We start from the raw sequence: 144,179 nt of genomic DNA, 5'->3' as shown, positions 1-144,179 counted from the left end.
ATGTCAGAATTGCAGTAGAAAAGAAAACACAAAGACTTTGTAAATGAGTTATGTCCAGGTTAGCAATGATTGGCTTGAGCAGTGGAAGCGACAGCCCATCAATAACCTGAGCTATGGCAGCTGGGGCGCTATTATCTGTGCGAGCTCAATACGTCAGTGAGACTGAGCAGGTGTTTGAGCTTATTCCTCTTTAGAAAATAGCTGCAATAAAATAATAAACGGGAGCTACACCTGTGTGGTCTCTGTTCGGGCTGCAAACATCAATAAACGTACAACAAATGCAGATGCCTCAGTCAGAGAGATATACTTGAAAGTAGTAGTAGTGAAGTTTAAAAAAAAAAAAATGGATATAGACATCATAAAGAAAATTGTACATGGCATCTACTGTGCTGCGCTGTTCAAATAATAAGTGCAAGAACCACAGCAGTCGCATTATACATCGCAGTACAGAAACAATATGGCAAATAGTATGTGAGAAGTTCCTAATAAGCAGGTAAAATTATGGGAACACAATCACACTAATGTGTATTACAGTAATACCATGCTATTTCCAAAGTAATATCCAGGTAATGCTTGGCAACAAGAATTGCACTGGGTTACCATCTGTGGAATAACTTTTTTTTTGTAAATCAAAATTGATGAAGTTGAAATTCACACCACCTAACAAGGTATTACCATAATATTACTTTTCTATTGCAAATTATAACCATACATTTGTCATATTATTACCATAGTGTTTACTGTAATCTAAACTGTGACCATCCTCTTTCCTTTCTTTTTTTTTTTTTTACACAGTCATTAAAACATTAGGGACATTTAGTGAGAATATTCCAATGCACTGTGTGTAATAACTGTTGTGCTGTGGAAAAGTTATGAACAGTTACAGAACAAGATTTTGTTTTTAACAGCAGCTCATTAGTAATTATCAAACACCTTCATTTCGGTGTGACTGATCAAAACAGCCTCTCAGTTTGCCTGGGGTGAAGTGCTGAAGTGCTATAAGACACACCAGCTCACAGAGAATGTCAGAGGTTGTCAGAAAGCCCAAAAATCACAGTGGCTTTTCTGCACACAGAGCTGCCTGGCAGTGCAGAAAGGACATCACATATACTGCAAGTCCCTTACCATGTTTTAATGGCCTACACCTTAATGAAACTAAGTACTTTTTGTATTTTACATGACGTGACAAGTCATTTACAAGGCGGTCAAGTCAATTCTAATTACTTAAGTTAATCTGTAACCACCTCAAAATCAGTGCAACATAAAAGAGTGGGTTTGAGATCATGAAGATAGATAGAAATTCAAATTAAATTAGCCACTGCTGGTTTTACTTCATACTTTACACAGTTTGGAAGGACAGAAAGAAATTACATTTTTCTACATTTCTCAAATGGGAAATATCTTGCAATTGCTAAGCTACGGTTGCTATGGTACAGAATAATTAGAGAGTTTGCACATGAGGGTGTGACTCAGCACTATCTGTGTACGAATGGGAGCCAGTGAATAAACATTAAGAGGATGTGAAATAAAGCATTGTTTATGCAGCTGCTGCCTCCGTCAAGTAAGTAGCCAACGCCAGCATCTCAATTCTATTCCTGTTCTTCAAGACTGTCCAAGAAAAGGGAAGCAAGAAGAGCAGAAACCAGCTTTTACGGCCGCTTCTATAAATGCAGATGAGTCCACGGTTCTTAAATCTGTGAAAAAGTGAACACACCCTCCAGATAAGACGCAGCGGTTTTGTGCCTTGAGCTGTGGAAATGCAGTGATCTGTTCACAATGTTGGTATATTTGGCAGAGATTAAAGAGCCATGTGATGAAACAGCTACACGAATAAGTGAAAGATGCACTTTCTGTTTTGTGTGCAATTCTTCTACAAGGAGACAAGTCAATTATACAGAGTGGCAGGTAACATTAAAGGATAACTCATTCTGCACTTCCCTATGAAAAGCTTCTTCTCTCTTTTTTGCCCATTTCCTCTCCCTTTCTACTCTATGCATTAGCACCACAGACTCATAATACATGTCATTTGGATGAAGCCAGACCTTCATTTTCCTAAGCTACATCCTCTGTAGTTTTCCCCCCTTTTCATTTTAGGATGAATGCCCTCTAACATTAGGCTACTTTTCACTTAATAGTATGTGAGAATTTATGTGCCTAAGGATTTTCCACACTAGAGCTGTGTAATAACCACATAGTGGGAAAGCAACTCTAAACATCCATCATTCCCTTCTCTGCTATGAACTAGTTTTAACACTACAGGGTCTTGGCAGCAAACTGCAATAAAAGTAACTTGACATTGTACAGTGTCACATGAGTCCTGCAGTAGTCTCTCTGTAGTAGTCCGACAACCCGGCACAAGAGCCATAAATATGAACTTGCATGGGAAAATACAGGAAAGACTGCAAGAATCTGGACAGTTATAAATTTTCTTGTTCTTTTGCCTCCGAGCTTCAGCAAGTTCACATGAATCTAAGGTGTCGCTGAAGTGCCAAATATTAGATTTCATTTAAGTCAATTTGCAGAGGTTTCTTCAATGATAAAGAGAAAAGTCCATGGGCATAATCTCAGAGGATTTAACACAAGGTGCAAAACTTAAAACACAACAAAGGATAAAGGCTGGGCTTTGGTTCACACAAAGAAACCAGTAGAGTCACGGAACAAAGTCTTCTGGATTGATGCAACAAAACTCAACCTCTGACAAAAGAAAATGTTCATGACTTCATCTGTCAAGCATGGTGTCGTTTCTGTAATGGCTCATGTCTGTACTGGACTATAGCTCCAAATTTAACCAGCGCACTGGCATGCATTGGTTTCACAGATTTGAACAAACACATTACAACAGACTAGAAGAGATCTCATTATTCGGCAGTACAGTGACACGCTGTACCGTTGGATTTGTGACCTTTTGATCTGAAACTTTTTTGAACCTAAAATTTGGATACGGTGTTAAAAGGGCCATCTGATGCAACCCAAACAAGGCAATCAGCGATGGCAGACTTCACCCCATTCATGCAACAAGCCTCTGGCGGCCTCCGCTGGTCATATTGGCAAGTAAAAGTGCAGAAACACAAACAAACAGACAGACACACAGAGCCACTAAAAACAATACTTCACTCTCACTCCATGGGGTGAAGTAATGAAATGAAGGCTGAGATGTGGCACTTTAATGCCGTTTCCTTCATTTGATTCCAAACATGCTAAAACTCACTCGCTGCAACCGTATGAAAACATCCAGCAGCGCCGCCACAGAAGTGATTTCATCTGTGGCAGTATCCCAGGTGCATGTGCACACAATTCACTCTAATGTGCAACAGAGCCTAAGTGACAGGTACACAAACTACGGAGAGAAGGAGAAGTGGAATGAAGTGAGAGTCTGGTTGTCTGTGTGGAGGGCAAAAGCCACAGCATGATCACAAACAAGCATGATGCAAGACAAATGTTTAAGTTACGGTGAGAAGTGTAAAGAAAAGTGTGAATTGTAAAACCATGGCAGGAGAGATGAGACTATGGCAGGCTGCCACTCGTCTGATAAAGAACACTTCCAGTTCCAACTGTACAGAAACACATTTCTGGCTGTCAAATATAAATGACATCATCTTTGATGATTGAGATAGTTTCCCCCCCCCCGCACCATTTCTGTAAATACTCAGGAAAGGTATCATGTACTTTAGAGGAGGTAAATGGATATCCATCAGAGCATGACCCAATCAATAAGAGACACACACTAAGGTTTGACGAGTTACCAATTTCTTTGCATTTATCCATTTAATTCTGCAAAAAATAATAACTGTGTAAGTCAAAAAGAAGCACAGCCAGGTACTGGTCACATGTGGTGATGGACTGGACTTCATAAACACTGAGCAGGACGAGTGAGAACTGCCAGAGGCAGTGTGCCGCAAAGCCTGGGATTACAACCTAAAAAATGTTTCCTTGATTCTTTTTCTAAACTCTGCTGGAGAGAGAAGTGTGAAATATTAAAAAAAATAAAGGGGGTCTCAAAATGTGATTTAATTAAATGCCAACAGTCAGTGATAAGTAATAAAAATATGTTTATGTAACATTTTAATCATGTGCTTTAAGTCTGAAATGCAAAACTTTATTTTTGTGCTTTTAAGCATATTATGGTGTTCAGCAACACAATGTACTGGGAGTTTGTTGCAGGTTACTCACATTCTGGCTGCTCCATTACACTTAGTGGTCCCATGTGCACAACAAATGCAAAATGTTCCGACCTCTCAGTCAAATCACGGCAAATTCCGCAAGATCCCACGTTTAACAGTATCTTCTTATCTTATTCCTTAATTCCCTGATTCCCTTAGTGTTTTCTGCATCATGGAATTAATCTTACAACCTGCTATAAAAGATAGTGTAGTCTGTTTAAGATTTAGCTCCCTAAACAATTTGTGTTGTTTTCATATGCAGATGCAACTGTCAAAAATGTGTCTGAGAACTGAGACACTTGTCCACGATGAACATTATCTATGGATACCAGGAGAGGAAGTGTAATGTTTTCCTATACTGCAGGACACAAACTTAATCTGGTGCCATGAGAGCAAACAGTTCAGGTTTGTGCTCCAAAAATAACAAATTACATTTGGAGTGACCGGTCCAAAAATTTGAATCAGTCAATTCCTCGGATGCCCAGGTTTGGTTTCAGAGATAAAGCAACCAAACAAGCCCAACGAGACATTTTTAACCAGAAGACCTGGTCCAATTGTACAGAGGTGTCATTGTTTCAGGCCATGGTTGTCATGTCAACCAACAGAATTCAAAGAAACTGATCTATTTCACTGGTACATTAATGTTATTCTGCCTGAAACATGACCAAAAAGAAAAACAAAATCATCCCAATGTCTTTATATAAATGTCTACAATGGCAGCCTCGTGGATCAAATTTGGATTTGTCTAACCAAGCAGGGAGGCAAAGATGGGCCACTGACCGCAGTTACTGCAGGTCAATTAACCAGTGATTTTTGCAGTCATGGCCACTGAGTTCAGCACAACATCCGTTAGGATGCAGTGGCTGCTGCCCGTGCCGCTGTCGCACTAAACACCAGTACAGTACGGGTGGCCACAGGCTCGCTATGCCTGACTGCTACAAAACATTACATTTTACCAACAGCACAATCACACCTCACTAAAAGGTCATTTAAAATAGATAAAAACCAGATGGCATAGGAGCGAATGCCTTCAAGGATAAAGCCGACCATTTGCGGTTATTCACATTCTGACATAAAGGCGTAACTCTGTGTCTATAAAGTACACATTTATGCAAATGAATTGTGTAATGTTTAATTTGAATTGGTGACTGTGCCGTTATTCATAGGGCCACTCAGCACGCTATGAAGTATTTACATACAGGTTTCTGTCAAACAGTCTACATACTGGAGCACTTAAACTTAGTTGCACTGCCTGAGGCGAGAGCCGAAGCAGGAGGCCTCTGCAGATGCCACCGACTCGCTGATTATCAAGGTCCAAAAATCACTGTTGCCACTTGAAAGAGTGCACACTTTTCATTTTGCTGCACACCTATTACTTTACTCTCTGTCCGTCTGGGTAGAATCTATAGAGCAACAAAAATTACCCACACGCAGATGTTTGAGTGTTTCTGCGAAGCATTTAGGGCTTGATGTATGCCATTATAAAAGCAGTGTGACGGCGGCTGCATTGTCAGCACTTTGCTCTACTGCTAGCTGATGGGGGCTGGGGTCTCTTTGAGAACGGGCTGACTGGGGATATGACAAGATAAAGAATATTAAATTACACACTTCCCACAATAATTACATTTTAAATCAAGCAAGTGCTTATTAAGGGTTACTTGTTAAATTTTAATGATTCTCCCGAGACAACTTATAGCTCAATACTTTATTTTTTTTTAATTTGACATGGTAATTAAATAAATCATCTGATTTTAAAATGTTTTCTATTCAGTTGATGAAAAAAAAAAGGCACAGGACTAAACTGCTGCTACTTAGGAGGCTCTGCATTTATTTATCGATTCTCTTGCATGACAGTCAGACATTGTGACGTCTGTCCTATTATGCTTTCAGAAATCCTATTGGCTGTTTTTTTTTGAAAAAAAAGGGAAGATTGCAGCAGCATCCTACAGTGAAGTAGTTCTAATGACACTGAATCACATTGAAACAGTAAAGGACTACAACCTAAGCCTATTTCGGTGTGTCAAAATCACTCTCCAGGAAAAACAGGATAGAACCTTTGGTGTGTGTGTGTGTGTGTGTGTGTGTGAGGGACGCCATGACAAGTTCACTCAACCCAAAGAGAAATTGAATAGTCTCCCTCCACTTTCATATTTAACGTGTCGTCCATATTACAAAGCCTTCAAGGAACAGACACTCCCAAGGCACTGTTCCAAAGCAGCGTCAGCCCGTTTAATCAGACTCACAATCACTGATTCACCATTCACTCACCCTGCAAAGGGTTACGGGTGAGGAGGTGGGGTATCCAAATTGAATGGTAGGGGTGGTTTTGTAATGAGAGATAAACTCACTGATAAATAGAGCTCCTCAAGTGTGCATGATGACTGAAATCAGGCGTGGAAAAGAGTACCAGGTCGCACTGCAAGGCTGAGCCGAGTACACGGCACCATCGACACAGAGAAATGACTGTATAGAACATCACTTTACACTAGAGAAGGCAGTTTCGGAGGAAATTGCGGTGGGTTGCTGCTTTCTGCCCGAGCTGAAGCCAATCTGGCATGCTGCATTGAATTGGTATAATGAGAAGTAGAAATGATTAGTTCAAGTTTCTAAACGAATGTCTGAATGTTTAGAAAGAAGTGGAAAATTGGCACAAAATGAGAGATTGAAAGTAGGAAATATATCTAATTTATCTGAATACATCCATTAGGGGTGTCACGGTAATATTGAAAATGAAATACCACTGTATGAACAAGACTATTGAAGAGTTACACAAGATACAGCACAACCACATATGACTGGTTCTGTAAGAAACAATGACCACTGCACGGTGCTGTGTCCCTAAAATGGCGTATTTCCAGCGGCTCTACTCGCCTCGCCACGGCACAGTTTGAGTAGCGTTTCCACTAGCATAGTACCTGGTACCAGGTACTATTTTGGTCAGACTGCCGGCCACTGACTGCTGGCCAGAGTGTGTGTGTGTGGCGTATAAAACAAAGTCACCGCAGTTTCACTCAGCCGTGCAGTGATGACTCCGCCCACATCAAGTAGGTACTTTTTTGTAGTGGAGATGCAATCTAATCGTGCCGTGTCGTGCTGAGGCGAGGCGGTGGAAATACGCCAAGAGTACCTAGTACATCAATGTTAGTGTTCCTGAAGTTCTTTCAATGCATATGAATGAGAAATTGTCTTCAAAAAACATTACAGAAAGTATGAAACATTCCAAAATTTGAAATGTACTGAACAACAAAACTATTTGAGCTGCACATTGTAAAGTTTCCAAATTAAATATGTGGAACTAGTACAAGGCAGAACATGTGTGCTTTTGAGGTTCTTTTAATATTGAAAATATTTGCAAAAAATGTACCAATATTAATAAAGAGAATAATTGCCTTTCAAATGTCAATGTTGAAGTATGTGGAAATAGTTATAGAAAAAAACCCGCTGATTGTTTGCAACAATCCTACTAATTAGATCAGTCTAAACAGCAGTGCATGACACATGATTAACTCATGTGTATTTCAAACTCAGTTCAGTGGCATTTACACAAGTGTCCACTGAAGTTCAACCGGTTTACTGAAGTGCACATCGTTACTGAATATAGTCGCTGGTAGCAGAATAAGGAAAACATTGGTATTTGTGACACATTAGTCTAAAGTAAATGACCTTAAAAGAGATACAGAGTAATGGCAGCTTAGGCCTCTTGATGCATACATTGGGGTTGTTCTTTTGTTTTTTTCCTGAAGGTCAGACATCCCCGTCATCATGCACAACATGCTGCACAACACACGAGAAACCTTTCAATGCATTAAAATGAAGAGCGGAGTTTGACACTGGAAGAGAAGTTTTATACAAGATTGGTTTGGTTAGAGATATAAATCAGTGAAGAACTTCCTCCTCAGCTTCACAACCTCAGTTCAAATCCCAGTCAACTAAAATAATAAATAGAACCTTATTCAAACCCTCACATTTATGGGTCTAACAAAACCAAAACCAGTGCAAATCAATAAAAGTAATTTATTGACAAGAATTCCCTATGAACCGACAAAAGTCTCATCTATTAACATTATGAATCGGTTTGATGAAGCTGCTGTTACTTCCTCGCTGTGTCTTCAAACGAGTTTATAGCAACAACCACAGGTTTCCAGACTGTGGTCTGGAAGCACAAGGGAGGGAGATTTCTCCAGAGCCAAAGTTCTAGCTTCTTTGGGCTAACACCCATACCTTTTAGTGGCAGTAAGGGTGTTAGTCCAAAGTTAGCCCAAGAACTCCAAAAGGGACATCACCCCCAGTTCTGACTTCTGAGTAAATGGAAACACGCCATTTCTGTGCCGGTTGACAGCTTCTCGTGCTTCACAAATACTCAACTGCACCACTCGCTCTTTCTTAAGGAGCTGCAGCACTCTCGCAACACGGGAGTTGCAATGGCAGACTGTGTCGCTCAGGTGACCCTCACTCACACCTCAACTGAAACTAAGAACCTCAAAGTGGGTCAGGGGGTTGACGACCTGGATTGTTTAACTTTTAGCAACCCGCATTATTTAGCATAATAAGGCTCAAGACACATAGCCAGCCTACAGAGGGTAAATCCCTATAGGCTGTTCTTTCCTCTAGTTAGTTTCCTCTAGTTAGAAGCCTCTTCAGTTCGAGATGTCTTCAACTTAACTAAAGCAAGTCCAGTTGCCTACAGCTAACTCCTGTCATTGACCTGGATGACTGAGAACCTTCACAGACATAACACAAAACACATTCAAATTGTATATTTAGTATTATTTTCATCTTTCATTTTTTGCTTTGGCTCATTTCTGACAGTGTATTTGTAATAAATTCATGTTGTTCTCAGTGTTACAGATGATTACCAAGTTAATGCATTGCAATATGGGGATAAGAAGAGCTAAGAGTTTTGTTTTTTTGTATATTTCCCTCAACTGCCAAAAAGTAGAGAGAAAGTATACTTTTTTTTTGACTATATTAAAAAGGTTTTGGTTGGAGTACCAACAACAAACATGTTTGCCTTTGCAGCAAGAGGAGAAGACCCAGGTTTGTGATCAGATCGGAACAAGGGCATGGAGTTCTTCCTGTGTCAGTGGGTTTTAATCCAGGTTCTCCACTTTCCTCGCACAGTCCAGTAATTTGGACATTCTAAATTAACCATAAGTGTGAGAGTGGATGATTGTTTGTCTCTTTGTGGCCCTGTGATGGACTGTGAAGTTGTCTGTGTGTGTTTTGGTAATAAATACACTGAAATCATTGTCTCCCTTCTTTTTATACATCATAAAATGAGGAAGAAAAAAAAAAAGGTATGCAGTGATACTATGAGTTTTGACTGATTCTATTTTGCAATGATGAACGTGAGTGCCCACACAAAGAATTATATAGCATCAAATTTAATCACATCAAATTGAATTTAATCCCCCAGTAGAATCGGAACCAAGCACAGAATAGTCTGAGAGAAAATGCACACTTTACAAAACCATTAAAATACTCATTCTGAATATTGTTAACCAATAGCTGTTTAGCCAATACGTTTAATGTACTCCTGCATAGTGATATTGTATATTTTACTTAATATTTGATAAAGGCCAACAACAGTTAGTTGATACTATAAAAAAGATTTGCCCATGTAGTTAAAACCTAATAAACCGGTTCTCTCTGTAGCACAGAGCTCTGGCTCGATCACTGTAATAAGCTGCGCTGTTGCCCTGAAGTGACATGTTGCTTCATGTTGATGAACATGAGTGCCGTTTTCTGAGTCAATTCCACATTCACGATCCTGCTGTCATAAATGTTCACCAGTGCACCAAAACAAATGCAGTACATACTTCTGTACATAATTTTTTTTTTTGCTTCTTTGCTTGAACACACAGCATCTAGTGGTTTGAAATGATTTAACAAAAAGCTTGGACCACAGGTCAGGCAAGTGAAAAAGTACAGAGTCCAGGGATGGCTTGAAACCACAATTTCTTTTCTGACACAGATGGTGATATCACAACCTTGAGTCATCTACCAGTACACTCTTATTTTACATCCTTCAAGCTACTGTCTGTTTCTTCTTCTTCTTCTACCACTGATCCTTAACCAACCATTTCAAAGAGGTAATGCTTCAACTGTGTGACAAATCATCCCACTCAGCTAAAATAAACAGACTAATCAGACTTTGATATTATTTACTGATGTCTGATCCACTGATTTATACCAGCATTGGACCAATAACAATAGAGTATCTAAGATGACATTATCGGGATTTGATTACAATGGGATTTATTGACAACTCCACTACCATATGAGATACACTGGTTCATGACACCAATAATATCATGATATGTGATTCTGTGATAATCAATATATTGCAAGACAATGATATAGCGATACATCATGGTATCTATAAACAAAACATTAATGTGAAAAGTTAAAAGTGCAGGATTTATTCACAACATAGAGACTAAAGTGCATAAAGTCTATGTATTGAACATGGATGGGGCAACTCTTAACGTAGCTTTCGCCACCATTATCCCACTGTAAACTCCCTCTTCTTTGGCCAGCTAACTTCCACCCAAGTTTGCCTCATTCATTTATGCAGCACCACCATGAGGAGACAAAGTAGCGAAACTGTCAGAATATATCGATATTTGCCCTGGCATATTGATTATTACGTGAGGAAGGATGGCGATATATCAGCAAATTGATATTTTTGACCCACCCCTATAAAACGGGACAGTACTGTTAGTGTTATTCTCTAATGAAACAATCAAAAAAAAAAAGTTTGAAGGCACAAATCAAACCGTCTCATCAGCAGTGACCACTAGGTTACACTTGGAAATGTCTACAGTAGCTTTTCTACTTTATGTTGCTGCCCAAATCCAGTTAGTGATGTTGAAACATTATCTTCATATTTCCACAGGAACTCATTCGCATCACAGTTTGTGCACATTTCACAGAATTTTACGAGACTCTTTAGGAAGTACCTGCATTAAGCTCATTAAATACTGAAATAGATATAAAGTGTTAACTTCCCACCCGAGGGCTGTATTAGCCACTTGCATTTGAATGCACATCTTTCAGGCCAACACAGCAAAATAGCTGTTAATATGGCTGGCAGAGAAAGCACTGTTGGAGGAGAAAATACGGAATAAACAATTCCAATGGAGTAGAGGGACAGGTTTCACAGCAGATAAATCTGAGCAGAGTGGGAGGATTAATAATTATAAAATAAGCTGACTGCTTTGCTGCTGTTGCCGGTCTGACTTATGATAATTATCAACACCAGCAGCTTCACAGGCAGAGAAACAGACCAATTAGTGAATTATATCTTCACCGTGCCATTACCATCAGTTCTAATTCAGGCCCTATCAAGAATAAGTCCAGACTAATAAATTGATTATGCATGTTCCTTGCTGAATGTCGCAACTTTTTCAGGTAACCATGGCGACAGAGGCAACTGCCCAATCAGTAAACCATCTCTTTCTGAGAGATGTCCAACGCTTCAGGTTTAGTAATAACTACATGACATGCTGGGTTCTTTTCATCTGCACTCTGTATCACATGAGATAGCCTTCGCTCCTGGCCTTCTACAGAAACATATTCAGCCCCTCTGCTTTGCTACGTGGCCTTTGTTTCACGACTTACTGCCCCCAAGCAGACAAAATTTTTTTGTGGTCAAACCAACTCTCGCCCTAATTAGCCACAAATCACTGAGTGCATTAGAAAATCATCACTAACCTTACCTATAAAGAACACCAATAAAAATGAGCAGGTCTTCGATTAAAGCATTTACAGCCCATAGGTAGAGTGGGGCAGCAGGAGTACATTAAGTGATTGTAGTGGTTTTCTATTGACATCACAATATGAAGAGAAGGGAATGCACACTCACCCACAAACACACACACACACACACACACACACACACACACTATTGCAACCTTGACATGTGGAAGGCTATGGTTTCTCATAGTGCTGCGTAGTATGAACAAAAATGTATATCACATTATTCTTCAACGGTATTATTTTATGCATGACCAAAATGTTGGCATCGGTATCGGCGAGTACTGGAGTCCATGCACCGATCCGATACCACGCAATCCCTTTAGCTCCGACACGGTTCTTCTTCGCCGCTCTTGAAACAGTTGCGCTGTGCTGTTTTAGAGGTGTGAAGAAGAACTGATCACCCAACACCTGTAGACAAGGAGCTAACGTTAGCTCATCATGTCGGCGGTTCGGCAGTATTTACCAGTTAGCTCCGTTAGCATTATTAGCTGCGCTATCTCCGTTAGCGCGCTTACAGTCAAACTGGAGAGGCCCGTTTATTAAACGAAAAGAGCAGCGCTACAACTACCCAGCGTACCTGTGTCCTGCGTATTTATGCCTCTGTTTTTAAAGTTTAGCGTTACTTCAGAGATTCATTTTAACAATCTGGAGTCATGTAAAAATGATGTCACACGTGTCCTTTCGCAGTCAGTCGTCATGGAAACATGAAGCTCTGCCAGTGCTGCAGTGTTTGGACCAGAGCCAAAACAAAAGTACAAACTGAAAAACAAAATAACATATCACTGGTAAAAATAAATGGTGTCCATTTGCTGTATTCGTTCATGTTTTACAGAGGGTTTAACCTGAGCCAAACATTACCACCAATAATAATCATATCACAGTCATGCAGGCGTAGTATGATTTTTTTTTATAACACAGGTATCGGTACTCTGCATCGGCCGATACCCACACCACAGGTATCGCAATCGGTATCAGGAGGGAAAAAATGGTATCAGAACATCTCTAATTTCATTCCATTGTTTAATTGTATCTTTGCTTTTAAACACAGAACAAGGCAATCAGAGATAGCAGGCCCAATTCATGCATAAGTTGCTCATATTGCAAGCAACTGCACACAGACAATAAAGTCGTCTGTCTGCACCAAGAGCAATACTTGGTGCAGACTTCTCCGTGGGGCAAAGTAACTATGTGATAATAAAGGCTTACATACATGGATGACTGCCATCCTGTATGCAACCAGAACATGTGTTAATACCACAGGAAAAAAAATCCACCTCAGAATGTCCTTAGAAACTCAGACATTCACATTTGTCATCAAAATTGAGGAGAACAGTCAGGCGCACAGGGTAAGTGTTTAAATAGGCAGCTGCCAGCATATTACGGGCACTATCGGTGCCTAGAGTGGTTAGTTTGCCACTTACTTTCCACTCGTTGGCGATGTGGAGATATTCCTCCGCGCAGGTCTCAGCAATTAGCCGCTGATCGAGGCAAGGCTATGGATCGCAACTTCCAGTCACTGTCGATAAAATGTGCCACGACACCCGGGTAACTTGTTTTATTGTCGCTCAGCTTCTTAAAATGAAACCTTCGGCCCAACAATCCCTGCTATCATTGACTGCAGGCAAGTGACTGTTTTGTGCGGATAATTCCCGGCTTTCATGTCAGAGGTCAGCGCACACCAGAAGTAAACAAACCAGCGTTAAATTATTTTATTGCGTTAATCTCGGTTGTATTAATCGCAACAATTAAGGTTAACTTTGACAGCCCTAGTGCTTTTCATATACTGGTCTTAAACAATAAAGTCATAAAAAGAAGAAATACTAGTTTTGGGTATGAACGGTTATACTGCCCAGCACTAGTTTCTCAGCAAAATGATTCCATTATGTAGTGCTGAGCTCTTTGCTTCAAAAAAACAATTGAGAATCAAGGTATTATTTGCACCCCATTTTTTTCCTTTCTTTTCAAAGCACAAAAATATATTACTACTCTAAAGGGCAACATAATAAATATAAAATTATTAATACTTTTATAATGTGTACAATTGCTATAATTTACCATTACATACCTTAATAAAATCAGTAGGTCACAACCATGTATCAGTCTACCATAGATCTACATAATCCTCCTGCCACGTCGGATGTGTGTAAAGTATGAGTGAGACACTAACACACTAAACAAATAAACACTGCTTCACAGCCCGTTACCACAGACACAAACACGTAGGACACATTGGCTCCATCTCCAAACGCAGAGAATATGCCTGACCATTTGATGAATGCTGCAGCTGGGAGCGAGATCTAATTGTAAAAGCAGGATAAACTCGTACTCGTGGAAGGAAATGGTGCAAATCAGACCACTCCCCAGAGTATTGAGGAAGGAAATTGGTTTAAGGAGACACATGCTTGCGTACAAATGTAGAGCCCTGTGTGACCCCTCTCTTGCTCCCTCCATCAACAGCTCTCCACCCTTACTGCAGTGCCTCGGATTCAAATTCTCACCAAAAATTGAGAATGTGACACGGTTCCTTTTTTCTTTTTTTACTACCCCGTCTTTTAGCAGTGCTTGTCCAGTAAGCGCAGAGTCAGATCCTTGGATCCGATTGTAACTGATGACTTGAGAAGATATAAATCACACTTGAATTGTAGCCCTGGGATGTCAGCCATTAAAATACAGTGCTGGCTAAAGTGGGTACCTGGAATACATATGAGATGATTGGTAGTCAGCAATGCCGTATGACACTGGTGGATTACCTTATGCAAAGGTGTTCAGCTGAATGTTTAATATTTAGGTCTGTTTAAACAGCTGTCAGAATGTGTTTCGAGTAAAGAGCCTGAGACAATCACTGGGGGAATCTTAACACCTAGACTGGAGGAACATATTCAAAGCAATTCTTCCTTGGGGTTAAAGAAATCATTGCACACAAGAGAGCACTGAAGAACTGATCGAACAAGTCCGGCTCAACAAACTGGATTTAGGTGTTTGCAAATAATCCACCAGCCTTGACTGAAGACAACACCGTGCCATGAGGGAAAACCTGATAGCCACAAATCACTCTCGCCAAAAGTCAATTAAAGAGCCAGCTAAAAAGCATTTTACATCTAATTACATCACACAAATCGTTCCAGACAGCATGCACAAACACTCACACACATACTCTCCACAGCCATTTATTTGCAATACAGTGACAGCAGCCCTCACTGCAGGGTTTACAGTATTAGGACGTTTCTTCCAAGCTTGTACCGTGAAAGGAGTTTTTAACATAATTACCTATTGTACGTCTATGCCACCACTGATTGTATTACATTTTACTGCATTTTTTGTGATTCCTCTGGAGCTGATTATAAAAAGTGTCTATAAAATGAAAAAAAAAAAACTGTTCTGGCAGCATTTCACTGGGTTACACAGTATTCAGCTCTGCTGTAGTCTGTTTTCAGACTCTCAACCCCAGGGATAAGCACTCGGGATCTGCACTCACATTAGAGAGAGGCAGTTTTAGGATATAGATTTTAGGAAACTGCTCTCAGAAGCCATGCCATGAAAAGGTGAAGGTAGGAAACTGTTTAGTGAGGCAACTTCATATGTGGGTGGGTTGTGATTTTTTATAGGGGGAAAAATAATGGACCTTCCAGCAAGATGAGGTATTACCACCTGTATTCACTACCTGCAATACTCAACCTGCATCAACACCTTCAACCACAGCAATATTTAAAAGGAAAATCACCACAAATATCAAAACCCTCTCATTTTAATTACACATTGCAGTGGTCAGTCACAGGTTTGCCACTATAACTAGTCCTGACAGCATGATGCTGTGAACTCAACTGTGGCGAACCCGACTCAGCGTTGGCAGATCTGTGCCTATAAAAAGAGCGGCCATACGACTCAGCAGTCACAATAAAAATCACTGATTGGCCAACAGGGGAGGAATTTCACACTTTATGGGATGAACTCTACGCAGATTGAAAACCCCATACCACATCACTAATTACACTTCTACCAAGAAAAGCAAAATTAAATCCCCAAAAGGACAATACTTCCATTAAACATGATAAGTGGGCTACTACGCTACTATAAACCTGACCCGTGCAGGGCAATATACAATTTATTACCTAACAATAGTCACCATTTCTTTTGCTGGCCCTCAGGTAATTAATGTTCTCCCAAATTCCCAGCCCTCTGCCTGGAGCTGTGGCTTTAGGGGATTTCTAGATCCCTTTTTTTTTCTCCAGACAGCTCCTGGCAGAAAATTACTATTAATGTGAAAATCTCATTATTTATGAGGGTTCTGTCATGGGAACTGATGGAAGACCTAAAAAGGGGAAAAAATACATCACAGTTGCTTCTAGGACGTTTTACTTGTCTGTGCTGTGACTGGTGAGTAACTCGTGTGAATAAACAGTCAATGAGCCAATATCCTGTTTGGTTTGTGTATTCAAAACGTTTCCTGTCAAACGATGGACAGAACAAAGAGCGAGTATTAAAAAAAAAAATAAAAAAAATGACAGTCTGAGTGTCCTACAGGACTCGCCGGACTCTTGGACCCCGTGTAAAGCTATTGACATTTTAGTAAAGACTGTTTTATTTGGCATGATTGCACTCTGGCATCTGTACGGCGTGATTCACTGGTCCTTTCATGCAGCCATATTTAACATTTACACTCCAACAGCGCCAAGTCTACATATCTGAGTCGTCCACCTCAGCACTGACAGTCTGTCAGTCGAGCAGCCCGTGTTTATTGCCAATTCTCAGGGCTAATACTTCAAAAGCTCCTCTATTCCTGTGCTTATGTACAGGCTGGTTTGACAGCTATGAGCACACCCCCTCCCTAACAACCCTGAACCCCCTCCACCCACTGCCTCTCCCCATCTCTGCCTCCCACAGCTCAGGTCCTTTAAATTTTAAAATAATGGAAATCTAGAGGGAAACTTACTATATTGATTAAACTGTCACACTTTGCCACTGTGATTGATAAAACTTTATTCAAACATGTCATGTGACGACATCAGTTTGAGTGACATAGCAGAACACAAATGGGAGGAAACTTGCAGTTGGGGTGGGTTTAACATAAGGGGCTGTTCTGTGCCATCACCCTAGCATCAGATCCGCATCGAAATGCCTTACACAACCACACTAACCGTTTACTCTTCAAAGTCCTGGTAGATTTAGGCTTCCTGTTCCACAGCTTAGTGGGAAACTGTCCTCCTCTTATCTGTCGAGTCTCAAATATGGTGTACACGTCTGAGGACAAATGTGGGTGTAGGAAGTTCCATTTTTAAACACGATGTGGGGTGACAGCAACGTGGTATAAACGTACCCACATCATGAATATATATATATATATATATATATATATATATATGCTTTGACAGGTTTAACACTAATTGCGCTTTGTATAAGCAGAGCAGTGATTAGAGCCCCAAGGACTTAAATATTTTGAGAAACAACATGAAAGGTTATCTTTTTCAGCACCGTATAGATTTCAAGTCCCATGGGATGCGCACTGTGATATGGTTTAGCGATTGTTCAGTGGCATCAGTAATGTTGCAGTGTGTTTGTTTGTAAACACTCCACTTTATATGCAAACATCTGCTGGCTACAGCTGTATTCAGGATTACTCCACTGATGCCCAACAGTATGTTTATCGCGTCCGTCTTGTAGTCGATTTTATGGAAAATCCTGCGAGGAACTGATCAGACGAGCAAGTCTCGCAGTCCTCTCACCCAAAACACCTAAGAGGTACATCATTTTACGGTAGTAATTGATAAATTTATAAAAAAATTTTAGAAGAAGTGGTGATGACAAAACTGTTGATCATAAATAGTGCCCGGGACGTGTTCCCCGCGTAGCTGACGCCTATGCTTATCTGGAAGCTTGTTTTTGTGTCATATGGTGGCTTGTGAAATTGCGGTTGCTGAGTGACATAACGGAAGATGTGGTGGTAATGATGCAGTAGCCTATAGATGCGCAGTGGTGTGTGCTATGGTTGTTGCAGATCAACTGTCTCGTGAATAAAGTGCATAATAGTGTGTTTTGTATGTGTTTTTTAACTGAAGGCCCTGACAGAAACCCCACGGTACGCTACTGATTATATCACAGCATATATTGTTGTATTCCCAGACCGCAAATCTGGATTTTCTACTGCACAAATTCTACCACCCACCCACCCCCCCACGGGCATCTTACAACTGGAAGGTCAAGGCTTGATCCCCAGCAAGACTCAAATTGCTCCTGATGGCCGTACCAGCTGTGAGTGAATGGGTATAATCACTGAGTGACAGAAAAACTGTGTCATATAGATGCACTGTGCGTATGTGAATGGCTTATACAGTAATATACAGCCTTTGAGTGGTCATCCACACTATGAAAGCACAATATAAATACAGACCATTTACTAAAACAACAAACTGGCCATCATCCATTGCAATAAAAACGGCAAATGTAATGCAGAGTTACATTAACATGGGACGGAACGCAGCACGTTTATGTCTGAAAATATCTACAGAGCTTGATCCAATATTCGGCTATACTACAAATATGAGGGTAGCGATTGGACCATGGGGATTTAGGCTGGTACTGATGAAGGAAGTTGGCAGCATCAGACAGCTCTGGAGAAAATATCTTTGCATAAGAATACAGTGCTTTTTGCAGAGAGAGCAAAAAAAAATAATATAACAAAAAGGAAAAAGTTATTTTTACAATCTCCTACTATGGCCCTTGAGGGACTCCATAAAACATGGACAGTGGTGCCGAGTGTTGTGGGTGAGTGCAAACGGTAACAGAAGCAAAGTAAATACATTCATTCCACTGTGGCACTGTCTGAACTCTGAGCTGAAAACTAAACTTTATGGAGAGATGTGCTGTGGGTAACGACAGGCAATGATGGAGCAGTGTTTTCAAGAGTGACAGAAACTGATTACATTTTTCGGTTTGTTTATTTTAGTCTGCAGTGTTATGAGCACACTCCGCAGTTTGTCACCGCAACCGTTAATTGTTCTATGGAGATTTGTTGTCGGTGCATAGTTGTGTAATTTAAGCATTTTCAGCTTCTGACAGACCAGGGTAGTCACTGATTTATTCCCCTCTTTCAATGTAGTCTGTCATCTATAAACATGTCACATGAAACACATGGATTAATACACTTCACCTGCAGGTTAGTGCCAATATCTAATCAGCCAATCAGACGGCAGCAAGTCAATGCATTTAGGCACATAGACATGGTCAAGACGACCAGCTGATGTTCAAAATGATATGGTGGTATAGTTATATATACTGTAATGGATCTATGGTTCTCAAACTGTGGTACATGAGCTTCCTCTGGTGATACATAAATACTGTTCTACTGTATATGCCAGGGTATATGATCAGAGTAGAGCTGAGGAATTCTGTGTAGAAAATGAAACCAATAACCAAAAAATATACAATACATTTATTATTATTATTATTATTATTATTATTATTATTAATAATAATAATAATAATAATAATAATAATAACAACAATAATAATAACAATAATAATAGAGTCACCTTATCTCTTGCTCTATTCTAATCTTATTTCACCATATACCAGTGTGTGAAGTATATGTGAGGAAGAGGAGGATGACAAAAAAATGATCTTATTGGGAATAAATTTGCCTCCTGTGAAACATATATAACTTTGCTCGGCCCATTCACACCACCATAAATGTTGGTGATCTTGGGAGCCAACAGCTATGCTTTAGTGTCATGATTCTCCACTAAACATATTTAAACTTGTTTGATTTCGAACTGTTCCACTCAAGTTTGAAGGGATATCCAAATTTCAGATGAAGAGTGACAACCCTAGTCTGAGTATCGCATATTATTAACGAACATAAACACACACACACATTTTACAGAGAATGGTCCAAAAAAAAAAAAAAAAAAAAGAGGAAACTGCGAGAGTTCATAAATAATTGTCACATAGTGCACATCTTAATCGAATTGTAATGCCCTACTGTTGTTATGTATGAAGCTGTAGAAAATGTAAAAAGGAAAAGGAATGGAATGTTCCAGCGGCTACTCATGTAAAAGTCATAATCAGAATCTTATTGAGAATAAGGTAGATAGTCAGAATTATAGGTAGCCAGTAACAGGGACCCTCGTCTCATAAAAACACAATAGAGGATCCACATTTTTAAAAATGTGTTAAAGCTAAAACACCACTGAGAAATGGGCAGCTCATGTGGACTTTTTTTAAACCTGTACTTTTTAAAGTACACAGTCCTTGAAGATGTCACGGCCTCATGTCAGTGACATTTTCTTGAGTGAGTTCAAACTTAGTGTGGTTGTCCTATTACAGCAGTTTTCAATTCCTTAAAATGATCAGTAAGAACAACAATAATCTCGAGGGATTTGTGGATTTTGTCTTGCCTTCAGAGCAGATGAAAACAGACGTCATTCAGATACCAGATGTGCACCATCGGGGAGGCATCTGTCTGGTCAGAAATGCATTCTGCAGCAGGACAGTGAGCCTAAACATACGGCCATGAATGTAAAGATCCATCTCCAGAGACCAGATGACATGGTCGAACCATCACAAAATCATTCCGCAATTACGTTAAATGACTAAAGAACTGTGCCAACTCATACTCTAAACAACCTACCTTCCATCTATCTTAAAAACAACAACAACAACAACAACAACAACAACAACAACTGACTGCTCTTTGCCAGTTCTGTCAAGTATTACAGACCTCCCTATTCTCTATACTTCTTTCATCTCACATGTGCACCTGTGTTCCCCCTCCTCTGCTCTGCTGTGTGGTGTTGTGCCATCACATGACACAGCAGACCGACTCAACGGTCCTGGCTTCTTTGGATACCTGCTCTGGTGAGGTTCCAAGTGCGCTGAGCCGATACCAACAGGGGACATTAACAGACTAATTGGCAGAGAGTGTCGTCACTGGAAGAGACACGAGTGCGACGTCCGACACAAGAATCAAACCGAACAATGCAGAACTGTAGATCAGTTAAAGACTTAAAGGGGACATATTATGCAAAATCAACTTTAACCATTTCAATACTTATATTTGGGACTCTGGGGGCCCTACCGGTCGCCAAAGTGTGGAAAAAGAATACTCAGTCATGTTTTCGTGGTCCCACTTAGTGTAAGTATAGGCAATAAAACACTCGATGTTGAATTCCCTGCGCTTATGACGGCAGCATGCGCATTTCCCCCGCGAATGTTACCGCCCCACCAGTAAGTTTACTTGGAGAGCTCCACCTTAGTTCCACCTTGTCCCTGCGAGAGTGCAGGTGAGGGAGGAAGAGCGGTATTATGTCAACGTGGAGGGACAAGTGTGCTGTTGGTGGCTGCTCAGTGGAGCACAGCGTTTTACAGAGGATTTTATATATGAAGCTAATGTGCCGGATAAAGTCAGCAAAAGTGTGTTCGTGTGTTCGCACCACTTCACATCAGACTGCGGACAGCGGTCGCCGTATTTAGTCAGCGAATGTATTTCACCGATGTACAAACACACACATTGTTAAGAAAAGGTCACATAGAGCTCATAACTGACCATTCTGACACGTCCTAATTAAAAATATTTGCTGCAAAATCAGTTAAGAAGACATAGGGATCAGTGGCGCTGTCCCCATGTCCTTTTAACTGATTTGTGCGCAGCACCGCTGGGGTGTGTGTTTGCCTATGTCTCATTTGCATGTAAAGGGAGCACGCACAAAACAGAGCGTTCTGAAAGGGGCGGGTTTAGCAGGGTTATTGAACTGCTATGATGCTTCATCCTTATGGTATTTTGACCAAAGGATGTCACAGACATGTTCATTAGGACACCAGGGAACTATTTTAATGGGGGAAATAGGGTATAATATGTCCCTTTTAAAAATCATGAAAATACGCGTAAATCTCCAACATTTAGCAAGGAAATGTCTAAAATCTCAATATTTAACAGAGGAGTCTGGTGTATTTGGCTGAAAACTGCGACCGTGAGCCGAATCACAACCTCATGCAGGGCGTACTGTAACGAGTTGGTGAACAAATCTTGTTAATTAACTGATTCTAATGATTCAGTACACCAAAGAACTGCTTGACTCGTCACTACTTTGTGTCGCGTAGAAAACGTCACAGCAGTTACACCCCGCCGTGACGTCGTGCCTGATACCAACCCGCGTAGAGCCGAGTAGTGCTAGAACTGCATGATGGAAAAGTGCCATAACAGACATATGTTGACTGCAATGAGTGAGAGAAAGGGGAGCCTCACATTATCTATTGATCAGATCTAATCTGTGCAAGTCCATATTGACATGGTCTCTAGTCCAGGGTTTCTCAGTCGTGGTCCTGCATGTTTTACAAGTGCCCTTGCTGATGAGCCGACTTGAATCAGGTGTGAGCAGGAAAACATCCAGAAACATACAGGCCAGTGGGTCCCCAAAAACAAGTAGTCTAAACAAAATGGACAGAAATACGCACGCCCCATATGGTCATGTGGTGCCACGGTGCAAACTTTCTTCTGATTTTTAAACTATTGTCTTCCACTGTGTCCCTCATTTAACGCGCCTCCAATTAACTTCCATCTCTCCAGATCCATGTCATTGTTGTCATTCGAGTCCCGCTGCGAGTGACACAGCAGACACTTTGAAATCTTATCTGTGCGACCGAGATGTTCACAATGAAACAGATCTGTAAAAATCCGATCAGAATCACCTCCGTATGTGGTTTGAATCAGCCCTGGGAAAATTGGATCTCGTGTTTTATTTAGGATTCCACACAGAAATCAAGATGGATACAATCTGGACATGCGTCACAATCAGATGTGGGCTGCAGTCAAAACAAGACCTAAATGGTATAATTGTAAACCAGTAGGAGGGCTATTCATTAATGTGTCATTTTCCCAGTTTCTACAGCACTTTGATAAGTTATATCTCTCTTTTAACAGTTACTTGACACTTCAATATCATACAGTTGCGATTGTGAGTCGTGATTGTGATTAAAATACCTCCAGGAGGTTTATTTTTAGCCGGAGAATCCACTTCTGAAACTTTTTGATGTTTGCATGGAAGTCAGAAATGTGAAAACCACACAATCCAACACTGTTGTCCCCTATGAAAGTACATATGCTGCTTTTACCAGAAATCTATCAGTATTGGTATCAACAACTGTGGTCATGCCTCGACTTCAAACACCCCTTGTATCGGTACTGACATGTAGTTACTTACTATTTCAGTTATTTCGCAGTATCTCACAACACTATTGACAACATCCGACATCCATCAACACCCAGCGCCCCGAGAGTTGACTCGGAGACAGCAGCAAGTGTGTGCTCTATACGCAAATAATCCACAGGACGAGATGAACACATTAATGCAAACAACAAGGAGAAAATACATTCACTTACCAATGCGAGCAGCGAGTGTGGCTGTAGGTGTTGGATCCACGTCCACAGGCAGAATAGGAGCAGGTGGTGGGGCCTCCAGTGTGTGAAGCAGGAGTGTTGATGTTGCTTAAAAATCACGTGGGTTTTGGACCCGTCCACCGTCTGTTGGGTCCACGGACAATCATTCCTGGCATGGTGTCTCATACCTGAGAGTGCACTTCACCTCTGTGGAAACACACACACGCGTGGTGAGGTTTGCTGTGACAGCAGAGCAGCACAGAGGCCGCGGGCTCGCTGACTGTTCCTGAGCAGCTGTTTCCGGCGCGGAGGTGTTACTTTCCCGTGCCCTCCTCCACCGTGTCCTCTGCTGCCACTGCAGCTGAAGTCCTTACTTCCTCGTCACACTTCTGGGTCACTGACAACAACGTCTATTAAGAGCGGAGTCACCGAACTCAGTTTCGATGGCTACTTCGCAGACGCATCGAGTGGGCACGCGGACAGGAGAGGCACAGGTGTAGATGATTGCATTAATGAGGGCTGCATTCCATTTAGCTGAGTCAGCCTCGGGGATGTGGTGGTATTATTATACAAGCTCAGCCAATGACATGGCATTTAATGGGTCATTTAATGCAGGGTTCCTCAATCCTGGTCCAACAAGACATACAGTGTGTTACATTCAAACTTTTGTCAAATGCTGTAAATAAATACCTGTTTTTTTCAGCAGTTATACAGGGTGAATGACCCTGTGCTGACGCTGTATACACATAAATGCTCCCTTAATCAGGTCTCATAGTATTCAGATGAAGGATGCCTCATACAAATCACTCCCTCCCAAGTATAATTACATTTTATGTTATGTTATAGAGTGATTTTGGTGAGTCTTGATGAAACTGATAAAAATAAACAGCATTCTTTATTTATGTGTTCCTTTTAACGGAAGTGCACAATAATACAATGTGAAATCAAAACACATTCATAATACGCTTTTTATGATGTTTATTATTTCATTCTTATTATTTACCGGCCCCTTACCTAAACACGGGAAATGAATCTTAATGGTTTGCCTTTTTCAGTTACCCACACCATCAGCTACACCCTTGATCACAACAACATAAAAGTAAAATAAGCCATAAAGTACAAATTTAAGTTGTTGTTTTTTTAACAAACTCAAACAAAACAAATAGATATATCCAGTTAAGTTTCAAGTACATCCTTTTTCATTTGTTTCTTTCTATTTTCTCTTCTTTTTTTTTTAAACTGAAAAATATTTGTACAACCCTTTAAATCATTCTCTTGAGGATTCCAAAACAGAAACACACATTCTCTATGAGTTCCATCTTCTGAGGTAAACACAAACAGCTTTTTCATGTTCTCTGGCAATACTTTGTTTTTGCCTTTGAACATTAATAATGTCTGCAGTTCTATTATCTCTTCAACTCTCAATAACCCTGACTCGGTAAATAATCTGTTGGTATGTTCTCGAAATGCAACTTTATGAATGACTCTAACTGCTCTTTTCTGCAATAAAAACAATGGCATTATATTATGGGGAGGAAAAAAACCAAAAAAACTGATGTAATCTATTTGTTCTATAATAAGGATACTGTCTTTGTGTAGAAGTCTAAATTGAAATATATATGTGGGCCAGTGTGTGAGACTGAGAGCTTCACATACCAGAAATAATGTTTACATACTAGCACAACTCTCCCACTCTCTTTGTCACTTCCTTCTTCTCCTTCATTGGTTTATGCTCCAGATTTATGTCTATGGTATTTATGATGTGCAGAGCATCCGCTACAAAACCCACATCCACGTCCATTTGTGCCGCTGAAGACGGCAGTCCTTGTGCATTAAGGCCCTTTCCTTAAGAACATGTAAAAGGCTAATTCTAAGGCTAAAGATTAAAGCAATTATACACAAACATAATTATGGGTAGGGCATTGAATTATTATTAATAAACCCACCTGAATGACTGGCCCTGTTACTGTAACTTCCATAAACTCTTATATTTGTGAATACCAAAGCTAATTGCTCATATTTGACAACATAGACAATTGCTACATATACAATGTGTTAATGTATGGAGTGATGCTTCTATTTATTTTGGATTTTTGAACCGTGTGCTGGCCATACTGTGTCAAAGCGGCAGTTCACAAACCAGTGGGTAGTAATTACCATGGTAGGTTGCCCAATAGTTATGACCCAGGGATATTGCAGCATTCCTCTAGTAAACATTTAATTTGTGCATAAATAAAAATGATAAAGTCGACAATAATCATGCTGCAACAATATCCTCCATGTAAAACTCGTACTATATCCTAAAATGATGCAGCCTTTGAGAGTTCTCCTGTGTTTCTGCTGGTTCAAAGTTATTCTTAAATACATTTGGTAAGGTCGGTTTACCCTAATAAACAATAAATCAAAATCTCTGCAAAAGGGTGGTACCTAAACTGATTTGTGTAAAAATATGAAGAGGTGAATTTGTCTTCTCAGTGCTCACAGTGATGACTCAGACCCCGATGTGAGATTACTGGAGTACTTTGGGGAAAAATAGACCCTTCATTCTAAAATATGTTGCTTTCAGATGCATTTATCTTCCCACAGTGTACTTAAAATCTTAGCTTACATTTCTTCACAGGTTATTGTTGAAGAAAAACCACCAGAAGGAAGCATTTAAGGTTGAATGCTGCACTTTTTTGTCTGGCAAAAAACAACCTACAACAGTAGAGCCACCAGACAGACTGATCGCCCTCAAGTTAGTAATACAGACTAAATGGGAAGCATGTATGCAGAATATACTGCCTTTAATAATGCACAGCAGCACATCTGCGGTTGTTACATACTGTACATGGGGCGAAAATGACTCTTAAGGGCTTTTACTGTGCAAGCGTAGTGGGAAAAAAAAACATTAGTTTGGTTTGCAGTACATATAAAGAAATGAAAAAAGCCCTTTAGTTTCAAATGTTTATTAAGATATAAAGCAGGCACATGAGCATAAGAAACGTGTGCACTAATAAGTCAGCTCTCAAGAACAAAAAAAAAATCCACACAAAGTAGTTTGATATCACACCAGATTCAAATTCAAACTAGTACAGCAAAAGACGAACTGTGAGGAAAAAAAACATACTGATAATACTCTCAAAACGCTCAGTTCTACAGTAATAAAAAATATCCATCCATCAAATAACCACACAAGCCCTCCCTGCTGTAGTTCACAGATGTCAAATGAGTCGAAGATTCAGCCCCGAGTTGAAAGCAGCAGGATTTCAAAGCCTCGCTGTACACCAATGCACCACAAATGCAGCAGAATGCTGACTGGACCAGCTGCAGGGAGTGACCATCCCACAGTCATTACCTGAAGAAAATAAAACTTTTCCTGTTTCACTTTAAAGCTCCAGCACCTGGCAACTTGTTTCTGGGTTTGTTTGTTGTTTTAGATAGCGCATGACAAAACAAAATCTTTCAGTGAAATCCCCCTCCTCCCCCTCATCTACCACAGAGCTGAGTGGTGAAAACAAATTGATCCCTTGATTTGGACACATCCTTAGACAGCGGAAGTGTTTGGTCTTATTGATATTTAATGAAGCTTTCTGCATTGGAGAGCTGGAGAAAACACTGGGTCCAAGTCGGGTTTTGTTTTTAGCCCAGTGGTTTTTCCCCCAGACTGCACAAAGCTTGACTAGGTAGAATTGTGTGCCTTAGGTTTACTTAGATTAAGCACATGTTCCAGTCATGTAACAAAACAGAAGGCTGGGAAGATTACGGTCACCTTTGGTTTGCTGCATCATGTGAACATGCACAAAATAATAATAATAATTAAAAAAAAATAATAATAATAATCATGTGAGATGATTAAATTATAAAGAAATTACACTTAGCAGTCCAAGTGTTTACATGGACAGAAATCACCAGTTAAACAGCATTGAAAATAGGGTTTAAAGTTGGTTTAAATCTTTTTTGACTGAGGCATAAAAATATATAGAGATAGAAAAACATGAGCACACACTGAGATATATTGTCTTTGGTTCTTTAAAGGTTGAACCAACACAATTACATCTTAGCAGTTAGCCCTGCACAGCCAAATAAACTATGATTAATGCTCGAGTTAAAATAAGATTTTGCATAGTTGATACTAGCAGAACAGACAGTACTTTGCCATAATCAAACATTTTTAGTGTAAATAACCAAAGACCCCGTAGTATTACTATAAAACTGGTTAGAACAAGGTATGATGGAAAAGCCTCTTGGAATTACTTCTTATATCATCTATGAAATTAACTCCTCTTCCTCCCACAAACACAACAGACAGAAAGGAAAAATATATAAAATGCTTCTGTCCAGTTGATTTCCCTCTAACTGTATTTTCCAGATAAGAGACGGCTATCGGTACAGACAAAAGCACATCTGAACTTGTGGAATAAAAAATTAGGAATATAATTGGTCAAAACAAATAAGCTGTCTATGCAAAGATAGAGCAAATGTTAAAACCTTTATCTCTGAAAGACCGACAAGCTCATTCTATATTGAAACTCACTGATCCATATTTTCTCTACTCTTTCATCAAAAAAGCGCGCGAGTCTAGATGCTATCCATGGCTTTAAACTCGCTCAGAGCCTGCACGGGGTTGATGTGTTTCTTGTGTGAGGATCTTTTGACTCTGTTGGTCTGGCCATCGTCGTGCTTCTCTCTCTTCACCAGAGGCTTCTTCTCCGGAGCTCTCATCCTCCATGACACAGCCGGCATGTTGAGGGCCTCCATGCCTTTGCTCTTCTGGTACTTGGTAGACGCCACGTACGAGGCCTTGACAGTGGACACGACGGCGTTCATCAGGTTCTTTGCGGCCTGAATGAGTGACATGGCACTGTCCAACTGTTTACATTGAGGAGACGTGACAAAAGAGCGGAGAAACAGTTAGTCTTGTGCAATGGTTTTTCTTCTGGTTTTCACTTTGTGTGTCCTTCTAATGTCACCCAGTTTTTCCAGGGGAAAACCAAAACTTAAGTGTTGTACTGAAGAATTAACGACCTTTCCGAGTTTATCTGGCATACATACAGATGTGAGAACCCACAGAATATAGAAAAAGGTCACACTAATTTAATCTTCACTGTTTAATAGCCTCAGAGACATTGGTGACACTTGACTGAATATTTTGGAAGCATTCTCTGCCCTACAGAGAGGACGGAGGAATTACTCGTACACTACGGGAATATATTTTCATTAATTTGACTGGCAAGCAAGTAGTTAAATAATGCTTAAAAGGTTTGCAAACACTGACCGCTTATAATGTTATCTTAAAGTTCGGAAAACAACTGAACAACATTAGCAGAGAAATCCATTATTTCTCTAATCTGATTCTTTGATAAAATATAAGCTGTAAATTACAGCACAGAGAATGAATCATTAAGTCATCACAGACAACAGCAAACACTATTAAGTCTTCTGTATTGTCTTTTTATTTGAACAACACCAGATAATGAGACTAAGTAGTCACTGCATTCTTTCTAGACTAGAAACGAAAGACAAAATGTGAGGGAAAAGTTCATCATTTTTCCCCATAATGCAAGATTTGTCCCATTACAGCTTCAGTGAAGACCAACGTGCTAACCACACATAACATGTTTTCCTTTTCCATGAATGTTTTAAGCCTCCAGTGCGTATTAAGAGCTCTTGCTCTCTGTTATTGGCCCATTGGTACCTCTAAAACAACATCACTGCCACCAACTTTCAGTCATCACAACAATTTTAAAGACTCCTTTGATTTAATACCCCATTCAAAATGCCCCAACACTCTTTAGCTACTGTGAAGCTTTAGCATAATGGAGACTGTAAATGGAAAATGTGCGAGTTGAACTTACCCCAGAGACAACCAGCTCCCCTCCCAGGTTCTGAACCTCAGCCTTGACTTTGCTGCAGATGTTGAGCTGGTGACAATACAGGGCGATACGCTGCAGGTAGGCATGCAGGTCCTGCTTACAGGTGGAGTCGGGACACTGTGGAGAAGATGTTTGCATCAGTTAGCATACAGGCACGAAGAAGATGGGTTTATTATCATTCTACCTGCTTGTGGGTGGTGCAACAATTTCATCTGTGTCACTTATTCACTTGCTGGCACTACTCGATCTGAATATCTGTGTGATTCTACAGACTCACTTTATCACGGTGAGTTGGTACCAGTGTGACAGGCAGACACCAACATAAGGGACGTGCTCAGAGCAAACATGACAAATGTAGAACTACAACATGGTGGATTGATAACTCGTCTTCACGGTGTTAAATCCATTCTGTTAGGAGGTAAATAAATGTAAACAATTTTGTGGCCTCTTTTAGGAAACACATCCTGAAATGGCACTGAAGCAATTATAACATGATCACTTCAACTGTCACTGATGTGTCAAAAATGTTTTGACAGCCTCCCAAAGTCATGAGCGGAAAATTAAAATGTGTGGCAAGAAATGTTTGAGCCGGAAGTTGGGTTCAAATTCAAAAAGGCCTCCCATTCATTTTTCTAATGACAAATAAGAATACTGCCAAAGGTCAGTGAGGAAGACAAAACAAAATAGATTGAGCCATAAAAAAACCATCAACTTTCAAAGACCAATAAATTCTTATTCAGCCAACTTGAAAGTGGCAATGTGTGAAGAGCTCCACAAATGCATCTCATTTCAATTTGGCAATCTTTTTGAATTATTTCGTCTCATTATAATTAGACTGGGCTCTACTTTGGAACACAATTTCCTATCCCTCTCCTAGTTTGCTAAACAAGTCCCCTGTCTGCAGAGTAATTAGGCCACAATAGTCTCCTTAACTGCTCTTCAAGTGAGGACGTAAACACCCTGACAGGGACAAGGCATTTTAAGATGATCCAAATGAACTGTCACACACAAACGGTACGTCAGCAATGATCAGGCAGACTCTGTTGTAGATAATGAGAGGCTGGCAGGGTTTCACATCACTTAACTGTCCATACCTGCAAAAAGCACCACAGTGACCAAGTCAGTGAGTGAGCGAGAGAAAATCCTAAATAAGACACCGGCACTGGCAGGTGCTTGGCTATCTGAAGAAGTTGTCATTTGGAAGCTGTTAATTCTGAGTGCAGGGAAAAGGTGAATGGGAGGTAATAGCAGCCAATATTTAATTGATGTAATCTCGACAAAAAGTTTTTGACAGAGTCAATACTGTGGATCTCAAGTGTGCAGAGTGTTTGAACGTGTCCTGGTGAAATGAAGAGTCATTTTGTCTGAATATGTGGAGTGGGTGTCAATTATGTCCCCCCCCTCATTTGTCAATAACAGCCATTGCAATAATTAACATGCACTAATACACAAATGGTGAGGAAAGCCTTGTTTTCTTTCACTTTGCAAACAGAGGACAAGAAAACATCTTTGAGATAGTAATTTTTGGACACTTCAAACAGACTAGGACTTATGATGCGTCTAATCCTGCTGAGTGTGTCAGTATCCCTGGTGGGAGTGTGGAGCGCTCATCTGAATATAGCACACTCGCTTCCAGACAAACAAGCCATGCATGCATGCATTTACACACCATCCCAGGCAGCACGACTCTGCTTACTCCTATATATTGTTCAACAGACCAAGACTATAGCCTAATAATGACGCAAAGACATTTATTAGTATCACATCCTTCTACATGTCGTCAAATTAAAAAAGCAACACAAACAAAAAAACAAATAAACCAATTGCTACTGTCTCTTTTAACTGATTGGTTTAGTCCGGTGATATTAATAAAATGATCTTGGCTTTAAGTTAAAGAAAAGTATGCAAGAAATGATGAAGGGAAAAGGAGCTGGAGGGGATGCTCATCATACAGCCGAGAATTAATACACGGCACGGCTGAGGGACTGGAGAAAATGAAAGAGGGTAGGGGTGGGAAATAAAAGAAAGAACCAGAGAAAAATAAGTAGTTGGGGGAAAAAAAATGAGGATGAAGAGAAAGCCAGAGGGGGAATAGTATGCAGGAGTAAATAAGAGGGAGAAATCCAACTGGGGAATGGGATGCAGACAGGAGGATTCAACTGTATTCGGGGGGTGTGTGTGTGTGTGTAGATGCACACATGCAATAGCAAAGACCTGGGATGAGGCTGAATGCAGCAGCCATGCTAATGAGGGCTTTGGGAAGTATTCAGACGGCTGAGAGCAGGGCACCGTGAAAGCATCACTTGTGCTCAACCTCAGCTCAGCTGCTGGCTTCACTTAACACTCAGGAAACTCTGTAAGGCCGCTCTGACTGTGACACCTGAATACATAAGTTGCACAGAGACGAGATAAGAACACCTTGGATTGTGTTGATTACACATACTAAAGCCCCTAGACTAAAACAATGGGTAACAACAATATGATGTTTGTTACACAGGCTAAATTACATTACCCATTACTTACACCACACAACGTCAAAGCTTCAGTAAACTAAGAGGTCCCTGCTTTATATACCATATAGGATATGAATAATTAATAGCTCTACAATTATTGAATGGGGCAATGTTGGAATATATTCTCCGCTGGACAAACATCAAAACCAAGTTATGCTGATCACATATAGCGTGTAGTGTCACTATTTAGACAAGTAATTTACATTTCACAGGACTAAGTTTGCTCATGTGAAAACAACAGGGTCATCACTCTTGTTCCCACTGAGCTATTCATTCTTCTAATAGTGACTTCAACCATTAAGAGTCAATCACTGTAATTTTTCTTGTCTGAGTGCTGCTGTTAAATGTCCCTCAAGCCTGATGATACCGCCTTTCTTCACATGCTGTGTGGCCAGTTATGAATTGGGACTGTTAACCTTGCTTGGTCAGCTATGACTGAAAGATTGCAAAAGAGAAGGAGGAGCACTAGAGACTTCATCACACAACTCTGGATACCTTTTCAAGGCAAACTAATAGAATTGGTGAGTCACTGACTTTCAAAAGGAGCCATAGGTAGAGGTAGAAATGTCAGTGATTCCTGTGTAGTTGTTTTTGTCCCCCCATTGCTGGCTTCAAGTGCCTTCCCAGAAAAATAAAGGAAAGTAATCACTAAACCTGTGACAAATAGTGGCAAATCAATAGTTTCATTTGAAAATTTCTCTTCTTCTCTCCTACATACAGTGTCAGGCTTCATTTTTGTATTTTTATCCAATTAGCTTCTACATTTCTCTTCACATGTCTGATATTAGCAGGTAACATGATCCACATTGCCTTAGGATCTGGTGTGAACAACATTAAGCTCATTCCACTTGGTTCCAGATTGGAACCTGTCTGGGACACTCCAAAAGATGGATTTTCCTTGTGTATTGTGTTCAATGGTAACAGCCATTCTCCGGCAATAGCTTCTGCAGAGCTTCAGCTGGCAGACAGCCACCCTGAAAATATCCTAGAAAATACCTGGATAAACTCAGTTATTTATTTTCCTCCTAGATTATGTTGAGCTGTCCAGACCCAGAGGCAGCAAACAGCTCCAACTCCTGAATCCACCTACTCCACTGTTTGATTATATTTTCATGTTGGCATGCAAAGCTAAGTGAACCATGCTCCCAAACAATTAAACCGATTTTCCTTGATCCAATGTAGACAACAATTTAAGGACATTTACCACCTTGCCCTATGTTTCAAATGATTTCAAGAGTCTACAAAAACATTTAAAAGTGCTTGGCCCAGATCTGATGCATCATTTCTTCCACTATTTCCTTGTTTATTTTTATTTTTGAGCAGCAGATACCACCTATCTTGTTTCATATACTATGTATATACCCTCAGTTAAGTTTTCAGTGAATAGAAGTGTTTCTTCATTTTGCATTCCTCAGCATTTGCAATGTTGAACTATTGAGGATACAGATACGATACTGACAAGAGAGAGAAAAAAAAAGACAAAATAAGGCTACAAGAATTCCACAACAGGGTGTTGAACAAAGGGATCTCACTGTGATACATATTGGCGAATGTCAGTGATATAAATGATGATCAGGAAGGTCAGGTCCCATCATTGGAAATGCCACACAGTTCCACTGAATTCCATTAAACAGACCAGAGGCAGAGCCACTGAGCTTCTGACGCCCAGCACTGACCTTTCACGACGTATCACCCAGAGGATATGCCAATTTCCAATATTTACTGACATGGCAGCATTCTAATGTGCCAGCAACCTGTTGGGAAGAGTCACAGGCAGCGAACACAAAGGGTGTTTTTGATAAAATTTATATTCTTAGATCTAAGTGAGGTAGTTTTGAGTATTTCTGCTTTGAAGGTATTTTTTTCCTTTTTTCTCTTTGGTAAACAGAGTTCCAGAGAACGTAAATCTAACAAAACAATTACCATTTAGATTTCAGATTTAGATTTAAAACAACATTTTTGCTATTTCACTGCTTTTCTTAACTAAGCTGAAAACTGACAACTAAAATTATAAGCATGTGGCTTTATTACCAAAGGTAATGTACAACACAAAGTAAAATGTAATGTAATGTAAGGTAATGTAACACAACCATGCCTCAACGAAATAAATCTCCTCAATTAAATTGTGCTGCTGGAGCAGGAAAAACACAAGCTCAAACAAACAAAACCTTCATTCAGAAAAATTAGAGTGTGTGGTGTTGGCTGGATTTTCATATGTAGCTCCAGGGGAGAAGAACTAATCTAAAACCTTAGACCAGGGAGCATTATGCAGCATCACTGCTCTGACATATCAAACATCTAACAGGGGAGGGAGGGGGTAAAAGGAGACATTTGTATGTCTGCATGTGTTGCAGAGGGGTTGTGGATAATTAACTGTGCCTAACCTGGGAAAGACCCTCCAGGACAATAAGCCACAGGGCACCTTTATCTACTATTATACCTAAAAATGCCATGAGGGTTGCAGGGATATGGATATATTTAAGTGTTCTGTGGGTAAATATTGTGACTGAGATCCATGGCACCGTTTAAGAAGATACAGGGAACAAAGCATTGGAAAGACCATTCTGTTCCTTTAGGCAGGAACTGAAGTAGGAGATAAGGCTTTTGCAGGGACAGGAAATGATTGACTCCGAGCTATAGTGTGTAGACAGTTCAAGATTAATACACCGTCGCATGAAAATCTTTAATTTAATATATTAAATGCACTTTAAAACGTGACAACAGAAGGAGTGGATAAAATGGTGAGAATGACTGAAAAGTCAAAGTTTGTGAGTAAAGTGAATTAAAAATGTATGTATGCATGTTAGCGTTTGCTAAAACTGAATTGTGTGTTTATAAAACAAACTAAAATTGTAGCAAAATATTTTATTTATTTCATGCATAGCCTTTTGGGTTCAAATGAAGCGTACTAATTTTTTTCCTCTGCCAGCAAATTTTGAAAGGTTGTATTTGAGACAGCCTTCGCATTCATTCATAATAAAATGTTTAATTTTTTTTTTTTTACAATGTTGGGCATAAGGCTATGCAAGCTAACATAAGATTTGTTATGTAGTTAATTTGGTTGAGTTGGTTCATCCAAGTGAATCAAACCTCAAGTCTAGGGGTTTATTGTTTTGGTTTTATTTATTTTTTTCCTCAGATTGAATTTCCTGAGATACCTGGCTCACAATGTGTCTCATGAGGGTTATTTATTATTATTTTGTTATGTTCATGTGTGTCTTTAGTCTGTTGGTTATATTTTTTTTACCTTCCCACTAAGTGCATCCAAACAAAAAGTAAATACTAAACAAAAAACTAATGAACAATTCAAAACTATTATAACCTTGCATGGACCTGAAACCATAAGTTACTTAGTGCCAATGCAGGCGATGCAGTCCTGCTCAGGCTTTGACAGGGCTGCCAATCACCCTGTTGTAAGTTGATGTATCATGAAAATAATCTTGGAAATATTATTTGAAGGTCAAAATCAAACCTACATTCTGCCGCTTAAATGTGCTATTGGATTGCGACCATCTGGTGTTGATTATATTACTGTTGGTGGCCAAATACATATCTGCCATGGGCAACCAGTATCAATCAAGATCCATTTCAAACCAGGAGACAATAGCCAGTTCTCTTCTGCTCACCACATCTGCTAAAAAGACATATTTGCGTGGGACTGATTCAATCACATTGAAACTTGGGAATTAAAATGTGACATCTGAAGCAGACAAAGAGTTTGAGTATGACAGGCGAAAATCAAGCTGGGGGCAAGCCAAAAAGAGCGACTTCAGAAGTAACAACAGGGACAAATTAAACAGCCCTCTTCAATTTTTAATGTTCATGCTGCACCTGTCAGTCAGACACTTCACTGTAGCACTTGTTAACTGACAACATTGCATCTACAGAATAGGTAAGTACAAACAGCTATGATAAATCATTTATACTCTAAACTTTGAAAGTCATACACTGACTCTCATTTGACCCTGGCAGCTTTTTGTCATATTTCCAACCTGAGTGTGCCAAAACCTCAGATTTGCATTTGCAGGTTGGAAGAAAAAACCATTAAGTGAAAAATATATTCAATGGCTTAATGATATTAAGGCGGGTAAATTCTTAAAATTTATGAGCACTTTGTTTACAAAAGGTAGCTTATTTAAGTCCAAAAAAAATGTTAAAAGAAATAACAATGAAGGGTAAATGTCTTTCAAAGCGGGTGAGCTTCATTTGGCTGTCTGTGGGATCTTAGGGTTGTTTTGTCTCTCCACAGCAGTGGGCAATTTACAAGCCTGTCTACAGTAAAGCGTCTAGGGCCAGAGCTGGGATTAGACAGTGACCGGCAACACAGCCCATGGATCACCATAAATTTCCACTTATTGAATGCAAATTGGAAAAGTACACTGTGTGTCAGTATACATCATGAGAATAAAGCTGGCACAACAAACACTCACAACAAGCAAGTCCCCATTCTCTAAATATGCTGGCCTTATTTTATGAACACGTGTTTGTATGTGTACACGCAAGTGTTCAAGGTAGTGGAGCAGGCAAGGAGCAGAAATTTATGGGCTACATACGGGCTCACACATTTGCATTATAAATCTCAATTACATAGCATTATTTGTTTACCAGCCCACTTAGGTGGAATTCTCATAAGGTGCCCTGCAGTGGAGGGTCATAAATTCTTAATAAACTGCAGTGCAGACCTTTGTGTGGCACTGACCTGAATCCTGCAGCTCATCTCTGCACTACACTCACTTCTTTAAAACATTAATAAGGTTCTATTACACATATTTAAATGTTTTTCAGAAACCCCAAACTAGACTATGTCCAGCGAGATATTTCTGTTGGACACAATATGCATGTACAAAAAACCCTTGACACAGGCTTCTGAAGGAAAATGCAGACCCTCATAGCCCCCCTAGGTCAAAGGCACACAATGCAAGTAATTAGTATGCCTAGGTTAATGAGTAGTCCCAGCATTGCCTTTGCTCCTCTGACTCTACCAGTATCTATGTGATGACTCACTTAACAACTGCTGCTGGAGTGTAAAGACTATTCCAACATGCCATGCCTATGCTAAAAGTGGGCCTGTGGCATCTTCTGCTTTATTCAAGATATGGCCCTAAATATAAACCGCTTGTGTAAATAAATACATTAAAGAAAAATGCCACCTGGCAATTACACTGCTAATTAAAAGGCAAAGTACTCTTAATGGATTCATCTCTCAAGAGGGATGTTCCTCTCTCCACATAAATGCACTGCCCCCTCTTTCTACCTCTCCTATCATTCCATCACTTTGCTTTCCTCTACCTCATGTCCATCCCTAGGAGTTCTCGGGCTGATGTGTTAGAGGTTAGTGTTGACTGGTCTGCTAGTGTTTTGGTCTCATCTGAAATAGAAAAGCTAAGGGGAGACAGCTGGAGGGGTTCGGAGGCAGGAAGGATCCTTACTCCTGGCAAAGCAATTCCAGCAGCCAAAGCTTGTCATTTATTCATACTTTGAGTGCTTCAAAACCCAAAATCCCCAAATAGTGCACACACACAGAAATGTACACATGAGAAAAGAAAGAAAAGAAAATGACAACAAATAGTTAAGGATGGATGAATAAAACAGTCCTCCAAATGTAACATCCATCCACATGTGCCTGCAGAGACACGGGTCAGTCCAATGCCGTGTCCATATGTAAGAAACACACACGCATGCTCAAACACCTACACAGATGGCCATCTGTTTTCTATGGGGGATTACATGGTTTTCATTAAACTGAATAAGCATCTTCAAAAGTGGCAGTGAGGCATATAAAAGTCACTTTCCAGAACAGCTTATTCCCTATTTAGATGATTCAGATGCAATTAGGTCAGAACAGGTAAGATGATTTTGTGATAGACATGGGCCTGTACTATTAAGGATCTGAGCTCAACTTGAATATAATATCATACATGCAGGACCCTTGGAGGCCAACAGCAGCTCATTATGTCAAAACTATGAGCGAGAGATATGTGCTGAAAGCTAGTCACAGATGTCTCAAGCATGTGGTGGTATAATTGAAACCCCTGGTTGTGCCTAAAATCATACAAAGGTAATTGATATACCTCTCATGCCCTATTTGAGTATGAGCACAAGTCATAGAGACGTGTTTTATAAGCATGAGCCTTCTCACCAGCATCAGCACATGTGAAATATAATTCATTGGGTATGTGCCTCGGAACACAAACATCCAGTGGGTGGGGGGAAAAAAAGCTGTGATGTAAAATTATATGATCCTTAAATGAATTATTAACCACCGCCTTGTGCAGGAAACACTGTTTGAGGACAAATACTGAAATTATGGTGCAATAAAGATCCTTACAGGTTTGATAGAGGTGGATGCAACACATTCAGGTCCATGTGTTGAAATGAAGCCTGATTTTTAAGATGTTATAATATTTCAACAATGGAATATGATACGTATTTTCAACAAGACCAGTGTTGGGCTACAACTAACAATCGTATTATAATAATCAATGAATCTGTTGATTAGATACTCGATTAAGCAATGAGATGTTTGATCCACAAAATGTCAGAAAATGTTGACAAATGCCATCCTCAAAATGGTGATGCTCTCAAACAGTTCAAAATGCATCAGTTTTAATGGTTTATTTGCTATATGAAGCAAAGAAAACAAAATAACATCTGTTTTCATTATAAAATGTATGCAATTGATTAGTGATTATTTCATACTGTAATTGGATAAAAATCACTGCAGCACCTGACCAGCATAAAATAAACTGATGCCTCTCAACAAATGCCTATAAGTAATAAATGTTATTGAATTTGAAGTCTCACAACAAACATTTAAAGTCAGAGCTGGAAGATACCCAAAGCATTTTCTTCAGGAGAAACCATGTCTTGTTAGAATCATCACAGCTAAACTTCGCCACGATTTAACAACAAAACATATACATATATTAGACATAGAGGCAATAAGTCTCTGCCTCAAGAGATGGCACATGAATAAGTTGGGGGATAAATCATATACAGCGTTTCCCTGAGGAGTTGTACAGTGCAAGTATTTAAGTGAAATATGAGGCCATGGATAATTGAATGTGTGTTTCCCTATGTCAAGGACCATATTCTCTGGGGAAAGGGATATACGTGGAGAGATGATGGAATAGGGAATTGGGGAGTGGGAGATGGAAGGATAAGAGAGTGGGAAGGAGTGTTTGAAAGAAATTGGTAACGACTGGTTAGGCTTGTCTCATGAATAACAGAAATCAAAGCAGTTGTTAACAACTGAAGCGCTTTGCTATGTGAGCCTTCAACTTCAATTTGCTCTTAAATGTGCAATTGACAAAAGATGAGGTAAAAAAAACAAAAAAAAAACAGATTTGAGCAAAAACAAATTTTAGTTACATAACCAGAACAAAAAAGTATCCCTAGCTAACTTAGGCCCACTATTTAAGATTGTTTAAATCTGACTTACATGCAGTGTTATTTAAGGACAACATTCAAAACTAAAGGAGGGACCATCAAATTGTAATCAGTATGAAAGCAATGGCAATGTAAGTTCCTTCTGCAACACAAGAGCTGAAAATAAGTTGAGCATTTGTATACTGAACATGTGGTCTTCCACGACTTAGTAGATATTTAATTACGTTTTTGATGTAACTTAATGACATCCCAATGATGACCTGCACCCACTGTTGAAACATTATTGAATGTTGTATGGGCGGAAATGGCATTATTGAAGTGTCCCCCAAGTTAATTTGGCATTGATAACTAATTTTGAAGCTTTAACGACATCTTTCATCAAGTGCCCCAGACAAAAACATGGAAGTGACTTATACTATAAAGTTTGTGCACTTAATTTTGTATCCATTTTGTAACTTTTGTCCTTTGCCTTATTTGTCCTTGGTGCGCTTGTTTTCAATATCAGGTTGTGACAGTCTCTATGTCGCACAACGTCACAACTGAAATTATACATTGTGTTCGCAGATAAGATAAAACCCATAGAAATGGAAGTTCAGTAATAACTTACATTGTCAGCAATGGTGCGGCCCAGTTTGTCCATTCTTGATCCTGCCTCTGCAATTTTTTTGGCAGCACTGATGACATCAGATGTATTCTTCAGAGGGCCTTTACCCCTGAGGAGAGAAAAAAATGGATGCATCAGTCACAGTTTCTGATCTACCGTAGCCTCATTCAATATGCAGGAATAGTATCTCACTTATGAAGCCACTGTTGTTTTTGGGAGGTTGTTTTTTAGGTTAGAGGCAAGTAGTGGCACAACTTATGGGAATAGTTGAGGGAAGCGAAACAGAAAAACAAGTGTACTCTTATGCACAGACGATTCCAAAAACAAAACATTAACACACTCCGGCACCATATTGTGTAGCCAGAGAGAATGTTTTACAACCCATTATAAAAGTGTGCAGAGAGGCAGTCTTTATCGTCAGGTTTGGGACCAGTGTGGGATTGTGGCACTTCACTGTCGCAGTCATTTGTAATATCATCACCTCCCTCATGATACCAAGAACAGTATCAACCCCATTTATCAGGAGTTCGGCATAATAATGTAAATATATATATATATATATAATATATTAATAATGTGCTTTTAAGAAAATGGCAGCACAATCATACTTTTGGGAGTCCCTGGCTCCACAGGTCACTTGTGCCATATACTTTTATATCACAACAGGATTCCTAGCTCAATATATTTTGTCACATTTATTCAAGCAGCTTTGCAAGGATTATTTGAAGGTATATGGCATATTTCCACCGGCTCGCCTCGCCTCGGCACGATTAGGTTGCATCTCCACTACAAAAAAGTACCTACTTAAAGTGGACAGAGTCATCACAGCACAGCTGAGTGAAACTGTGGTGACTTAATTTTATACGCCACAGGTCCCCACAACATTAGTAATACCTGGACACACACATACACACACACACACACACACAAGTGACTAGTGACTTTACACCAGTGATCTCCTGTAGTTGTTGGAGAATGACTAGAGCCATGAAAGCAAAATATTTGCATTTATTTTAGAGCCATATAATATATTTTTGAATTTTAAATGTGAGTATAATAAACCTCTGAATTTATTCTTTTAAATAATGTTGTTATAATACTCTTCAGTGTGTCACCAGCAGCATATCTTGCAATCACACTGAACTGCGACAAATGACTTACGTCTGTTGACTCATGAATAGAACGGTGCTGCATTTATGTCATTCACTTGCGTTTCCTCCACTTCCAAAATCGATGGATGGATTAAAACAAGTGATAATATTTTATGTTTTATCTGAAAAGCCGAAATCTGCGAGCCAGATGCAATCATCAAAAGAGCCACACCTGGCTCCCGAGCCATAGGTTCCCTACCCCTGGTCTATCGCATAGTACCTACTCAGTGCGCTTTTGGAACCTCGTCTGAGCAGGTACTAAAAATAGTACCTGGTACCAGGTACTATGCTAGTGGAAATGCTACTTAAACTGTGCCGTGGCGAGGCGAGTAGAGCCTGAAATGGTTCCATGTCTCCAGGTAGAAAAACATTGGTTTTGCCTCAGAAACGTAGTACTCTCTAACACACGGACACACCAGAAATGTTTTTTTTGTCATAGTCATCTTAATACAGGTATGACATTAAGGAGATAAAACTGACTTGTTCAACATTCCACGGCCAAGCAAAGCCAGTCCCAACATGGGTCAGTCTAGTCCAGACCTGACCTGATCAACTGTAAAGCTTGTCAACCATTTTCTGTTTTTTTCTGACCCCACAAGAGACTCTGGGACACAGTTGGTAAGAGGCACAAATTGGATTCAAAGCTGCTCCTCTCCAGGCTAAAAAATGAGCTATCCAACCCAGAACAGATGGAATTGTGTGTTCTGCTCTTGCTTCCTCTCCCCTCCCCTCACATCGCATCTCTAACCATTCCCCTCTCTAGCTTTGCCTCTACTGCTCTGCTGTAAAACAAATCACGGTCCTAGGCCACACATCAAAGCACATACTGGAAGTGCTCTGGGGACAAGTCAACCCCGTGGGACAGAGCTGGAGGCACTGTAATGTATTCTGGGAAAAAGGACAGCATGGAGCATTTTTAATTGATTGTTGCCACAGATTTCCTTAATGTCAAACCCATCACATCACAATGATTATATACAGCAGCCACTCATTTCTTCCTGCATTAAAAATACAGCCTGGCTTGGCTAGAATTTCCTGGCCATTTGCAGCTCCATCTCAAAGAGACGATTGGGAAAAGCAAAAAGAGGCCATGGAGGAATACTCCAAATCAGAGGACACTCTTGCAAGACCTTTTCTGATAGTTTAATGTATGTAGAAGAAGCTGGGGACTTCAGGTCTGGTGACAGCTGCAGGCCTCCAGATTGGTGTAAGGCACATCAGACCGAGAACTGCATAGCACAAGAATGCTCAAAGACAGGTGGCTCCCAAATATGTTGCATGTTTCCAAGCCACACATGCCTTATTCATGAAAGCCACCACACAGCCATAGGCGCTGCAGGAGTCAACAAAAATCTGTCTCACTCTCTGAGGCTTTGTCAGGAGAGACGTCCAGATCACTTACTTCATACAACATTAACCTTGGCAGGGCTCTGTGCCAGCTCAAGGTTGAGAGGGCAATAATTTGGGGTGTAGACAGAATTAGCCACCTACTGACCTTCCATGTGCTACTACCTCATGCCAGGGTGAGGGCATAATATGAAGATATATATTCAGCCCTCAGGCACAGCAGGATATATGGGGTGCAATCCAAAGCCTGAGTGTGCCACATAAAAGTAAGTTGTGGTATTAGACCATAAATTAGCAAACTCTCAGGGTAACTGCACTGGTAACTATGGATGTCCCAATCAGCTTTTTTGGCACCCGATCATGATCTCATCTTTTTTCTGTGTAGGAGTATCTGCTGATACCGAGATCAGATGCAATACTTGTATTTTCCTAGATAACAGAGCCGCACAGTCACCTGTAGCCGAACCAGCACAGTGTTTGTATATGAAATTGTGAATCTATTGTTTCTCATCAGGCTTGTTAAACAGGCGATTTGATACCGCAGTGCTTACCTATTTATTCTGTAAAAACACTGACCAGTGTTGTTATAAACTCAGTGTTAATAACACAAGTGTGTGTATAGGTGAATGAATGAATGTGTGCGCATGCATGTGCCTTTGGTGCAGCACGTAGGGCAGAGGATACGAACATATCTATTTACACACACATGCATGTACATGCGTACACACACATACAGTAGATGTGCATAAGAATGTTAATATACATAAAAATTTTACGACCCGCACACACAACACACACTTGCCATCTGGCAGTGTGTAACAGAAGCATCATATTTCATTTTCAATGTTTTCTTTACATCTCTGTCTGAGTAATGCCAATGGCAGCAATTATTTCTTAGTTCTCTGGATGAATAAGGAGCAAATTAAAAATGATAGAGTTCTGTGCAGCCTCAGTCACTCTGCACCAGCTCTAGGTCTTTGGCCAAGAAGAGGGGATCTTTGACCCATTCAGAGGATGGAGGCAGAATGGCAGCATTTCATGATCATTGCGGAAGTGACTCTAAGTTGGGCACAAAATGTCCCGAGTAATTCACTTGATCATTCATACAAATAGTCAGGAACAAGTGTATAGTCAGCCATTTCAGCTGTAACCTAAAATACTCCACACAAAAATGCTGTGCCAATATTACTAAGTGCCAATATTACTGTATGCTGCCAAGTTTCAATATCATGCACATGCATACAGGTTTTCTGTAAAGATGCTCAATTATTCAGTTCATAGCTTACAATAAGGACCCGGACTTGCTTGAGGTTCTTGAAGACACAGCATCACTGTGCACTTCATGCCCAGCAACACTTTGCTTTATTTGTATGAGGCTTTATTTGAGACTGGCGTTAATATGTGTACAGACTGATCAACTCCCAAGCGGACACTGTAAGTCCATCAGTTCAACCTCAGCATTAGAATCTGCGCACAGGCCACCAAACAGCTGACTACTCATTTAAAACCATCTAGCTACTTCATTACAGTGTTTCCTCAAACAGTGACTGGGGTTTTTATTTAACTGAGCTGCAGTTTCAAGCATTTATTTGAGACAGGCTTGTGTTAGAGAAAGGACTTCAGTGCTAATTCCCTGGGTTTGATAAGTATAATTGAGCATATTTTGACATGGAGCCCTGTTTGCCCTGAAGCAGGACTGCAATGCATTTCACAGCAAGCGAAAAAGAGAGGCTGACAAAGTGAAACTAGTGAGGTGAAGAAATCCTGAGTTGACAACAAGTGCTTGTTACTGTAAATGCAATAAAGAGTAAAACCAAACAAAAATAAAAAAATAAAAATAACATACTTTATCAGACCACCTGTTCAAAATAACCTGTAGGAAAAAATCTATCTTTTTAAACTTTTATACACTGTGTTGTGTCATGGTTTACACAATCACATTGTGCTGTCAAAGCTCAACCTGAAATTAACAGAGAAGCTAGAATGAAAAGTGGTGGATTGTCTTAGTTTGCCACTTTGCTACTATATAAAACAGACCAGTAACTCCCCCCTCTACCAGTGGTACCTTCAGGCAGAAAATCACAAGAGAACAGGAGGAAGGACTGATGTATATTATCCACAAGATCGATCCACGGCCACAGCAATCACTCCAATCCACCGGGCAAAGTTCACATAAAAGACTACACAAATTTGATGTCACAATTGTTAACCACATAATTATTCAATTCATATATTCTCAAAATATATTAACTATATTATGTAAAACAAATTTTAAGTGACAACAAGTGATCAGGTCTCATCTCCATAATACATGTAAATACACGCACATCATTTCCATTTGCACAAAAACCAAACGCAGTGCTTTTATCCAGTCTGGCAATAACAGACGGGTCTGAGAGAAAGAGACAGAGATCGAGACAGAGAGAGATAGAAGCTGAGTGAATCATTGCACTACGCACTGCTGTACAATGTAATAAGATTTTACTTATTTTAAAACAAATCATATGAATATGCGAGAGTCAATGCCAATATTGTGGCAATGGCCAAAAAGAAATCTATATAGGGGAAAGGCTGAAGTGTAAAAAAAAAAAAGGATTGGTTCATTATGAAACTGTAGTACTTTTTGTTTGGCCCAGACAGCATCTGACCAGAGAGGTCATTATAAGTCCAAGAGAGGAGTGAAAGAAGCCTTAAATACTGTATGTCAAACTGGAACATCCATTGTCATCAAAGCGCCTTTCACAAAGCATCTGTAAAGGAATGTTCCATCTTAATTCCATGTCCCAGAATTGTATAAAAGGCGCAAACACAGAATGGGAGCCACTGTTGTTTTGCCAAAATATGAGCAGTGGAGGTGGTTACAGAGCAGGACAGGGAAGCAGCAGGGCAAGATGCCAACATTGATTTTGCTAAACGTTACTCCTGTTATTCCGCAATACAAGCACACTGTAAAAATCACATACTAAGATGGAAATATGTCTACTTGTTTGGTTCAGTGTAAAAGAGCAAAGGCAGCATAATGAGGGGGTCTAACTTACTGTAATAGCATAGAAAATCTTGATCTACATCCACACCAATACCACTTAGTTTAAATTAAAACAAAATCCTATCTCTGTCCAGAGGAGCTTTTTGTCTATATAGCATACGTATATGACCCTATTTACACTAAAAATGAATATTCACATACACTGCACATGAAACAAAAATAGATGATCTATTCTGGTTAAAGAAAATATTACAAACGAGGGGCAGCAAGACTAAAGAAGACCAGGGATTTCATATCATGTACAAATGACAAAGTGAAGTAGTTAGTACGTTTTAGAACCCTTTGCAATCCCCATTGGCAGTTTAGTCGGGCAGTGAATGCAGGTGACCATGTCGTTATTTCCAAAAGTGGATTTCCTACACTGATGTGATTCATCTTCTGTAGCCTATATTTTCTTAGATGTACAATAGACTGTGAAAATTTAAGTCTAAGTATTGTGCAGGCCTAAGAGCACCAGGAGTTCATTAAACTTGCCTATTAACACAAGACAGATTACAGTACCAATTTGTTGAGGAAAAAGGTTTAAGTACTATTTGTAGTTACTGTATGTCTGTTTTATATTGTTGTATTTTCTTATGGGTCTGTGAATAATAATTCTTGTCTTATGACGACGAAACCAATTTACTGAGGTTTGTTTATATTTTTGGGGTGGTACCTTTCTGTTTGCATTTCAATAACATATTTTCCCTGCAATGTTGCCTGTGTGATATGAATTCAATAAAATTTTCATCTTTTTCAAGTAGTTGGTTACACTAGATATAACAGCTTTTCTACAGAAATCAATACTTGAGAAATATGAACTGAGTTTTCTGTAAATATCCACAGCTTGTAACCACAGACGCACAGTGTTGGCAGAAGTAGATTTCAAAGCCATATTTACAGCAAATGTGTTTTTATATTATATCATTATTGTCATTATATTTAATATAGGACACATTGTGTTAGGGATGTTTTCCCATCCATTTCTCTACAATCTATATTGCCTATATTGCCTCAACAAACTACTGACAATGGTGCATCTGGCCATCGTGCAGCAACTCTGCATCTACGATTTACAGTGTGAACACAGATTTATTCATTACAAAGAAAGAGGGAGATTTAAGGCACTGCTTATGGAGTGATACTTGATACAGTGATACTTAAGGAGTATTGAAGCATGAATGGTACATTAAACCTCTTGAAAACAAATGTAGACGTAATGTGCATTTCACACAGGTTTAACTGTGTTGAAGGCAATAATAGCAGGAGGTCTTATTCATTCTGGTCTTGAACATAAAGAAAGCACTAAAAAGCTCTAAAATATCAAATATACAAACTGCAACTAATTGATATTAATCATCTACCAAAGTAATCGTTTTTGTGCACTCACACTAAAAGAAACTGTTGTTCAGATGCATTACAAAGCCATACACATTACAAATGGCTCTAGGAGGAGCCAAGCTATTAGTCTAAACTCACCTGGTGAAGTCTGTCATCTCCATCATGATCATGCACATCTGCTTAGCCAAAACAATGATGTCATTGCCGCTGTCATCCCACTTGGATACCTCAGCATCCAACTTGCTCTTCTCTTCTTGGAAGCTAGCCACCTGTTCTGCAATCTTCGCCTTCTGCTCCTGGGGCAACTGGGCCATGATAGCCTGAAGGAGGAATTATGGAAAACGTAGAGGGTTAGCACACTACACCTCAACATACTGTTAGTGATGCTTGCTATTTCAGTGTCTCCCAGGCATTTGTTTACATCATCCCAAATGGTTTCCATGGATGCACAAGATGTTTTCTTCCAGGCAAGAGCATGAACCAATATGTATCTGGTTTAAAATCTCTCATTCAGCCACTATAGCTTTGCACGTCTTTAAATTATAGCTTTGATGTCTCATCATCATCATCATCATCATCATCACATCATGGCAGGTATGTTTTGGCTGAAAGGAGATATGCCTTATATATCTGAGTAAATACCACTTTAGGACAATTTCTATCCATGCTTGGGCTGAATAGTTAAAGGGCAGTTTCAAAATGTAAAAACAAGGCATTGAAATAGCTTGCAAGACAGAAGTGGGCAATCTATGATACAGATGAACCAATATAACCTGGTCACTACATTTTTATTGATCTTCACCCATGTGTGTGTGCTGAAAATAAGAAAATAGATACACCACCATTGATTACCTGTAGGTCATGAGTAGTGATTGGGGGATTACTTTTGTATAAGTACCCTCCTCAACAAGGGGGGAAAAAAAGGGAAAAAAACTAACAAAAAAAACAGAGGAGTGATCAAGAGTCATCTCTTGGACACAACCCAACCATAAACTCACTGGGTCAGAAGAGGATTTATTATCTTAAAAAAGAAATGTTAATGATGATAATTGAAATAATTCTAAAGTGCTCGAGGATATGATGTGCAAAATCTTATTTCACTGTGGCTCCTCAAGGTTCACACAGGGTGAAGTATTTCACAGCGTGGCTTAGACACAAGAAAAGAAGACATGATGAAAAGATCACCAGTCTGATATAGTGCTAGAGGCTCAAGTATACTCCTGCAGTGTTTCCCCATTAATTATCGTGACTATGTCAGAGTGCCACAGAACAAGAGTGAAGCACAGAGGCTGGTACATTAACATGAGTGTACATTCTAACATCAAACAATTAGATATATACCAATACTTTTTACGACTGCACCCGTGTGAGTTATTACATTTTGTCTCAAACACACTGTCAAACAAGCCACAATATTGAATAATTGAATCAAGCTGGAAAGCAATATTCATCTAAATAAGTTTCCAAATCAAAGCTTCTATGTCAATATTTAACTAATCGTCCGGTACGCCTTTATTCAGTGGGGTACCAGTCAAAGCAATCTCCAAAATTAATATAATAAGTGTGTAACTTTACTATATGTACTTTATTCTTAAGTGCATATGTCCTATTTCTTACAAGGCATTATTGATGTCATTTGAAAATTAAATGTTTTTTAGGCAAGAGATCAGAGTTAAAAATATCTGGTAATAATAGCAGGTAATTAAAAGCATACCCGTGCACTCTGGCCAGCAATAAGTTGGTCATCCTCTGTCTGCACACTGGTCCTGCTGCGAACATCAAAGTCCTCGGTCTCAAAATCAGAGTCGTCCAACTCCTCTGGAGTCTGTGGTGGCACAACAGAGAGCGAGAGAGAAGCAAAGGGAGGTCAGAGGAGGGAGAATGAGATAAGAAAAAAGGCTAGCTGTGAATAAGAAACATAATTATATAGGCATACAACAGTCTTTTAAGCACTACTAAATATCCAGCCTGCTTATTATCTATGAAAAATACCTTAGTGCTGCAAGCCATAGCAGCATGAAATAAATGTCTTCTTCCCATAGTTTGGTACAAGAAACTGTAAAGGCTAAATGAATTTGTAAATCAAGTGCAATGTGCTGCCTGTGCATTTTGAGAGGGGGAAATGAAAGTATGGTATGGTATCAAACGTATTGGGAGCAAAATTCTACAGAGTTCCATCTGTCACTGCTAGTTGTAGAAAGGCGAGTGAGGCATGAGATGTACTCTTCTGGAGTGTTGCCACATCATCTCTGGTTTTTTACCTTTTCTCCAGCATGGAATGTAAAAACAAGCCACCAGCAACTAATTTTCTATAAATATTAAAAAGAATTTCTATCTCAACAGGTAATGCTTACATTAAAAAAAAGACACTGACTGACAGGAAAATGTATTTTTTGGTGATCCGGGCACAGGGGAGATGATGTGGACAGATAAAGGTGCATTATCACACCTCTGCTGCTACTTGTGCTTATCCAGCTGTCTCAATACCTCTCTTGTGTAATGGATTTGGAGTCCTGCATCTAAAAATAGCTGAAGGTCTCTGAACAACCTTACACTGCTTTACGGAATGTTGCATTGCTCTTGTTCTCAGGGGAATAGGGGTACAGTTTCAGATACAAAGCTGTAGTGACTCAGAGGCATCTCTTTCAACCCAGACAATGCTGTTCAGTGGGGCAGATATATCACCTGCTTTCTCCTGTGCAACAGATAAACTATGAATGTGGGAGGGTCAGAAATAATGGCTTATGGTGCGCACACAGGAGCAAATTATCAAACAGACACAATAATAATTGTGCAATTAAATAAAAATGTTAATACTATTTTATTTTAGTTTTCATGCTGTGGCAAAATACATTAATATACAATATTCAATTTTGTACTGTTCAGCATCTCCAGGACGTGCACGATAATTAAAATGTAAAGTTTCACCTGACAGACACCCGACAAAGGATCACTATCATGTTAAAGGAATAGAAGACTGCCGAGCAGACCCTAGTCTTTTGTCTAGTATTTTCTGAACATGGGGACAGTGCAGTCCAGAGACTGTGCCCATTTCTTCACTGAAAAGAGAAATTGTTTTGAGGAGCCAGGAGAAACTCTAGTGGTATGATGCACTGTACAAATTAGTAGAGACCGATGTCCCCTGTATCTTGTAGCTCCCCAAACTTTGAGACACGGAGGCACATTCTCTGACGTAGCTTTAAAACTTGTCTCTTCTCATAATAAGCCGTGAGTGTGTTCTTATACCTTTGTGAGGAAATACGCCAGCAAAAACATTGATGTCAAAAAACAATGACTTGCAATATTCCATGTCTTTGGGTTTAAAGGCTTTACATTTCTACTGTCACGGGTAAACTAAGTAAAGGACTGAGCACAGAGACGTTCTTCTCAATATAACTGAATGCAATATAACTAATACATTTGTCACGTTCCATTAAAAACAGCAATTAACAGTGAGAACAAGGGAACCACTGTGATGAAGCTGCTGGAAATTCAATAACTATTTCCAGTTGAATAACCAAAAGAGTAATCACATTTTAAACCTGCAATGATTATGTCTCCCACCTGATCAAAAATACGAACAAACTCAGGGGAAGAGGATCATTTTTCTCTTTACGTTATGAATGAAGTCTGTGTTAAGTCTCGTCGCCATCTTCTACTCTCAGTAAATGGCCAACTCAATCTGATGGATTAATTATAGATAAGCAAGATTTGTCATAAATCCTCAGGTATTTTTTAACACATATCCACACACCTACCCACACCCACCCACCCACCAAGTATTGTTCAGTCTGTCCCACGGGTCCAGTGTTAACAGCTTAATCATTCTGGATAACAAGAGTGGAGCTGGGGCAGATGGAAACTGAATGTACTTCTCCAGCTCACAGTTTAACTAAAGAATGCTAATTAAAACCTCCATCTTAAATCAATTTCTTATTATAATGTAAATTCTGCATAATGCCCTCTCTCTCTCTCTCTCTCGTTTAGTTTTTGTCTATGTCTGTGCAAAATTATTAATGAGAGCCCGGGCACAGTTTTGGAGCACTACTGTCAACACACAATGTGCTGTCAAGACTAATGATTCCAATACAAAAGATTAAAGTGAGGAAAATAATGGAGGATGGAATAACACAATCAACCAGCACACTGTAGCACAAAGCAGTAAATGTATAATTAGGTGCAGTTACACATGAGAAGCACCTTAACTTACTTACTTACTAGTTATATGATCGAGTCTTAAGAACTCTCTTTTTCGAGAATGTTTTATTGTCTGCTCATTGTCAGGCACTTGCATAATGCTTCGATAGTGCCTATCCACCATCTGTCTCAGTTCTACTTCTACTCCAGCAAAAGCCATTAACCCAGAGACAACTAGGACTGTTGTTGGACTAGATTGCAAGTCTGGTCAATTAGGTCGACTCTTGCCTGAGACAAGTTAATCATTGGCTTCAAGAAATGCACGAACATGCAATTTCTCACGTACCATTAAAAACGGCATCTGTTCCCTTTCCCATCGCCATACTAAACAGTTTTATGTATGTACACACACGTGCACTGCGTTACTATAAGTTAGTACTGGTATTACCATGCTGTGATTTCTGTTAAATATTTAACCATACCACACGAGAGGGAGTACTGTTGTGCTGAATATCAGCATTCAGCACAACAGCATGATGTTGTGTTATACAACAGTTCTACAAATGCTATTTATCGTTGAAATATGCTCATGGAATGCCAAACAAATGACTCGATCGCAACTGGACGGAACTAACTGTTGTATAATTAAAATTAAATGTTAGATCAATACTGTCCATGGTTAATGAATTTTAATTTTCATACAGGGTTTATGTTTCTACTTGGACAACACAGCTTCCTTATGTACTCAAAGGCACACCTTTCTATACATGCAAAAACATCCAGAAGTCAAAGAGCATTATCGAGTCCAGAATTTTTAAACTCCATGCACTGGAGATGACATGGTAGAAAATGGAACTCCTGCTGTTCAGATTTAATACAGAATCTGAATGCATCTGAAATGCTGTCATATACGACCGATACTAATTTTTACACGGCAATGAGCTTCAAAGATATGTTCCAAAAATGTGTGTGTGTGGTGTGACTTACTCTGATCATAAGGACAGCCTTGCGAATGTCACGGATGCCATCATATACCAGACGGGATGCATCGATGAACTCGTTCTCATCCATAGGTTGTGAGGGATTTGCACTCAAGGCCTCCACTGCAGACTCCACTTGCTCTGTGAACCGTGGCATGACTGAAGGAAAGTGAGATAAAGGGTTAGAGGAAGAATGGAAAAATATAAACAACAAAAAAAAACAATCATGAAATTCAAAAACAGGAGTAAAGACAGCGTCAAGTAGATGACACGTATAATGATACTTTGAGTGAGGCATGGTTTGTGATATATCATGTGAATATATAAAACCTGCATTGGACTGTACAACATCAATGGCAAAAGAAAGAAGAAAATATAAGTGTAAGACATAAATAAGTACAACAAAAACTGATTAAATGTAAACTCGTAAAAAACGACTAAAATGGAATTCAAATTGATTTTGGCTTAATGCATTAATAATTTATGCCTGTATGTGGTGCTTGGTGCACATTTGTCTCATAGGTAAAAGTGCACGTCAGAGCAGAAAGCATAATATTTGACTTTGCTGAGTTTAAAGGTGAATCACATTACTTTGTTGTTGACGGGATGTGAAGGAATCTGACAATAAGTCTCACTGTGCTCTGCTCCCATAGATCGTCCCTCTCTCAGCATAAGCTGAAAACCTACCACTACTACTATAAGGCCTGTAGTACATATTATTAATATCAATTGAATAGATATGGCTGAATCTTCTCAATGTCTTCTCAGTCAGATATAAATGAGTGAATATTAAAAAGGTAACAGACAACGTTTCCCTGGTTCCCTTTTGGTCGTCTTTTCCTCAGAGCCAGTGGTATGTCACAGTAAATTTCTAAAGATATTAGGTTATCTCTATTCTTTACATTGTTTGTGTTATTTTGCGGTGTAAATCAAGTTTTCATTTTTCCAAAAATACTCTTCCCTATGGACAATAGATAACAGAATGATTGCTTTCACTATGTGAACATTTGCAAAGTGTTTACAGCAACTCAACGTCATTAACATAAACTGCATTCTCGAGATCAGTTCAGAATATAATGTTCAAACATTACATTAATTTGCAGTAAAATCACAGTAAAGGTTTTTTTTTTAAACGTAGATACAAAAACAGAACACAGGCCGTGACACAAAATATGTTAAACATGTTAAACTTGTAATGAGGAAACAGTAGAAAAACATTCAGTTCATATTCATGCTGTCAAATGATTTTTGTTGGGCAGAGACAGATTCAAGTTTTCCTGATTCTATGGTACCTGTATTTGTGAGGAGCTTGGTAGCCTCCAAGACCTTCTCTGTGTAGACTCCAGGTTCATAATTGTCCATTTCAGAAGTGACCACATGGACGACTCTGGCAGCTCGGCCTCGAATAGCTCCAGCAGTGCGATCCAAACCATCAACATCCTTCTCCTGCAGAGCGATGACACACTTATTCACATCCTCCAGTATGTGGTTCTCTGGGGACAAAAACAATGATGCAGTTAGTCATGTACACTTCTTATTAGTTTACTCACTTTGCTTAAATCAAAAATGAAATGTCAATAATGAGAAATTGCAAAGTGAGGAAATTCACATCTTTCATTCTGTTTGCAAAGTGCTGAAATTAAGGGGGCCACTGGGAAGCTCAAGTATAGGGTGGGGGTGCAAAACAAATTCTCAGATTCCCCATTAGTGGTGAGCCTGTAAAATGCAAATGTCCAAGGTGTAAATTACAGTCTGTCCTTGGCTGGAGGTGAGAGAAGTCAGTCTGCTTAATGAGAACTCTTTAAGGGTATGTCTGACAAACCATTTGTGTGCTTTAACACACACGACAGGATGTCAATTTCAGATGTTGTTCTGCTGATGCTTCAGTGCTTTCCACTGTAGAGACCATTCACCTTTGGTATGTATGGTTCTCATCAGAAAAGACTAATAACCGGATCCTTTACAACCGTTTTACCTCCTCTTAAGAATGGTCTTAAAGGCTTTGCGCAAATCTGTCTTAATTCAGACCAAATGTGCAGTCTCCTGACTAACAGTGAAACACTTTCACACCTTAACACTCGCACACACAAATCCTCATCGCTTCAACAGTACCAAACATTTTATTTGTCCATGCATGGCAGTGGCATGCAAAAAAATATATCTTACCAGACACAGAAAGGAAGTCGTCAATGGATGTGATGTCATCAACAGCATCAGTGAGGACGCGGACCTGCTTCTCCCACTGCTCTTTGAACAAATCCATATTGTCCTGGGCCACCTTACTGTTGGGCTTGGCAGCGAGGGCTAACGCTGCATTAATCACCTGTAATCACCCAATTACAGCCATTAAAGCTCCATTACAGCATAGCCTCGAGGCACAACATTTGCATAGGGTGATCGCATGAAGCCCCCATTCTCCCGCCTCAATGTTGGGACTACAGCATGATGTCAATTCATTCCTGCGAGTGATTATAGACACTGGGTGTTTTGAAGGATTGATTGAAAATAAAACTAACAGCAGCTTGTTTTGGGGGAGGAAACATCTGTGAGTATCAAAGCTTAGGATGAATAGTCATTAGACGAGATTAAAAAGAGCAGTGGCAGCATGGTGAGAGAGGGAGCTGGCACAGCTCAGGGGTACAGATGAGTGACAGCAGGTAGTTAGCTAGGTAAGAGGTTTTTCAGAATGGGCTCAGTGATGACACAACTTCAGGTGTTGATGTTGCACATTTCTAAATCAGTGGCACAAACACTTGAAATTGGGATTCAGTGGGAAAATAAATGCAGGATCTCATTCTGTCAGTTCCTTCATGTAATCTGGATATAAAATATATCTTAATGCTTGGTGTATGTTGAGTATTTGTGTTGCATGTTGTAGGTGTCTATGTTTGATTTGATTGTTAAAATTAACACACTGTAGAAAGAAAGGCAATACCCACAACATTTTCTGAAATGTATGGGAAAAATCACACCAATATATTTTCCTACTCAAGATTTACAGGTAATATAAGTATGTTAATTTATTATGGTAGTTTTCCTTGACTTTAATTTAATAATTCAATTAGGATGAGTGCATGGAGAGAATAATGTTTTTACTTGTCAGATTATAAAATGCTTAACTGCATGTATGTAGGCCAGAACGATCTAAGGCTTTACTTAAAAATTATGATTTGGAGAGGAGAATGGAATAAAAAAAAGATTCAGTGCTGCTATATTACTGCTGTTAAATTTAAACAGATTTAACTCAAGCACTAGTAAATGTAGGAGTCTCTCAATGGGTTTTATAATTAATGAATTGGATAGAAGTTGTGGCCAAACTGCTACATACCTGTGGGCAGAGTGTTTCCAGTTGAGATGCTGCCATACGGACCAGCTTTACTCCCTCCTCATTGTTGGAGATGGAGCATGCCAGGTTGGCCACCTAGACAAGATGAGAGTTAAAACACACAAAAAAATGTTATCCACCACAGAATGGGGCCGACAAGTATGTGTTTTGATAAAAAGACAAAAATTAAACTTTGACAAGTTTATTATGGTAGCCTGGTTTAAAGAGTATTCTCCATCAGAAAAGAAGCAGCTCTGTAGCACAATCCCTCTGGAATACAAACACACTGCTGAGGATTAATCTATAAAGCTGCTAAAATTATACAATATAATGCCACAGAGGGGGAAGAGAGAAACAGGAAGGAGAACAAAAGCAAGGCTACAGAATAAGTTGATTAAATATAAGTTTGGTATTGCTTTTCCTAAAAATAGTACACTTCTCAAAATGCAAATGTATATTGTATATCGCAAGTGAAGAAGAGGATTGTTCTCAGCAACTAAATGACAAGGCTGCCAGATTGCCATTACATTCCTGGAATCAGAGAGGCAAATAGTCCTGACACTTTCAAAAACTAGGGAGCAGGGTGAGAGCCAGGGTGCTGAAGTAAGCAAGTCTTGGCTTTGGACTGCCAACGTTTATGGTTTGTGAGTTTATTCTCATGAACCAACCAACAAATCAAACTCTCCCACAATAGCTTTTTAAAAATTCTACATCTTCCAGAGTATGCTTCTGCCTCTACTCCACTGCTTCTACTACTTCTAGTCTACTTCTGCTGTAAAATTTAGGTCAGAGACTTTAAAAGAATCCCATTGGTTGGTTGGGATGAGCTGGCAAAAACTGTGCCACAGAAGGCCTGGGATGTGAGGAACTCTGCCAAAGTAGGATTATTCGATAGACCCAAAATGTTCTGAAACATAATCAATTACAAAGAAACCGCTGAGTGCAGTACAGCAAGAACTACTATCTGAGTCTTATTTTCGTAGCTGTAGAAGATTTCATTAAATCTAACTAACTTAAATGCTGAGAGAATGCTGAAATGAGACAATCGCACATGAGGTGTGAACAAAACCCTAGTTTAACTTTAAACATACAAGGTTGTTTGCAACACAATTGTTATGATCATAAACTGTATTTGACAAACAAAAGCCAAATTATGATGTCTTTTTAAAAAAATAAATGTTCTCAATGATTACAAATAATAAAAGTTAAGGCTATGCATTAACTCCTCAAATTAAACCTGAGTGATCTTCTAATTGCTTGTGTTTGTTCAACTGAAATCTACTAAATACCAAATAATAATAATAATTAAAAATGAAATGAGTGGCAAATCACTGACAGTCCAAATAGTAATATAATAATGATGTCAATAATTAATAAACATGCCGATCACTAGCAGGACATAGGAGGAGGCTGGATGAGTATGAAAGCTCCTTTTCTCCTCACTCCCTCCTATTTAACAAAATGGCCAATTCCACCTTACAATTCCTTAGCCTTTTTTAATGATTTCTGTATGCTGGTGAAGCACCGGAACATCGATATAAACATATCCCACATCACTAGGCAAAAAAGTGAAGAGATTATTAAGTAACCCCAGAGGATAGGCGAGAGAGTGGTTCTACAAAGACTGGCACTGATGGCACTTTACGGAGACTCAAATTAAATTACTTAGATGATCTTTCATGTGGCCCAGCTTTTATTCCCACCATGATACCACTGGGACAGCAGCCATTTTATCAAAAAGGGACTGTGATTGTAGCCAAACAAGGAAATTCAAATAAAGTAATGTCAACTCACACTTTTACCTGCCATGCTTTTAAGCGTCATGAGAGGAAGTGTACGGCAGACATTTTGACAGGTCACAGTGGGGAAAGCACAGGTGTAAATAATCAAGTTAATGACGAGCACACTCCATTTGGCTACCTCAGTTTCAGGTTATATGCTGCCTCGCTGAACAGAGCCATCGTAGATATTATCACAAAACTCAGAGCTTTTCCTGCTTAAAAAAACAAACATGTTGAAATGTCTGCAAACATTTACAACCAAATTATTTCCCAGTAAAAAAAAAAGCTACATCTTTATCAGCCAAACAATATGTGAAATCACTTTAAATGCATTAGGATCAGCTATTAAATGATGCTGTCTATGCAGATACATGAAGGACAACACTATAAACATTATGCTGACAGCCTTATCATAGTGTACTGTTTTGCTGTGCCATCCATTTAACCATGTTCATCCTATACACACTGGTTTAGTAAAAATGCTGTGTAACAATATAGAACATGTGTATTATATCGATTACAGATTGTTTTGTTCAGAAATGTCTTATTATTCCACACTTTTATAAAATATAAAATACTTTAAATGATTGAAGAATGCAGAAAGGAAAGCTAAGTCCAGCCAGACAGGGGTAGATAACAGACCATAAATATTTCCCTTTGGCTGCCAGAAGAGAAAAAGTATAGGAGGTGTGGAGGAAATATGCAATATCATCATAGGTCTAAATAGAAGCAGAATTTATTTTTAGTAGCTCTCAGTTAAATGGTTGGAGACTTCATAATACTAGGTCAGCCACGCCTAAAAACTGATGAGAAATCAGCTAAGATATTATTTTATAGAAGGAGGAAAGCATTCATTTTAAATATCAGATTGAGTAAATGAGTAAAAGTCAGTTCATTCGGGCTTTTAACTGATTCAGTTAGTTTATTAGGTCACTAGCCACACCTCACTGAAGTAACTATATTTTGATGTGTTGTATTGCAAATATGAGTTGTCGTTTTTTACTACAAAACTTAATAAAAACATTAACTTACCTAAATAGCAAAGACTAAACCAGTATTGCAACTCCTTTGTGTGGCTGAGAGCCTCAAGTTGAGTGGATGTCAAACTAATTTGATTTCTTTATTCCCACCATTCTCCCTCTGTTAATCATTCCATTTCATCTTTTCATTAGGATGAACAAGATACTTATTTTTTTCATAAGGAGAGAATTGAAATGGATTTACAGTATCTGATGAGGACATTGCAGACTGTGGCATATTCAACTGTCTTTCTAATTTGCAGTGGAGACCCACGCAGCATCCTGAGCACCAAGGAACCTTTAAGAAGATAGGTGTGCCTTTTTTCCCCCAAGACTCCAGTGGTGACTGTTGACTAGTCAAATGATTCAATTAATTCAGAAAAAACTGAATTTTAAACTTCTTACTATTACAAATGATCAGCCTTATTTAATGTGTATCAAGACTAGGTGTCAACAGAATAATGTTCCAACAAACAAGCTATTTAAAAAGGGGCCTATAAAATAAATGTAGGTCATAATATCTGTTGCATAAATGTGTGAGCTAATGGACCATTTGCCCCTGGGCAACCTAGGGCAGCATGATGTCATAATGCCAAGTTAGTGTCACTTTTACAACACAATAACCCGTTTATTTGATTTGCAGTTCATTAACATATATAATTTTAGATTTCAACTTGCAAATGGCATGAAGCACTTTGTTATGTTCGTTAAATTGATTGACTGATTGATTAATAATTCATGATTTAACTGTAAATGTGTGCAATATATGTAACTGGGAACATGTGCAGGATGTTAAAAAACAAGGGCCTATGTCAGCCAATTACTTCATCGATAACATCCTTACTACACTCAACGTATGCAGACACATGACTCAATTTATGATGGCAAGAATGAATCAGCGCTTGGCTGCATCTGCTCCTGCCTCTAAACCGCCTCTGGATGCAATCATTCACCCTCTAGAATATATTTAGCATCTGAACATACTTCAAAAATTATTCTTCATGCACGTCCTTTCTTGTGCACATAATATTAAAATGTTTTTATATGTTTATGATTTTCATACATTTAAGTGGTGCTTTTATGTGACGTGACTGTGCTACAAAGAATTTTTCATCTAAGGAGGAAAATACACTTTCATATAAGGAAAAACATTGCAGATTCCTGGAGGGTTTACACTATGTTTTGTACACAGGTTTTAGTATGTGTGTTACTGCAGTTGCAGGGTGTAATAAAAGATAAGTAGGAGCTTCATTAGTTACAACTGTAATTACAAATAAACTAGGGCCCTCTTGAATGTAATGGGTGGAGCTTTTTTTTTTTTTTACAACCTACAATTTTCTATAATCTTTAATTTATATGGTAGCTCTGTGCCATTAATGTGCTCAGATATCTTGACTTGCCTATTTTCTTTTAATCCATGTTCACTCTCAGTGTCTGCAATGGGTTTTTTTCTTTCCTTTTTTTAAACTGACAAAATATTTTTATTTCCTTTCTTGTTACATTTTGCTGCTGGTGATAAAACACTTCATATCAAAGGGTACAATAAGTATGGTCATAATTGACACTCATCAGCTTCATTGTCATTTAATCGGTGCATTGGAGAAAAAGGTTGGCCATGTGCATTTGATTTGCAAAAAGGGATGTTTGTGCAGTAAAACCTTGCAATGGACGAACAAATCTGATATCACTTCTAACACTAGCCTTTGGGATCCATATAAAGGTCTGCTCCCCAGTGCTGTCCACTTTTCCCTCTGATGTTTCAGCAGCTATCCCGGTGATGCTTATGCTTCCTAACTCATGCTGGACAAACTGATCCAGCTACAATCATAGTCATTTGCCCATGGGAGAAAAGTCAAATGTCAGCACATGATGCTTTGACAATGGCATTCTTGAAATTGAAGGAAAGAACTAAAATGAGGAGGTGATGGTCCAGGCAATAAGTAGTGCCTTGAAATATTAATACAGCACTACAGCACATGTGGTTTGTTCAGTAAGACGTCATAGATCAAGCCGTTGCAGTAAAGACAACAGATTCCCAGAGGTAGCATTATTTTTGAGCTGTGTTTTCTTTCACTTCAATTCTGCTTAAATATTTGAATTGTTGTTACAACCACAAAAAGCAATGTTTTTTGTCTGCTGACTATAGCATCACAGCATTAGTTTCAGCACTGCCTTTGATTTACAAAATGCAGCTAGAATGCATTTTCTGTGTGTGAGACATACTCCAAACACACACACAACCATTGAGGGACAACAACGACCAAAAAATAATTTCCATGTTTATCCCTTTGTTTTCATTAGGGGGAAAAAATCCAGACTGCTGTTATTGGAGGTCTTGTAATCCTTAAGTTGCATCACAAGGGAATCTCAACAAAACAGAGCCACAAAGACAGAGCAGAAAAGCTGGATGATGACTGATATTTACTATAAGCAGTGGGACAGTAATCAAAAAGTGCTCTGTATTTGGGTCATATCAGGTACTAAGAAAAGTGAATATTCAACATTACCTCAATCAGCTTGTTGGCATGCTCACGGAAGACCTGTGCATATTCTTTGACTTCTTTCTCATTGCCATTCTTGGCAGCCTCAATCAGGACTAAGAGGGGAACGTTGGTCTCCAGGAAAGAGTCAGAGACATGGTCCATCACAGCTTTACGCAGCTGTAAAGCAAGAAATTGAAAAGAAAAAAACATTATGAAAATAATATTGTTAGATTACATACAAAACACAGCTTTTTGGTATTACACATAATAGAGACATCAAAAGAGATGGCCAAACAACTTTCTAATCTTCCAAATTACAACTTAGAAAAGAAACTATTTCTATATATAAAATAAACCTTAATAACTACGTTTTGAAAAAACAAACCTGTCTGCGAAGATCTCTGGTTTTCTTTGTCATCCTGTCGATGGCTGTGTTCAGGGCATCACTTCTGTCCTTTCTTCCAGCCTGAAGCATGAACATAGGAGAGTAATTAGGATAATTTTTCATTGTAACAACTTTTTCCCACATATTTGTTGTTAATGCTTATATAGTATTTTATTTGAATGAGAACAAGGATCATACTGAATTGAATCCAACTATGTAAGAGGTTTGGATTGGACTCCAGTGATTTAAGACAAAAAAGGAACAGATCTACAGAAAATGCTGTAGCTAGTATTTACAGGTCACAGGAATGTTTTGGCCCACTTGCATTTGTTCTCTTTCTTGTTCCCTTTTTCACCATTTCTGCCTGTATAAATACACAGTGCTCCTCAGCGCTGTTCTCCCAATCAACCATTCCATCCAACATCATTGCTTTCACTCGTCTCTACTTGTGGGATTGAAACCCAGCATCTTTGATGCTGTTCGAGAACACATACCCAGAAGCAAAATGTAAAAAAGAAAGAAAGAAAAGAAGCATTAGCCACATGAGTTTGGACATGGTTTGCTATTAATTTACAAAGACAGAATATCTGTATAAACACTGAAGATCATAATCTTGTCTCACACATTTGTAGGGGTGTCACGATCTAGATTGTAATCGAAAATTGATCAAAGCAACGTCATGATCTCGACCTTCGAAAGCAAAGGTGGAATTGAGGTTTTAACCACACCCCCAGTGTGATGTCATGCATGAGTGTCAGCGGGGAAAAAACAGTGTTGTGGTTATAGCCATTGTAGCATGACTGCATATTACTCGAAACTGCTGCCAACTAACAATAACCATGGCAACTGCTGATTAGAGTGACACATCGACCGAACTTGAACCCCCTTCCCGCTTCTCTGAAATCACTGGTGTGGTGGTGGAAAACCCTGGATTTAGACATTTAATTAGCATACTGGAACCACACTACGAAATGCCAAGCAGGTCGCATCTTACTACAAAGGTGTTGCCTTTCATGTATGATAATTTTATTGGAGGTCAGTGCAGATTTAGTGACCTTAATAACAGATTGCTGGACCTTCAGAGCAACACAGAGCTATATGACTCTCTGAGACTTCTTACTTTTACAGTTAGTTTCCAACTGACTCGTTATTTGTTAATACATTATTAAAATTTGACAATAAGGCCTTAATGCGACATTATATCACTCATGACACCATGTAGACAATCGAAATGGGAATTAAAAAATGTATTAATAACTAGTTAAACTAGACACGTTTAAAAATGGCAGACTCATCTGTGCTAAAAGAGAGAACAAAAAGATTGAGAATTAAATGGAATAGTGACCTTAAAATAGGAAATCAAATCAAGGATTTGGAGAATTGTGACACCCCTACACATACACATATATATATATATATATATATATATATATATATATATATATATATTCATCTCAAGGAGAAGAGAGTGCAAGCATACTGTAGAAGTCAAGGAGGTAGCAGTCTACTCAGTCTACTATTTTACACATTGGTCCTATTGGGGGATCGTGGTGTGTTTGCCAATAACCAATAATACATTTTAAAGCCAATATCGGCCAACACCAATACTGTGCCAATAATATTGCGCATCCCTATTCCTAACCACAGCTACCCACTGAGCCAATATCGGCCAACACCAATACTGTGCCAATAATATTGCGCATCCCTATTCCTAACCACAGCTACCCACTGAGTGGAGAGTCATGCTCTGTCACATTCTGCAACTACTCAAGCAAAAACTGAACAGCTATAACTTTCAGGAAGAATATATGGAGCAAGTTATAAAGAGAGAGAGACACTGGACAAAATAAATAAAAGATCAATTAGATGAATAGGAAAGAGCAAAGGAGAAAAGGCAAATAACCAATTGGGCAGTTCCTCCATCTAATAATGCTTTAATCAAGAGCAGCATAACATAAAGATGGTGGTGGCATTGACCTACCCCACCCCCATTGCACTCTGTTCATTGAAAGGATGTGTACATAGTTGGGGGCTGTGGGGCTCCTCCTCAGCACTAATCCTGCTATTCTTTTTAAAGGCTGGATGCAGTGCTGTGGTAGGGTTTTAATCTGCTGTAGCCCTACTGTCCAATCCTATTTCATTCATGCCTAGCCTATATTTTAATTCCACAGCAGAAGGTTCTAAAGCACTTGTTCGTCAGGTGCTCATTATAGAGGCAGATTCTCTGCAGCTTCTTTTATGATACTCAAGTGAGTCTCCATCTCCTTTAGGACATATTTAGGAACATCCCCTTTCTACTAAACTACAAATCCACTGGATTATGGTGTTATTAAGTGTGCTCAAGTGTCAAATGATCAAAGATCCCAGCGTTATAATTTAGCAAGTTTCCTTAATAGGATGTCCATTTGTAATTTTATTCTTCTGTTTCCTGTATGGTTTTTAAACAGGTTGACTTCCAAACAGAAAGCTAGTCCTCATTAAAGAAAAGGATCAACAAACGTGGCAAATTACTATTTAGTATGCCAGTCAGCTAACCTGGAAAGTCACAGGCAGATGTTTATGTAGTCTTAAGAACTGAGATTTATGTGACAAGTTAACTAGGATGGACAAATTCTTCAATATTAATTTTCAGTCACTCCACAGAATTCTGTGACTGTGACGCAATTTAATGAGGAGTTATTTTAATTCCAACTATAAAAAAATGTGTCCCAGTATTTCAAAATCATCTACTACCACATAGGGAATTTCAAGCAAAAATGCTAGTCAATAAGCACTGGGTGTTATAATCTCACACCCCAGCTGAGAGCACCACACCACGTGTTCCTCCCATTAAACATTGAGATACATTTCACACCATAATTTATTTAAAAGGGGCTCAGAGTTTCCTCTACTATTCATTTGGAGCGACATTTGTTTTATTCCAGGTCAGTGTATGTTTGTAGCACATTTCTCTGTCCTTTCTCCTTCTTCCTCTCCTCACTTCCAGCTCTACTGCAGGACAGTGGGAGCACACACACATACACACAGACACACAGACACGGAGAGCGGATGAGGTGGAAAGAAGTTACTCAGGCAAACTGTGTTACATGTTTCTCAAAACTAAAGATACTAACATTAAAACCAAGCTGAATCAGAGTTGCCACTCATCATTAACCTACTAAGGGATCTGTTCTGCAATGCTGCACTGTTGCCATGCAGCAAAAGTCGCAGGTTCATGACCCGGTCCGAATGAGGGCCCTTCTGCACGCAGTTGGCCTGGTCTCCTTGTGTGTGTGTGTGGGTTTTCTCCAGGTAATCTAGTTTCATCCTGCAGTCCAAAAACATGCAGATGTGAACACAAAGTGAACACTCTAGGTATGTAGGTGAAGAGTGAATGGTTGTTGATCTCCAGTGACCCTCATGTGGAAGATAAAGCCAGAGTCAATGAATGAATGAATGATTGTTGAATGTTTTCTCATATCTATTTCCGGGTGCTTTCAATCTAGTTCATTGCAATTACCTTCACACACTTATCCACCATCAATAATTAATCAAGTTAAAATCTGTGTTTTCATACACAACATAATACATTCAACATGGTGCTTTCAATGGAGATAAAATAGAAGTTTAACAAAACCATAAATCAAATCCATTTGCTCCAAAATCAATGAAAATAAATCTTTTAACAGCATTTTAGTTAGTTGATCTCACCTTGTGAATCACACCTTCAAACAAGCATTTGACATCATCTGTCACATGTTAAAAGCTAGCCTAATTCAACTTTAGAGCAGCTGGTCATACATCACATGCCAGTGCTCAAAAATTAAAGCACTGCACTCTGAATGTGTAAATTATGAATACAGACCAGGGACCCTACTTTAGTACTGCTTTAGCATACTCCTATGGAAAGCACATTTTTTCCACTCTTGTTCATGTTAATGTTGACAAGAGCCACATTTTATGTACTAAACTCTGCTTTGTTATGCTATTTTCTTTATGTCTTGTGTATACATTCATACTTAGTACATGTAGAGCAATGGCTAGGCGTCACTGAGATTTACAGCTGTGGTTAATTTCAACAGCAAGCTGCTGCAACACCTTCAAGATATCAATATTCTGATGGTGACGAGCAAGTGGGGGTGGGTAAGACTGAGGTGCACAAGCAGTGTGTATGAGGCAGAGAGCAAGTGACTGAGCAAGAGAGCGAGAGGGTGTTTGTGTGTGTGGGAGGGAAAGAGAGAGAGAGAAACAGTAGTGATGATCGACGCCAGGCTGCCACCACTCTGTAGCAGTGAGTGGCTGCAACAAAGAGCACAGAATAACATCCCTGACTCTCTGCTCTGGTGTTTTCTCTCTCCCTGCGTCTCGACTAGCAGACAAGGACTCCGCTCACAGCTCTGCAGAGGCTGTGCTGAGGCTGAGCCAGCGTCTGAAGCAGGATCTCTGGCTACCATCAACAAGTTAGGTTCGGAGGACGAGAGCAATGAAAGAGGAACACTTGATCTTCAATTAACCATTTGAGCAGACATCAGTGCGGTGGAAGGGAAGCTAAAGGTTAAAAAAAAAGAAAAAAAAGGAGAAAGGGGGGGTCCTATTCACTGGAGTCACTGGATGCAACTGATCAACTTAAAAATACATTATACATATTTCAAGAATTTGTGGAATGAAGAAAAAGACTCAACCCTCTTTTAAGCCCGGATTTTAAAGGACTAATTTAAAGAATCATCTTGGGACATGGAATTTAATATTTTGTTTCATATGGGTGGGCTGAGAATTGCTTTATTTCCAAAGAGGCTGATTCTTTTTGTGCTCACTCAAAAGGGTTTTTTCCCTTTGGATTTTTTTTCCATCTGGTTGCTCCAAGAGTCTGCGGAAAAGGACAGTTGAATGCAGCCTCCGATGTGCACAAAAGAATGGGTAAGTTAGCCTCTTTATACGGCAGGTCAGGACATGAATAGGGAATACAAGTAAGAGCGAGGGAGACTGAGGACTAAAAGCTCTTCAGCCTCGTCTAGTGCAGTTGTCCTTCATTTTTCCTTCACTGACGCACGACTTGTGAATATATACTTTTTTAATTATAAACAGTATTTCACAGTGAGCCCATTGACTAATGAAAAAACTAATCAACTGATTAAAAAATAAAAACACTAAGCATTAAAATGATGACAGCATATTTGAGCTGCTTTAAAAAAAATGGCAAAATTGATCAGTAAATGACATTAAGCAGCAGAGAATTTGGATTTTCCCTGTATAAGCCTCATTACAAAGTACAAAATAGGAAAAAAATGAATAAAAAAACAAATGTGTGGAAATGTATATATGTATTTAATAACAATAATTAGACTTAATGATATGTTTATCAAATCTAAGCTCAAAGAAGTCCTATTTAACAATGCTCTGAAAGTTGTTGATGTAAAATACTGAAACTGATGCATGTGTACAGAAGAGCACACAAAAACAGCACAATCGCCACCATGAATTAATAATAAGTGTTCTGCAGAGATTAGCTTTCCCAACCCACAGTTCATTTTCTTATCTTTAAACCCACCCAGGTTTCCATTCAAGGTGGCCATTGGTGGGACCTGCACCAGCGGCTCAGTATCTGTGTGTGATCAGCATGCTCCTAGTGTGCCTGCTGCCTCCTGCATCATGCACAACCTGCCCTCAAAAATGCCGCTGTGAGGACCTGCAGTTCTACTGCGACACCCAGGGGCTTCAGGCACCCCCAGAAGGTGTGGACAAGGGGGCTCTGGGATTGTCTCTACGTCACAATAGCATCACCGAACTCAGCCCTGATCAGTTCTATGGATTCAGCCAGCTTACTTGGCTACATCTAGACCACAACCAGATTACCACAGTACAAGAGGATGCCTTTCAAGGGCTCTACAAGCTAAAGGACCTCAACCTGAGCTCCAATCGTATCACCAAGTTGCCCAACACAACCTTCATCCACCTCATCAACCTCCAGATCCTGGACCTGTCCTTCAATCAGATGACTGCATTGGAACCAGAACTGTTTCATGGACTTAGGAAGCTCCAGATACTCCACCTTCGGTCCAATTTCCTTCGTACCACACCAGTTCGAGCATTCTGGGACTGCCGGAGCCTGGAATATCTGGGTCTGAGCAGCAACCGTCTACGGAGTCTGGCCAGGAATGGCTTTGCTGGGCTCATTAAGCTTAAGGAGCTCCACTTGGAGCACAATCAGCTGAGCAAGATCAACTTGGCCCATTTCCCTCGCCTTGTCGCCCTACAGTTTCTATATCTGCAATGGAATAAAATCAGCAACTTAACATGTGGTATGGAGTGGACCTGGACCACTTTAGAGAAGCTGGACCTCACAGGAAATGAAATTCGTGTACTCACTCCTGATGTGTTTCAAACGCTGCCAAATTTGAAGATTTTGCTGCTGGATAACAACAAACTTAGCAGTCTGGATCCCCAAGTTCTGGATATGTGGCAGTCTCTGGGCACCATTGGGCTGTCAAGCAACCTCTGGGAATGTACCAAAAGGATTTGCTCTCTGGCCACTTGGCTAAGCACCTTTAAGGGAAGGTGGGAGCATTCCATTCTCTGCCACAGTCCAGAATATGCTCAAGGGGAGGAGATACTTGATGCTGTCTATGGATTCCAGCTTTGTCAGAATTTTTCAGCGCCAGTTGTTCAGACCACTAGTACAACCACAGACGCTTCTACAGCTACAGATATCACAAGCTCCTTGTTTGGAATTATGCAGCCAACCCCCACGCAGGACTATGCAGAGGATTTTGGGAGCTTTACCACAGTCACTACCACCACAACCACAACACAAACATCACGCACTGCTGAAGCAACTACTTCTACAATGGATAAGGCAGCTGTAACGGAGGACTTCTCAGCAATGGACAACACTGTTATGACTCATAGGGTTATAATTGGAACTATGGCCCTTCTATTTTCATTCTTTTTCATCATTTTTGTTGTGTATATCTCACGGAAGTGCTGCCCCCCCACACTGCACCGGATCCGCCACTGCTCAGCTATACAGAATCGCAGACAGATGAGGACCCAGCAGAGGCAGCCTATGGCAGATCTAGCAACACAGGTACCCTATAATGAATATGAGCCCAGCCACGAAGAGGGGGCACTTGTGATCATCAATGGCTATGGGCAGTGCAAGTGTCAGCAACTGCCTTACAAAGAGTGTGAAGTATGAACTCTTATTTATTCCTAGAGCATATGGTTTTCCATTTGACCATTTCAAATGATACAGGGTTTGCTTTTTTTTTCCAGTTTATGTAAAAAGCATAATTTTTACAAGTGATATTTGAGAATACATGAGAAATATTGAATGCTACAATGACAGAGGTTGAACGTGACAGTTTAGGGATGAGGTAGGGATAGTCACAAATTTATTTTTCTAAGAATGCAAAGTTATTCATATCAGGCAGGGGGCAATCATTTTAAACAAAAAAAATGTAAACTGTGAGATATGTCTCCTCCACATTGTCTCTATATTCTGCAGCACAGACAGAATACATAGCCAAATGGCCCACTGCTTACAGAATACATTAGATTGAGAAATGTGATTTATGTCACTCTCTTTTTTTTTTAACAGTTAATATTTGAAACCATGTTTCTAAATGCACCACAGGCACTGTAAGCCAATCACTTAACATTGGGGAAAATTAATTGGTGTCAAATGTTTTGTTTTACAGTCTCATTATTTTTTTGAGAAACATGATACATTAAAGGCTGCTAAGACCAAATTCACACTAAATGAAAAAAAATGCAATCCAAATAAAACAATACCTATCTTGATTTGAGATTCCAATAAGTTACCCTAGTCATATTACTTTTGCCAAATCAGAAAGGAGTCATTTAAGCGAGTCTAAAACCTTCCATCAAACCAAATAGCCCTCTGTGTGTCCTGTTTACAGAATTTATTTGGGTAGCCAGCCCATAAAAATTACTTTTTCTTTTCTTTTTGGGGATGGGTGGGTGGGTAGTGTTTTTTTTCTGTCTGCAAATGCATCCAAGTGTGTACTGATCGAAAAACACCGAAAACACTGCCAGAATGGTAAATTTATGTTCAGTTATATAGATTGGAAGAATTACCTATTTATCAGATGTTACCTTATGAATGCAAAGCTGTTTTGCAGCCAACCCTAAAGTTGTTGGATATTAGAGCTCTCTCCCACAAGGGCCAACTGCCACAAATAAATTCATAACCTGTGGGAAACACTAAGCATTGTTTGTCTGTGATTAATCTCCAAAATGCTACACGGCTTACCAAAGCACATGGATGCCTTCCTGACCTTGGACATCAATAACAAAACATTTATACCAATTAATATTAATTAATACTCAAATATTAGACTTTTGCATGTGCCATAAATTGTACTTGGATTCTGTAGCACACAAATGCCATACACATTTTAACCATAATAATTCCAACAGCTTTATCTAAGTGCAGTTGGATGTATAAGATTTGTTCTTATAAAGCAGGATCGATATGCAATTCAAGATGTGTAAAAAGTGAAGGGATGATGAATAGTGCAGATACAAGATAGGAGAACATTTCACTCTCAAAATAAAACCGTTCCCAGTAGCCCACACTGTTAAACTCTTACACTCTTATCAGAACTGACGGGCCCAAGACTGAACCAATTAAGGCAAGGCAAAAAGAGTCTAATATTCTGTCACCCACACCAGTGATCCAGCAACATTTAGCTTGGTCAGTCACTCAGAAATAGTTCTAGCAGAATCATCCTCCACCTAACACAAAAGTCACAGAGGCTTTTCTTTAAATACATCTTTCTTGGTAGGGATACTGAGATGTCATTTACAGTTTTTAAAAGGGGGTTATGGTGAATAACAAATATTGAAACTGCCCCTTGGTTAGCAGTCACAAGTGTCAAGTTAAACTATGGTTAATACCGTGAAAGCAAAAGGAGATCCAGTGATAAGCAAACAGCAAGCCTGGGTCAGGACACATTTGTATGCAGCAGGGAGAGGATGTGCATTAGCATCACACTAAAGCTGCTGCCGCAGCTCCGCACTTCTTTGTGTTCAGTTTGGTAGTGGGGGCAGGGTGAAAGAGGAATTAAGAGGAATTGATGGGACTATAGAGAGGGGTAACGATAAGGTAATGTCAAAGTTAATCAAAACCAATGAGCACCTTCTGGCCAAGTAAAAGTAAAATGGAAATATTGAGGCCAACTAACAACACTTTGAGGTTGAAATTCACACTGACAACACAGTTTCAATACTGGTAATGAGCTGTTGGGTGTTTGTAAACGATAAATACTAAAGACATTAAAAGCAAAATAGTTACCACTAGTATGTGGCACTTTCAGCAAATTCAAAAGGGTTTTGAGCAATTCTGATGCAGTTTTTGGCTAGTACCCTGAGAAGTAGCCAAGAGTAGCATTTGCGGCTTTGACCTTCTAGGGAACATGCCATATTTGGCTTCAAATTTCTAAATTAGTTTTTGTGCCAATGTTTCTCTGCACATACTCATATGATGCATACAACTTTTAAGAAAGTGTAAACAAAAATGTGTTACACTTCACATTCAAATTAAAACCACTACATAAACTAGTCATATTCATTTTTTCAGCCTAGCATCTCCACTTTGTTTCCTAATTTATTTTCTTAACGCACTGCTTTTGCTATTGCCCTTCAAATCTCTTGCATGTAAAAAAAAAGAAGTCAAAATTTGAGTTGAGAATTTCTTAATGTCATTCAGCAAACATTATAGAGACACCTCATTTTTACGACAACACCAAGAATGGGGATGTATGTGGAATTCTGATAAAAGTTTTGTCAATCATTTAAAATGTCACTGTTTAAGACTACAGTTGTACTGAGTGAGTGAAAAGCCACATAATTTGTAGAAATATGCATCCCTTTGCACTTTGGCTCTTTGTAAACTGTTTTTGTTTCCTCTTGTCAACCTACAAACCCTGGTCCCCATCCTGCCTAAAAATAAAAAAAAAATAAAAAAAACAAGTGACCCAATCCCCCTCTCTCTTAACCAACCTCTTTGTGCAAAAATGAATGCTTTTTTCTTCCCATTTTCCTTTTGTATTGTAATATGTAAAATTTCATATCTGTATAGTGGAAAAGATGTGCCAAACTGAAAAAGAAAAAAAAATTCCTCTCAAAACATATATTTTTTAAATAAAATGGTTATCATTTACAGCGTGTTTGCTAAATGGTGGGAGCTCAAAACATGGTTTGGTCATTCATTCAATTAAAGGGGACAAATTGTGCTTTTTCAGTATTTTATTTTTATCTAGTGCCTTATATAGTTTTTTGTGTACGTGGAAGGTCTGCCATGTTAACAAAGGACAGAGAGCTCTCTTTCTTTCTTTCTCTCTCTCTCTCTCTCTCTCTCTCACTCTCAAAGGCTCAGAAGAGTTTGGATATTGGTATTGCTATGTCGAGGAGATGCTGTGTTTATTAAATGATTTGCCGGTGGTTAAAATTTAACTTTAACAGTACTCCTCAAAAATACAATCCCCTTATTCCTGTAGTCACACCACTCCACACAGGGGACTGCTTCAGAGACAGCTCACAGTGTGCTACAGCATTTTCTTAGCATTTACTCATCAAAGAATTGTTTGGCTAATCAGGAAATGCACATGTTTCAGGACCACAACCTCTGAGTATGCCTTATGATAAGAGGATTAATTGTGAAACAATCACAGCTATGTTTGAGTAGTTGGTAAACTGTAGCTCAACTGTTATCCTTGGTTTACCTGCTATCTGAACTATCGGTCCACTTTTATCTGACAATTATATTTCAAAATACTGAGCAGTTGTCAGATAACCACGCATCCCCAAGACGATGGGAACAAATGCTGTAGCAATATCAGTTTGGGTACACTAAAACATTTTCTGATAATTTGAATATGTATACCTTTTCAAGTAGTGGCCAGAATTGAAAGTAAAACACCTTAATGAGTATAATAGTATTTTCTCCCCGTGTGTGCGTGGATTTTCTCTGAGTACTCTGGCTTCCTCCCACAGACCAAAACCATGCAAGGTTAAGTGGACACTCTAAATTGACCGTAGGTGTGAGTGTGGGAGTGAATTGCTGTTCGTCTCGGTGTTGGCCCTATGATGGACTGGCAACCTGTCCAGGCTGTGCCCCCTGCCTTTCACCCTCTGTCAGCTGGGATTAGCTCCAGCGGCCCAGCGACCCAATGAATAAGTAAAATATATTGTAAAATATATAGTTTCAATCGATATTCTATTTAAAATGAGATCATGATGCCCCGAGTATTTAAGATATGACATTGAAACAAAGAAATATAGTAACTCCTCTCCTTTAAGGTGATAAAAGCAGCAAATTCTTTTCACATTTTATACTTGATAAAGTAGTCTCTATATTGCAGAACACCCTAAGAGGTTAAGTTTGTCATTCAATGACAAAATCATATTTCAAAAGGTGCAATAGACAACCCTCAGATAAAACATAGGGTGATCAATTTGGTAGCCAGTTGCTAGAAACTGCATAAGTGAACTACATTTTTAGTTTTGTCTAGCAATGACTTTTTCACCCACAAAGGAATATGTAATGAAAATAAATAGTGATAAAGAAATACATTTAGATAAATTGACAATGACACTGGCTTTTGAGTCAGTGTTTCCTTAACTTGGGTTGCAAGATGATATTTTATTGGGTTTGTTAGCTTTTTTGCGTGTATGTGTGTGGGTAGGGGGGATTAAAATAGTAAGTAAGATGGCATATTTCAAACTGGGATTTGTTTTTATATTTAACATGTACTGGTGAGGAGATCTGATTTATAATGGTAATAGTATAATGGTATTTAACTCGTTTGTGCGAGTCAAAGTCTGTGTGGACAACAGTCGGTGGTTAGACCGACAGAAATTGGCTTCATGCTCCACAGAGAATCTTGAACTTCCCTGCTTCTGGCACGGTTACTTGCAGCGCAAATCAGGCCCAAGGGAGTGGTTACTGAGCCGAACCTCCTAGACTTTCTACGTATAGATATAACATTTAAAAAAAACTCAGTCAACATGAAAAACATGATGCAGACTTAAACACATGCAACCATGCACCTCTTACAAAATTAATTTTGGATTTACTATTCAGTCTGTGCATTACCACACCGGTGATGGCAATGACATGGTATACCACCCAGCCCTTTGACACAAAGAGTTTGAGATTTCTTCTTCTTTTTGTATACTGGAGGAGATAACATCACAGTCCTAAGTAATGCTAAAATGATTTATCCTGAAAGATGACTTTGAGCCAAAGATTGCAGCCTAGGGAAATTTGAATTTATATTCAAACGCAGGATTAAAAATTCATGTTCGAACTGTTATTACGTGTTCGAACATGATATATGCTGGGCGCATATGTGTTTCCTACTGTATCAAATAACAGTATCAGCTGCAGCGCACTGCAGCGAGGACAACATGCAAGCCTACTTTATATGAGGGAGACTCATCTCTCTCTGCAGATATAATGTCCATTGCTTCCGCGGAGAGACAAGTGCATCTCACAGTGAACTGTGCGGGGCCCTCATCTGCACTGTGTTTTCATCCACGGGTAATAATGTAAAGTACACACTCAATCCTAATCAAGTTGACAGACTTGCGTTTCTGTCAAATAATATCAGAAATTAAGCTGACGGCTTAATTAACTTAACGGCTACTGGATGTAACATAATTGCATTCTAGATAAAGTACGGAAAATCCAGAATGATACTTCTATTCCACTTTACTGAATGCCTTATGTCATTAACAGCACTGTTCATACTGTTATTAAAATTGTTCATAAACTTAAGAAAGTCTATCAGTCTATTTTACAATTATATAGCCAATTATCCAGTAAACAACATTTACTGGATGTGATGGTTATGAAGTTGTCATACAAAAAAGATTCCCACTGCTGGTCTTGGTGTTAACAATCACTGCAACATTTATATAATGACGATGATGTACTACCTATATAAACCTTTAAAAAGAAAAGTGTAATTCACATTTGTTTCCATGCTCTAGGTAAACTACACATTATGTGAAGTACAGATAGAAGACAAAGAGACAAAAGGAAACAGACACTTGACAGTTAAAAATATAATTAATCAGTTTATCATCAACACCCCAATATATAATTAATCACATGTATCATAACAACCCCTTCAGACCATCATAATGCAGATATTGTTCAGCCAAACACCAACACCATAGTCTTCTCGACAAATTTATGTACAACTTAATTAATAAACAATAAAAATCATTGTTGCATGAAGTGCACATCTGTATTTATCCAACTAGCTCGAAATTCTCTCTAAATTCTATTAGTGAACAATACTGTCTAATTAAATATAGACAATTGAGACTTGTAAACACATTAACCAGTTATAAAAATGCAGATTAGGGATTTATTTTCTTTACTAAATGTTACAATAGGGTAAGGGTTATGTAATATTAATGGGCCTGCACCACTTACAAGGACATAAATACTATTTTATAAAATTAATGTCTCATATGATACGCATGGACAGCCCGTAGCAGATGAGATTAACTGAGCACAGCATATCCACTTAAATGAGCACTTTATGTGCAGATTGAGCAAAAACGCCACATGAACTTTCTAATTTGACTGCATTGTTTGCATTGAGAAAATATCAGCAGCTTTATCTCCAAATAGCCGTTAGCTAATGTTAGTCCTCTTAGGGATGACTTCACAAAAGTAAAATACACACATTGTGTAACTGACTTCCACGCCCTCGTGTCTAGCCAGGAAGGACACACACTGCCTAGTCAAAATATGTCACCACCTGGATTTAATCAAGCAAACAGGTAAGAGCCTTCTATTGAATATGTACAGAAGTAATTACTATGTTTGAGCCAGCAACAAGTAATTTAAACCAAACTGATGCAGTGAGTAGCATCTCATTTCTTTAACAACCATGTTGTAAAAAAAAATGACTAAAGAGGCTGCTGAAACCATTTAAGTTGGGTCAAGAGCTGTCAAATACATTACTAAAACTGGTGTTTAACCAGAGAGAGGCGTTAGGTAAGCTGAAGATTTGCACCTGGATCAACAAACATTAGATAGACACTGCTTTTCACCTGAAAAAAGTGGTTTAGGGGGTTAGTTAGGGATGCTTTAGTTGGTCAGGTCTAGGTTCAGGAATGTTATGTGCTCAAACAATGAGGTCACCTGCTACATAAACACAGTGAAGTTTCTGCAACAAATGTGTTTTTTTTCCCCAACAGCATGGGAATATATTCTAAGTGGACAGGCCGCCACAGAGTCTAGAACTTAACCCAACTGAGAAATATGCTGGAAGCTTAAAAGCAAAGTTGCATAAATGTCTTATTCAACCTGTTTAGCAAAGGTGAGAAACAAGGGGTACTTCACGACTACCTGCCAACAAAGCTGATGACATAAGCCTTGAATTCACCAGCCAGAGATCAAGGACTAGTTCTGCAAATGTTGCCTGACAGCCTGTTACTGACAGACTAGAGTTTTATGAAGGCTGTAAATATACAAAAAGGCTGAGGGACACTAAATCGTGTCCCTGTTACACTGTGTGGACTGTAATTTGTTTTAATTATGCATTTCTCTCTCTTTGAACAACGCTTAACTTTTCTTAAAAAGGCAAAGTGGAACAAAAACAACCTCACTGGGGCATTGCAAATCATTGCCTGCCAGTTACATATATATGATATCCATACCATATAATTTTATAAACTTGCTAGTAGTAGTAAAAAGTAGTAATCCAGTGGGCAGGGTAGATAATTCACAATTAATCCAAAATATATCAAAAGAAGAGGTAACTATTAAGGCACAGACAAACAGGAGGGAAATTATGTCACTCACCATAGATGCCAGAGGCAAAAAGAGCAGGGGAGATTAAAAAGGCAAAGTCTAACAGAGATGCTCATGCTCAGGAGTTGAGAATGGGAAACAAAAAGGCAAGCAAATGGAGAGACAGGGATCCCACTGCTGTATATGGGCATGTCGTTTTCATGCAGGTCCAAATGATAATGTATCACTTCAACTTGAAGGAATTTAAATGTCAGTAGCCTAATATGTCAAAGTAACCTAGCATCACTCTATAATTTGAAATAAGACCCTGACAGAGGCTGGGAACAAGAGATGCATTATTAATAAAAAAGTGGCAGAAACAGTTACGTTCAACACACACCATGCCAAACTGTCCTGACAATATAGAGTAATTGAGGTCATACTATGTGGCAGTGCTGGGGCAACATTACCCCCACCCAGTTTTCCCCTTCAATGGCTGGGTGCACAAGCTCCCGTCTTGTTAAGGGATAATCACAACACTATGCAAATGTCAATTTTGACTCCTGGATTGGAGGGGTAAAACACTAATGGCGCTATTCCAGTATACAGTTCTAGCACTACTCGGCAAGGCTCTTACATGGTTTGGGTGTCAGTTACATGGTTTTCCATCCCTATAGTACCTCCTTATAATGGGCGGAGCCGTCATAGCACGGCTGCGCGAAACTTCCCTGGCGTCATTTTATACGCGAAACACAGAAACTAGTGATGAGCAAAGCAGTTCTTTCCTGGTGCACTGAATCATTAGAATCAGTTAATTAAAAAATATTAAATCAGTACTTCCTGCATGACCGGAGTGCAGACTGCGTCTGACACAGTCACTGATCTCAAATACGGCGGAAGGGGAAGTGATTCGGCTTTCGGAAGTGCTGTTGTTAAATACACCAGACTTGTTGGAGATTAACGCACGTTTTCAGGATTTTATAAGTCTTTTAAACTGATTTACAGTTCAGCGTTATTTGGTTTGATTCCTGTGTCGGACTCTCTCATGACTCTTCCAGTGACGACACCCTGTGCCAATCAGTCGCCAGCAGTTTGTCAACGTCACATTTTAGTATCGACTTGCTTGCTTGGAACCTTGCCAGAGCAGGCACTAAAGAGTAAACCGAGTACAGTTGCGTTGTGCCCAGCCGAGTCGTGCTAGAACTGTATGGCGGAAAAGTATCATAATGCAACAAATTTGTGTTTCTGACATTCTGACACATAGCTGTTTCCCTCATCTCAATGTTCACCACCTCTGATGTCGAACTCAATGTCGGAGCTCATTCATATCCATGAACTCCATGAAATCTTTATGAAAATAAGGAGGAGGAAAAAAACTCAGTGGAACTGAAGACAGTTCCACAGTCTGTTTCATAGAATTGATCTTTTTAGTTTGGATTTTAATAGTCCCTGGTCTGTGAGAAATTGTGGGGACATTTATTTCAGGGCAGATTTAACAATTTTATCAATTTAATGCTCTGTTTTGACATGACAGTAAACTACTTATTCCTTGATGAATTATCGATTTGCCACTACTAGGATCGTAGTACGGCTAATAAAACAAGCTGCAGTAAGGCTAATAAAACAACTATACGTAAGAAAATAAAACACATCATTAAAAACTTTCTTGTAAAACATAACAAGCAAATGTCTTGCATGTCAAAAATGGGTCCTTTTGCAAGCTCATTTCATAAAGTGTATTCAGTGCACATACTGTAATCACCATGGAAAAGCACTTCAACATGTGAAGATCATACATTATATCAAAGAGTTACATCTCTCCCATTCAGCAGGGGTTTTTTCCCCCTCTACTTTGATCTGCCCTGTTCTCTAAGATCCCATTTACAACTGGCATTAGAATGCGTTTTCTGTGATCTGATAGCGCTTTACCACATGCATTTACACGCCTCTCCAGTGTCCACATCTAGATCCGATTATTATCCGATCACAGTCATTCCCTCTACGTCACGCCCCCCTCTTCCTCAAAGATTAAAATCATGTTATTTTTGCTAAAGGGTATGTCACTGTCAGAATCTCAAACCAACACATGCATACATGTAACACTGCTTGTTGATTTTTCTGTTGCTAGAAGCTGCAGCTTGACTGCAGAAGCATAATTTTTGTTATTGTGGATGGAACACTTTAGATCTACATAGTCATTTACTCTGTTACAATTTATGATACAGAAAACTCAATGTAGAGGACTAGTCAGTCTAAGACATGAATAATACCAGATGGTACTTAGTTACTTAGCAAAGGTTCACCTTCGAATAATTTCTTTCAGCCGCTCTGCTCTTCTGACAATTGAGTTCTTGTCTATTTTTTTAAGTAGATGGTGAAAGTGATCTTTCAAAGCAGTTTCAGTGTCTATATCTGTGGAATGTCACAAACAACATTTCAGGATAGAAAAAAACTGAAGAATCCTGGCATTCAGTTGAGTACTGACTGAGCCATATTTAAAAGTAAATTATTTATGGCAATTTTCAAAGGCAACCCCTATGTAAAACATTCCATCGGCATCACAGCAAGCATGCAACCCACACGCAACACACAAGTCCCCTGTGTTGACAACAAAGGTCCACAAGATACAGCAGATCACCAACAGGGCTTTAACACACTGCATGTGTCCAGTGTGCAACGTGAGTTTATGACACCAGGTATTAACACCACTTTTCAACCACAGTTCTTTTAACTTTATACTGGACCAAAGCCATGTGATCTCCGCTGATCATTGTGATGATGATGCATGAATGAACTAGGGATGCAGGAAGAAATTCAGCTTGCGTGATTTTCATTCTGTACAAACTTTTATCATCTCAGAAACTTTTTTTTAAAAACATATATCGATATCGGTAGATATCGGTTATCGGCCATAGCAGCAATATTAATATTGGATATCGGTATCGGCAGAAATAGTCATATCGGTGCATCCCTAGAATGAACCTTTAGAACTACTGTCCAGTGTGTCCTATGTCCAGTGCACATATGTTAACACTAAAACGCTGTACTAAATCTGCTACAGCAGATATTTTTACAGACAGGAAAAACACATACGCCGTGCTGTTTTAGTTCAGGTGTCACAGTAAGACAAGACTGTAACAGTGCATCATCGACCAGGACTGTGAAACAGAAACAGCGAAATTAATTTAATCCATTATTCACTCGTCATTTACACCTACACCTACCTTTTATTGACATGTCAAAATTAATTTAGGTTTAACTAATAGTTATATGCACCCCCTTTGTGAAGAAGGAATGAAAACACATTCAAGTAACATTCTACTTTACATGCTCAATGCACTTGAATGTCAACCAAAAAGATAGTGGCAAAAAGGTATTTTGCCATTAGGTGTTAGTCCTACACTAATCCTTAAGGACCACTGAAATGAATCTACTAATGCATCACTGTAGCCATATAAAAATAAAACTACAACCTCCAAACCTCTAAGTACATGCAATTCATCAAATGGCACCCTGATGTTACTTTGCAGAATCCCTAAAAAAACCTACTTAACAGATTTAAGTGACACTGCATGGAGCATTAGGCCAAAGGCCAACAAGATACACACTACACTTAGATGTAGAAAGAACACCAATTTGCTCACCCTGTTAAGCAGGCAGGCAGGCTATTGCCCCGTTCTTAGCTTAAGTAAATATCCTGGCTGTGCAGTTATGCAGTGGGTCTGCAAGTCCCAAATTGTCCCATTTAAAATGTAAAACTATATTTAAATTAGTTTACATCTGGTTAGTAAGCTAATTATACAGGCAGGCCTAAATTGGCAGCCACCTGTTCAGACTAGAGCAAGTATTCCATACAAAAGGTAACGTGCTTAAGTGGAGATTAATTTATAGCTTTTGCGTTGTAATATTATTTTTATACAAGAACTAGTGCTGTATGCAAAAGTTTAACACCAGAATTAGCATATATAGCAGGTAATTTAAATGTGGGGGAAAGATGCTAAAAAAAGCATACTGCCATCACAACATTGCACCATCAAAGGGTGAAAATTAAAACACTCAATATTCAAATATTCTAAAAAGAAAAATAACATGTCCACATAATAACATTTGTTTGCAAAGCATTTGGAAAGTATTCAGACCACTTTAATTTTGGTTTCTGACATTTTATGGAGCAAACGATTCATCGAGAAAATAATTGACAGATTAATCGATTGTGAAAATAATCGTTAGTTGCAGCTCTAATGTACAACCTTTCAAACTGACTTCAGGCAGCCAAGTAAAAACAAAACGGGGACAACAATGTTTTGTCCACAGCTGTTCCTGTACACAATTCTAGATTAATTGCATTAAAAATGAATGTACCACTTTAACTGTCTTTTAATCCAAAAATGCAATATAGGCCAAAAAAATGGAGGGGCGGTGGCATAGCAAGAATCAAGAAAAGCAAAGGTGACACACTTACATTGCCCATATACTCAGACAGGAGGTCCTGAAGAGCCTGGCGCACAGAATTGCATTCAGCCACGATGCGCTCCCTGCGGTCATCACGTGTGCAGGAAGAGTCGGCCATGAGGGCAGCGCCACTGATAATGCTCTCAAGGCGCTCCTCGAGGGAGGGACGGAAGCGCTCCTCAGTAAACGCCAGAGGATCCACGATGATTTGTTTCTGTTAGAAAAAGGGGCAAAGGGGAGAGACGGGAAAATTACACGGGGAGAAAAAAATGCCAAAAGTCATCATGACACACTGATGTCTCCCCATCTGAGCCCGAAGAGAGAAATCTGGCGAGCAAGTGGAGGGCAGAATTGACAGAATGACAGGCTGGCTTGAAAATCTTAAGGGAAGATTATGGTGTGCTGTCCTAATATCTGTAGGGCAGTAACTTAAGTGCACAGTTTCATAAACAGTATCATACTGGCCACATTTTCAATAAAATCAAAAAGGTTTGAGTATAACTTTAAATAATGCCTGATTTTCTTTACTAATAAACAACCTTGACAAACCTTTGATTGGGAAAAAAATTAATGGAACAATGTCAATATATTATTAGATTTGTCTGTATCCAAGTGCAATGCTTGTAAAAAATATAATCCTATCACTGCTTTATTATCTACTAACTAAGCTGTAATTGATTATTGATCATTACTAAGAACCTTTAAATACGCCATAAATAACATCTAAAACATGAAGGGAAATGGTTTCCCAGGACCAGGATTGAGAAACCCTGAGTACACTGTGTTGAAGAACACCATAAGATGCTTGAAGCACTTAATCTAATCTAGATCTTATCTAGAGCTAATCTAAACAGAATCTAAATATTTTGTCTGTACTTGTTTATTTCAGACTTACAGCACATGATAAAATAATGCAATGTTGTGTTGCATAAATATGTTTCTTTATTTCTTACTATGTTGTTGGCTTTTATTCAACAACATATTTTGCTGGTAAAATAAGTAGAATATTTTAACAGAAATGAAGGAATTTTAAGACATAATAAAATGGTTATCTTATTGTTTCTTTTGCTGCTTAAGAAGATACATTTTTGGGACTGGTAAAAACAACCTAAAAAGTGAAGAATGGAGAGAGGTTTGTCTCGTCTCTTACTTCTAATCTATGAGTTAAAAAGGACACCAGTAGCACTAGTGTGTGTCTGCAATGTATACAATATCATATACACAACAGATGAGTCTATGAATGTAGACTCATCTGTTATAAACATATTATACCTTTTTGAAAGGATTTGATTCACTACCTTTCACCACTCACAGACGTGTTATAGTAACCGACTCTGCTCTCTTACATCTGCAGAATGAGAGAGAACCCTTAAATGTCTGATTTCACAGAGGCAAGCCTGCTGAGAGGCAACTAGTTGAAATGCTGGAGAGGTACTGCAGAGGGTTAAGATATTAACATGACACCTGTAGTAGCACAAGAAAGACAACTTCTCCATTGACATCTGTGCTTCTGCGGATGACTTATTGCTAAAAAAAAATTCAACAATTCAGCAGATAAAACTGTGGTTTCCATCACATCCACCTTCAGCCCCCTCCATTCTGTCTCATCTGACCTCCTCTGCTTGCGTGTAATATTGCCATGGCAACAGGCACACAAGAGAGACATGAAGGATGATACAGAGAGGGAGGTGAGTCATGCTAATCTTGCTTTCCTCTTGAAGAAGCTAGTCTGCATCCAGGTTTTTGAGGATTAACTTTCTGTGTGGCTAACTTTGAAATAAAAAGTGATGCAACAGATCTGAGAGGCAGCAGTGTTACACTTGTTGCATCCACGTTTGGCACAAGAGAAGAATACTTCTATACCTTAAGGGGTATTCTCTAGTGGAGTGGCATTCAAGCAGCATTAGAAGTTAACAATGTTTAAGCACAGAGTTTCTTCTCTTTCACATACAACTATTCTCCAAAACAGGTAAGGCTCCTGGAAAATAAATGCATACCAACTGATGAGTGCTTCAAACATAATGTAAAATATCTGATTTGCTACAAAACATAGAACATTTTTACTGACAGAAACGGAAAAGATTGGTCATAAAACAACAGAGTGACACATGGCATAAACATGTTACACAAATAGTAAAAAAGCTTATATGTATGCCCTGGTTACATTGTCTCCAACTACATCCACTACAACACTTTACATCTGACAAAAAATGTCAAAGTCTGCTCTTTCAGTAACCGTGGCAGTGTAAGGGTACATACATACTTTATGTGGGGATCTGCTTTTCAACTGAGAACTGCCTGCTCACTGTAAACATGCACACAGTGATAGCGGAAACCTGTGTTCCTGCAACTTGCATCTAGCTGCAATGACTGGAGCTTTTTTTGGATGGTTCTCATGTTAACACACATGGCGCTATTTCTCCCGTGCTCCTAATGGCCAGACTGACGATGCCATACCCAGTCACAATTCATGTATTAATGCGAGTGGAAAGAGAGAGTTGGGCACAGCTATAAATTGAAGCAATGGCACAAAACATTTTCATTTTCAGAAGTGTTGAACGTTTTCTGCTCATACTGAAATCAGCAGGACAAATTAAACTGGCAGGTCGCCATGGTCTTGGTAGTTAATGGAAAACACTGCTGTGAGTTTTAAGCACTGCATCACCCCCACCCCCACACACACACCTAATTGCTAAATATCTAATCAATACAAACGGAGCATTGTTCCTAGCAGAAGAGCACACAACAAAATGAGTTTTGAGGTTTTACTGAAAAATATTTAATTTGTCCATGTGAATCTGTTGAGTGTATTTGGAAGCCTAATATGAACAGTTTTATGAAATAAAAGAAGAGCTGAAAATTCTGAAGGAAGCGAATGCCAGTGGAGAGAAAAAAGGGAAATAAAATCAGGTTTGCATTCTTCACTGCAGGTGGCACAAGATGATTACCTTAATGTTAAAACCTGCTGTTATCCTGATGTCACTTCATGTCAATATTTTGATGACTAATGAAGACATTTTATTAGCAGTCGTCCCTACACTTAAGATGAATATTAAACAATGTTTAATTTCTGTAAAACATCCAAGGTTGAATTTGCAGTTTCACAGTAGTTGTATTAACTGGAGTATGACAAGTAAGCAATGAAAATTTCATTCTGGGAGATTTTTTTGAGAAAAACACTTGACTACAAAGGATAACACTAACTGAATGGCAGAGACAAAAGGTTTTGACCACAACTATGAGGGACTGAACAGCTACTTGCAAATTGGTTTAGCAGATTAGCGTTCTTACTGACCAGGAAGTAAAAATTAACTACATTTTTGTTTGTGACAAAAGGACCAAATAACTTTTCCAGCTTCCAAATATACAACACACTGTGATATTTAAGACTGCTTTGCTTTTATAAGAATTATGGACTACAATATTATTCAACTATACCCTTTAAAAACATACCCAACTAAAATCAGTACAGGAAAGCCCTAAATGCTAGAGTTGCGAAAAAATTTTTGACAAAGGGCAATTTAGTGACTCAAAAACACATTCAGGGTACCCTCAAGCTATGTCCCAATTTGTCCACCGCTGGTCATTTTATAACTCACATTAGCTCTGTAAAATAAAAGGTCTGACTGAACTATGTGCATGGAATCTTTCGATATATATAAAATTTCATGGTATATAAATGAATTCAGTGCAACTTGTAAACTACTCCTTTGACTTACATCAAAATTGTTGAGGGCGTAGGCCAGCTCTCCACCTCCAGCTGGCTGACTGAGTGCTGAGTCCTCAGTGGCAGTGGCCTGGGCAGCATTGGAGATTCCTGAAACTGCATGCTGCAGCTGCTTGTAGATCAGGTCACGGTTAGCCTTGTAGGCAGCCACATCAGGGTGCTGGAGACAGGCACGGGATGCTGTGTACAGCATTGGGATGTTCCTCTGTAGCACTCCGCGAGCAGCCGCCATTTGATCCTTGTGGTGGACATCTTTTAGTTCCTGAGAACAGGATGAGATTAAAGAAGAAGAAAAAGGTGAAATAGATAAACTGGAAGATGAAATACCTACAGGGGGAGCGGTCATAATGTATTTTAATTACAAAATGGGCCTGTCGTGCCCTTGTGGAGACACCAAGTGTGAAAGAGTTTGTTCTGGATGACCCAGATATAATTCTCTCCCCTGTGGTAACACAATACTCACGATAAGGCCATTATAATATGCCTTTGCAAATAAATCAGTTTCTATTCAGACCTCTGTAATATATTGCAATTACATCTTCATATAAGGGACAAAAGAGCTGGTGTTCATTGGTATTATCGATTTATGGTGGATACAAAAACGTAAAACTTCTCCTCCAAATGGAATAGTCCCAGGACTCCATAACTGATTGAGATGTGCACAAAAAAATGTCTTTAAGCCCCATTACTTCCAGCATTCACTTTGGGTTAAACACACTTTTCTATCCATAAAAAAAGCAATTACAAGTAATTTGCTATAAGAAAATCAGAGATCAATTTGGCAAGTTTTCCAAATAAGGGTAATACAGAGAACAAGAATGGTCTAGTCTAGTTTTATTTAAAAGCTTGTCAGGTATTCACCTAGTACTCGCTGAATTCAAATTTCTTGACTTGATATCGAACTTTCTTGATATAATTTGACTTCTGGTGGTGATGTGCATTTGCCAACCAGTAAAGCTGCAGTTTTACATTCTTGTCTGTCGTGACTCAAAATTGTGACTTTGTGGTGAAGACACAAGGAATTGAAAAATACAAAGGCATATTAAGTATATTTCATTCAAATTGGCATGTGCATTCTTCGGATAATGTATTTTGTACGGTCACTGTGACCTTCAGTTCATACTTGGGTCTAGGTCACTGATGATGCAAATAAACACCGGTGAGCAGTGGTCTGATTAATTTATACCACAAAGATGTATTTTAGCATGTGTAAGGACATAAAACCCAAGAAGTTAGGGTCGGCAGAACCTATTAATTTTCACTTATTTACGAGGTTGTAATTGTGTTTTATTGATTGTTTAGATACTGTGCATGCTAAATGTTAACATTTTATTTAGTTATGTAGCTTGTTAAAGTAGTGGGTAAAAAAGGTAACTAAACATTTGTGTTCCCTTAACTTTCACTACTACTGTATATATACCATCTATGCCACAGGCCAACATAAAGGAACAGAGAAGCATTAAAATATAGGGCATCAACTTTGCATAGCTTGCTGATAATCTTAAAATTGTGAGAAATCTTAAAATACATTAATTAATGTCTCCTGGATCTGTAAAAATAGAAATAATAACAATAATAATAATAAAAAAATTAATAAAGTAGTTTAACCTAAAAAATGCACTTTACTGTGGACCACCACCTACACTACATTGCGAGTAAGCCTTTGTTGGGGGCATCTTATTATAAGAATACCGGCCTGAAGCACAAAAGCGACAAAAACATGGAGAAATTCAAACCATTACATTTCTTTGTGTGATGAGAAGAGTTGTGCACTAGCAGCTTAGAAAAAATGGGCGTTTTTAAGTAAAGGACGGTGGAAAAACTCAGAATGGAAGTCGACAAGCTAATAACTAGCTCCATGCTAACTAAAATCTGCCTGACTAACAATCCACGGAGTGTTAGCGGACAAAATATCCCATCATCAATTCCCCACTAGCGCTTGATACTCAGACTAGGGCTGTAGTTCAATTGAACGGAGCTCAACCATAGCTCAACTTTATCGTGCATGAAAATGTACTGAGAGAATCCTCTGCTTCAACAATCAAATATGAGGTCTCCTTTGTGCAACTACTCTTTACCTGCTGTCTCTTAGCAGCCATCATATTCAGCTTGTCCACTTCTGGTTTCAAGGCCTTATATTGGATTCCCAGGTCCTGCTCTGTTCCTGCGTTACGGACTTTCACCAGACTGTCCTCCACCTAAACAAAGCACATGGGAAAAGGTAAGCAAATACTTTTTATTCTTGAGACTTAAAAAGATAATTTGGTTAAACACTGCCTTGTTTACAAAACTTGTATTACCATAATCTTTCTGAGCATTAGACAGCTCGTTTATCTACAGTATCATTTTGTCACAAAAAAATAATTTCCGTTACAATAGCTTATTAATAGGCAAAGCTGTTATACTCAGTATGCACAAAACCAAATGATCTCACCAGTTTCAGTTGCAGTAGAAGTTTGTAGACATCAGACATGTCTGCCAACACCAACAGATGTGTGACTGCTGACAGGAGGGCTCTAGCGGCACGAACCATATTGCCTCTCTTCACAGAAGAGCAGGGGTCTTCTGCAAATTCTCCAGAAGCTTGGCGCATTGACTCACCTAAGAATAAAAAAGGGAAAAAAAAGACATTAACTCAAAGATTCAAAGTGAAACTTCAAATGAAATGTCACTCAAAAAAACCTCAAAATTTAAAAATCTCAAATTGAGACAAGGAAACTATTTTCTTTCTTATCATTAAACTGGTGTGTATAATTATCCAAAACACATACCTCCCCAACAGGAAAATTAATGTGTTAAATGACAACCGGTATTGTTTTTTCTTTTTTTTTTGATAATGAGATGATGAGAATTTTTTGTTTATCGTAAGACCAGTATATGAAAAACAGAACGTGGTGCAACAAAGCACTGTTCCATAGTTTCCTTTTCATTGTTGCACCACACATGCGAAGCGCTTAGCTGAATAAGTAACCGTTTTTTGCAATTGCAGAAATGATCCATTCACTTCACCACCTTAGAAGAAAACATGTGTTAGAGCACCAAGAATGTATGTACTTCCATTAACCAACTCACACACATTCACCTGCCCCTCTCTCTCACTGGAGCACTTACTAATGCATGAAAAAAAATACTGCTTCATATCTTGAAATAATTTTTTGTTCATACCACCCAGCACTAGTAACTATTCAAAGTGTAAAAAGGGTCTACAGTAGTTGCAGCAGTTGTAGTAGCAGTGGGGTATTAGTGCCAACAGCAGATTTCTAAGAGGAGTCAACCCATTCACGACGACAAGTTTATAACATTACAAGTCTTCACTTGAAATGAGGAGGAGTGTTCGGGAGAGGTGTGACAGTTCGGCACATTTTCCCAGCCTAGCTATTGTGGCATGAGTCAAAACATGTCACACAGAACAGCAGAGACACACACAGACACCCACACCTCTTCAGTGTCCAGTGATCATTTCTGCCTGAAAACAGAGCAGCACCGACACACACAGTGCTCTAAAGGAAAAAAAAAAGAGGTCATAGCCATAACAAAAGGCTCACTGTCTGGTTTTGTCCAGCACCATGCTTTGTCCTACATTAGCTGCTCCTGCACAGTTGACTGGGCACACAAATGGACTTTGTAGGCTAACATTATGAACAAGACATTAATTCGGTCACCAGTTTATTTCAGTGGAAGCACAATCAAAATCCAAACAATTGGATGAGATGGAAATGAATGCCTCATCAGCATGGTTACAAAGCAAAAAAGGATTAGTACAGCTCCATAGAAGATGCAGAGAGGAAAAAAATAAAAGATGACCAGCACCAAAATGAGCAATTTTCTTCTGTGAATAAAGTGTGCTTCAGGAGAAAAAAAACGTAGAATTAATGTACCACTCATTCATTCTTAGCCGTTTTTTACCATTGTGCTTAGTATGGTCTTTTTTATGATAATCGTGTATAGAGCAAAGCTCCTTTGTTTTTCTGCACTGCCTAAAAAGAACTGCTTAGAAAGCAGGTGTGCTTCCGGTTTTACTCTTACGTGTGCTGGGACCGACTCCAGACTCTTTGACCCTAAATGTAACATGGTATCCTGTTCTGATAACCGTGGATAAATTCAAAGATGTAGAGGCCAACACTGGAAAACACATTGTAATGCAAACCAATTCTTACACGCTGGCTATGCCCAACAATGCATGTGGACAAATGTTTTTCATTCATGTTCTAACACTTTATCCTCCTCATGAGGGCTGTGCTCATCTGTAGCCAATGGCAGCTGACATAGGTTGAAGAGGCTGCCAGTCCATCACATCTTTTTATTTGATATATTAAGCATTCATAACACTAGGGTCACCAAAATACTTAATTCACAACTGAGCTCATTTTTTAACTTTTTAAGTTTTAGTTTGGTCTTTGACATTTTTACATGTAATTTTAATCATTTTCACATACTTGTTACATGTGGTGTCATGACCTTTGTTATTTTTGTGTTATGTGTGTTGCTGCTGCAACACTTTAATTCCATCACATGTGTGGTGTATGGTTAGATGGATCCACTTATCTATAATGAGGTCAAATCATTTGTGTACTTTAGCTACAATAGCAATTTTTAACACAAGTTAAAAACACAAGTAAACCCGCTATAAAAAAGGTGATAACTTATTTCACATTACCAACAGGAATTTGTCTTTTTTTCAATGTATACAGAAACACATTGGAAAACAATGCTTAAAATAAATATTTTAAATAAAACATTTTAATGCAAGCAGATGCACCAACAAAGACATCCTATGTTGGAAATTATCTACATAGTTTGTGTGAACACAACTTAGTTATTTTTTCACATTTGGAAAACAAGAAATACATACTATTGTGAATCCCAGTGAATTTATAGAATTCTGAGCATAAAGAACTTCAGAGATTTTGCTTTACTGTCCTCTTTAAACTTTCAGTTTCACCCATTTCAACTTCACCAAGGTTGGAGAAGATGAGTTGTAGCACTTGTTGAATTAAGAATTTAACAGCTGTTGGTGTTGATCCAGGGGCTTAAGTTATGATTTTGTCAACAAAAGAACATATTTGAAGACCAAAAGCCCTGTAGCTACATATCTTGGTTTCTTCAGGCTTTAGTCAGGATGCTCTTTTAAAATGCAGTACCACCAAAAAATATATATTATGATAAATATTGATCAATATGGAAAGAATAGACTATTTTTGCCATAATTTCAGAAATCAATTCCTTCACCCAAATATTATTTTGTACAGTATCAAAAACCATAGTGTTAATCACAATTTAGAACCTGATGTTAATGGCAGCAGCCACTGATCATCTTAAATGTCAGTAATGTTATGTTTATGTGAGGTCATAGTTTCAGCTGTAAATCACAACACTGCAGTGAGTGAGACAAAATGATATGAAACATAAAACCAAATCCTAAAATGAATATACTAAAATACAATTGTTTACAGGGACATTACATGATTGAAGAATTGACTGACTGAAAAGTGAACAGTCAATGTTGCAGTGCTTGGTTAAAAAGAATAATCTTTACAACAAAGATCTCACTGAGACTATGACCACGTTGAATCAAACAGAGATCTCAAGTTGTTGTTGGAAATGATTGACAACATAGACCTCAAACACAGTCCACACTTTTGAGCTGTAATTCCCCCTTCAAACAAAATCAATAAGGCCATTTTCCGGGGAAGATAGTGATCAGTGCTCCTTTAATAAACCTCCATCCATCTAACACTTACCTGCAGCCCACCAGGTGCAAGACGAAATGATTAAATGTATCACACACAATAAGCCTTCCAAATAACTGAACAGCAAAGGCACGAGACGGGGAAGTGTAAAAAGGAGAGCACAAGGACAAAGCAAATACTAATGTCTGATTAAGTCAAGTCTTTGGACGGGTAGGACATATCTATGTATGTGATGTATATTATGTGGTAAATAAAGTAAATATTCAGACAATAAACTAATAGCAGCAAAAACTAAAATTAAAACTAAAAAAAAATCAAATAAAATAAGTGAAGTGGTCCACTAGTCTATTCTATATGCATTGTATACATAATCATCCTTTTTAGCAAATTATCTCCTTGTTTAAATGCTTGGTACACCACAGCTGGTTGGACAATGTTTTCTTAAATCCAACGGGGTAGGGAGGGTGTTACTCTTCTCAATGGCCATATTATCAGTCTAGGCACGCTCCACTGAGCAGCATGGCATAGCCGACAGCCAGACCTAGGCACCAGCTAACAACAGTCACTGAATTCCAGCCCAGTGACAGCCACAACGACAGTAACATTCCTGGGCACTGAGCACTGCACAAGCTATCTAGTGACATGTCATCTACCTCCGAACTACTCAGAACAGTAATCGAGCAAGGGACATAGTATAACTCGCTGGGCATCTGGGGAGAAGAGACACAGTGACACAGATGTTGCTTCACAAGGTGATAACAGCCACTCTCAAGTCATAGCTCCCTGGTCTCAATGGTGTGCTACTGTGTCAAAAGAGAGTCAGATATCCAGAGCAGAGGGGAATAATTGAGACTTGCAAGGGTGGCTGTTAGATGATGGAACCTGTTATCACAAGACAAATGGTAATTTCATTGGCCAATGATTTGATGGTGGATTACTGTTTGAAACTTGCAGGAGGCATGAAATTGAATTGGAAATGGACTGTGTGTGGGTTGAGTCCCTGAAGGCAGGTGGATATAGCCATTTAAATACATTTGACATCATCTGTGACATCTATGCACCTTGTTTCCTCTTTATACTTTCATGATGCACTTCACATTCCTATTCTGATCTCCATGGAAACAAGAATTTGAAGCAGGTTAATAACAAAAGGGAACAAAAATTCATACACATGATGATAGATAATTTTTCAATGCAATACCCGGTAATCCACTAAGCAGCCAAGCAGATAACCTTTTAAACAGAATGCCATCTCTACTATCATCATGCTTCCAACAAAGACAAGACAAGCCTCCAGGTGTTTGATGATTCACTTGTGATTTTGTCATCACCAACATCAGAAGCTTCAAACTAATATGCTCAACAGCATGGCGCAGATATCCACAAAATGATAAGTCCTAGTAGAGCAACAAACATGTAAATCATAGTGAGAGATGGCTTTACACCTGAGGAATGTCAATCAAAAGGCGTTAAACTATAAAAAATGACATTGAATTACTCAGTCAGAGCCATTTCACCTTTCCACATTAGTTGCAACTATTGTCTTTTGTATTGTATTTTCTTTTCATAAATATGGGACTCTCTACACATAGGAGTGCACAAGGACTAGATAGATGGACAGACAGCCAGATAGATGGATGTTTTCTGAGGCTGAACAACCTCACTGCAAATAACAAACATTACATGGAACCTAAAGATTCACCGTGCCATCATCACCACAAGTTTGTTGCTGAAATATTCATTTAGTTCAGCCTGACCTACATTTCATTAATAATAGAGCACAACCTAATTATTGGTTAGCTGATAAATTGGCTCATACAAGCCATTCACAGACATATCAGAATCGGCAGTGTTGAAGACTCAGCGGTGTGTTCCTCGAGGCTTCAGACAGGCTCATAATTGGCTTTCTTTCTAATTCCCTGTATTTGATATGTATTGGTCATGAAGACTCATGACCAATACATCATTGTGATCTGATCGACTCCAGACAAAAAAAACTCAGAAGAGATAATACACAACAATTGAGGGTTTAAAAGAAAAAAGAACAAGGTTTGTGGTAATTCAGTCCACATACCTTATGGGCAACTGAAAACTGAGATAAAAGAACCTCTACATTGAAATGCTCTCTTGAAGAGGCCAAGGTGATGACATTGTACAAATATTAAAAATTAAAAGTCTATTAATGAAGTCCCTATAAAAACAATTGCAAAAGGAAAACTATAAGGCTCAAAGCATATTCATATTTCAAAGTCTACCACTGGAGCAGATGATATGTTCACATGGCTTGTTATTTATTTATTATCTATCCTATCTTAGGAATTACTGTGTTCAAGATAGAAACCATGCACTGTTGCAATAAGTAATTTCAGTATACCTTGCTTACGGACATCTTCCACAGCAGCAGTCAGCTCATCCTTAAGGAACTGGCTTTCCTTTGCAATCTTTTCTCCTTTCTCCAGGAAGTTCTGGGTAGCAGTCTCTACTGATGCAGCCAAAACATGAGCCTTCTTGGAGCGTCCCTTTTTCTTGTTTGATGGGCCTTTGTTGCTGGAGTTTACCAAAGTAGTGACCTATGCATGGCAGGGATGCAAAATTAGTCAATGTGGCTAGTAAAAGCTGCTTCAGGATCATAAATGTAGTAAGCAAAATGTGGATATTATGTACCAACACAAGAAAATAGCACTTTAATGAATTTGACCTTAGTTAGCATAAAGACAATTTCTTATCAAAGGATTTGTGTCCATCTGTGAAGTTTCGCCATAGAATGTGGTATAATAAAAAGGCAATCATGAATAAAACACCTCACTGTAACTGCTTTAACATGTTTGTAAAGAAAACCATGTGGATATTGCATATTTGTGTTATCTGAACAAATCCAATTATTATCAATGAAGATGCATGCTGCGTTTCTATTACCTGGGTGACAAGGGGCTCCAGCAGCCTTTCCACAGCCAGAGTACGGATCTCTAGACTCTTTGGGTCCCATTTAAAGTTGATGTTGGGTGTATTGATGCTTGTCATGGTGTCTGGAATTCTAGAGGCAAAAAGTTCACAAAGTGAAGGAACAAAAAGTTAAAACATGCATAATTGGCAGATGACCGATGACTCATTTTTCAAATGCAATGATGACACACCATTAATTCGACATCAAATAAATAAATACCAAAACAAGCTGGATGTCTGTTGCCAAATTAGATGATTGTGGTTGTATGTTATAAAAGGATTGCTTTCTGCTATGCCAAAAAGAAAATCTACTGCAGAAGATACAGTCTGTAAAAATTGCTTCAATCAATCTTCTGTTAGGATTTCAGACTAGTCACCAAAGGTTTGTGTAACAGTCCAAATATTACAGTCCACAATACTTCAACTTTCAGAGAATGTCTGCCAAATCCAGATCACACTAACACTGAGGCCCAATTTCGATTTGTCTCTTCAGTCAGTGACTGCAGCTCCATTGATTAGCTATCAAACATGGAGGGGCAGGGATAATCAGCAAGCCCAGAGGGCTCAGGGGCTAAAACAGAAAAGCTGGTCATTTGTATTATAAGAACAATACTTAAGGTAGCTTTTGGCCTTGACTATTGTCAAAAAGGCTGAAACAGAGGAAAAATACACACAACAGCCTTAAAGCATGACTACAATGGCTACCTTACATCCAACTTTACTGGCAGGTATGCAATACTTCAATCACAACAATCTATGACAAATTTGACTTTTTAATTATTTTTTATAGTTATATAGTTATTACTAGGGTTAAGCAACATGGCCAAACACAAATGTTCAAATCAGTCAGCATCATCATTATGATGATAAAAAGTAAGACAATTTAATTTAGAATGTTGATTGTATGTTAAAGTTGAAAAAACGAATAAAATTAATAAAATAAAATTAATTGTAATTTAAAGCGTAATTGGGTTCAGGAAAAAAAGTTTGGTAAGCAGTGAAATGTTTCACAAATCTGAGGCAAAGCAAGTGAGTGTTGTGTGTCACACTGCATAAACATATACTATATATCTATTATACTGACATGAAGAAAACTATATTGGCACTGCTGTCAAAATCCTACACTTCTATACAGCAATGCATAACACATAATTTGACACACAGTAATACTAAAATGTCAAGATATGAGGATGACCTCCAAATTTGAGACATCTGTGAAATAATGTCAAACACAGCAACTGTCTGAGGTCTGGACATGAACAACTTTGAAGTCCGAGGCTATTCACGGAAACATAATCACATTAGCCTGTGCTAGCCCATGCTAGCTCAGAACACTTGTACCTGAAACAATCATAAATACAGCTACAGTCTGTGGATTAACCAAAGTAACTGCGCCATAGCGGGGTGAAATCACGTTTACTTCCTCAGTCTGGGTGTGGCTACAAAGTTTCAGAAGCAGATATAACTCTCTGCAATGGCAAATGAAACCAAAGCTACCTGCGGTAGGGCAGAGGACTACAGGTGATTGATACGTGCGTGTGAACTGGATTAAATTTTCATTTAAGATTCCAACTAAGCAGATTTACATAATTGGCCCAAGAGAGATCAGCGAACCAGACTGTATTGAGATAACCTAAGTCGAAAACTAATAAAATATCAAGGACTTTTGTTGACATCACTACTTGTGAGATAGGGTGGGTCCAACACCTCAGCTAGCTGATAACAAGCAACGTTAGGTGGCGTTCCACCTGTTGAAGCTAACTTTACCTGAGTTAGTATAGATTTACACAGCTGAAGCAACGTTAACTGAGACGGTAACAACAAACTGGTGCGGTTATGTAAGTTTATGACCCGGTGTTGACAATTCAAGTCATTTCAACAGTTCCATTTATTTTAAAAGATAATTAACAGTTGAGCCAACTTAGCTTACCGAACGCTACGTTACCTGCTAACGCGCCGTGTCCCATACACTGTACCTTGCTAACGCTAATGCTAACCGCCACAACAAACAGCAATGTTAGCCCTGTTAGCCTGCGCTGATGCTCCGAAAAACTTTGACTTATCGATAAAGAACCACCTGTTACGCGGGGTAGCGGCTGATATTTTATATCTAAAGTGCAGTCGACCGAAACCGTAACAAACTTACCGACAACGGTCCACTAGAGAAACTGGAGTTTAAAAGTTCAAAATGGAGGAATGAGAATTACGGAATTCCTTGCTTCAAAAGTTTTCCTCCCTCTTCCTCCCCCTCACTGATTCAGTGGAGTTGTGTGCCTAACTCCCGGACGTACAAAACACTTCCTGTGTGTTGACAAGTATAGCAAAAGATGAATATTCCAGTGTCTTAATCGATCTGTAGCTTTCAGTTACCTGTGAAGTTTCGGTCAAGATTGTTTCGATGTCGCAGGCTGTTGCCCAACAATGGGTGAAGCGGAGGGCTGGGGGCCCGGGGGCGGTGACCGAGTTCCTGAACTTCCTGGCAGCGGGGCAGGGCGACCACAGGACGCAGCAGGCCCGCAAAACCAGGAGGCGTTTAGGGCGTGGCACTCAGTGTGTGTCCATATATGGATTAATTACTGCTTCCACTGCTTTCAAATCATTGTGGGAGAAGGCCAAACAGAGGGAGTTTATAGCAAGCCATTTTGATATTTATGACAAATTTTGGAAGCAACATTACAGATACAAATTATGAATCAGAATTGTGACTATAGTTGTGACTTCATTTGGACTTGACAATTACCCATATATATAATTAAATTTTGATTAGGCAGAATAAAAGATGAAGATATCGCTAATCAAAATACATTTGATGACATCTTTAACTTAAAACTTACAATTAAACCATGACTATCCATAATACCAGTTTGACATACAACATAATTTTGACTTAGCACAATTCCGTTGTAGGACATCTATAACGTCCCTTCTGAATTGTCTTTATTGCTTGTTTGTCGAACATCTCACACAATAAACATTTTAATGACACAAGCACAATCATCAATCCTTGCAGCTCATTATACAACATCTTTCCCCCACAAAGAATGGATTTAATAAACATCTTACGTTTTTATCCATTATTTGATTTATAGTCAGGGTTCTAATCATATGTGACTGTAATTAAATTGTTCTTAACACCGGATGTGACATGCTTTGTAAAAGATAGATAGGTCTTTTTTAAACTGAAACCAAATTTATGTCTGTGTCAGAGTGTCAGGTGTTGTCCCACTTTCTCCACATTTTAAAACGACCTGGTCTGTTGTTTACAGGCTTCGTTGCTTCAATATGGCCCAATTACTTCCCTTTCAAAATGAAATAGCTGTAAATATTTACAGCTGCATTCAACGTATCTGGACTAAGACCATGTGTTTTATGGGTTAACACATTGATGAAACAGAGGACTCCAGAGAAGCACAGTGCTCCACAGTCAGCTGACACAGCAGGTGAACACGCAGTGAGCAGGTTTTGCTGCTAAGTTGGTTTCTCATATTTTATTGATACATAATAAACATCCCACTGCAGCTGCATTGACGTTTGAAATGAAATGTTATTGAGATGACTAGAGAGGGTGAGCAGATGTCACAAATATTGCACTTTCAAGGTCAAGAAAACCCGCTGTATATATGTATATATAAGTTCCACATATGGCTTGTTGTAGCTGTAACTGATAACACTTTGACATTTGATAAACACAAGAGGCTGTTATTTTGATTTGGGCATAATGACGTGTGAAAGCCATAAATAGATTATATCTGAAGAGGCCAGGTGAAGAGGCCAGCACACCCCCCACCTCCCCACCCCATTTTTCCTCCTTACACGAACACACACACACAACGGACACACTGTTTCTCTAAACAGTGGTCTCATGTCATAACAGAATTAACAGAAAACATAATCAAATATTACAACAGAGTGTAAATCAGATGGGTAATAATCATACAGAGAAAGGAAGTGCTTTGTGCAGAGAAGAGTCATTTGCAATTCACACTTGTTTCCATAGAGAACGTTACAAACAACATTGGTGTTTTGTTCTGCAAGAGCACGGCTTACACACAGTTGGCTGGAGTAGATGAAGCACTGCCAGAGCAGCATGAATTACAGTCCTGATGAGAATGAGCTCACAAATGCACTATGTACTTATTAAGGTCTTTAATGAAGGCCTCATAATATAATTATCCTCTGAAAGATGCTCCTGAATATATTTTGTGCAATAATTAATTTACAAAGTAATTGTTTTCTCCTTAGAGTTTTGACCATGGCAAAAATGCAGGGTTGTGCCAGGATATTACATTCCTGCAAAAAGAGAAATGTAACTGAACTATCTTGTGTGTAATGTCATTTACATCGAGAGTAGAGGTGCCTGCCACATACACAGTGCAGCAAAGATTTGTTTATCCAATTAATGCTCTGTGGCGGAGTGAATGACTCGATGTGGTGCAATTTTGTGCTTGAATGATGAATGTTTAGCCGCGAAACAGCTTGCTGGGAGGACAAGTTTGGGTGTCCTTGAACTTCATCTTTGTGTACCTGTTGGGCCCAACAAATGATAAGAGCACAGCATGCTATAAATAATCTCCATCTCATTAGCAGAAAGTGCACATGTTTGTCGCACACTGAATGTATAATTGAGCAAATGCAAATCTGTCGTGTGTGGTACCAGAAAAAAAAAACGATGGCGCAATACATATTTTACAGAATGTTTTTGCTTGAGCACATTTGTCCATATAACACTAGATATGAACATATATATACATTTTACATTCTTTGTGGTTACTTTCTTTGTGGTTTTGTAGATCAGATTTCCATTTTCACTCAGGAAGCGCAATGTCCAGAATGGCAGTCCACTCTCTGCAGATAACGGAAACACCTGTGATCACAGCCACAGATGAGCTTTTTTTATTATTATTATTATTATTTTATCATCTGCTGTTTACCTTAAAGCTTCCTGTAATATGAGTTACTCATACTTTGATGTTGACTTGACTGGAAGCTGCCTCACTGCAGGAGGATTTTGTTCCCTGACATAAGGAACACAGCAACTTCACCTGACTCATCCTGACAGCTGTCCATGGAGCTGTATGATGTCATCTGCAGGATCTCCCTATACCCGAGCGAGACATTGTACATTCACAAGTAGTAAGGAGTGTGGTGCAATGCAGGCACCCAAGGGGTGGAGGAGCAACGGAATAGCAACACTAATGATTATCATTCACTGATTCTTTTTTTTTTTTGCTGAGATGAAAAGAAACACTGTGAATTAACAAACATTCCCTCGGGAGGACACATCAAATATGTTTACTGTGAGGTGTTTGGGCAGTCATGTGATGGTTCCAGAGGGCAGTCATGCCGTCTGATTGAACCATTGAGAAGATCGTTGAAGCTAATTCTCTGTTGGCAGTCCGCTGGGCTCCACCTGCTGGTTTAGATTATAGCGTCAGACTAGTGCCTTCTGTTCTGGGCTAGAACCGTCTGTGTGGTAGCTCCTTGGCTTTAGAATGGGCAGGAAGTAGCTGAGCTGTGCCTCTGCTTGTTTTATACAACCACTGAATAACCTGTGATTGAAGACCTATCTATCATCTCAAGCTTTGTGTTTATTCCAAGAGGAGTCTTCAAAGTCAAGCATGTAGTGTCACAGAGCAAGAGTTCCACTCAGTGAGGTGATGTTAACATTTCGGAAGCACAATGCTGCTGACAACATTACACCATGTGCATATGCTTGTCTGTTTGTGCTCTCCTGGCAGCTCTTTTTGTGCTCATATTACCTCTGTTTCAATCTGCATGTGTTTCACAGATGGGGAGACAATAGTGTGTTCATGACCATTATTACACATTCAATGATTACTGACTGAAAAGCAATTACCAGCAGGCCAGCGTGCAATACACACTCGTCAGTCCCAGTACCAGTCCCAGCGCTAGTCCAGAAACCTTGTTTTATACCAAAATTCCCCCAGGAGCTAGTGCCCTAATTTCTAGAGCCGTGTGGGATTCAGCCTGAAAGGACAGAATGAAGAATGTGGAGGAAGCCACGAAATCAAACATGAAGCATTTTATAGCAGTAATGAGTCACAGGTTCAGACACCTTACAGAGCGTTTATATCAAACATAATACAGATATGTGTTGCAAAAAATATGGCATGGCAAACTACCGCTGAAATAGCTGAAGAAAGCTTATCACTCTGTACATTATGGATAGCTTTATTGATTTAAAAGCGGGTTCTGGGGACATCTACGGTATGTGCTGAAAAAAATGTCATAAAGCAAGGACCCGTTTTATTTTAAGTGAAAGTTTCATGGAAATAGAAAAATGCATTGACGGGTTTGGGCAGGTTAAGAGTAAGACATCTTTGAGATTTTAGAACTCATGAGACAGCCTAGGGCAACCTATATATGGGAATTAAAACAATACACTCGTGACAAAATCATTACTGAAGCCTGGATCTTCTGCAGTGCTGATGTATGTGGTGGGACACGCAATGTCGTGCAAGAAATGTATAAATGTAAAAATAGAATCCATCTATAATCTAACTATGTCAGTGTCAGAATCAAGTCTGAAACAAAAGCTATATTAACTGAAAATGACATGTGACAGACGTGGGCAGCGGATGATACATATGCTGCTCCCTCATCCAAGGGCTTTGCAGGAAACAATAAAAGAAGCTCATTTCCAGAAGAATTTTACAGCACTCTTAGGTAGTCTTCCCCCTCACATAAATAGTGAGACTGGCCCAGGCAGTCTTGTGTTAAATTGAAAATTGAACCCACCATGTGATGGACATGACTGCAAGTATAGGGAAAATGACCTTTCAGTATTAATGATGCAGAGACATGACATCATCAGGACCTGATTGGGTCCAAGCGAGTTATAGAAAATGAAGAGACATGAGACTGTCCTAGACAACCAGTTCACCCACAGCCAACCTTTATATGCTTTCAGAAAAATGGATCAACACAACCGCCACACGCAAAACGAGTCAGATGATGCCTTGTTGAATTGCTGTTAGATTTTTTTTTTCTCCAGCTCAAGCAGAAGTGACACATGCTGCACTGTGGCATCAAAATTTCTCCAAATTTAACAAATGCAACTGTCATAACAGAACCATTTAAGTCTTCTACGGGCAGTGAAACAGTAGAAAAGGGTGGAAGTAATGTTGTTCTTTCTGTGTACTGGGCCCAACCTTGTTTTTGATATCGTGTAAATCATGGGTCATTGAAAGCATAAAATGCTCACACATCACAGAAAAAATGCAGCGAGGGGAAAGCAAAGCGCGTTGGGTTTGACAGTAATTCTTTCCGATATAAGGAGTCCTGGTGGAGAGGATGTCACCAGCGTCGCTGTTTATTTGTGGTTTCCTTCTTGAGCTATTGTCAGTAACTCACCTGTTGTGCTGCTGTGATTTGAATGAATAATGAGGTGTAGAAATGAGAGAGAGAAAAGATTGAAGCTGCACCTGAGGCAAAAGGCATCTTCCCCGTTAAGGACTTTAAAATTCAAGAAACAAAAATAGCTGTGTTTTGAATAATGAATACGGGAAGCTGATTCACTGATATGCAAAGATCTTGTATGAAATAAAAAATACACAAAGTACAAATGTGACTCAAGTGAATGTTTTATGTGCCTACCCCTCTGCAATATCAACATGGTAAACAACAGTTTCTATTCCTCCAAGAGTGTGAACAAACCTGAAGGGAATTTAGTGAGAATGTTTGTCATCAACGCGCGATGGATAATTACTCATAAAATCATTATTGTCTTTGTAAAATGCAACATACAAGTGAAGTCATCACTTCCAAGATGTGACAGACACAGCAGAGCTGCAGCAGTTAATTCACAAACTAGCGCGGCCGACGAGATGGTGTGTGGTTGCTGCAAACCTGCTTGTTGACATCTCCAAGGAGTAAGATATAATGTTGAAATACTGCTGGACCAGACAGCAATAAACACCAAGTCGTTGCCAGGGTCCACCACAGTAAACAATCACTGGGTATCTGTCAGCCGGATGTCTAATCAGTCATGGGGACGTGTCCACTTTAATGTGCTGTCAAGAGAGGTTTATGGATTTCTATTCTGACACATCAGTGTTGCCAATAACAAGGAATCCCTTATGTCTATTACCAAAATTTCAGGATATTTCATAAGAGTGATAAATGTTTTATGGAGCATAAAATCAATGGAGAGATTTCTTAGAATGGGCATTTTCACTTCAGTGATTTTAAACACCAGCCTCACCTGGCCACACACAGGAACCACACTTCAAATGTAGAAAGTGAGAATTATACTTGATCAAATGTCCTCAGAGACTGTTGTGATGTCTTGAAAAGTCTAACCAGCAAATTTCAAAGCTTGTCTGTTTTGTTCTACCCCCAAGAGAAGCTGGGACCTCACAGTAAGATGAATGGAGGGACATTTCAAAATACAACTTGCCCATGTTAGTGTCTGATCAATTTGTGACAGTGATCTCAACTGTGGTATTCCACTTATAGTTATAGGGAAAATGAGGAACGATATCCCATGTTCACATCATTTAAGTTTCAGGATAATGAGATCCACTGACACCAATTCATTACTGAGAGGCCTGGATTCGACATGCCCCAAGCTTTTTTCCCCAGAGTTCATTTTGATGTGGATGAGACCTGTGGCCAAACCTGTATTACAGGACTGATGAAAATTTGAAACAAATTTAATCCTAATTTGCTTTTTTGTAAGGCAGGTGACGAACCCTGGAGTTTGATTTTTTTTTCGGTAATACTCTAACGGCGTGTTTCCACTAGCGCTACTTGACTCGCCTCGGCATGACATGGCACGGTTATCTTGCTTTTCCATTAGTGATAGTACCTTGTATCTGGTACTTGGTTCCAAGCGAACTGAGCTGATCGTCATTTAACAGGAGTTTGGTGAATTTAGTGACAGCACTGCTGAAAGCCTGTCACATCACAAACCCTGCCGCTGTATTTCAGTGTCAGATGGAGTCTGTGCTCCGGTCATGGAGGAAGTACTGAACAAATCTTTTTAATTAACTGATTCTAATGATTCAGCTCATCAAAAACAACTGCAGTACAAGTCACTAGTCACTCGTTTGTGTGTGACGCGTACAAAACAAAGTCATGGCAGTTTCATGCAGCCGTGCTGTGATGACTCCCCCCACGTTGAGGAGATACTGGCCGTTTCCTAATACTCAAGTAAGAAAGTATGTACTTCCTTACTTGGGAAATATATACTTGAGAAGTACGCTGGGAGTATATACTTGCCAAGTACTGGAGTACACAAGTATGTGGTTGTTTCTCAATACTCAAGTATGCAAGTATGTATGTATTGTTCTGCTGTTTGAATTGTGAAAGTGCTGCAGCCTCATTACTGCCACCTACGGTGTTGATAAATGAACATATGAAATACTTTTAATGAATGCATATATATGTTGTTATTATTTTTACATTTTAAATATTTAACTTCATTTATTAATTCATTTCTATTAAAATATACAATACAAATAATACAATGTGGAAAATAGATATATTACAGCAGTGGTATGTATATATACATATACATATAGATATACATATATATATATATATACAGTATATATATATGACGTGTACAAATATATACTACTCTACATATCTAATATTTACATATTATATTTAAATACAGATACAATGACCGTGTGACTTTAATATAAATCTAACATTCAAAGTTAAAATAAAAAAAACATTAATAATATACAAACTTTCAAACTGTCAGGTCAAAACGTTTCCATTAAAAAACAAAATAACACATCAACAGCAAATCTATGGATCACACCGAGCATGTAATGACAGCGACGTCTGAGCCAGCGGATCATTTCATCAGGACAGGCCGAGGTAACGCTGCTCTGTGCCGGGCACAGTGAGCGCCGAGCGTCCGCAGAGGCGGAGCTGATCACCTCTGACAAACGTCGCTGCCAAACTATATTCATACACAAACCACAAGTTTGAATTCTAAATGACTCATTTTTCACCTCAAATGATGTTAAAACTTTATTATTTAAAATTTATTTTAGATTTATATTTCTATTATCTGCTGCTATGCTCCGCCGAAATGTATTCTGGGATACATGGCCATCCCAAGTACGCTTAAGTCACCTCCCATGCATACTTGGTAAAAATGGGCGGAGTGAGAACAGTCCTCGCTGTTCACTTACTTGAGAATTGGAACAGCACTTGGACTGAGGCTGATGACGTTTTCACAAGTACGGGAGTACGCAAGTATGCACAAGTATGGATATTGAAAAACGGCCACTATATTGTAATGGAAACACAACCAAACTGTGTGGAGTCGAGCTGAGGCGGTAATATGTAGTGGAAAAGGAGCTTAAGCTTCTTTACAGCACAATAACAACATGGACATACTATGATCATAGTCATTATCAAGCTAATGCATAGTACTTTGTAAATAACATGGTAATTGCAAAAAAAATAAAGAATATATCACCATAATATTATTAATATATATAAGAACTATTACCATATTATTACCATGTTTTACTGTAAAGTGTTAGTGTTTTTTAAAAAACGAGACACATTAAAGGTGCCATTTGCAGGTTTTGGTTAAGAAAAAGAGTTTAGAGGGTAAGAAAAACATTCCTGTAATCATTTAGTGGCCTTACACTGAAAGTACCTCAATTATACTTAAACGTGTTAAAACTACCTAAAATCTATAAAGACAAGGATTTATGTGCGGAAAAGTAAAAAAGAAAAACATCACACGTGTCAGTTGACATTTTGTATGGCAGCATCCATCTGTGGCAGCACATCCACAGTATGACAAAATACATGGCAGCAAAAACTGATCCCAGGGTTAAACTGCATTTGGATACAGCGCTGACATGTCTTTGAAGACAAAGACAAGACCGAGTGACGATAAAAGACGCCGTCACATCACAGTTTCATCTGGGATAGAACGACTGTTGCTCCATTTAACATAACAAGGTTATTTAGTGACACAAGTCGAGCCTGAACAAAAATAAAACTGGCCTGTGAGAAATATAACGCAGCCTTTCCCAAAAATTGTGTCTTCGCATAAGTGTAATGAAACCATTAAGTGTGAAGCATGAAAAGATGAGAATAACAAATGGAATGACCCAGCTGTGCTTTTACACACTCGGGTGGGGGGGGATAAAGTAAAACACTTTGTTAGGAATGGACCTAGTTAAAAGAGGCAGTGATCAAAGGACAGGGGATACGTATGAAAATCATGCACAGTCTGGATGTTGCAGCATCCACTGCAGGCACAGAGTGTCTGAAACGTGCAGGACCACCACGTGCACCCTCACCTCATCCCTTACTGATTGTGAAGCTTCATTTCACTGATTGCCTTCAGTGTTTCACACATTATAGGAGGGGTTAATATGCCCACAAGGAGCGCTTCTTCATGAAAAATGTATGTGGACAGATGTCTCTCTCCTGCCATGTAGGACTCATCCACGTCAGCAGCAGAGATATCTACAGCATATTCACTGCACCGTACTTGCCATTTTATTTACTGGTACACTGGTCGTTGTTGAATTTTTCCCCAAATCTGACCAAATTAACATGATATTTATTGTACATTCAATAAAAACATGATATGAAGGTTCAAACACTCTCAACACTTCAGCTTTACAAAGGCTTTTTGTATCACTGTTTTAGTATCACGGCCCACTCAAGAACTAGAAATTTCAGTTTTCGGGAAAATGAACACAAAACTGAACAAAAAGTAGGCTGACCATTTGAATCTTAATCTTAAAATAAATACTATCGTTGTCCTGTGTCCATGTGCCCAATAGTAGACAAATACATCAATCTATTTATGTTTCCTGAAGTCATAATATTGTTTTCTGCCCCCTGTTGGTCAAATGACAGGATGAATACAGCTTAGATTAATTCATAAAATTGTAGCCTGAGTAAATGTTTGTGTTGCACACTATCGCATTTCATGGCGTGCGTGTACAAAACATAGACACGTCCTCACTTATTTTAAAACAAAAGATAATAAGCCTCAAACACAACACTCAACAGCACAAATGGATGTGTGTGTGGGCGTCTCATGAACTGGTAGATGAAGACAACACATTTTTCATAATAAGTGCCCTTCACTCAGCAGCAGATGCCATTCCATGCAGGAAGACGAGCCACTTCCTAATCTCTTAATGCAAAAAGTGGGAGGACAGTTAATTCTCTTGACAGATTCCACTGTTATTTAATTGTTTTTGTCCTTCTGCAGAGTTTGAAACACGATGTTGAAGCACTCGAGCTGCTCCAAAAACTGCAAATAAGAAGTCAGAGTTTTATGTATCTCTCGGAAGTGTTAGTTAGTACGTGCGGATGCTCCTCCGCTGGTGCTATGAAGTTTTATTGTTGACCAGTCAGTGTACCGTTTTACAAAGAATCAGTGCTTCATTTTATTTGACGGTCGCCCTCTGGTTTTAGTACACACACATACACACACACACACACACACACAGAAAGACACACACATGCACAGTGACACACAGTGAGGCAGGATATTTATATTTTGATCATCATCCTCCTGCTTTTAATGCACATCTGACAAGTTTTTGTCAAAGCCTGTGGATGAGGCCCGGGTTCACGTTCACACTCTCGTCTCTAGGCAACAAAAGCTTTTTAGATTAAAGATCAGGTATTTTTTTTGTTGTTGTTGTTGTTAAACACGTCTGATTAAAACAAGATCATGAACTTTGTGCAACATAACAAAGTGCTGAGTGCCAGAGTTACAATACATGTTCAATTATGACGCAGGCAAATAATACTGTACACTGCAAGGGTTTGGAAGGAAACAAAAATGCTGTCACTAATACGTTAGCCATCAAACTGACACTTAATTAACAGAGTTATGTAATAACAGTGGTAGAAAACAGAGACGTTGTAATATCCAATAAAATACATACAAAAATTGTATGAGAGAGAATTGGTCTGTTTACAGAATACACACACATACTGTATATATATATGATAATGCTTTGTCGATGACACTCAACCATGAAACATTTTATAGAATATCGTCTTTACAAGTTAACTCAGTGAATTCGAATGGCAGATGTCGGTAAACGTGCTGCTCTTCACTCTCGATCAAACACAGTTTGCCCTCTTTCTGAAGCAAACATTGACAATAGCAAACATTTCCCTAACCTGATCGTTTATTTGTTCCTCCTTCCTCGGTCTGTGCAGGGTTCTTATGTCTCGTCAGTGTTTGTGTTGGATTTCTCATTATGCCGCTCCTCCCGCGGTCCAAAGAGCTGCTCACGCTGCTTATGTGTAATCTTTCCTCAATGTACAGCTATTACGAGATAAGACCTAATATTTGGGCTAACCTCCTCCTGTGTATCGGATGTTGTTGTGGGATGTACAATGTGTTAAAATTGAATGCCATCAGGTAGCGGGACTTACGCTGACTATATCCTGACTGTTTTCTTTTCCATTAGTTTTTTTGCTGAGACTGTGGAAGAAAACTCTATAGGCCTCTTTAAAGCCAAATTGAAAATGTTGTTTATTTCCACTGTAATGTGTTTCGGCCTCACTTACTGCAAGTGACTCAGTACCTGATAGTTAGCATTAGGTCAGGGTCCTGCTGATTGGAATTGATTTTGTCCTTTCTGTTTTCCAATTCTCTGTGTTTCTGCTGATTCAAATTTATATATGTCTTTTAGTGCAAATGAGAGTAAAGCATGAGGTGAAATGAACCGCCTGCACGCGCGCGTGTGTGTGTGTGTGTGTGTGTGTGTGCTTATCTACAAACTCATCATGTATTAATTATGGCACAGTGCTATTCACTTGCAGTGTTGCTTGAAACAAGGCATAATTAAAAATGCATGTTTAAATGAATGAGTAAACGCAGGTAATAAACAGTCAGTCTTGTAATAAGCCCCCGAATATTATAAATACATTGTAAAGTGGAACTCTTTCAAAAACATACACTTGCTGTTTATATTATTTCCAATTCACATTTCTGTGGGTTTGTATTTTTCACAACTTGCAATTTGTTTGTACAAAAGACAGATGAGCATAACTTAAAGGAGCTGAAGAGATAACTGACCCTGATTGTTCTTTAACAGGCCTCCTCTCTGCACAAGATGTTTACAATAGAGAGGTGAGGAGGCAACCAGCAGCACTTGTTAGTTAAAGGTGTTAAACCAACATGTTTTCGCTGCTGGATTCAAACAAAAAAGGTCATAGTGTAAGGATGACAGCTGGAGAACACATTTGTATGGAAATAGAACATTTTCTATTGAAGGGGGAAAAAAAACTTAATGATGTGTAGCAATTTTTATAATGGCATCCATCATGTCCATGCATGTCTCACATGAATGTGTAACTGTCTGCCATATGAATGTGCTCAAAATCTGATGAAACGGCACTTCCAGTACGGGGAATTGTAATAAATCCACAGCGATGGTGTGGATTTCTCCATCCAATCAAAAAAAATTATTACATACCAGTGAAACTTTTCACAGCTGAAAATGAAATTCCACAGCGTATACAGTCGGAGACACTACCTTTGAGAGGAAGCATGTCAGTGGCAAATCTAACATTTCCTAAAACGTGTTAACTGAAGCTTGACTGCTCATAGTGCGATTGATTCTGATGCTCACTTTTTTTTTTTTTGTATTATGGTATCTGCTATCTGCCTGCATCTCAACACTGTCAAACCTGCAGCACTGTTAGAGGAAACTGTTGGAGCAAATCTGTCATTAGAAAGAGCTTTGATGGCATAACATCCATCATGTTGTGACGCAAGGCTATTGCGCTGCAATCATGTATGTGGTTACCTTGGTCTATTTAGAGCAGGAGTGAGTTAATGTCAATTGTGTACTATGTATTCCACCTGAAGGATGCAGGCAATGGACTGTGATCATCTAGGACATCATAACCGGTCTCATCTGTGCCATTTACAATAATGCTCTGGGTTATTTTAAATAAATGACTGGCCTTTGGTGTGTGAAGCCAGTTGGAGATAAAGACAGCGGAAAAATACAAAAGCAAAGACATAAACAAATCCTACAAAAGGTTTTTTTTCCTTTTTCCTTTCTTGTTTTATACAAAAAACAACACAAGCAATGGATTGTAATGGTCTGGCCTAACAAAGTTGAGATTGAGATTTATTTTCATTTCCATTATCTGCCTCTAGATAACAAGGTAAATTATTTGGTGATTATGGTGGACGGGGAGGCACTGAGTCAATCAGTTTCCAAATGGAAACCTGATGGAACAAATACAAATTGAATATGGAGAATCTGTCTCCAGGGGCAAAGCTGATAGATGGACCCTTGGCCACAATCTCAGTTCACTGAATGACTTCTGGATGGCTCTAATTCTCATAACCTGCCCCATGGTTGGCGACGGCCAATTCAGCTGACAGTATAACAGCAACGGTTGAAGCCATATTGAGACCCTGTGAACCAAGATAGCCGGGAAGAATTTTCATTAAAAAACAAGAGAAAACTAACAACTTTGCATGGACCCTGGCTATAGTCATGGTTGAAATTCCCTCACAAAGCTTTCATCACAATGCTCCACTGACTTTGATGAATTTCATTCTGCCTGGTTCCAAACCGACTGATGCCCCAGCACACTCACTGTGTACACACATTACACAAACTCAAATTCCAACAAATGTGGGGCACGATCGCATGAGTACAAAGACGGAGGAAGGAAGAAGAATTAGAGGCATGAATGCAGTGCCTTCACGAAGGATGAATCCACGCCTGCGTTCTTACTGTTTCATTGCCACGAGACAACACACTTCCCTGCGGCCTTTTTTCTCTTTCCCCGGGAGCCTAATGCTGCCATGTCTGCCCTCCATTATTGTTATCATTTCCGGTAAGTATCTGGGCAGCTGCTTTGCACGGTGATGTGATATGTTTTCACTATTACGGTGTTCTTGGGTGAAAACCTCTTGTTCACCCTTTCTTCTAAACCCTTCTAAAGTGCTGGCATGTCATAACTCACACAGCCACCCATGCTTTGCAGCCAAGCCCAGGAGCTTCCCCGGAGGAGATTAAAGAAGAAAATCCTGAATGCATGGAGGAACATCGGCGACTTTGAACACTTGTCTTCACTGCCAAAGTGAAACACACACAATAACATATGAAGGTAGAAGGAATTGTTCACATGTGAACAAAGCAAAGTCATTTCACCTACTGCAGTGTTGTTCTGCTATAGCGAATGCTGAAGTTGCAAAGTGCTGTTTTGTTTAAATGAAAAGAGCAGCGAGCTGCCTACTCCTGCGTTGTGACTACACTTCTTCACATCAGCTATCACTGTAGAGCCTTGCTAAATTAAATCTAGCCTGTTGAGAATAGGGCTATTTTTACCAGCGTCATGAGACTGAGAACCAATCCAGGCTGAAGCTGCCTATACAGAGTAGAGGCAATCTTGGTTCTGAATGGGTCTGACCGCTCAATCAGCAACACACTGCACTCGAAAGGAAATACAGGGAGGCAACCACTTCAATCCTGACAATGATTTCTTTTTCTTTTCCCTCACACACTATCTTCACAATCACAGACAGTCACATAACCCATACAGTGCACTCGCAGGGATGAGAGTCCATGATCTTTTGCATCCACACATTTTTCACTTTGCCACTGAATTGCAGATTTCGAGCACCGCTCCATGTTCACCTCGCTATGACAATTAAAAGCTTTAGTTACTAGGCACAGTTAACAGTGATGAATGCAAACCACTGTAATAGTGCATCAGACCACAAGGGGGGGCACCACCTATTTTATTTTTTTTTCTATTCATATCTGTTCATTCAGAGCAGTTTTAGATGAAAGGCTTAATTCAACGATGGCTTGCACAGGGTGTCTCAGGTTAAGTCTGAGAGGAAATTTGCAGCATGGATCAGAAAAGGACGTATTGGCCAAAGCACATGCAGGAACATCTGACAACAGAAACACAAATCAACACAGGTCCAGACCTGCCAGGTTTTTTTTATAACCGCAATAAACCCCAGAGGCTGCCGGTGATATACCCAACCGACTGCAATCTATTATATAAGTGGGCTGGGATTTTACACGCATGTCTACTATCTGCCCAAACCTCTATTTTGCAGCAGCACTACTTTAGATTTGTATCATAAGATGGAGAATAACAAGGGTGAGGAGGATGTGCAGTGTTCTCCGTTGACCAGTAGGTGGAAATGCATGCATATTAAGTGGCTGAGTCACTGCCAAACAGCTTTTACTGCAGTGCCAGCTGCAGACAGAGGAATCAGTAAAACTTCAAGACAAACAGATTTTTATTAAGTACTATTACACATTCTACAATAAACTCTTTATGTACCACTGATACACAAAATACAGCGTCTTAACAATGCAAGTGGAAACTATATAGGCTTCTATTCTCTCTCCTAATGTTTCTTGGTCCATTTATTGTGGACCTTTCATCAGCAGACATTTGCTCAGTGGAAACATAAATGCTGATGTTTAAACCTTTCATTATTCTAAGCACCAATGAGACCTCCCTTCCACGTTGACTTTAAGGTCGATCTTGACCTTGGACACAACAAAATTGTCTCAGCGCTTTGAATTTACTGCCTCGTTGTGACCACATCGAGCAGTTTTTGCAACGTTTTTTCATTCTTAGTCCTCAAATAATTCCGTTGTGTCACTCTGCCTTGCGTTTATTCTTCTCTTCATCTCTCTTTACTTGCATGTGATAATTCATGCGTGTTGTTGACCAGCAAATTTCCATGTTTCTTGAAATCCAAAAACGAAAGACGGAATTTGTTTGGAATAAATGAATGGAGTATATCAGTTCGAGCTTACTTGAATGGCTATAATTATTATTATTATTATTATTATTATTATTATTATTAATAAGATAATTACAAAACACACCTGATATATGAGCATTTCTCATCCACTGATTGTGTCAGGGAAGAGAAACTGGCCTGAGTGACATTTTAAGGTGGGTAAAAGTCTCACAGAACAAAGACAGTCACTTGTCAGGTCTAACCTAATCTCTTCTGTGATGTAAAACTCTATTATTGATTATATACACACACACACACACACGCTCTATATAAACCCAGTGCCTGTGCTTATCTCCGTTGTGAAATCACTAAAGTCCCCGGCTGCAGGTTGATTTTCTTGTGACCATCTGCTCCGATGCAGTTTCTACATCTGTAAAGACGTGCGGCAAAGAGACGCTATCTATGACACGTCCATTTTTTTTGGGTCCACGTAACACAGTATAGCGACGTCCATTTAAAAACTAATGAGGCACAGAGACTTGACCAACAGCTCGTCTGCATCAGCACCTATTCAAATTATTCATTAAATTTTATGGCTGGTGTGGATAAAGTTGCACAATCCCAGGTTGATTGGAATGACTGTGTTGGAGCCTGTATATTACTCATAAATATAGCAATAAAATATATCAACAAAGGGGCAGGGTGGGTGGGTGGGGGCCATGCCACAGACTTATTTGCAGACCTGCAGGCATGCGTGCTGCATACTGATAATGCTGAAAACTCCAGAGACTCTGCATGAGCCCTCAGATGCTACGCAGAGGTGAGAGCTCTTGCTGTGGAGATGGTGAGCACTAATTCATAAAGCCAACTGGGCCCCAGCTGGATCAATGCAGCATACTGATTTTTTATACATATACTGTTTATGTCTTGGAGGTGAAAATACCATGCTTCACTTTTGCTTATTGCTGATTGATGTGCACTTTCCTTTCACATAACCATCAAAGGATGAACCCGGGCAAATGTGCATGGAGGCATTTTGAACGTTGATCACTTCCCCCGTGAAGCCTGAAAAATTGCAAATTAGGCCATTAAAACCCAACAATGACTTAACAAGCCAATGAAACAGCTCAGACAGGAGGGGGACTGAAAAAGAACTAAGCGAAAGTCTCAGTCAGTGGCCTTGTGAAAACAGAGCACATGTCATGACAAAGACAGAGAGGAGCTAAGTGACACTCGGACGCGTTCTCTTTGGTCGACTGTTGCTGTTGTAGTTGCTCTTTTTTAATTCACTTTGCACTTACTTTGGTTTCAGATGCAGCTGTGGAACAATCACTGACATAGTGTTGTCCCACTGAACCAAACATATCACATCTGACCCTGCACACAGATACTTAGAAATCTAATTAACAGTTGGAGAAATAACAGTGTTTACTGTGACTGGTCATAAATTGCCATAATGCGCTAAATTGGATAAACAGTTCATACATGTGCATGTAGCAAACTCACAGGAATGTTTTCTTTCCTTGACATGTGTGGTATTTTGTTGTTGCATGTGAAGTGGGAGGGAAAGGGCAACAGTGGGAGTTGTGCTGGTATTTTCATGGCTTCCTGAAACAGAATGTATATATATCGTTTTTACCGCCTTGTGTGGAGAATAATGAACCTGTATCTCAAAGTCTATTGAGGAACGAGCATAATGTTCACATCCAAATGGCATGGCCCTGAGAAAACATGAGGGTTTCCAATTTGTGGCAAAAGAGCAATTCAGGTGACATAATTATGCAGTTATAACGTCACAACACTTGAAGGAAGGTGGAGTGGATGAATGGGCTGATAGATCTTACAAAGTAAGACTAAACTAAACTTACAAATTACACAATGACAAAAAAATAAAAAAAGTAATTACTCCAGAAAACAAAACCACACTTTTTGCTGTTTCGCTTCTGATAATACAGTTAGATATTTGCCCTTTAAATTTGATGTTTGATACATTTGTTCAGACTGCACAAAATAGGTCAACATTGCACTGTGTGCCTTTATTCTGTGCTATTTTCATCCCTTCGGTTTGCAGATACACATGAATGTGAGACACACGTGAGCCTCTCACACATCGTCATATAACTGTGAATATTGTCTTTGTGATACACAAAATGACTTCTAAATCACAGTGTAGACCCCGAACCCTCAAGCAGAAATAATACTCGTCTCCGGCTACATCTATCATGCCAGGAATGCACACTGTACACAGTGTGTCTTCATTCAACTTGTCCACAACATCTTACATGTAGAGCTTGACTTATTCATTCAACATTTAGAAAAACATACTTTTCAGTATGCTGGTTTTAGGAGGCAATACAAAATCATGGTGGGCCATCAGATCACATATTGAGTAGTTAGTCAATGTGTTATTAAAATTTCAATTATCACAGGTTATATGTTCGCATCACAGCATGAATATGCACGCTAAACCCACAGTGACTGTTTGATTAAATCTTGACCTCCAGCATAAGACTTCACAATTTTTTATGCTCAATAAGTAGTGGATTATGAGTCAGTATTCTTCATGGTTCTGCACTTTAAGCAGTGTGTACAGTTGAATAGGAAGAACTGATTTGACAATAAAGCATGCCGTTATTATGGAGATGTGCCAGTTCATGCAGGGCTTGAAAAGACTACGGCCCCCGCAGTTTGTTTACAGTGACTTTATTGTCACATGCAGATTCAAGCCCATAAAACTGAATAAATGATCTGTTCAGTTATGTACTGACAATCTGCAAAACCAGACTTCTGGTCTACATGTCGACGTGTCTCCGTGCAAGACACTTCACCCAAAATTGATGAGATGAATGTAGCGTTAAAGACTAGAAAAGCACCTTATAAATACAGACCATTTACTCTCTCCAGTTAAACACTTCCTTCTGGGGATCCAGAGGCTTCACTGTAAGCTACCTGGACACAAACCCAGTCTAGTGTTATTGAGGGGAGGAAAGGGCCTGATGTACTTGTCACCTCTTGGTGTGGATCTAGTTAAAGCTGCAGTAACAGTAACAGTAACAATAACAATAAGCAACAGTTGACATTTTGAGTTTCATACACAGACTATCATCCAAAGTCGCTCTCCATCCCTGAGGCTCTCTGTCGATACTGGCATGTGTTGTGTTGACTTTCTTTCTATTTTCTTTGCAGCGTAGAAAATTGTTTGTCATAGCTGAAGTAACCATCAAACACCGGGCATGACCTGAAGGTGTGGCGGAACAGTGGAAAACTATGGGAGGCAGAGCCTCACCTGTCTATCTTGAGAAGAAAAAGAGAAGTTGATTATTAAATAGAATACATTTTAATATGTGTCACCTGGTATGTATTACAAATCCCTTTTCTGTACGAATCCAGTAATAAAAAAATATTTTCAATTAAGAATGTCAAAATTTTAGAGGCAGAAAGTACCATGCCGCACTGATAGGGGGCAAGAGCTGAGCCCCATAGGCACAATGGGTTGCTACGTGATCTTCTTCTACGCAGAGGGCGGTTACGGAGATCTACTCGGAGAAGGATTAGGCGCTTGGACTTACAATATATATACAAATAAAGGTAAAACCATACACCATTTTCAATTTTAATTAAAAAAAGAGATCAGCCAAAAACCAAACTAACATTTAAATATAAAATAAAATAGAATCTGATCTTATATTGATAAATATTATTTTGTTTTTCTTGTTATTGTATTGTTGAACAGTATGAAATTGATTAAAGCATAATTAAAAGCTTTTAAAACAACTAAATGTTTCAATTAAGGTCAAAATTGAAATATAAGCTTCTATTTTAGGTTCATATATTTGTACATCACTGCACGTCACTGTTGTTAGCTTGACTTGTCCTTGGTCCAGTGTACAAGCAATTGTTGGGAATCGATTTGTTGAATGGAATGTGTCCACTTCTGTTCTTCTAGTGGGCAAAACGCCCCCTTTCAGCTTGTTAGTACTGTATTAAGCAGTTTCTGGTTTAGCATGTGGCTAGTTGTTAGAAGGTCGAGCACCATTCTGAGTCTTCCTACATCCAACTACTGCTTTGTCCTCCACATGAGGGTGGTGCCACAGGGCGAAAGGCAGGGTACACCCTGGACAGGTCGCCAGTCCATCCCAGGGCACCGAAACGCGGCACCGATGTTCACTCTGCATCAGCCTTTTTCTTGGCAGCAGCTTTCCCAAAAACCATCTTTCGTTTGCGACCAACGCCTGTTTTTGGCTCCTTTTCTGCCAAAACGTTGCTGCAACGCTCTGTTTGGATTTAGCAAGCTCACATAAAGCTCTGGCTTTGTCTTCTGCACATGCACAATACATTTGTATGCTTGGGGGGGGGGGATGATGCATCATGATCACAAAATTAGTTTTACAGACCTGTCCTTTCCACAGCTGACTGACATTTTTCTTTTTTGTGACAATGCATTAATGAATCGGTTAAAATCTGGTTGTGAGAAGGATTTTAAGCAAGCTCCAGAAACCGTACCTTTAACCCCTTTTGTCTGGGTGTGCTATAGTCCGACTTTAACAAGTTCACTTAAGCACAATATCTGCTGGACGAAAAAATGTTTTTTTAAAGCCCAGGTTGTGTGGGACTTACACAATAATTACTTACTCTGAATAGTCAGTATCTTTTTAAAGGAGTGATCTGCCCTCCTGATTTTGGACATTACAATTATTTAATAATCTTGATATCATTTGAAGAATCCTCCACATTAAAGTTCTTAGTTTTATTCTGGCACAGGAAAATCACTGTTATTGAAGCAGAAGTGGAAAGCTTTCAAGCTGGATAATGAAACAAGTGACAGATCAATACAAAAAAATCACTACCTGCCTTTCTGTGTGCGTGTTTTTCTTTGTGTTGAATGTATAGGCAGGAGTGACACCAGGCAGAGGGAGGATGAGCAACATGCTGCGTTGATGTCTTTAGCAACACTAAAGATTAACAATATCACCTGTGTCAATAAGGCAACAGGACGTACACACAACAACCGTAATGGAAAGCCTTATTGTATTTTTTTTATCTTTGTTAAATAAGTTTAAAAGATGGTATATTTATATCATTTCCTGCATTTTCTTAACGTTCATATGAGACAGGAGAATGTTGTTGTTTATTATACGGCACTAAAATCTATCTGACAATAATCCAATAATCAAAATACAAATACAAGAAATATTAATCATCTAAAATGTAATTGATAAGAGTCAAACTCAGGTCAGATTGGGAAAGTTTTATACTGTAAGTACTTTGTTTTCAGACCTCCTTGTTTGGATGCATATCATTCTTGTTATATAATGCATCTCAATCACTGTGAAGTGAAAGATCATAAAATAAATGTATTCGTGTGCATGTTTTTCTGGGTGCATGTAAGTGCGTGCTGCATTCATCACTCCAGGGGAATGGGACTAAGTGCTTGTCACTCTTCACCTTTTTTGCCTCTTACCAGGAACAGAACTCTGGATGTTCCATGAGCTGCCATTTACACAATCTTTGGAAAGCTGCAGATGGTTACTGGATTTAAAAAAAAAAAAAGAAAGAAAAAGAAGGTTTAGTCACGCAATGATCAGCACATTTCCTTTGTGGTGTTAATCAAGCCTTAAACTTCCAGAGAATTGCAGAGTGGAGGCAAGGCTTCTAGGAAATGAATTATTTGTTGGACATTACGGTAACATTTTCTTCATTGTCTACGGGTTTATCCTTGCGTGATATAATTATATATCTATATATATATAGATATAGAATTATTAATTATGAGCAAGATTATTTTAGTGGCCGTTCCTATCAGAGAAACAGCTTACATGGCAGCAAATCCTTACATTGTGACGTGCTTGTAGGAGGTAATCAAGTTTTTTATTGACATTTATTCCCAGAAAATTAGTAAATGGAGATATAAGTGACCTTCTTTCAGTGTAGTGTGTGTGTGTGTGTGTGTGTGTGTGTGTGTGGATACTTGGTAAAGTAATGGGTTCACACATTGTGTGAATTCGTCTTGCTTGATCCCCTGAGGAGCTGCAGCCAAAGATCATATGATTGTCTAAAGGTTTTTACACAAGATCTGTGTCATCCAGCAGCCAGTGGTGAACACAACAGGCATGCGAGTCAGGACAAATACTATGGGCAGACTCACCGGAGAGAACTTCATGTTAAAGGTTGCTTGTTTTATTGAATCCAACAACCCAAATCATTTTACTTTATTTTGGAGAGGATTGAATATCTCTATAAATCTGATTGAATTGGGAGAAGAATGCTTTTTTTTCTTCTTTTTTTTGTGTTGGCCAATTGCCCATTCATATTGACAAAACAGCCCAACTGGGAGTGAGTCATAATCTGATCAACCGTTCACCCAGACTAAATTGTTCATTTCAACAACTTCAAAGAAAGACATGCACAATCAAAGCAACGATGGCGTTGGAGACAAAATGGTTTCCAATCGTTGCAGGGCTACGTTTTATTTGTATGCATGTTTTCTTTCTTTTCATGTGTGAACGTTTCATGAATATTTCATTAGATTTACTCTGGGAGAAACAAAACAAGCTGGTGGTGCCACATTGCTCATACTAAGCATGGTGTCCGTGTGTATATGTGTGCGTGAAGACCTACGGACTTTCTACATATTTACAAATGAATAAGATAAAAAAGAAATACCGCCTCATACGCTAACATCTATAGCCAGGGGACATATGTAAATAAGGTGGCACACCAACGGGAATCTTTCAAAAAGATAAAAACGCTTTATGAATGTATTATGACAGCGAGGCCAGCCCAGCTCATCACAAACATTCCCATCGTGTTCATCACATGTCTTTACCCTCTGACAACTGTTTTTTTTAATATATGTCCTTTCCTTCATGCTAAATGTAAACTAAACACCGGCCAGAGCATGCAATTAGCATTGACAAAGGCCCAGAGCATTTTTGAGATGTTTATCTTATCTTGACAAAAACCCATGACACTGGAGCCATGTGACAGCCCACTATCAACTGTGAACCAGACAGGGGAGGCTACTGTTTCATTTTTGTTGCTTCACTTTTTTTTCCCCTCTGGATTTGTGGTCGGCTGTGACAATAACAGTTGCTTTTACTGTCTCGGTTGAACATGACATAAACACGTTTATGTCTGTGTAACTGAGACCCACAAGTGTCTGCAGTAGATGGGCATCTTAAATTATAACATGTGTGGTCTGACATCTGTGGGAAACCAGACTGATAGTCCATATACTGGTACATAAAACTATTTAAATACGTGTGGAAATGATACCAGAGCCCAAGGGTTCTGCTTTGTATCTTCATTGTTCCAAGGACATTTGTGGCCAGAGACCTCAGAAGTTGTTCCTGGAATCTTTTGGAGCAGGAGGCAGTTATAAGCCTTAGTGCTCCTGTCACCACTAGGACCTTTCTTCACTTGGAATTGCAACATCTCTCACTACTGCCCTCTTCTTGTTAAAACCTGGCATCTTTCATGTTGACCCTGGGACCTCCAGTCCATACTTGGCACAGATGTTTCTGTAAATTATTCCAGCCTCTTGGTTGTGGCGTTCCATGTGCACCTTCCCAGTCGGCATCTTGAGGTGCCGCACTGTCTCAGGTGCCTCTTTACACAGCTTACACCTGCACCTGTCTGGTGTGATAGACTCCAGCCTCTACTGATCAGGTACATAAGACCTGCTCCAGTGAGGCCTTGATTAGCACCCCTGAGCTGTCTTTCAGTCCAGCCTGCTCAAGCCATTGGTATGTTTTTCCCCCCCGATATCAGCCACTTCTTAAATTTGTTAGCGGAACATGCCATGTAGGGCCTTGTCCTTCCATGTTTTGCCCCCTGGCTCCTCCTGGCTTTCAGCTGCCAGAGGCAGCCACTTAGCAGGTCATCACTGGGGGCCATCATCCTGATGTATTCCTGGATGGTGGTCGTTTCATCCTGGATATTGGCTTTGATGTTCACTCGTCCTCTGCCTCCGTCCGTCCGCTTTAGGTACATCCCCAGAGTGCTGGACTTAAAGGTGAAAGCCTCTGTCCATAGTGAAGAGCTGTCTTGTCTTGATATTAGATGTCTACCTCTTCCTTTGGATCTTGTTCCGAACATTCAGCTGACTCTTGAGGACCTGTCTTACTCAGTGTACGTATTTGGTTGTGGCAGCTCTTCATGTGGCCTCTTTGTGGTTCCCATTTGGTTCCCCAGTTATTTATTTATTAGCCGTCTTGCAAATCTACCATGTTGTGCACAGACAGAGCCATTGCTTGGGTCTGTCTTCTGCCACTGTGTATACTGCATATACTTTGTATATATAGCGCTGGGTGCTATATACACACATAGGTGGTGTTGATGAATTAAACAGCCAAGTACAAATTGGCATCAACGGCTTACACAACATGCTAATACAGCACCACCTGAACAAAAACACATTAAAAAATAAAATTTGGCAGTGAAACGGAGCACATTGAATGGGATTCTAGAGGGAAATAGAGTGAAAAAATATTCATATAGACCACACACCCTTAAAATGACACAGGAAAGAAAACACACAACAGCTGGGTTGCCGTGCACCGTTGATACCCGTGCAGGGATACAGGGAGCGAGCGTCCCCCCCCACAACACAAAAACACATTTAACTAAATGCTGTCTCCTGCAGATAGAGCACACATAGAACATGAAGAAGCTCTAAGCTACCATTCCTCTCTCCCTGTACCTGAGGTGAGCAACAGCAACTTAATTCTCTCACAAAGGAGGAACGATGATCCTCCTAGAAATCTGTGCACACTCCTTAATGCTCTCATCAAATAACTCAGCGTGACAGGTAATTACGCTCCTCACTTTAATGAGTCCTCATCAGGACTGATGGGACAAACGCATAAAGACTAAAGAAGAGTCTGTTCAGTCACCAAAATAACATTACTCACAAACACTCAAAGCTTTTTTTTGACCTACAGTAAAATAATCTCACTCATAACAAAACTGCAAAATGTGACTGAGGTCAGCTGCTTCCTTCTCTTTCCAGTCTTTATATGGTCAGACAACAGGCTGTACATTCACCAGCCACTTTATTAGCTGCGCCTGTTTTACTGCTTGTACATGCAAATATCTAATCAGCCATTCACATGGCATGTACACATGGTCAAGAGGACCTGCTGGAGTTCAAATGCAGCATCAGAGTGGGTACAAAGGTTCTATGGCTCTATGGGACTTTGAAAGTGACTGTTGGTGCCAGATGGACTTGTCTGAGTATTTCAGAAATCTGAGTTTTTAAAGAATATGGTTTCTCTGGGAGAAAATGCCTTGTTGATGGCAGAGGTCAGAGGACACTGGTTTGAGATGAGTGCCCTCAACAGTAACTAGTCTTTGAACACACAAATCACAAACCTTGAAGCAGACGGACTGTAGCAGCACCAGGTGCCACTTCTGCCACCCACCAGGTACCCTGTACACCTAATCAAGTGGCTGGAGAGTGTATATGTTGGGTTAGGTTTAGAGATTAATAGATTAAATCAATAATTATATAACAAACAACAACATATATTTGGGAATGCACTTGATTGCAGGTTCAAACTATTTTGTGCTAATGGCCAAACTTGACAAAGAGTCATTTGTAATGCTGTGGTCAAAATACAATTGTTTTGCATTATCTATCAACACTGGGCTAATTTGCGTTCATTGTGATACATTTAACCTTTTGGCTGCTTGTGCAATTAAATCAGCACAATTAAAATTACAGTCATATAAATGTTCACAGATTAGGTTTTTCATCACAAAACATACGACTTTCAACATCACAAAAGGAATATTTACAGGGACAGACAGACAGACAGACAGACAGACAGACAGATAGATACCCACGACATACTGAAATACAGTATGTAGTGGGTCTCACTACCACCATGAGTTGTAGTCACAGCTAGTGTAGCCACAGTTGACTTGTTCACAACTTGAAATAAACTTGAATCAATGCATGCACACATAATACGAACATAAAGGGTCCAGTTCTTCTCAGGCCCATGTGACCCACGTCCCCTGCGCTGCCCAACTCAATCTACCTCAGGTCCCGCATATAAAGGGGAAAGCATGATTACAAAGCAGCCTCAGCTGTGCCAGTTAACTCACCTGAGACTCTGCATGAGCCACCGTCACACCTCCACTCCCTCATGCGGCTGACTGCCAGCCACGACAACCCCCCCGCCCTCCCCTCCCCTCCACAGAGGGGTTACACAATGAAGAGATAAATTAAACTTTCAAGGAAGCACTTCAGAATAATGCTGTTTGTCACATGGTGAACACATGCATTATCCTGACTGTTTCAGTGAACAAGCTGTTATTGTCCAATATGACCCTCAACATCATTTTGCTGAAAAGACGTTTCCAGCACAATTCTTACATGCATCCTTTGCAGTTATGTCAAGTCAGTCTTTGATCTTAGGCTTGTATTATTATATATGTTAAACAAAAAAAATAAAAAATCAAGCAAATATTCCTCTTCCATGTGCTGATTTTAAGGCGTTTCCGTTTGTGACTTGCCGTAGACTCAATTCCGTGCCTGTTCTTCTTGACTGTTTTTACTCCTCTGATGCCACCATATCCTGATGTGTTCCAGCCTTTATGAGCCGCCTGAGGCCAGTGTGGTTTGCACATAATCACATAATGGGCACTAACATATTGTGGGACTGTTACAATTAAGTAGACCCGGACTCTGCTATCAAAAAAAGTAGCTTTACACATATTTAAGATCTTAAAAAACAACAAGCAAGGTTTTAGTACATGAATGTAAAAAATATATATTACTATAAAATCATACCATTCATACCACCAATCAGCTCCACACAACCCTCTCTGTATTTCTCAGTATAGCAGCGTTAACTTCTCATGGTGTTGCCTGCTGACTGGGCTACACACAGGAAGTAATTCCTTGCATGTCAAGTCAGATGGAGGCATCAGCAACATTGCACGAGTAAAGCGAGTCGGTTGGAGGTTGGTGTGTGACTGAAAATACAAAGACGTATCCACAAAAAGTTCCAGAAGTGAACAACAAGACCCAGCTGCACGCTCCTGCTCTGCCACTGTATACACACAAGCTTCCTCAGTCAGGTCTGATAGTATTGCTTGCAAGAGGCTGTTTTCAGATGAAGGATGCAGCATTGTTACATCACTTCTGTTCAAGCAGACCAAACAGAGGCAGAATAATAACAAAAATAAATTACACATTGTAGCTTTAAATTGTCTCCATTAAGATGTTTAGGACTGTTTTAGGTTAGAGTTTATTTATTTTTAAATAGTACCATCCTTCACATTCACACATTCATTCTCAGGAACTATCCAGCACAAGCCCCTGCCTCCATTATCGTCCACTGAGGAAACTCATTTTCCTGCCCCACACTAGAGGATAATTGGCCAGATTTCAATCCCAATCTGGCCCTTCCAACAATCACGTTTGCCTTACGATTTTAGGCTGATTTGAACAGATTAGCTAGTCAAATTATCCTGTAGTGTGAGGGATTAACAGACACGATTTTAACATCATCTGACACATCAGAGTCTTCCCGACTTTAAATTGTAGGCGTGAGCAGAACCGCGCAATAACCAATGAGAGCGAGTTGACCGGGAACTGTATGAGCAAAGTGGATTCTGTCTTCTCAGCCATGACTTCACCCACAGTTGTTCTGAGTTTCTCAGCACAAAACATCAAACACACTAACAATGCTGATAGATCGCCTCCATGTCTATTTATATTCTTAAGTCACATTAAATCATGCAGGTTCCTGGAATCCCCTCTCTGAAATGGGTTGATTAAATGCCAAGTGTGTGGTCCTGAGTCTGGACTGGATTGTCTAGTCTGTATTTTCTCAGGATTGGGTTACAAACCTTTTTTTAAAAATCAAGTCAGGTTTAAAAATCCTTGAGTGTGGAGTTGCTGAGGGAAGCATGAGAAACACTGGTCAGATATGGGCAACCACAAGCCCAGTTCCCCACAGTTTAAAACAACTGTCACAACTGTCTGTTGACCTCACAAATGGCAGAGCAATAAAGGCATTCATGACTAATATTTTCATATAAAGTTGCATGCAAGTGCCCGTTAACAATCATGTAATCATATCAAGCATGGACAGACTGACGATACTGCATTTCTCAGAAGGAACCCTTCAGACAGACAATTTCATGCTGTTAGAAAGACATCGTCTGTGTGCTTGAAATGTCTCAGAAGTCCAAAAGTGTTTAAACGTGACTTCAACATTCCCACCCCATTTATTTCTCAGTTGCTGAAGATGAAAGGTTCGACTGTAACTACAACAAAAAAAGGTCCTGTTGTCTTTCAAATTTAACATTCCAAGACTGCGGCAACCCTTTGAGTCCCGCCATGGTATAACTGTAGTGGCGGATCATTATTCCATCACCATCACTTTCCAGCCTTAACTGAAAAATAAGCAAGTTAACTCTTCCCAGATGAAAATACCAAAGTGGGTCCAACTTCCAAAGTGTCAAATCTCTGGGGGCAACTCTGGAAAAGATTCCAACCTCCTTTTTAGGTAATTCTTAAAAAAGTGTTTCTTTTTTCATCATCTGAAATCTACTTTTTTTCCCAGTGATTGTGTGACAATCAGCCTCTGGTAAGAGGAAAATCGATCCTTATATTAATCACTTCAGAAGGTGCAGACCACTTCCTTCTCCAGTCAAATGTTTTGTAGATTTAATGTGAAATTAAATAAATGTTCGATTATTCACACGGTTCATCTCCAGCCAGAACTATATAAGCAATGAAATTGAAAATACACATTAACAAAGGATCTTCAGCTGTGGGTTGTTGTATATTTTTTGCCCTTGAAATGTTTTTTTTAACTTGACTGGAGGCAACTTTTTGAAGTGAATGAACTGGGGACAGCATGAAGACACACGCAGCTGTAGCTGCTGCCTCAGTCTGAATACTTTGTACAGAACTTGTGGACATTCCGTGTTTACTCATAATTTTGTTTTTCAGGCCTCATTTTTGCCTCAAGAACAAGGCATTTATGTCCACAGGATGTCCAAACTAAGCTGATAAACTACAAATGAAGAGCACAAATGTTACTCCTACGCTCTCTCGACAGAGCTGAGATGAAAAAGCTCAGTGAAGCAGGTTAACAGTGCAGGTTCTGCACCAGATGGAAAAGACACAAAGTGCATTGAATATGAAAGCTGGTGTGAAAATAATTATATTATTTTGCACAGCATTGGAGCAAAAAAGGAGCCATCACAGGGAATGAAGAAACAATTCCTGAGGTCGACATGAGGTAAGCCTCAATATATTCTCTGTGACCTGTGGTCAGCAACACAGCTGGCTCTGCTCAGCTGCTTCAAACTCAGCCCCTGTCCCAGCTCTTATGATATCAGAAATAAAACTATGCTGGAAATCACACCATGGTCACAAGGTCACACAGCAGCCTTGAGGGCATTCACCAATAGAAAAAAAAAATGTAGCTGATGATGGAGATAGAGTATCAGCCCAAATTCTATATCACACAAAAAAGTGTGATATAGAGAAAACAAATCAGGGCATTAGGAGTATGAGTTTTAACTTCAATGCAAACGACCCAGAACCCTTTTCTTGAGTAACCTTAACTGCTCCTTGAGATTTCAACTTTGAAGCCTTTAAAGTTGACTTAAAGAGACCAGAACATGTTAAAGATTTAGTTTACTAATTCAGTTTAAGTTAGTTACTGTGTCCATTTTATTATTAAATTGTCACGATACTTTGTTTGAACATGGCAGCTTATGTCATGCTCACATGTATCACGATAAATTCACACTTAGCCTAAAACACACAGTAAATCAGGTTAACTGATCCACTGATTCGACTTTACAGCGAAAGAACACAAGTACACATCATGGCTCTTTTTTATTCCTCAGCTCACCCCGGGGGTGAGGGGGTGAGCGGGGGGCAGCTCTTCTTCTATTATGACACAACAAATGATCTTTGAAGGGAGGGAACTACAGTCCGCTGAGGCGCACACCGCTGTGTAAAGCGCACAGCAAAAGCGCACGCTTCATACTCTGCTACAGTTTGGATCTAGAGACTCTCTTTGCTGATATAATCACATTCTTATCCCAAATAACCAATTATTTTTGTTCTAATTATTTTGGAAAACAAAAAAACCCGCACTGGTGCGAGGTCAAGGGAGGAAAGCATACGCGCTCTTGGAGAGTGCGTAAATTTGTAGCCAAAGTTTGGAGACGCAGGCGCCACCAGGAGAGCGCGCACTAAATTCAACCGCCCCGCGGCGACTGTTAAGAGGACCTGAAGATGAATGACACGGGCGTCTTCTGCAACCAAACAGACAACCTGACAGAGCCGTCATGTCTGAACGCCACGCGCCAAACGTTCAGCCACATCGACATCACCACTTTCATGCACATATTCCCCTCCATCTACGGCATCCTGTGCTTAGTTGGAGTTATAGCCAACGGACTGGTCATCTACGCGGTGGCCGCGTGCAAGAAGAAGATGGTGTCCGACATCTACGTGCTCAACCTGGCAATAGCGGACATGCTCTTCTTGCTCGTGATGCCTTTCAACATCCACCAGCTGGTCAGAGACACACAGTGGGTCTTCGGAAACTTTATGTGCAAGGCGGTTGTGGTGGTGGACGTTGGCAACCAGTTCACCACCGTGGGAATTGTCACTGTGTTGTGCATTGATCGGTAAGTGTTCGCCTGTGCAGTCAGTTTGATTATTCTCCGTGTTAAAAAAAGTTCTGGAAAAACAATACAGTGTGGAAGAAAACTCTTAAAAGCACAATTAAACATAATAATAATAATAATAATAATAAAAAACTACAATTATCAATGATAGCAATAACAACAATAATAATAATGATAACAATAATAATGATACATCACTGTCCATAGTGTGATGTATTAGTCCATGAAGACATTATGTTCCTACCATAAATAATCTATGTGTCACTGGTGCTATAGTTACTGAGCTAATTCATTGAGCCAACAACAGGCGCTTACAGAAATGAAAAGCTTTTCTTTCTTTCATTTTCCCCCCCAAAAAATAAACAATGAGGAAAATAAGAAGGCAGCAAAAGCAGAGGCGTTATGGGAGGATGAGTCAGGACCAAACAGGACTCACATGTGCTACTGTTTCTTCTCAGCTGAGACCGACTGAAGACAGGCGTATTCAGAAGTCAGTCACATTCGTGAAAGCTGGCCACTTCCAAGGCTTTTTACATTCTACATTTTATACATGACAATAGGATGTAAATCATCCAAGGCAGACTCGGTTACATTGTGCTGGGCATGTGCTGATGATTGAATCCTTTTCCATGACCAGGTCAGGAGAGAGGAGAGGAGAGCAAGAGGAGATGAGGAGCACGGCAGACAGATGAGACACTGGAGAGGTGAAGAAGAGGAGAGTGCTTGGTAGAATAGCGGTGACACCGTTTTTTTCCACAGTTCAAAATGAGCTTATGTCACACTTTGGCAGCAGAAGCTACAAGAACAGGGTTTTTTTTCTTTCTCCAAATTTAGCAGAAGTGGTGGCATCACATAGTCAGGCATATGACTGCTTCATCGGAGTCAAGGCTCGTATAGTGGGGTTTACTCCTGCTGCTGCTGAAAATGAAGACAAAAAAACTCAAGTTGAAAGTCAATACAGTGTTAGAGTTGTTCAAAACTGTTTCTGCTTCCACGGTCTCAAGACCCTGCCAGCTCCTTTAATCACAGCCCGATGACCTACAAAATCAAAATCACATTAGTTGTTGTTTGTCTGCATTTAGTGGCACAGAGTCGCAGTGAAAAGGTTTAAACCTTACCAAGGTCCACTGTAAAAAACAACAACAAAAAAAAGTGTTGCTTATACAATATTTTTTTATACTTTATGTTTTATGCTTGCAGTTTTTAAACTTTATTTCATGACAGTATTAAGGATCAACTTTGGATCCTGTTTCCAAAATCACAGCCTGTTGAACGACATCTTTACATGTTAGGCACATGTGTAGGGTTTTCATGGGATGTCAGGAGGTAAAGTGTTCACAGCAAACCTTTAATCATGCCTTCAGTGCAGACACTGTCAAAATAAACCCATATCTTAACTGGAATCTATGAGCTGGTCTTCTGTTTGCGTGGCTGATACAAGTGATTCCTCTGCAGATGTAGACACATTTAGAAATGCCGAGCACTTTTAGTAGGTTAGGGCTCAGTTGAGTTCTTCTGACAGTGAGCTGTAGATGGGAGTTTTTGATCACATCAGTATTCAACTTGACTGATCTGAGGGGGAAACACATCAGGAGGTCTGAAGCCTCGTATGGATTTCCACGCATTGATCCAGCGGTCTAAATAAAACTATATTTATTTATATATCATCTCAGAACAGCAGCTTCCATCCACGAACACAATGTCAAAATGACTATAGTCTAAGATAATTGCAGATTACCGGGAAGTCGGGTACAAAATTGCCACTGTCCCAATTGTTCACTCTCACGTCAAACCTCAGTGGGGAGGTCAGGAATAAACACAGAGCAGCTTATGACATGTAGACAGCAACTGATCATTTGCTCCACCTAAGTGACACTGGCTGAATAATTTCCCCGCTAATGTCCCAAAGCCTTGGAGCAATTATGGATAGTTAAACTGAGCAGCTTCTCAAATTGTGCTCATTTTCCCTTGTCTAAATTGCACCAATTTATCACCGCATTCATCACGTCACTGAGCACATAACAAATTGTGACTGTATATCTTTCATGGGGTCGTTGTTTTCATCGTTTCCTTGTCAAGGATAAAAATGATCTCTTGACACTGAATATTTGGCTTCTTCCTCCCAGATACATCGCTATTGTCCACCCCACCTCGGAGAAGAGGACCATCCACTGGACCATCATGATCAACACGCTGGTGTGGCTGGGCAGCTACCTCCTCACTGTGCCGGTCATGATGTATGCCAGGGTTGAGCGCAGGCAGCACATGGAAGTCTGCATGATGGACCTGGATGGGCCTGAGGACATGTACTGGTACACGTTTTACCAGTCCATCCTTGGCTACATCATCCCGCTCATCATCATCAGCACCTTCTACTCCCTCACCCTCTACCATGTTTTCAGCTCCATCCGCCGGGTGAAACGCAAGCAGTCCGTTTGGGCTAAAAGGGCCACCAAGATGGTCCTGATGGTTATTGCGTTGTTCCTGATTTGCTGGTCGCCCTACCATGTCATTCAAGTCATCAACCTGAGCAACAGAACGCCCACCATCCCCTTTGTCTACGCCTACCACATCAGCATCTGCCTCAGCTACTCTCACAGCTGCATCAACCCACTCATGCTGCTCATCTTCGCCCAGAACTACCGCGACCGCCTTTGTCGCAGAAACACGCTGAACTCCTCCCAGCACTCGTCCAAGCTCACAGTGGTCAAAACAGATGGTTCCAGTATAACCAGTAACCCCAACTACCGCTGCACTGTAGTGTAATGAGAAAGATGCGCCACTTTGTAGATAGAAGATATAAATGTTTTGCTGCTGTCCACAAAATGAAGTCGCTTGGTGTTGCCCGGGAAATAATATTGCCCAGCTGGTTCATAATTGAAAATGGATACCGTACAAGAAAAACTGGTTGCCAAGCATGAGCAGCAATATTAAACATGACTGAAAGAAAAGAAATACATTTTTTATCAAAAGGTTTTTAAGAAACAATACTAGGAAAAAAGTCTGAGCTGGGGAATTCCAGCGCTGACCTTACAAGACGCACAGAGGAGAGTTGGACTCCGAGGAGCGACTCGGGTGCGTCTCTTTTGGGAGAATGGGAGCTTTCATTAACCTTTGTCGACCATTGGCGACATGCAGTGTCGTGCTGGTCAGTCAGAACACTGAAGGGCAGCTTGTGACATCTGTCATAAGCAAACATTCAAGCATTGATGCCTCGAACATTATTAGCCAGCTCTGACAGCTGGTGAAGAAATCCAATTTCCCTTCATAGTTCTAAGATTTTTGAAATGGGAAACGCTAAGCTCCACAAAGTGCCACGCCTTCAATCTGAACACTTGTGACCTGTGGCAAAAAATAATTATTGCTGCCACTTTCTAATAAGGAACCCTCTGAGGGGCTTTTAAGGTATAACAAATGGATTTATTATGGTTAATACATTTTGCAGTAACACCTAATTGGTGCATCATGAGCAATTAATATAATACATTATGTTGTTTTAAATTGCTCAAAATCCCATTAGCTGGTGTTTGTACTTTCTCCTTTTATATATTGCCATTAGAAATGTTGATGATAAGCTCTATATCAATGATAATTGCATTCAATTTAAAATGTTTAGTCTGCCTTTAGTCAGTATTGTCAATGATGATGATGAGGATTATTATTCTGATGGTTTTTAGTCCAGATCACCCACCAAACTACTCTAGTTGTCTGATCACTGGTCAGTCAAAACACCAATTTTTCTACTTGGACCGATCAATCAATAATTTAGTTGTTAACCATGAATAATGCCATTAAAGGTGACATAGAATGCTTGTATCACACATATGTTAGTTATGGAGGTCTACTTACATATATTAACTAAAAACCTCCTAATCGCTGCAAACAAGCCGATCAAAATATCTCCTCACTGACGCTCTCGTCAGCCGCGCTGTTTCAGACCAAAACCACACCCCCAGAATGTGGACTGTGTTGTGATTGGCCAGCCAATGAGAGCTTTCCTACTGTCTTGTGATTGGCCAGGTACCTGGAAGTGACGTAATAGATACACCGCGCTCAGATACACAGCTCCCCCTCTGGCACGGTGGATGCTCTGCATCTCAGCAGCTACGAGAGTAGTTGTTCTTCTTCTGTGGTTGAATCTACGCAACCGTATGTGCCTGGACTAGTGCCCGCACCAGGAGGCGCTACGGTGGTGAGAGGAGTGGTGAGGATTTCTGATGACGACATCAAATTAAGGAAGTGCCGATCCGCTTCGCAGAGCCCAGGAAAACAATACAACACTATTTTCTCAGCAGTGGCTGAACTGTTTGTTCTGAAACTTTAGGGTTTCATAAACGAGGTAATGACGCAGATACACACACACAAATGCAGCGTTAATTGGAGCTTCTGGTCTATGTCGCCTTTAAAACCACTTTGAACCATATAATTAGTAAATGGATGAAAATATATGAAGCACTGATGGAAAAAACACATGTTTGTAGTGTCTTTGTGGTGGTATTTCACAAATCTCACCGAATAAGTGACACAATCTCTTTGCCTAATAACGCGGCTGAGACATTAGCACACAGAAATGTGTGTGCCGTAAATATAGTTGCTCACCATGAGCATTAAACCAACCAGAACGGCACGTTTCATTAGTCTAATTGCTGGAAAATTCAGCATAAAACACCAGCGACTGCTTTAGACCCAATGGCTCACCAAAGACTAACTTTGTTTATCAGGCTGTCAGGATTGGCCTGTGAGAGTGCAGTTGTTCCCAGCGGATATGTTACAAACTCCATGGATATTTTACAAAATAATAAATACAGTATTAGATTCCTCAGTGTTTTCTTCCATCCGTGTGTATTTCTCTAAGGAAACCCCCACGATCACACTGGGGTCACCTAAACAAGGATATATAAAAAAAAGAGTGGACAATAACAAACCCACAGGTTTATTACTTGGTGAAACTGGTAAAAAAAAAACAAATGATACATACATTTAGTTGTCTTAATTTGCAGAATACTGCGGTTCTACTGTTGTCCTGTTTAATGTACAGTCTACCTCAGATTGTGACTGTTGTTTTTGTATTTATTTTCACAATTTCCAGAGTGCGCAGTCTGACCTGAGAGTCTTTGAAACACATTTCTTGCGTGATGACACAGAGCAGAAAAACAGTGAGAGTGTGAAAAAACAACATCACGACACGGGTATCGACATCGTGTCTTTTTTTTTTTTTCCTTAATGAACAGCAAGAGGCAACGGACAAGAAGAAGATATTTGATTATGGTTGTATGTTTGCAGTGACGTTGGAGCGCTCAATGTGATATACAGTGTGTCCTGTACATAAATCACATGCTCATACTCTCAAGCACATGTGCAACACGCTGTCATACAGTATTTGGTTCTTCTGTGTGTTACGTGCAAAGATCGGAGGCATTGTTGAACGTCGACGGCGGCTGGAACACCAGCAATGCAAAGCAGACAACTGGGCCCCAGGGTGGTGGCTTCACTTTGTGGAAGGAACTTATTTTCAATTCATATTTGCTACTAATACACACTAAACCGAACTGACAAGCGTCAATGAGAGACTCTAGCCCGTGATGTGGAGGCCCTAAAGTAGCCCTCCAGTCATTCAGGATCACACTGGTCCATCGGGACATAAGAGAGGGCTTTGTCACTTGAACACACATTTATTGTTTTGGGGGATTTTTTTTATTTTTTATTATTTACTTTCTCCTACTCACAGGTTGTGAAGATATAGTAAAATGACCTTAATGTGTAAAAGTGGTGGAGTTCCCCTTAAATGTTATAGGTGATATTATATTTTCAAAATAAGTATTTCTTAATATAGTGAATTGTACACAAAATGGTCACAAAATGACTGAAGGACAGGTGTTATTTTTGCTCTTGAGCCTCACAGAGTGTTAATGCAGCATGGCTGCTATTGTCTTTTTCACTGTTTGGTATTGTTGAGCTGTTATCACCCTTTTATGATGTTGCAGTTATGGTGACTGTATCCACAGGCCAATGAAATCATTTAAAGATCATGTGGTTGTTGTATAAAACCAGTATATGAGTTGTATCTGAATGTTATTGTTTGTAAAGACTCTTGTACACGATACTCATGTCACTTGAGTGGTTTCCTGGTTGGTGTCATTGGAAAGGCTGCAGCCTGATGTGTGTGATGGTCACTCATTTAAAAAAAGTGTCACACAAACGGGTGTCTGGAGACTACTTTTTATTTCCATTTAATTCACCACTGCAATTATTTTGATGATTCTATCGACCATAAAGAATATCCTCGCTAAGATTCATGTTTTTACTCAGTGATTGGTGCAGTCGTGATATTCAGGATTTATCTTCAAAGGCCCTAACCCACATCAAACAACTTGGCTTTATTGTTTGCGGTGTTTCCTCATAACATTTCATTATTTATGACTGTAGGAGGCTGCTTGAGGGATGCCAGGTGAAGCAGAAGGAATGGCTGCATGAAAACAAATGATTAATATGGTGTGGGAGTTAATTTGACTGAGGTCTGTATGAGGGTTGACAGCAGAAACTGTTTCAGAGCCACAAACCATCCACTTTTATCACGGCGGATGAGACGTCAACCTCAGCCACGGTTCGTGTTTGATTCTCATGTCAGTAATTGCATATTCAGGCGGCAAAAGACTTGCATAAATAAATGAATACACCTTGAAGTCGCAATGTGTGGTCGGAGCGGTTTAGTAATAAATGCATTCGTATATGGATTTTTATTTCCATAGCAAAGCCAAATTACTCTCGGGATACAACATCTGTTGTAATTGTATTGCAAAACTTGTGAGTAGTAGTAGTAGTGAGAGAAAATTATCACGGTGGCATAGAATGCAACCGCATTTGAGGAGAGTGTTGTGTGTATATGAACAGTACTTGTTCAGTAAATATACAGTAGGACATTTCTGAACTATGGAGAGTACTGTGGTGTGATGATGTTATATCTCATTCATCCATTCAACCGGCAATTGAGTGCACAATGTGACTCATAATAGAACACAGAAATCTCATCATTAATTCAAATCAGATATAGCTATGACATTTCATCATGTGGTCCTAAATCAAATGTGGCCATGCAACAGAAGTCTCTGCGGCTTTGTGCATATAGTATGCATGAGTTAAACAGTGTCCTCATTGACCTGCACCGATGAAAGTCAGACGCAAGACACTTTAAGTCATGAATATAAACCACCAAATATGATCAGTAATGAATTAACATGTAATCAAAGCAAAAACAACATACTCTACATGTATATTTATAGATGAACCAATATGCCGCAGTGCAATGGAGCATATTGGTTACCATGGAGAGTTTATATACATGCGGTGAATCATAAATACATTTAATAGCACAAGCTGAAATGTATTCCTAATTAAATCCTCCTAACATCCTTACAGGAAAGCAGCCGCAAGACTGAACATGAATGTTTACCTTCCATTTTTAAATGAAAACTACATTTATGCCAACATGCAAGTGGCAGTGGACCCACTCTTGTCTTTGTGAATGTGGCCTCTGACAGCCCGTTAGAATGTGACGCTCAGTGCTCTATGGAAAGTGAGATCTCCCGGCTTGTGTGCAGACAGTTAAACATGTCATTTTATCCTCCCTGCTCATTCACTGGTACATGCAGCACCTGCTCTGCACCAAAAACACATTCCAGCCTTGATTCAATAAATTGTTGGACAGCAGTCCTCTTACAATCCGGAAAAACACATAAATCACATGATTGGGTCCTCATTTTTCCTCTGCGCCGACGGCTACTGCCCATCTCAGCGAGGCAGATCCCTCTAAGTCACACTAGAGACAACCCTAACACTCATGTCTCAGGCCTGAACTGTGTGTGTGTGTGTATATATATATATATATATATATATATATATACATATATATATATATATATATATATATATATATATATATACACATATATACATATACATATATATATACACACATATATACATATACATATATATATATATATACATATATATACATATATATATATATATATATATATATATATATATATATATATATATATATATATATATATATATATATATATATATATATATATATATATATATATACACACATATATATATATACACACATATATATATATATATATATATATATATATATATATATACATACAGCACATACACGTGTGTGTGTGTGTGTGTGTGGCCAAACCACTTCAAACTGGTGCCTTGATGATGGAATGAGCTGTCAGTTAGCATCAGAGCAGGGACGTCTTGTGCGTACGTGTGTGTATATACACACAGTGTAACTCGTATGACATCCACAAACAACCATCAGCCCACGCAGCACTGCTATTTCAATGTTGGCAGACTCACTGAAGGTTACTAACAGACCCTATTAACTGTTCTAGGATGACTTTGGTTCGACAAATCCTGCTGTAAATACTCATCTGACCGACCAAAGTGAATTATTCCACAGCTGAAATTAAGCCTTCAAAAATGCACGGTTTAGTTCTGCTTCAGGGTTTGTTCAGCGCCTTGCTCTTTTTCCAGCGTTTGCACATTTTTAAACAAAACAAAATGGCCATGTCTAGTGTTGGTTTAGTGTAATAACATTAATGTTTATTAAAATGTTATATAGAATTTTTTTCATTACTAGTGATCTAAGATAACTTATCAGTTTATCATTTGCTGATAAGTTTTCATTCTCTGCTTTGTCAGAGAAGCAGAGCTCACTGTCGTTTGCTTGTTTTTCCTCCAACTTTGACCGTATCATTACTTTGGCGACAGCCCATAAGGAGCAGCTCACATTAATTGAAATAAAAACATGGTGACACTGTCCTCCCTATCTTTTCTTGTCATGTGCGAGGAAATGATGATGAGTAAATTACTCAGGAAGTTTAATAATTATTACACTATTGTTACGTACTACTCGTTTAAAAAGTAACAACGTTACTTATTACTTGGTATCAAAAATAATAATTTGAATTACTTATTATATTAGGCTACTATACTACTTTTGTAAAAGAATGGCTTTGCAACCCTGGCAGCTGCTCAAAGCAAAAAGCAGGCTCTCACAACTCTGGCTCTTGTGCACATCTTTTTCAGTGTGACCTGCCGTAACCTGCTGCACTTACACGTTATACAAGATCATAATCATCTAAAGTGAGGGGAAACACAAACACAAATTACAATCTTGTAATCTAGTAACTCAGTGTTACCTCCCTGTTTTGCAAAAAGTAATCCCTTGGAATTTACAAAAGAGAAAATTGAATCCAAAAGCAAAACAACATAAAAACTGAATATAACATTTCACCGCATTCCCACTGCAAGCACACACTCTCTGCTCCAACAATACGCTGCTTGGTTTTCATTTATTTTAATGTAAATGTTACCCAATCCAGTCAGTTAACCTTGGCAATTCATTTTTTAGTGTTCTGGGGGGCAGAATTACTTTGAATGGGCAAACAAACGGCATCATTTAACTTCACAGCAAATATCATGTGACAAACAACAGGCTCATAGTGTTTATTTGCAAAAGGTCCTCATGATTTATTATGTTTTTCAAGATTCTTATCTCTGGGTTTTCCCTTTATAACGTTCATTAAAAAATATGTGCGTTCTTTATGTGAAGCAATAAAAATAAAAAAAACAATTTCTTGTTTTTCTAGCCATTTTGAGAGTTGAATGCATATGTTTTACAGTCATTGCAATAATACTTTGAATTGCAGTTATATTGGTGACATAGTATTTTCTACATTGGACGGACTAAAAGGCTGATTTCCACACAGACAGGGTAGAGAAATCAAGTACTAAAGGGACAGATGAACATAAAGTTTATCAAAAGACTTTAGTCATTTTGGTGGAACCGTATTGAGAATCAGGAAAATATGGGAGGACACGGCATCATCAAGTTAGGCAAAGCCACCAGTGATACGTACAAAGGCATCAAAGTGCCACACTTTAAATCCACAGGACACAGCATCGTTCATCAGAGGGATGAAAAAATAAAATGTCGGCTTATCTCAATCAGCAAGTGAAAAAGAATAGATTATCAAGTGAATGTAGAGTCCGTGTTAACTTCAGACCCAGAGCCTGCTGGTTGGCAGAGCTGGGGCCTGAAGTGATCTATGAACAGCAGAAGTCGTGTCTGCATTGCTTTCAGGTGAGCAACAGTGGGGACAGACACACACGCATGTGTTGGACTTGCTGTGGTGACAAGTGTGTTTCAGACTTGTAGAATATGTCACAAACACAACACTTTCTCTACCACTTTCAAAATAAAAGCTCATTTGCCACACTTTGACCTACCATTTTATTGTTTTTTAATTATCTTTATTATTTTCTGTAAAGTGTCCTTGGGTGTTCTGAAAGGTGCTTATAAATAAAATGTATTATTATTATTATTATTATTATTATTATTATTACACCAGCAGATTAACAACTTAATGCTGTAGCAACCAGTTGCGTAAATCAGCTTATTAAAGGTGATATATAGAAGAAATGTATTATGACATAAAATGACATAAAATGGTGTCATCAGAGATTAAGGAAACATATTAAATTGCTTCACTGATAACAATGATGCAGCCAAATAGTACCAAAAAGGCCCATTTTTGGCACCTTTCCTTTGGGGTTCCAGAGTAAAATGGTACAGTCTGGGTGAAGCTCCACCAGCTCCACCCATAACAGTCAGCTGACTGGGCGACAGAAAAGTGTCACTCTGTTTTTTTCAAAGCCTATTCTTGTACAAAGCTTGACGTCTTCCTTCATTGTTGTCTTTTGTGTCGCTTTCAATGTCATCGTTCAGTGTCATCTCACCGGCATGATGTCTCACTATGTATCTCGCTGACCTGGGCCACCGGGCACAGCGCACACCCCCCAAGTAAAGGGACTGTTGAAATGTACCACTCCAAACCACAACATAATGGAAACCCAAAAATAGTGGATGATACAGAACCTAAAAAACTTCACTACGCCTCTCAAAAATAACAACAAGAGTCTGCTGTGGAGATGATTTCAAATTTAGAAAATATGATGTTTTTACAGTCTATTATTGTCTTCTCTCATCATGTGGTAATTCTTTGCTGCTGCTCTAAAGCAAACACACGTTCAAACTCCACCTGTTGCTGCCGTGTGAAAATTAACCAAATAGATTCAGATATAGATGCAGTAATATAAGGGCAGGTATGTGTGCAGAAAATGATTTCTGTATTTTTTTTGGAACATCTGGCAACCCACATCCCTGTGTCTCGTCGTGTTCCCACCCACTCGCCAAACTGAAAGTACAGAGATTTCAGATGGGAATTGAGAGGGAATGAGGAACTTTTCTCTCTCTTACAACTGTGGGACACTTTGAAAACAACTGGAAGTTACACCGTGTTGCTTTACTAGGTGTGTAAAGTGTGTCACAGTAATTTGGTGCAGGCAGAAGGACAAAAGATGATGAATAAGAAGAAAAATGTGTTTTTAAGTTTATCTCCATCAGTGTGTATGACAAAGCCTGGGAGCTCATTCAGTTGGTCTCTTATCAGATTTCTCCGCATCGCCTCTGGCTTAGCTGTGCAAAGTCACTGAAATATGACAGGTTTGTTTGTATCAAAGCTCACATTCAGACATTCTGTTCAAATTCTCCAGAATTTGAAGCCATTTCAGCTTTCTTTCAGAGACTGTCTTGTGATGTTTTCTTTTCTTTTTTTAAAAAAATATTTTCCCCTCAAATGTTCCCAAAGATGTTCATTGGGTTGAGGTCTTATGACCACAGACAGAAAACCTTAAAAGTGAACACTTCTTGCTATCCCTTGGACTTAAATAAGCCCAGCAGGGATCTGGTGAATGTTTAGGCTCATTATATTGCCCGAAAACAAATCCTTGGCAATGATGTTGTAAGTCAGGAGGGATTTTACTGCACGTCTCTGCTGCAGAGAACAGCGCTTCTCTTTGATCGCAGAGGAGATGAAGACAAAGGCGTTTAACTCTAGGTCATGAGCACTGTTGCATTAACGTGATCAGTGGCCTTCACGTGCACTCATTGCATCCACTTGGGTTGGAAACAAAATGTCTCATTTATATACAAAATGCAGTACTTTAAAAAATATCATTTGGGAGTCCAATGTTTTCTTTAACACTCAGGAGAACAACCTCAACTCCAAATGACTACATTTTGTTGACAGTGTTACAACCATCAGGATACACAAGCTGCAGTGGAACTCCCCAATCAAATTAAGACACTGTGACTAGCTGCAATAATGTGGATCAAAATGTACAACCTTCAGTTTTATAGCAATCTTTCCTCCCTCCTCTTTCATTCCTTTACTTCTGCTGATATCCATTAGGTTAGATTAGATTAGATTAGATTAGACGGCTTTATTAATTCTCTGAAATGACGTCACCTGTCCCGTGCACAGAGTCACACAGGCTCCAGCTGACAATCCGTCTCTGCAGCAACTCAGAAACTAACACATACACCAAGCAAACAGTTGTGTAGATCAGGAGCCTGCCAGCAACAGTCATCCATTTTTTACTGCTTTATCCTCCGTATGAGGGTCGCGGGGGGGGTTGCTGTGCCAATCTCAGCTGACACAGGGCGATAGGTGGGTTACACCATGGACAATGCGCCAGTCCATCGCAGGGCCACACATAGACAGAGACAGACAACCATCCACTCTCACTCCTACGGTCAATTTAGAGTGTCCAATTTACCTAATCCCCATATTGCACGTTTTTGGACTGTGGGAGGAAGCCGGAGAACCCACGCACACACGGAGAGAACATGCAAACTCCATGCAGAAAGGCCCTCGTTCCAGCTGGGGCTTGAACCCGAGTCCTGCCAGCAACAGTTAATCAATAAATAAACAAAAGCTGCATCTGATTCTCCTTATAAGACCAATAAAATATATAACATTTTGACAAGTATGCATCCAACACACTTTGACTTCAAGTATATATATATATATATATATATATATAGATAGATAGATATATATAGATATATATATAGAGAGAGAGAGAACCCCCCCGTGCACATAAACAGCTTGAATCAATAACATTGAACCACTGAAGAAGTCCACCGTGAATGTAATACAGAGCAGCCATGCAGAATTGTATTATTTTTAATCACAGTAAATTTGAATTTAACACTAACGCCCCTGAGGATTCATATTTATTTGGGGAAGTTTGAATGTGACCAATATTGTTGAAATTCAATTAGACACAGCAATGGTGGTGAAACTAGGTGATAGTCAAGTATATAAAGCCTATGGTGCAAGGGTTAGACATAACTATTACACCAACTACTGCAAAGGTGGTTTGGGTTAACAGTGTGCTTCGGTGATCCACAGTAGAAGCCACTTGTGCATTGAACTAAACTCATAAACTTGAGAGTCACGGCCTCTGTTCATTTAGGCATAATGACCAGCTTTGTCAAAAACACCATTCTCCAAGCCTCCAAGATAAATCCTGAGTTACAAAGCCAGGCCTGTATCTTGTGTTTGTGAGCTCTAAAATGGAACTACTATGTCTTGAAAGAAAGTTTTGTATAATTTCTGCATGACCGACTGACTCATGTAAAGTGTGATCTCTGTGGCTTGCAGTAAAAGCATGCTCACTCATGTATGTCCTCACTCCCTGCATCAGCGAGGAATCAGCCAAAGTCAACAGTGAGTTTTCAGCAAGGTCAAGAAAACAAGGTCATTTAGCTCAACAATATAAACAAAGAATAAATACAACATGTTTTTTTTCCTCTATAGGAATACAACATTAATCACTCGTTTCCTGTTTACGGAGAGTGGTGCTGCAACATTTCTAAAGATGTCGCTTATCTGTTGATTGAAGATGAACTTTGAATATTAATACCCAGCACAGTGTAAATCATTTTTGAGAAAAAGTTACTCGGTTGGCCTAAAAATATGGTCACAATCATTTCTAACTGACTGAGGTTTACGTGATCATCTTCCTTTAGTCCTTCTTCAGTTGAATGTAGACTTTGACTTGACCTTACTCAATGTCAAGTGGCAAATGTGTCATAAATATCACCCATAAGAATCTGAAGCATCCAGGACAGCGATGTGGCCGACGCCATGCTGATGTTTAACACGTGGAAGTTCACAAACGTGACCTGCAACCAGGCTCCGACTAGACAATACCAGCTGTCAATCACACTAGTGTCCACGCATATGTGCCATACTTTATATTATGTGCTACTGAAGAACAGAAACTAGCAATTTAAAAGAAAAACATTTAAAAGACAAATCAACTCAGGACTCAGTTTCCCGTAGACTTCCATATAAACAGAGTTATTTTTGTGACCTGTGGTGTTGCTGTGTGTTGGTGTGTGTTGCCGCTGCAATGTTATTCTCATTTTCTGGTTGGCCTTAAAATGCCTCGTGCCTGTGGAGGCCACTTTGTGCCCGAGTCAGTTCAAAGATAACAGAAGACATGCGATGCTGCTAACTGTGTGACGAGGGTAGAGACTGAAGTGAATACTTCCCTCTTTCTCCTTTCAGGAAAAGTGTACCTTTACGTGCATGACACACACAGAAAGGTAACATCATCTTTTCTCCCTCCTTTAAAAAAAACGTACAGATTTCACTCTCAAGCAATTCATCCGCTGTTTTTGTTGAGCTGAATAAAGTGTTAACGTATGTGCATATTAAGTATCTGTGTGCTAGGCTAGCGGCACTTCTCATGGGGACGATAACCATTTCCTGCACAAAAAGCACTTGGAAAGGGCTTGGAAAAAAACTATGGCCCCATTTAGACCTTGTATTAACATCCGTCCTGAGAGCTCCAATCATAAGTGGACAGTGTTAAGTATGACTGTTCACACCTGGCATTAAAAATGCATCCTGGATGTGTCTCGGATCTCACGTCCATGAGACGTAAGCAAATACACACAGACACCATTGAATTATGAATTATGACTTGAATGAATTATGAATATACCATCATTTGCATGAACTGAAATGATTTTTAACAAGTGTTGAGTGTACACGATCAGATCAGAGGGTGCATTCAGGGCACACTGGGTGCTTTCAGAACTCTTCTCACCACTTGAGATGGAAAAACTCAGTCAGATGTTAACAGCAGGTCTAAACTGTGTCCATAGTCTCCGCTCAAAGCATTGCAACACCCTCCTCCATTAAAACATGCCATAAAATCTCGATTATACCACTACAATCCGCAACAAATCTTGTGATGTTTGGTGTTGAGCTGGTCTCAAAGTGTGGTCTGCTGACTGCACGCCTCACACGTCTGCATGTTAAGAAAGTTGATTGGTTAATTAAATCCTGGGACGTTTGAAATAAAGATACAATAAAAAGAAAAAAGAAAAGAAACAGCTGCTTGAGCGAAACACTGTGGACATGAACATAAGGTGCAGTCTGGAGAAGCACAGTTGTAGCCTCAGAAGGTGAACAGATGACTGGAACATGCTTGTGTTGTGAGGCCAGTTTCATTTTATGCTGTTCTCCGGGTCTTAAACTATTATTCAGTTTTAATTGGAGCTGATAAAAATGTATAATATCGTCTAAAACAGCAGAGGTCTCCCTCATTGCTTACCAACTAAAGTAGGAGCACAGCAGTGACGTGCTCTGTGCCGCTTTTGGTCGGAAATTTCCTATTAAGTGTGATTTCAATAGTTGTAATAGTAAATTGCTTGAGCAGTTCAATAAGGAAAAGGTCTTCAACATATCACTACATGACATGCACTACTAAAAAGCATGGACATTCAGAGGTCTTACAAACAATATAATAATCACATATTTTGTTTGCTTGTTTGTTTCCATGCCTGTTGTTGATCCACTGATTTGATTCAAGGACCAGTGTGTAAAAAAGACATGTGTTAAAAGACTTGTTCACTCACTCCTCACTTGCCAAGTGCATCAAGGAACTAAACGGTTGAAATAGCTGTTGGAGGTGGAGGCAGGTTTTGCTGGATGGAGAGATGGTTGGACGTGGCAAGCAGAGTGATGGAATGTTCTGATAGCAAAATGGAAAAAAAGGCTAAAGAAACACAGTTCTTTCAGGGACACAGAAAACTGATCCCAAATTCCAGTTTCTAGATAAAATATATATCCAATATTTGGCCACGCAACATGAATGAGAGTTGTAATGTCAGAATCTATGCAGCTATTTGTCGATAGGCACGTGCTGAGTATTGACATCTGTCCCGCACAACAGCAAAAGCAAACGGCGGAGGAGCGTGTCAACTTCTAGTGCTGAATCTCACTCACAAATATGTCAGAAAATCTGTCTCTTTGCGGCAGTTTTCATCATAAAAGTGAACGGGTGAAACTTTTTTCCACAGAGATGGCAGAGGTGAATCACGGCTATGAGATGTGCTCACAGTGAGCAGAAGAATTCAAACACAAGCAAAGTGTTTTGCGGTTAAAGGCCTTTACATAGTCCGCAGGGCCAAGAGTACAGGCCTTTACTCTTGGTAAATAATGCACAGTGACTATTTACATTACACTACCCTTTGCTAATGTTAATGTCATGCTGATGCAACACTTACCTGCCCAGTGACAACAGCGCTATCTTTAGCCGGTAGAGTCCAGAGTTGAATTTGTCACAAAGACAAATATCGTCCATTTGTTTCCCTCCAGGCTCTTGTAAACTGTCTGTGACTCTCTGGAGTAAAATGAAGGGAAGTTAATCAGGAAGTTGTAGATGCTGCAGGTCCGGAATAATGTCCTCTCCGGCCGTTTTCAAACTCTTAAAAAGGATCAGATTATATTCTCTGTCACATCCAGCACTGGTCCCGTTCATTTTGCTGTATCTGAGGCTTTCAACATGGAGTTATGTCGTCATAGAAGTATGGAAAGAACTGGCGAGCACTGGAGAGAGAAGCTGGGGATTGATACGGCAGCAAGTGTGAGTGTGGTAATTAGGGCGATGGACAACAGGTGGAGCAGCAGGAAGGTAAGCAGGTCAGCCACACCCAGCCAGAGAAGACACACCCACACACACACACACACAGTTAAGGACAAAGTGGAGACCAACCCTAATATTCGCATACCAGAAAGGATGATGTTCTTTGTCTTTGTCGTAAAAACCTCGGCTTCAAAATGGAAAACACACATTACGTGGGCTGCTAAAGAAACATATTTTAAACTTACATATGGAAAGTATGTCCAATTCCTGCCAATAAACCTTCCCACATTATGACTAAGTGGACTTTTAAGTTAGCTAGAATATACAGCTATAATAACAACCATCTATCTCAATAAGGTGTTGGAAAAATCCACCTCAGTTTGTCATTCTGCATCAAAGGCTCAGCAAGATACAGTATGTCCACCTTCTTTAAACACATTAGGTAACATGCCGTTATTGACACCTCTGAGTCTAGTTACTTTCTCTGATTAAGCGATTCCCTCTTTCAATGAGCGGTGACGGGCCTTCCAATGAGCGAGCAGCCCTGCGTGCGATGGTAATGTGTGGTGAAATAACTGAGATTGACTATTGATCAGGTGCCCGTGTTCGGCCTTGAGGCAGCTCAATACAATCACTTCCACAGTTGTTCTGTCTGCTTGTGAGTGTGGCTGATGGAGTGATGACAGTGGCAGCAACCACACCGCGCCGGGCGTGATTTGTCACAATTCGGTGCGCACAAAAAACACTTGCGCCGTCTCTCGGAAGCCAGTTATGAGAGTGAAAACTGGTTACACTCACTGATCCAGATGCATCATAACATAATTGTTTTGTTCATCCATATTAAAGGTGTGAGATGTAGATTAAATAGCAGGAAAATGTCTGACTGTACTGAAATTGAAATGAGACTCGTTCCATCCACTGAATCAAGGATTATTATTTTTATTTTTTTTCTCCAGCACAAGTTTAATTGAACTGTGTCAGCAGTGTTTAAAAAAAAAAAAATAAAAAAAAAAAAGCGGTGGTCTGGCTGAAAAAGAGAGTGTCTGAGAGGCATATTGATTAGCCGCTCCTGGAGGAATGGATCCTCCTGGCATCACATCCCAAAGGGCATCCATCATGTGAGATGACAACCCTCAGCCAAATCAAAACTGAATCTGCACATTGATTTCAACATTCAGAGTCAGAGCTGAAAAACACTTTTCTGCTTCGTACACACAGCGAGAAGCAGAGGGTGTTTGTCTTGGTGCGGGCGAGGGATTCCTGCTGAGGCATTACACTATGAGCTCTGGACACGCTTTGTACTATTTTCAATGAAACTGCCCGCTGAGTCCTAAAGGTTTAAAGAAAAGGTTACATCAATGAAAAGTTATGTTTCTGTTTTGTCTTCATTTGATAACTGACCTCAGGCGGCTAATTAATCCTCATGCAGAATCCTGGTGTTGTGGTGTACGTGCCGGAGAACATACCATTGGAGTTGCGGTGCTCAGCAGCGAGAGCATCATGAGTGTTTTTTGGCTTTTGGCTCAGAGCTGACGAGGCAATAAAAGTCCAGACAGCAACAGTTTTGGTTTCAGTTGACTTGGCTGCAGGATGTTAAATAACGTAATGACACCAGCAGAGCTGATGTGTTCAGCTCACCATTGGATACGCGGATTAACAGCATACCTGAGCACCCGGCGTGTGTGTGAGTTCAGCTGTGTTGAATGTGCTGTGTGCTGCAGGACTCCTGTGACTGAGACGTGTGCACAGTTAAACTTTATGTCTCCGAAATGTCACCGTTTGAGAGAATTATTGAGAAGCAGCTGCGAAAGTTGATTTCAGTAAAGTTTCATGTTCAAGTTGAACCGGTCACTGATTTTTTTTTCTCCTTTACTTACTTCACTGAAAAATGTTAAAATATGTCATGAAAAGGCAAAGGTAAATAAAACTCTGAGGGCTATTGGAAACACTGAAGGACTGTGAAAGTACAAGAAATAGAATGGATAGAGGTTCAGAACATTAAAGATGCATAGTGCATATTATTCTATATATATGCTATATATAATTATAATACCCTAGTATTGGGCTGTGTAAATTATTACTTTACATCCAGGAAACAATAAAGGTTCACCCTTAACCTTGGAGACAGAGAAAACAAGTCCAACCACATTGGGCTCTTATTCCAGGATGGTGCTAGTGTCAGTGGCACCTGGAGAGTTACGATAATGTTAAATTACGATAATCTTAGGTATGTATTCAAATTTCCATTTCTATTTCCATTCCTGTCCTGATAATGACAACTGTGCATACTTAATATACCGAGGAATACTGTGTGATACGAGCAAAGCTTCAGAATGAACACTACATGGACTTGCACCTTTCATAAATGATGAATAAGACAGTGCTTAGTCATTTTGGTGACACTTCTTCAACGGTTTGCAAATGTCAAGGCCGGCACTGTTGTTGTTGTTGAGTAGGTGAGTGAGTGTGTGTGTGTGTGTGTGTGTGTGTGTGTTCACCTTCATTTGAGTTTCTTTCTGCGTTCTTTCAGAAAAAAAAAGGAAGGTTGCAATAATGTTGTCTTGTTGTAACACACACTAACATGGGGCAGAAACAACTATGATTCACAGAGGATGATAAGGAAGAAGTCAGGGCTACTGAAGACCCTGTTTCCCACTAGTATGATGAAGTAAAACTTCATCTGCATACATTATATAACCTTCCCTTGATAAT

At 39.4% G+C, this 144,179-nt stretch overlaps 3 protein-coding genes across 4 annotated transcripts; 2 read left to right on the top strand and 1 right to left on the bottom strand.

The window, feature by feature from the left end:
* Positions 1-26,221: 26,221 nt before the first annotated feature.
* ctnna1 (catenin (cadherin-associated protein), alpha 1) lies at positions 26,222-94,630 on the bottom strand. Of its 2 annotated transcripts, none has more exons than XM_044039754.1 (18): positions 94,562-94,630; positions 92,165-92,282; positions 91,623-91,818; positions 85,993-86,159; positions 85,637-85,756; positions 83,551-83,820; positions 79,842-80,045; positions 60,625-60,705; positions 60,264-60,416; positions 54,960-55,052; positions 53,798-53,954; positions 52,924-53,124; positions 51,639-51,790; positions 48,229-48,339; positions 46,653-46,834; positions 39,654-39,759; positions 29,127-29,261; positions 26,222-28,140 (listed from the first exon to the last, which is right to left on the bottom strand). In XM_044039754.1, exons 2-18 carry the CDS (start codon positions 92,267-92,269, stop codon positions 27,850-27,852), a joined length of 2,724 nt encoding a protein of 907 aa, XP_043895689.1. In that variant the 5' UTR covers positions 92,270-92,282; positions 94,562-94,630; the 3' UTR covers positions 26,222-27,849. The 2 variants fall into 2 exon arrangements, with proteins under 2 accessions (XP_043895689.1, XP_043895690.1); XM_044039755.1 differs by having other exon boundaries at positions 94,338-94,569.
* Positions 64,839-68,573, top strand: lrrtm2 (leucine rich repeat transmembrane neuronal 2). The gene is made up of 2 exons (XM_044039756.1): positions 64,839-65,520; positions 66,156-68,573. The coding sequence occupies exons 1-2, from the start codon at positions 65,517-65,519 to the stop codon at positions 67,796-67,798; spliced, it is 1,647 nt and encodes a 548-aa protein (XP_043895691.1). The 5' UTR covers positions 64,839-65,516; the 3' UTR covers positions 67,799-68,573.
* Positions 94,631-123,884: 29,254 nt separating the features above from the next.
* On the top strand, positions 123,885-128,397 carry LOC122778208 (melanin-concentrating hormone receptor 2). Its single transcript, XM_044039844.1, has 2 exons — positions 123,885-124,589; positions 126,716-128,397. The coding sequence occupies exons 1-2, from the start codon at positions 124,192-124,194 to the stop codon at positions 127,353-127,355; spliced, it is 1,038 nt and encodes a 345-aa protein (XP_043895779.1). The 5' UTR covers positions 123,885-124,191; the 3' UTR covers positions 127,356-128,397.
* The last annotated feature ends 15,782 nt before the right edge of the window (positions 128,398-144,179 follow it).

This window comes from Solea senegalensis, linkage group LG12 (assembly GCF_019176455.1).
Source record: "Solea senegalensis isolate Sse05_10M linkage group LG12, IFAPA_SoseM_1, whole genome shotgun sequence".
NCBI lineage: Eukaryota > Metazoa > Chordata > Actinopteri > Pleuronectiformes > Soleidae > Solea > Solea senegalensis.
This window is presented reverse-complemented; position numbering and strand designations above follow the sequence as displayed.

What these genes read in the sequence shown, in the direction of transcription:
- ctnna1 (XM_044039754.1), bottom strand. Translation starts at nt 92,269, where the DNA reads ATGACAAGCATCAATACACCCAACATCAACTTTAAATGGGACCCAAAG. An exon ending in CAAGCTCCTCACAAATACAG is followed by an intron (nt 51,791 to 52,923) that starts GTACCATAGAAT and finishes ACTTTCCTTCAG; the next exon opens with TCATGCCACGGTTCACAGAG. An exon ending in GCCGCACCATTGCTGACAAT is followed by an intron (nt 29,262 to 39,653) that starts GTAAGTTATTAC and finishes TCTTCTCCACAG; the next exon opens with TGTCCCGACTCCACCTGTAA.
- LOC122778208 (XM_044039844.1), top strand. Translation starts at nt 124,192, where the DNA reads ATGAATGACACGGGCGTCTTCTGCAACCAAACAGACAACCTGACAGAG. An exon ending in ACTGTGTTGTGCATTGATCG is followed by an intron (nt 124,590 to 126,715) that starts GTAAGTGTTCGC and finishes TCTTCCTCCCAG; the next exon opens with ATACATCGCTATTGTCCACC.